The sequence below is a fragment of the Manis pentadactyla genome, chromosome 14 (genome assembly GCF_030020395.1).
Source record: "Manis pentadactyla isolate mManPen7 chromosome 14, mManPen7.hap1, whole genome shotgun sequence".
Classification (NCBI taxonomy): Eukaryota; Metazoa; Chordata; class Mammalia; order Pholidota; family Manidae; genus Manis; species Manis pentadactyla.
This window is the reverse complement of record NC_080032.1, coordinates 25,013,249-25,154,010: the sequence shown is the minus strand read 5'-3', so window position 1 is coordinate 25,154,010 and position 140,762 is coordinate 25,013,249. Positions and strand designations below refer to the sequence as shown.

General features: G+C 56.7%; 1 protein-coding gene and 1 long non-coding RNA gene across 11 annotated transcripts; one reads left to right on the top strand and one right to left on the bottom strand.

Moving 5' to 3' along the window:
- Positions 1–9,606: 9,606 nt before the first annotated feature.
- LOC118930500 (uncharacterized) lies at positions 9,607–11,827 on the bottom strand. The gene is made up of 3 exons (XR_008993629.1): positions 11,719–11,827; positions 11,309–11,436; positions 9,607–10,478 (listed from the first exon to the last, which is right to left on the bottom strand). It is a non-coding gene; the product is annotated as an uncharacterized LOC118930500 (long non-coding RNA).
- A 42,453-nt stretch (positions 11,828–54,280) lies between these two features.
- Positions 54,281–127,089, top strand: FBRSL1 (fibrosin like 1). Of its 10 annotated transcripts, none has more exons than XM_036921901.2 (20): positions 54,283–54,948; positions 70,771–70,989; positions 84,867–84,971; positions 86,626–86,661; positions 102,027–102,062; positions 114,690–114,735; positions 115,324–115,603; positions 115,676–115,887; positions 116,484–116,552; positions 116,723–116,937; positions 117,649–117,699; positions 117,840–117,935; positions 118,593–118,661; positions 118,780–118,809; positions 118,930–119,001; positions 120,325–120,454; positions 122,583–122,660; positions 122,872–122,955; positions 123,211–123,415; positions 124,946–127,089. In XM_036921901.2, the coding sequence occupies exons 1-20, from the start codon at positions 54,670–54,672 to the stop codon at positions 125,829–125,831; spliced, it is 3,198 nt and encodes a 1,065-aa protein (XP_036777796.2). In that variant the 5' UTR covers positions 54,283–54,669; the 3' UTR covers positions 125,832–127,089. The 10 variants fall into 10 exon arrangements, with proteins under 10 accessions (XP_036777803.2, XP_057348206.1, XP_057348204.1 ...); XM_057492220.1 differs by having other exon boundaries at positions 115,673–115,887; positions 118,593–118,610; XM_036921900.2 differs by having other exon boundaries at positions 115,673–115,887.
- The last annotated feature ends 13,673 nt before the right edge of the window (positions 127,090–140,762 follow it).

Below are 140,762 nucleotides of genomic sequence, written 5' to 3'. Positions count from 1 at the left end.
CCACATAGTAACAGAACCCAAAGGTCCGTGGCTGCCTCACAAAGACTACAGCCCAGCCTCCCACGCAGCAAGCTGTGGGCACTGGACATGTCCACGCCCATCAGCTGTGACAAGATTGGTGTCTGGATCTCCCAGGCAGATGTCCAGTGTCCTGGCCTCCCTTCCCAGGTGGGAGACCCTTATGGAGGAGACCCACCCTTAGAACATGGGTGGAGAAGGAAGAGACACACACGGTAAAGAACACTGGATGGTGCTGAAGTAGCGCAGGGACTTGGGACAAACATCATGATATTTCTGCCTATGATGAAAAATGCCAAGATATAAATGGTATAGTAAGAACAGGAGTGACTCCATCTGAAGGCTAAGATTCCATTTAAAAAACCAGGGAGTTCAGTAGATGAATGGATAAAGAAGATGTGGTGCATATACACAATGGAATATTATTCAGCCATAAGAAGAAAACAAATCCTACCATTTGCAACAACATGGATGGAGCTAGAGGGTATTATGCTCAGTGAAATAAGCCAGGTGGAGAAAGACAAGTGCCAAATGATTTCACTCATATGTGGAGTTTAAGAACAAAGAAAAACTGAAGGAACAAAACAGCAGCAGACTCACAGAACCCACGAATGGACTAACAGTTACCAAAGGGATAGGGACTGGGGAGGATGGGTGGGAAGGGAGGGATAAGGGTGGGGAAAAAGAAAGGGGGCATTACAATTAGCATGTATAATGTGGGGGGGTACAGGGAAGGGCTGTGCAACACAGAGAAGACGAGTAGTGATTCTATAGCATCTTACTACACTGATGGACAGTGACTGTGAAGGGGTATGTGGGGGGACTTGGTGAAGGGGGGAGCCTAGTAAACATAATGTTCTTCATGTAATTGTAGATTAATGATACCAAAATAATAAATAAACAAACAAATAAATAAATAAATAAATAGAAATCAGGGAGTTAGGAAATAAGAGTCCTAACATATTCTTTGGTAATCAGCCAACAAACCTATTTTAAGGCAGGGCAAACAGTCCTAAATGATATGTTCCCAGTGCTTGAGGGAAACCACTATCTTGGAGAAGAATAGGATCATTAAATTCTTTGTGTTAAGTTTATGTTACAGAATTATCTAGATGACTTACTGTGGGTGGTGACATAATGTATCTCACAGGAGAGAGACATCATGAGACCATAAGTCAAGCCTACACACACAAACACCAGCCACCCTTTACTCCATTCTTGAAAGCCTTAAAAGAGAGTCCTGAGACCTTAAATGCACCTCCTCTCTAAGGTTGCCCACATTCCCCTTTTTTCAAGTGTGTACTTTTTAAATAAAAGCTTCTCACTGCTCAACTTAATGCTTTTTGTCTCTGTGCTCTTCCAGTAGTGTCTGTCACTTTGCTATTTCATTCTATTTTCCAGACTCCATCACAAGTCTTCACTCTTCTCTGTTCTACTTCAGATAAATAGGGAGGGGCTACTGAAAACTCTGATTTGGGCTTACAAGTTCCCATCACCTGGGTGACCCAGACAGGATTGCAGCTGTACAATTTTGCTGTTTAGTAGCCTGCCCGAAAATCTCCTTTTTTTGCCTTGGGGAAGTTCTCAGAATGTAATCTCACTCCATCCAGTGCTCTGTGGTTCTCCCAAATCCTGAGGTGGTAGGGACTTAATTCCCATGCAGTACAGATTCAAGTAGACCCTGGACACCAGGTGACCCTGGCTTTAGGAGTTGGCAAGGGATCTGCCCCATGCCGAGCAGGAGTTCAATGAGCTTCCCTTTCCTCCTCCTGCTCTTCCTTGCCCTCTGCTGCCTGCAAGGCAGCTGCCATTCTCTGCTACTCTGGATTTAATGAATTCCTTCCTTACCTATATTCATCCAACCTGCTCAACAATTCCTTCTCATTCAGAGTCAAGAACCCCCGTCCAAGCTGAAGTTTCTCCTAGTGCTTCACCTAGTGTGCAGAGAGAACCTCCCCAGACACAGCTGCCCAGTAATAGTGCTGCTGGGACACCTGCCCAGATACCCGGGATGAGTCATGGTTGGCAGAGAGATGCCCACCTGGACACAGATAGGCTAGGGGACAGTCACCTGAGCATCGGTCTCCCCCTCAGGTCCAGACAGCATGCAGCTCAGGACCATCCTCTATCCACCTGAGCACCGTCTGTGCTGCCAGGATTGCTCTTCTCTGCAGAGCAATCCTGCTGTGCTGGGCTTCCTTCTCCAGCCCACTTCCCTGGGTCTATGTGAACCTGCCACATTTTGTCACCCTCCCCATAGAGACCTGCTTTGAAAGAAAGCCCAGGGGAGCTGTGGGCCATTGGATGCTCCAGGCAGGTGACCAGCCCAGGTGTGGCCTCTGGGCAAGGGGTCTTTCCAAGCCCACACCCCCTCCTCACCAGCAGAGCCACTCCAAGCAGGCAGTTTGTGGAGAACCATCTGTGCATGGTCGGGCAGCGGCTCAGACAGTCAGAATATCCCACCCAAGCAGCTTCACCTGCCTCACTGTCCTTGCGGGAACACTGGTCAGTGTGCTTGCTTCTGGCTCCATTGGGCCCAGGAGCACCACCGCCTCCAGAACAATGCTGAGGCTTCACCATTGCCTCCAAGAGCCAGGGTGGTCTGGCCCTGCACCTGCCGCCACCCTACTCTCTCCCATCCCTGAGCTCACCTGGATTTGCAGGTGCCACTGCCTCTGCCTCCTCCACCTGCCCCCCTACATTCTGAGCCTCCCTCCCTCCCAGAACCTCCTGCTTTTCCCTTCCATCCATCATAACACTCACCAGTTTATAGAAACACCATTTTGCGACTGTCTGATTAGTGTCTGTCTCTCCTGCTAGACCAGGAGGCCCCTGAAAACCAGAATGTGCATCCCCACCCAGTGTCACATCTCCAGAACGCAAACGTTTGCAAACGTAGGAAAGGACACAGCCCACACCAATGAGACCAAAGGCTGGCACTCTGCGGCTCCCTCCCAGGGACATCCCAAAGCAAGGAATTCTCACCCAAAGCAGAGAAATTCTTGGATTGGGCACAGCACCCTTCCTGAGAATTGTCTGTGGCCTTGATGCTGTGCTGGACATACAGTCATTTTTAATTCAACCCAAATTGCCTAGATGGAAGAGCCAGGAAGCTTGGCTTCAAGGAAGGCGTCATCAGACAAGACATCTGTTATGTCACCTAGGACAGAGCAGTTTCCATTATCCGAGCTTTTGTTACCCTGGCTATTGATCCCCTCTCAATGAAGCCCATAATTAAGCAACGAGGCAGCTCTGCTGCATCTTAGTGAATACATTCATGAAGGTATGGCTCAGCCAAGGATCCCTGGCAGCATGAACCCCTGTCTCCTTCTGCCCCTGGCCCCTTCTGCTGGCATGAAGGACAAAGGCGGAGGGAGCACCCAGAGGCTTCCCCAGGGATCCTGCCATCAGTGGTACAGGCCAACCCTGCAGACACACAGGAGGATCTGGCCTTGCCCCAACTGGGCCAAAGAAGCAGGAAGGAAAAGACGTTGGGCGTCTTCCCACCCTGGTGTCTGGTGAGTGGAGGCTGACTCTTGAGTTTCCAGAAATGATGGCCAGTGGCTGGCTGTCAGTTCAAGAGACAGAGGAAGCCCACACCTTCCCCTTGCCCCCAGCCAATCGTTCCATCGTGCACCTGACCTTACTGCTTGTGTGATGGACCCCTGCTCCTTCTGCCTCTCAGAACCCAGCGACCCTTCTGCTGGTGGTAACAGCCCAGCCTCCCTGGGGAGTCACTCCCAGCTCTCAGCCTCTGAGCTTTGTGTGAAGCTGACCTCCTAATTTTCTTCCAGAGTGGGGCCTGTGACCCGATCCTGGCCAATCAGCACATTCAGGAAAGGGTACGTGGCCCAGGCTGGCAAGGCCACACAGTCCGAGGGCCTTTGCTGCAGTATTGAGGCAGAGCCTCCCAGGGACCCCCCCGTCGGGGAGCCTGCCTGAGGAGCAGCCAACCAAAGATGGCGGAGCCTGGGCTGGACCCTGCGTGAACTGAGCCATCAGTTATACTTGGAATGTGACTCACTGGGGCCACAGTGAATCTGGTGCATCTCCCAAGGAATTTCCTGGTGCCTGAGACCACAGTAGATGCTGGGGTCAAGTCAAAGGAGCAAGCAGGCTGTTTCCAAACTCTGGGCAGGCAGAGATGGGTCTCAGTGGGACTGATACCTGCGCATGCTTCTCTTGTGCCACATGGGGCATGAGAGCTGTTGAGCGCTGGTCCTGTACAGCCCTGCAGACACCTGAGGCCTACTGGCCCAGATCCTTGGATGACTCTGACGATGGCCTTACTTGGGCTCCATATTGGGGCCCTTCATTTGGCCCCAAACCGTGGTGCCATGCAAGTTCGGAAGGAAGCTGAGGTGTTCCCATTCGGCCCCTGCCCCTGTCATCCAAGCATCTCCTACCCACACACTCCCACCTGAGTCCTCCAGGGGGCCTGACATCACTTACTCTGGGTGGCCTCAGTTAGCTGTTGTTGCATAACAAGCCACTTAATGGCTTAAAGCAACAACACTGATTTTGTTCACAGATCTGCACTGGGCATGGGTGGGTAGGGAGGGGTCATCTCTGCTCCAGGGCTGGTAGGTTGGTGCAGCTGTGGGCTGGGCTCACTCAGGGGCTGTTTGCTCCAACGTGACCAGGACCCAGGCCCTGATTCAATCTGACTGCCCTTCTAGGAAGAAGAGATCGCAACACAGACGTGCACAGAGGGCCGCCCATGTGAAGACAGGAGAGGCTCAGGAGGTCTAACCTGCCCACACCTGGATCTCAGGCTCCCAGGAGAACGACCATACATTTCTGCTGTTTAAGCTCCCCAGCCTGTGGTGCTGTGTGACTTGGCCACAAAAACTACTGCTAGGAGGTACTGTTGCAGCCGTCTTTGGCAAATACATGCTGCCACAAGACACCTGAGACCTTTATCTCCAAGAGGAAGAGGACAGAGGCGGGAGACACCAATACCCAAAAAAGCAGGCTCTGTCCTGAGAAGCCCCCCGGGATGTGTGTTCAGCAGTTTGCTTGTCGAGGTCTTTCCATGTCTGAGAAATGGGCTCAGGATGAGTGTCCTCCCAGAACGGCCCACTCCACCCACATACCCTCCATCTAGAGATCTGGGGCGCTGGCATCCAGAGCCACTTCCTCCCCACAAGGAGCTCTGAATGCACATGGCCTGAAGGTAACCCTGTCTCCCATCCCCAGGCCCTGGGAGCCAGGCCCTTATAGTCTCAACACCCAGAGGCTGCCTGGGCGGCCCATCCCTACACAGATGGTCTGCCCCAAGGTGACCTGACCCATCTACCTGCACCACTTAGAGCCAGAAGTTTCTCTCACTGCAAGTGGGACATTCTGCTCAGGTCGACATGCTGTCACACAGTGTGCAATGGGGGCAGCTCATGTTGACAGTGACTGGGAGAACAGGAGTTTCAGCCACATCACCTTGGGGACAGGTCTGGCAGGGCCACAAAGCCTAGATCTGGACCACCCAGGGGAAGGGTCCCAAGGGTGCATGCAGCCAAGCAGCTCGCTCCCCCCATCCTGCTGCAGCGCACATCTGTGCCCCGTGCACCATGCAGATTCCTCAGGCATCTAAGATGCTACTGCAAATGGCAAATCCATGATACCCTCCTCCAATCATGGGTAATTACATGGACTAAGTGCAATAATTGCAAAGTGCTATTGAGGCAACTGTCAGGTACGATGTTTACTCAGCAAACCCTGCCCTGCCTCCTGGAATGAATAGGCATGTTGGAGCAGCAGGAAAGAAGGATAAAATTGCATCTGAAATATTTCTGTTCCCGCCTCTGCAGGAGAGATAACAGACTGTGACATCTCCTCTCTATTCGGAAGGCCTGGCTGCTCTGCCTGACACCACACTGGCATGTGGGGGCGGGTTGCCATCACGCAGTATTGGGAGCTCACAGGACCATGCCAGGAGGGACGGCTTGGGGCCCAGGACTCCTCAAACAGTGCTGCTGGACCCACTCCTGCCTCGGGCATCCCCAGTGCTGCCTCGCCCCAGGGTACAATAACACAACCTCCCTCATGGGGCTTTATGGGGATTAAATAAACAGAGTGAGTCCCACGTGTGATACTGTAATGGTGGAGACATGGCACGATGGGACCTATTGTAAACTGTGTGCATTAATAATATGTCAATATCAGTCAGTGCCAAGGGGCCCCCCAACTCAGGCCTCCAACCAAGTATGAAGAAGGGCTGGTTTTCCCAGAAGCTGGGGGTACAGGGAGTGGTGTAGCCAGTCCTGAGGACAGCACGGGATAGGAGGGGGCTGTTCCTTCCAGCCTGACAGGGTGGCCTGCCCAGCCTGGGGTGGGTACAGCTGAGATGCCTGGCCACACCTCTGGGTCATCCAGGAAGGCATGGCCAAGCCGGGCAGTGGCCGAGTCCCAGGGCAGCACTGACGCTGGCACCGGGCACCACAGAGCGCATCCTGGTCTCAGTGTGGTGCTGAGATGCCAGCGTGGGCACCAAGGCTGTGAGGGTGAGCCAGCAGACAGGCAGCCGGACCCACTGCCTCTGAATTTGCTTAATGTAAATGAAAGGAACTTCTGCATTTTCTGTGAACATGTGTGCCTCAGCCTTCCCTGCTGCTCTGGAAGCCTAGCCATGTCACAGGCCTAGGCACAGCCTTCTTGCTTTCTTCCTCAGAGCCACTTGAGGGGGCCTTGACCTCAAGGCTTTGAGACCAGATCTACCGAGATGACTTCAAGAAAGCATGGCCAGCTTTGAACTCAGCTGGGTGGCTGCTGCAGGTACCAGCAGGGGTGGGGACGGGCCGTCCAGGCCAGCAACAGGGGCGGCACATGAACCCTTCTTTGCCACAACAGGACTTGCCTGTCCATGGCAGCAGCTCACAGCCCTAGGTAGTGCAGACATGGGTGGAAGCACCAGCCCCATGGGCCAGAAGGCCCGAGGCGAGGGCTCTGCCCCCAGTACCAGGTCAGCCCACCACCAGACCTGGGCACCAGCCTCTCTCCTCTGCAGCTCAGGTTTCAGAACCTGTTCAGTCACAGAAAATGAAAGCCACTCCTAAAAGTGGCTTGAATCAAAAAAGGGGATGCACTGGCACATGTGGCCAAAACGTGCAGAGATAGCAGGAGCTCCAGCTCACCTTGGTCCAGGGGTTCCACTGACATCACGGAGACCATGTCTCACTGGCACTAGCTCCACTTCCAGGCTGGTCTTCCCTCCTGATGACAGGATGCTACCATACTGTCCAAGCCCTGGGACAGAGGGAACCTCTTTCCCGTCACTGTGGGCACAGCTCAGGTGACCTGGTTGACTTGGCTTGGTCACATGGCCTTTCCCCACCTTCAGATGGACAGAAGTGGGTGACAGCATGCCCAGGCTGGTCACATGCTCACCTGAGGCTTCAAGGCCCCTCGACCTTGAACACCACCCAGGCAGCACCCCAGGGCATTAGGGGATGAATGGCTGCAGGGTGGGAAACTGGTCCAGGCAAACCCAAGCAGCCCCCTGCAGGCCACTGGTCTTGGACGCTCAGTCTCGAACACCTGCGCAGTGACTACAGTGGGGGAAGGGCAGGCCCTCAGGAGCTCTTGAAAGGTTGGCCCAAGGGCCACAAACCCGATGTGCCAGGCAGGTAAAGGAAGCCCTGGGGGGCAGGGGTCTTCACTCAGTGGCATTCACTAAGCTCTTGGAGCCATGTTGCATGACTGGGTACTCAGTAAATAGATGGGTGGGTGGGCAGGTGGGTGAGTGGGTAGAGAAATGGGGAGAAAGCCAACATAGATGTTATGAATATCAGCTGGTGCCCAGATGGGGCAGGCAAAGTATGGAGTGGTGGGGACTATGGCAAAGCGTGGGCCTGCCCCTGTTGAAGGGTGGTAGCTGCCACTTAGCTCTACCAGCTGGCACCACACAGGCCCAGTGCTGCCAGGACTCCTGGTTTTTGAAGAAAGCCAGAAACCCTGGTTTTCATGAAAAATGTCCTGATTTTTAAGTATTTACTACTAACACACTGCAGAGATAAGAAAATAAAACATGTCCTATGACCAAGATTTGACCTATAATAGCCATTCTGTAATCTCTGATGTGGTCCAAAATGTTTTCCAGGCAAATAAAATAAGGGCCAGCCCAGCCCCCTTGAAAGTCCCCCAAACCGGCTGGCTGGGCAGGGCCGGCCGTCATCTGGGGAAGAGGCCAGAGTGCTTCCAGCCCAAGCCTGCAATTCCATTCCCAGGAGCAGTTCTGACCAATGAAGGACTTTGTGCAAGTCTTGGACTCCAGGAAAGCATCGCATGCCTGAAACTGCCCCCCACACCCTCTTCCTCTGTGGGCAGCCAGAGCACTCAGCTTATGGGGCCCCTCCTGGGAGTGGAGGGGAACGGAGTTCCTATGAGTCCCTGCATGGAGAAGCAGACGAGGCAATACACCACCACACCACTTTTTACATAATAAGCCTTCACTCTGAATTGAGTGTAAAAATTGCACAGCTAATGGGTCTGTCCTGGACCCTCCTAAAGGCTAAAACAGACCCAAGTGAAGGCAGCCAAGACTTGAGGAGCTTGTTATCCAAGGAAGGTGAAAGCTGGCTGGGCAGGCCCATCTGCACCCAGCAAAGGTTTCTCCTTGGGCTGCAAGGCAGCCACCCAGTTCCCGGCAGCCCGTCTTCATGTGTCACCATCTAAAAGCTTCTGGAGCCAGCTCTTTCTCATGTCCCTGTAGGAGGACAGACACTTCCCGGCAGCTATGGCATCTCCCTAAGTCCCATCAGCATGGTGGCTGGCTGGTCCGGGGCTCCCCAGTCTCCAGCATGGCTGACTGAATTGCACTATCAGCTGCATCCAAGTGAGAATTCTCGGGGGTTGGGGGCACTGGCCCCCCGGTGCATTGCTGCCACCTGAAGCCTGAACAAAATCAGGGTTTGCTTAGCCAGGGAGAAGGTTGCCTGGTGTCAGCCACCTTTTCACCAACTGCCATCCGCTTGGCCAGACACCACCTCAAAGGTGCAAGGGCAGGAGGGGGCTGGCCAAACAAGGGCAGGCCCAGGGCAATGTGGTGTCCACATCAGGGGGCAGGGGGCTGCTCTGGAGGAAGCCTTCTTAGCACACTTTCTCTGTCCCAAAGAGCAGAACCTGCACACCCTCCCTGAGGAGGGTCCCTGGGAATGGCTTCTAGCCTCCCTGGACACCAGTACAGCAGGGTCCACCTTCTACAGCCAGAATGAGGCCAGGCCCAGGGACCCTTCCGAGCAGGGAGGGGTGGTATCCTGCTTGCTCACTCCAGTCTGCCCAGGGGTGGGTCAACATGGGACTTCTGCCCTCTAAATACCTGCTAGACAGGCATGCACACACACATGGGCACGTACACATATGTTGATGTACATGTACATGTGTGTACACAAACACATGTGTGCACACATGCACTTACACACACATACAGCACACTCATCACCCCACATTTAGATCCAGCCCCAGAAAAGAAGCTAATTTATGTTTCCAATTATAAATATAATTACATTTCTGAATACATCAGCCTGACTGTCCCACGGTTGCATGCCTTGCCATGTGGCAAACAGAGATGAGATTCACGATTGCAGACGAGCCAGTGCTGGGAATTTTAATTTTAATTTTACTTCAAATTCAGCACCAAATAATAACAGTACTGCTTGGATGGAGCACATTTCCACATTCAATTAAAAGAGAAGCAATCGTTCTTAGTGGAGCCCCAAGGCAGCAGCCCAAGGTGGCCTAGCCCAGTGGCTGTGAAGAAAGAGGCAGCCCCAGGTGCTCAGACCCAGTCCCCGGGCAGAGTCTTGGCACTTGGGAAGGGATGCCCTTCAGAACGGAGCGCAGATGTGGGGCCCGAGGGGTCCCAGCCCATGGCCAGGCCTATGTTGGGCAGCAGCCAGAGCATGTTTCTGGGCTTCGCTGTGTCCACCAGCGCCCACTGGAGGGGGGAAGGGTTGCCGGCTGGTAAAGCCGCAGCTCCTCACCGCCGCACTGGCCAGGGAAGCAGAGCTGGCTTTGGAGGCCCTCAGACACCCTGCCCCCAGCAGGAAGCCAAGACCGTATCCTGTGGTGGACAGAGTGTCACCCCCAGGGATTGTGATACCAGGAAGGGGGCCTGGCTTGTGAGCCTGCAACCTTCTCACCCCACTGCCCACCCAGAGGGCCTGCCCTCCCTCTACGTTGCCTGTTCCCATTCACTGGCCAAGCCATGTGGTGAAGGCTGGGGCAGGAAGGCAGAGCAAGTCTCACCCAGACCCTCCTGGTGCAACAGACAGGACCGTCTAGGGCGGTGGGATTTCAGCACCATCAACAAGAAGGCAGCAGCCAGTCCCACCCCAGGCACAAGGACACACCAGCCCACAGCAGCCACCAGGACATGCGGGAATTGCCTTCCTGCTCTCCTTGGGCTGGCGCCTCCCCTGGACCACGTCTCAGCAAACGTCAGAGTGAAGACAGGTTACATTTCCCTGTAAACCAAGGAGCTCATCTTTATTTCTAGGCAATTTATTTAAGAGCCTCCTGAAATCTACTAACTTCCAGGCTGAAGACCATTAAAAATAAAATGAGTTTTCATATCAATGAAACTTGAGATCACCCCCAACCTTGGAAAGACCAGAACCGGGTGGTAGTGTGAGCTCCCGCGGGTAGAGGGGCGAGGGAGGGGCCAGCAAGAAGCTAGAACTTGAACTTGTGCTTCTGAAGGAGAAACAGCCCTCCCAGTGGGCCTGGAGGGAGCTTCCAGATGCCTGCTGAGGAAGGCCTCCTGGAGACACCTGCGCCCAGTTACCTGAGTGCCCTCCTGGCGCCCGAGCACCTGAGGTCCTCCTGGCAGATCCTGGTATCTGTTGCTGGCTTGTCCCCATGCTTTCCTGGGCCTGCACAGCAGGGACCACATCCTCTGACTGAGCCCCAACTTGAGGCGGAGTTTTAGAGCTGCCTGCACAGTTCTAGATGCTTGGGCAAAGCAGAACTGACCACATCTGCAGCCCGACCCCTCGGTGCTTCCCGACCCTCTGGTGCCCACAGGCCAACGACATAGGCCTCCGCACTCCCTGCATTTCCTCACTAGCCTGGGGGCGGCAGGCTCTCATCCTGCAGCCAGGAGCGGGCATGTTCTCATGGTGACCGTGAGGAGGAGAGCACCTAGCCTCTGTGGGGACTCTGGCCCCCCCACAGAGCTCCTGCGCTCTGACAGCCTGACCACGTGGCTCCATGAGCTGACACGTGCTGGCCCCCGGCCTAGAGCCCCTCCCCTGCCTCCTCTCCAAGCTCACTAGACACTGAGGTCAGGCCTCACTGCCAAGGAGAACACCCCCCACTCAATCGGGCCCCCCCGCCAGGACCCCTCAGGGCTCCAAGGTTTTCCTCCCAACTGTCCGCATGGGTCAGAACACGGCTCCCTGGCATGCCCCTCAGCCAGCAGCCCTGCGAGGAGAAAGGCCACGTCAGCCGGGCTCTCAGCACATTCAGCCCCCGGCACTGGGTGTGCATGGAGCCGGGTCAATAAATCTTGGCTGGGTCAGAACAACCCATGGGATTTTTGTCCTGGTTGCCGTATTTGTTTAATCCTCAGGAAAGGAGTCTGATACGACCCTGCCCCTTCTTTCCTCCTCCTGGGGAAGGGGACAGTCCAGGGGACCAAAGCTCTGTTCTCCGGCCTCCCGCTGCCTGGCCTTCCCCAGCTGCCGTCTGACGGATTTGACTCACCTTGGTGTACGGCCTTGATCTTGCCCTCAGCCCCTCTCCCCAGCTGAGTGGTACGTTTGTGCAAAGCAGAGACAGGCCTCCTGTCCAGCCCAAGCAGCAGCTGGTTCTTGCAGACAGAACAGGAAGCTGAGTGATGCAAACAGATTACACGTGCTCAAAGAGACAAGCCAACGATGACTTCTCACTATAACAGTGCTGAGCAATGCCCTCCAAATTATAATTGTCATTTTGATACCAAATAAAATTATTTTAAAGAGAAAGACTGGTGGGTTAGCAAAATCCTGAGCATTCTCATAAACACAGGAGGAGCAAACACTGGAAATTCTTATATTTCTTCCTTCTTCAGGCTGAGGCCTAGGGAATGGCACCAAGGGCACCAGAGAGATAGAGGGTGTGACAAGAATGTGGAGGGGAAGGTCCACACGTGAGCAGGAGGCCACTGTCCAGGGAGAGGGGCAGCCCCACAGTCAAGTGACCGAAATCCTCAGGGGACATACCCTGTTACAGGAGACAGCAGACACCCAGAATACCAGTAGGAGCTGTGTTCAGCCATGAGCAGCTGAGAACCCATCAGAATGCTGGTCCCTCTGAGCATGGTCCCAGGCCAGCAGCACCGGCATCACCCATGAGATTGTCAGAACAGGCTCTCCTTGGACCTGCTACACCAGAATGTGCATTTCAACAAAATTCCCAGAAAGTCATACACACTCAGGAAGAAATCCAGAACTGGGCAGAGCTCGGCCTTGTTTCAGTGGCTTAAGAATGTCATAGCTGAGATGTCTGCAAGAGAATGTCCCTGATCTTCTCTTCCTGGTTACAAAATGCATGCTGCAGCCCCCACCATCAAACCACACTTCAGGAAGGAAGGAGGAAGACGGAGGGGCAGAGGGAGGGACAGTACCTGGAAAGAAAACTTCCCTTAAGTCCCCATACCCCAGAACCACATCACATGGTCATACCTAACTGCAGAAGAAGCTATGAATAACAAATTTTGCTCTTAACTGAGCACATTGCTGCCCTGAACAAAATCAAGGTTTTGTAAGAAATGAGGAAGAGGGGAATAGATATGTGGTAAGCAAGTAGCAGCATCTGCTACACCAGATATGCTATCAGAGTGCATGTCGTGCCCAAACACACCCCACCCCCACAAAAGGGCAAATCTCCAGACTGAAGCTGGAGAGGCAGGCAAATCTGCTTCAGTTACCAGGGATCACATCAGAGGACAGCAAGTGGCTGGAGACTTATGCCCGATATAGTAAGGTCAAGGTCACCCCAACACACTGCAGGAGGGGCAGAGAAACGTGCAAAAGAGGGCAGAGGAAGAAAAAGTCAGCACGATTCTAGGATTGAAGAAGGTTCCTTATAATTTTTTCTCAGTGAAACAATAGCAGTATGGATTCAACAGCAATGAGTGTGTAAGATGAGATAATAAAATAACAGAGTGATTTGAAAAGAGAGACTGCAGATCTCAGGAGACAGAACCACAGGACACAGAGGAGCTAGTAAGCAGCCCACAAGTAGCAGGAAACAGTAACACTACTCAAAGTGCATCTTTTTCTGCAGAATTTTGTATCTCACCTTTATTTGTAAAATAACCCTTTTATTATTACAGTAGTAGATACGCAATGTAGAATATCCTTTTCCTGTCACAACTGATTTTTCATGTTTTACAGCCCCATCTGAAATTAAGTCATTATTTCTGAGAGGTTAGGCAAAGCTTGTACTGTTCTTCTCAAACTTTTGAGAATTACATTTAGAGGAAAAGCCTTCCAGAAGTAGCAGCTGGCATAAATATTTATTTGCATCTCAAAACTCCTTTAGTTCCTTTTTTCTTAAATTCAGGTAAAGGAATTGAACAGTTTTACTGAAAATAAAATGTGAGCATCTGCAGTCTGCTCACATTTGTAGGAGGGCGCTTCTCTCTACCTGTGCCTCCAGGCCTTGCTTACCTGGAGTAATGGTGGCCCAGCATTAATGGCAGACTTCCCTTGGCAAGGTGCCTGCAGAGATTTTGCATTTCTATCGTACTTGTCTGCATTGATTAAATCCTTTGTAAAGAGCATGCTTTCTTTCCACAAAAACAACAGAGGACCTTTCTCTGAGGAAAAAATAGAGGACAAGAGACAGATATTGCAGGATTCTACCCCTTGTTAGTGCTGGATCATGACAATATAAATATTTTTGTACTTTTTTTTAATTAAAAAAAGGACGTAGAATGCATCCGCACCCTTCAGACTGTCACTTCCCTTTGTGTTCCCCATGTGGATGGATTTCACCCCAATCCAGGAGTCTGATGCAGCAATTCCGGAACCGCCCCTCTCCAGAGCTGGCTGCCCCCCCAGGTGCAGGCCAAGTGGTTTTTTGAGCTCCGTTGACCTCGCACCCCAGGGGCCATGGTGGAGTGAGGCCTTGGTGGGGGTTGGGATGCCCGGGAGAGGCCATGAGGCCATAGAGGGTGGGGATTCTGCATCACAGGTGTACCTGAGATCTCAACCACCCTGGCACAGGCCCAGCCCGGGGCAGAGAACATGAGGAGGGGTGGGATTCAGGAGGGCTGTGAGGGAAAGCACAGCTCCAGAACAGGCCTGGCGTCTCCCACTCAGGTGCAGAGCTGCACCTGCATGGATCAAGCCCTTCGTCCTGTGTCTCCCCCTGCCTCCCCCAGGAGGGAGGGTGGGCGAGCAGCGCAGACCAGACACCTCGCTAAAACCCTAAGGCTGAGGCGCTGCGTGGATTCCATGCAGGGCCTCTAAACGAAACTCCTGGAATCTATAGCAAGGCTGAAAGGCGCTCAAGCCCACAGCAACCTCGGGTGCTGGGCAGTTCTGCACCTATTCCCAGGGTGCAGCTCTGCTTCCCTCAGCTCCACGTGGGAACTGGGCCTATTGGTCCAAAATCCACCCGCCACCAAGTTAATTGCTTCATAATAAATGTGAGAGAACAATTGACAATTCAGGCAAGTGTTCTGTCCACAAGTTGAGATTTGATTACTTTTTTATCACTAAATTAAATTCCTTCTCTTGGTTGTCTCGTTACATTAAATCTCTTTAAATCTTAATAGACTGCAGCTTTTCCCCGAAGCTCAGGCTACTGATAACTGCGGGAGGGACTCATGGGGCCCTGGAGCCAGAAGCAGGGCAGGTGTCGGGGGCATGAGGAGGGAGAGATGCCAGGGGTGTGGGTCCAGGGGATGGGGGTGGGAGTGGGGTTCCTCAGACCCAGACCTTTCTTGCTTCTCAGAACAACTACAGACAGACAACTGCCAGACATCACACCAGCCGTGTGGGAGGGGACGACTGGGGCTACAGAGACAGGGAGGGCTCCTCCTGCCCCAGTCTTGTGGGCAGTTTCCCGACACCTGCCCTCCCCTTGCCCACTCAGGCCAGTTCACCTGGTAGAAACTGCCCCTCCATCCTCCGTGCACCCAGTGGACGTGGGGGCAATGGCTGCGTGGACGCTGAGGCATGTCCCCGTGCACAGCGGATGTGGGGGCGGTCTCTCACTCATGGGGAAGCCCATCTGGAGGTTGGAAGTGTTTGTGCTGACATGACCCTGGGGCTGTGATGAGAACCAGGCTCTCTCAGCGCTCCTCCACTAAGGCTTGAACTCCCACCCAGAGTCACCTAGCTCAGTGTGGGGAAGGGACCATGAGACCGTGTGCACCCAGCTGCAACTAGGGACCCACATCCCTGAGCCCCTGCTGACTTCTTCAAAGCTTGAGAGTTTCAGGAAGGGTCAGTCATGTGGCGGAGCTGCTCTGAGGTGCAGGAAGCCCCCAGTCACAGTTTCCTCTTGCTCCCGCTGCACATGTCCTGCAGCTGAGGCATAGACTTCACTTGGGGGTCCAGGGCTGTGGGGTAGCTTATGAAATGCTGCCAGCCGAGGGATGGAGGAAAGACACGCCAGCACTGGCATCAGCACCAGAAAAAACACCAGCCCAGAGGTGACCCAGATAGTCCATTCGCAACTCGTCGGCCAGCCTGGCCACACGGCCCACCCAGCCACAAGGTCCAGGAAGCTCAGAGAAGAGAGCCAGCGCCGGAGAAATGCCGGGAACCTTGGTGCAGAAATAGGGGGCATGCAAGGCCCGGAAGCAGTAAGAGCTGCCCATGCTCGTCAGCTGAGGGCACAGTGTGGTCTGCACCTTACAGTGCACATTATATGGACTGAACATTGTGTCCCCCTAATTCACATGGGGATTCCTAACCCTCAGGGTGAGGGTGGCAGGAGGGGGGCCTCTGGGAGGTGACCAGGTCAGGAGGGTGGAGACCCTGGGATGGATCAGTGCCTTAGAACAGAGACCAGATGCTCACTCACCCACCACCACATGAGGATGCAGCAAGAGACCCCATGATGTCGAACCAGTCACTGAATTTAGGCCCAAGCAGATAATCCAGGATGATCTCATCTTGAGATCCTCAACTTGATTTAATCTGCAAAGATCTTATCTCCAAACAAGGCCACACTCACAGGTACCTGGGGTTCAAGCTTAGACACATCTTTTTGGGGAACACAATTCAACCTGCTGCACTGACCCCCAGTTTGGCATGGTCTTTCTTAAACTATATCAAGGTCAGGGAACCCAGGAATATGCAGAGGGCAACGGGGCCACCTTCATGTTGGAGAAGAATGACCAGGCAGATACCTGCCCCTGACAGGACATGTCAGCCCAGACTTACATTGAGACCAAAGAGACTGACCAACTTCCCCGCCCACCCCATGCTACCAGGCCTTGGTCAGAGATGTCTGGGGGGTCCCCATCATGTACACAGGCACTCAGGTCTGTCCAGGATTGCTGTGTGGCTCAGATCCTCTGCATGCATCTTCTGGGGAAAGGAAAAGCTTGGTGACTGTCCCCCTCAACAGGACACTCATGGTCTTCTGGGCAGCACCACTGATCTCAGGCCTGCATTCTCGTGGCCTTGATGTCACCACCTGAAGCCATCATCAGGTTTAGGAGACAAGAATGCCATTTGCCTGGGAGGTTCCAAACCTCCAACAGCACAACCTCATCCAGCCTTGGTAGAGCCCTGGGACAGATGTGTCCACCACCATCAACAAGAAACCTGGACAAAATACATGAGACAACTGTCTTCAAACTGGAGCCACACCAAGCATGCTTTCTGGGGAGTTCACACAGCCCAGCTGCCTCTGGGAGTTGAGCACACAGAGATCAGAGATCAGGGAGGCAGAATTTGCAAGGTGAGTGTCAGAGAAAGGGAGCTATGTAGAGAAAGATCCAGAAACCTACACAGGGGCCCCCTTGAGTCTGGCTGAAAGTTAAGATGTAAGTGTGAGGGATACCCCCAGGGCCAGGCCAGGAACAGCTGCTGGGAGAGAGCAGCCAGGTTACTGTCGCTGACACATCGGCTACTTGACAGCAGAACACCACAATGTCCAGCATCTAATAGCAAATTAGTAGACATGAAAGAAGGGTATGGAGGAGCACATGCCCCATAACCTGGAGAAAAACCAGTGAATGGAAATGTGGCCCCAGGGCCTGGTGAGTCTGTCGGCCACAGTGCGCTCCAGAACACCCCCAGGAACACTGACACTGATGACGCCTGGAGATGGCACAAACGTCTCCAGTAATTGTAAGTTCCAGCACAGGGGGTCATTTTCCCAAAGCAGCATTGGCCTCAGGACCTCAATCACTGAAAATTCAGCTAAATTAATGGAAAACGACCAGCATGCCTGCCTATAAATACTGAGGCCAGCTCCTCTCTGAGCTCAGACTTCCGAGGCTTCATCTCCCCCAAGGGTCTCTCCGCCCCAGCAGTCAGGATTGTACGCTGTATGTCAGAACAGAGCCAACAGGCTGAACTTGGCACAGGAGTGGTGGGCTACAATTTGTTCTCTGGGGTGCCCTCTCTATGGGTGTGGGAAGGAAACAGTCCTGAGACAAAGACAACCCATAAGTTTCCTTGTTACTCAGAGTGGTACAGAGACCCCAGACCCCAGCCAAAGGGCTTGATTCAATAGACGTTCATATATCCCTCACGCAAAGCCCACATGGATGTTCCCAGTATGGGGCTGTATTTGTTTCCTGGGGCTACTGTCAAAAGTACCACAACCTGGGGGCCTAAAACCACAGGAACCTGTCCTCTTGCAGGCTGGTGCTGGAAGGCTGAGGTTAAGGTGTCTCAGGCCTATGTCATTCTAAGGGGGAACATGTTCCAGGACCCCTCTCACTCCCAGCGCAACCAGGCGTCCTGGACTCCTGTGGTAACACACTTCCCTCCTGTCTCTGCCTCTTATAAAACACCAGCCACTGGATTCAGGGCCCACCTAATCCCAGATGGCCTCATGTTCACTAATTACACCTGAAGACCCCATTCCCAGCTAAGGTCATATTCACAGAGGGCCAGGACTCGAAGGACTCAAACGTATATTTTTGGTGGATACAATGGTACCCGTTTGTCATGGACTGTATGTTTGTGTCCCCCCAAATTCTTATGTTGAAATCCCAGCCCCCAATGTGATGGTGTTAGGAGTTGGGGCCTCTGGGAGGTGATGAGGTCACGAGGGTGGAGCCCCTGGTGGCACTAGTGCCCTTGTAAAAGACCCCAGGGCCCCATGCCTTGTTGCAATATCAGGACATGAAGGGCAGGACGTCCACAAGCGAAGGAGGGTCTCACCATAGACAGAGGCGACCTGATCATGGACAACTAATGCTGCTGTCTAGGCCACCCGTCTGTGGTGTTTGGATGCAAGCACAGGGGCCTCGGGGATCCTGGGCGTGTCCAGCTTGTGACATGACCGTCACCTTTGTGCAGCCTCATGGCTGTGAGCCAGGACGCACTCAGCACCTCCATGGGAGAGCACAGAGCATCGGACTTCTCCATCCCGCCGTGCAGCCCCGAGTACCCCAGGCTCTGGCCCCAGAGGTGACAGGCAAAGATGAAAGCTGCCTTTGACAAAAACATTTTTTTTTTCTTTCCTTCTCCCTGGCGTTTTTACTCAGGGAGTATATTTTAGCTTCTTCTTTCAACAAAGTAGGTCAGGTAAAAAGCAACTCCGTTGTGAATGTAAATGACAGCTCTGGGGATGCAAGTCCTGAGGGGCACAGCCCTGTGTGCTGGGCAGGGCAGGCCCCGTGGCTCTCAGACCCCCAGCAAGTCACCTGCACTGCTCCTGTGGGGGGGATGGGAGGGCAGGGTGGAGCCGACCCCTTCAGAATGTGGGCTGAGAAGTGTCACCTCATGGGGACGCATGGGATGGCCACAACAGGAACACTGATGGAAGGAAAAAGGAAGGAAACAGAACCCTTGCAACAGAACCCCAGTTTTGTCCAGGACAGCAAGTGCCCAGTTCTGTGAAATAAACCCTGGTTTATTTAAGTGAATCATTAAAACAAGAATCCATTTCCCTTCAATGGACATACACTATTCAAATGTCTCTTGCAGCTGAGAGTTACCCATTATGTTCAACTGGACCTACAAAAAAGGCTGCTGGAGGGTTCTGGAAGAACATTTACCCTGACAAAGGAAACCTCCTTTCCCACTTGGCCCCCCTTCTCCTGCCTTTTTAAATATCATTGCATGAGACTGTGACCTTCAGGGCTGTGTCAGCCATTTATTGTTCATGAGACATGCACACTGAGAATGTAGAAATGAAAACAGACCTGGTAGCGTCATTGGGCTGCCTCAACCAGACTTAGAACTGCTTACCTTTAGGTGTTTGTGTGATAATATAAAGTCTTTACTCAGTGGTTTTTCAGGGGTGAGGTGGTAGGAGCAGCCTGCCCTGGGTGAAGGCAAAGAGGGGTGCACTTCCTGAAGGGAATGTATACCAATAATAAAACTAATTAAAAGTCAGTCTGCTCATTCTTATCATTACACAAATTCTATACACAACCTTCCAGGACAGGCCACTCCCAGCTTATCCCCTGGTACTCCACGAGTTTCATGGGGTGAGCCCCTCTTAGTTGGGTTGCTGTTTTGCACAGAGGGACCCATTCTCACTGATGCTTTTTCCATCTTCAGACTTTAATGTTTCCTGTAGAGTGGGAGGGTCACCTGCTGACGGTGAGCAGGGACAGAGAAGTACGTGCAGGTTCTCAGGACAGAGGGGATTTGACTTGTCCGCGTGAGCTAGACTGAGGAGGCTGGTCAGGGCCAGTGCTCCTTAGGTCAGCAGCCATGAGCGTGGGGCAGATCTGGCCTGTGCTCCCACACGGCCTTCCCCCTCCTGGGGTCCTGGTGCAGAGGTGATTATGGAAGTGCATGAGTCCTGACCATGAGGGTGCCCTTCCCAGACCCCCAGGGGCATCCTGTGCATCAAGGGCACAGGCGCAGCCTTACAGCAAAGAGGGAGACCATAGCCTGGAGATAATCAGGGGGCTGGAGGAGGACGTCTCACAAGGGGCAGCATGTGGGAGCTAGATGCAGCATGCACCCCACATGACACTGAGGCAGGTGCAGGGCCAGCCCTTTCGTGCAGCAGACCCCGTTTCAAGGTAACCCGTGGGCCTTCAGACCCAGGAACATCCTCCCATGAGCACAGTTAGCCTGCACACAAAACCAGGCCAATGGCAGAGCACTTTTCTCCGGAGACAGGCTGGATTTATCATGCGTGCAGTACTCATAATGAGAAATACTTCTTCCTCTTGTGGATTTGCTGGGGAATATAGGCTGAAGAATTCGTGATTTTATAAGACTTATTAAACACTTTCTTTTCCCTTTCATGACTCCCAGGCTTGGCTCGATTTAGAGTTTTTCAGGCTTTCTTTTCAGGAAAGCCAGTCCCTTTCCCAACCCCACCTGTCCCACATCCAGAACCTGTGGGCGCCCCTCCCCGGGCAGCACCATGCCACGGCAGGCTCGCACTCCCCCAGGTAACAGCGGGGCCAACCTGACCCAGCCTCCTCTGGCTGGAGAGGGTGAGTGCAGACGGAAGGCAGCCCAAGAAAGCCTCTTCCTCACCAGGTGAGGTGCCTGCATCTGCACCAGGAGGATGAATCTGCAGAGCAGCTACTTCCATAGGATGCCCGGCTACAAAGCTGGCAGCTGTACCCACATCCACCACCCAGCACAGCCCAGGGCTTCGGAGATGACAGACAGGGTCAAAGCCAGACTGGCTGCCGGCTCTGACCACCACCTTCTTCCCACTCAAACCACCCCTGACACATGCCACCTCCTCTGCCCACGGCCCCACCCGTGCTCATGAGTGAGGCGGGATCCTGGGGTCACCCTAGGAAACCAGTCTGGCTAGCTCCCATGGCATTCCCAGATGGAGTCAAACCTCTATCTCCAGGTGTCCCGAATGCATCTGTAATTATCGGAGGGGGTTCCACCGCCTCTCCGGGCTGCCATATCCATGCAGAACACTTTTCCTCCTGCACAGTTGAGTGGTCTCCAGGGACCTGCCCCCAGCATGCCCTCCAATCCCCAGGAGGCTATATTCAGCCTGATGGACACATTGGCCTCTGGGTGCCTCCCACCCACCCCCTGCGTGTCTAGCCACGCTGCCTGGCCTGTGTGGACGAAGCCACCAGAGGAGCTCAGGTTTATCCTTGCTCCCAGCTGTCTGTCACTTAGCCCAGGCTAGGACACAGCACTGCCCAAGTGAGGGCCCAGCAGTGTTTAATCTGCAGGCCCCCCAAGATGCTGGCCTGGGGACACTTCCCAGCAGTGTCTGGGGGCACAGCGCCAGCAGCACCCAGAGTGGTGCAAGTACAACCTGCTAACTACAAACGCTCCTAGGGCTTCCCGGCTGAATGTTCAACAGCACGACGGGCCCAGATCCATCTCTGTTCATGGTGTGAGCTTGGCCAAGAGCAGGTGGGGAAATGGGCACAGCAGGACCTTGGCTTCCTCAGACAGCCCGTGAGCGGGACTCCCAGCCCCCTGAGAGAGGTGGCACGCGGTGGCCCGTGCTGCCACTGCCCTGATGCCTAGTCAAGGCCCTCTTTGCCTATGGCCCCATCCCCCCTTTGGGCTCACTCCCCCATTCTTGGGCCACATAGTCCCAGCTCCACCCTCAGCCCCAGAGGTCGGTCACGTGGCCCAGCCTGGGCCTTGTGCGTCAGCTGGAGGTGGGAGACTGCAGCAGCTGCCCTTTGGGTGTGCCATCGCCGGGCTCACAGGCTTGCTGTGAAGCTGCTGAGGCTCTCTGTCCAAAGGAGGGGACCCGGGGTAGGCCCAAGAGCGGCTCAGCAGTCACCCTTTCCATCCTGAGGTGCCAGGCCCATGTCCCCCTGGCACTGGAGGCGTTGAGAAGGTGAAGGCTGTTGGCTTCTCTTTCTGGAGGAGCCCTTTGACCTAGTTGAGGTGAAAATACTTCAAAATAACAACAGATTGGAAGAAGGGAAGGTCGGGGTCTCCTGTTCAGCCTGCTCCTCCCTCCCCCAGACCCAGACTGACCATAAGTCTCCCTCTGCTCTGTCACAGCAGGAGCGCCAACACCAGCATCCCAGGGTGCAAATCCTCTGGGGACAAAGGTGGGTGTGGGGGAATACATGGCAAATCGCTTTCCTGAAAGCTTGTGTCTGAGGCCACACTAGAGCACAGCAGGGAGCATTGTCAGACGCAGGAGCACAGGGTTCTGCTCTTGAGAGAGTCTCCTTAACACTGGCTCAAAAAGCCAAGTCATTATTGTTTTACTTCCCGACTCCCTTGTGGTGTTTCAGAGTGAGATGTGTTATCCTGACACAACCCCTTTCAATGGAAGATAAGGAAGCAGCATCAATTTCAACATGAAGGATGTGAATTCAGGATGGAAACAAATGCCGGGTGCCCCAAAAGATGAGAATTCCAGCAAGCGCAAAGGACTGCGCCCATGTAGACTCTGCAAGTTAGTGCAGATTGTCAACCAGAGCCACCTGTCACCAGGGTGAGGACAATGGGAGATGAAACACCCCACATGCCGGGCAACTCACTCAGCACTCATGTGGGGTTTGGCTTCCACATTCATCCGCTCCTGGATTTACAGCAGGTGACAGAGGCCCCAGCTGACAACAACGCCCAGCAGAGCAGAGGTAGGGCCAGAAGAACTGTGTGGTGTCATTCCTAGAGCCACCCAGGGACCTAGGCTCCTTTGGTCCCCCCAAAGTGTAAGCTGTCTCCCCTCCAAGCCCAGCTAGACCCCAGCCAGTCCAGGACTGGACTCTGCCAGCCTTGATAGTCCTCAGATGCCTTCAGGGTGACAATCCTTTCAACACCCTTTCTCTTGTTGGGCCAGTAACTGAGGCAACCCACGAACCAAGGGAGTTATTACAGTGGAGTTAGCTAATTGCTATTCACCAAACAGAAAACTCAGTTTTGACCACAAAATGTTTCATGTGCTGCCCTTTGATGGAGCTCTAGTGTGGCAGTCTAGGCTCCCATATACCTGGACCTAAGCCAGGTGACCCCAGGTTACCTGTGCCTGGCTCAGCTGTCTCTGCACGCCCAGCATTCTCCTCCTGGCACCAGTTCTCTGGGTTCTAGGCCAGTCCTCTCCCAAGGCCCTGGGGTGGCCACCCCATCCAGGCCAGGTGAACCAGAATTGCAGTGTTGATTTGGGGATGGAATGGCCCATGATCTGGGGCCTTAGAGTCATCCTAGAATGCTGCTAAACCTATGGGATCAGAAATCCCTGTTGGCCTGGGCTGCAGCCAGGGACCTGGGGGGCCAACTGCACCTCCACTTCAAGGTTCACTGGAGAACAAAGCCCAGACACAGAAACAGCAGATCCTGACGTCATCTGAGTGCCTGGGACCTGCTGCGTGGGAGCCACTCACCTATGGACTTCATTTATGTAAATAAATTGACCTTTATTTCTTTCCTCTTAAACCACTGTGAGTTGTTTTTCCTCCCTTGTTAACTAAAAGATACCTGGTGGATTACAGAAGCTCTGTGGCTTTGGGAATGTACCACTGCATGACAAGAGAAATCCCCTGGTTTCTCAAGTGCAGGGCCAGCACCTCACAAACAACGCTTCAGCACCCAAACCATGGAGCCAGCCACAGGCATCCTGAGCGTGGGCCCTGACCAATTGCCCAGGTAGGAGCAGGGAGCCGCCACCTGCCAGGGAGTGTGAGCAGAGTCTCCAAGGGTGATCCCATTGTAAGGGGCTTGAAAGGGGGCTGGGGGTTCCATCTGGGTTCAGGTGGCACCAGAGGGATGGCCCTCACTGCCCATGGCAGGAAGCCTAGCCCAAGACCTCAAGGCGGTCTTGGCTGAGGCAGCCAAGGGGTCACAGGGGGTATGGATGCTGAGTGGACACAGGGCCTCAAATGCCTGCAGGCAGAACCTCCCTGACCTCTGTCCACACCCCTCTTGTGGCTCCAAAGGGACTCTCCTGTCCCACAGGCTGCAGTTACCCCAGATTCTCCCTCCAGGTTGGAACCCTGGGAGCAGGATTGCTGTACAGATTCTACCCCCTCCAGATCCAGTTCAAATTTTTCCTCTCCCTGGGCCCTGCCCGCCTGCACATACACCCACATATGTGCATGCATACACACACACACACACACATACATATACATTCATAACTACACACAGAGCACAGTAAGTCAGTGACTTTCCAGAACAAAGAAACTCGACTTTAAGATAACTTGCTGCCTATGCAAAGAGCCAGAAATTTTCAGCTGGCAGCTTCTTTTCATTAACAACAAAACTAAAGTGCTGCCTGAGGCCTTCTGCTCTGTGGGCCAGGATGTGGTGGCCCTGCCCTGCCCTGCCCTGCCCTGGAGCTGCAAACTGGCTTTGAGGGGAAGCTATGTAAGACGCTCTCAGCTCGGCTGGGAAGGCCACCTGCAGGAACTGGGCTTTGCTGCCGGCTTACTTGGCCTCCTGGGACTTTGGGCTGGGGGGCCTGGCAGTGTCAGGAGGGAGATCCGGGGGAACCAGCAATTGCTCATAGGCTTCCCAGTAGTGCTGCCTGGTGTGCGGCTTAGGGACAAATCATAGGCATACCAAAGACAAACTGGCATAGCAGCTGGGCCAGGAGCTGAGTGTTGGGACCCTGGCAAGTCTCAGGGGCAGGCTGTCAGAGGAACGAGGGCCCTCAGGCCCTAATGGAGGCAGACAAGGGCCGTAAGTCCTAACAGCCTGCGAGCAGCCGCAGGGCACGTCCAGGTGCATCCACAAAGCAGCTTGTGCACTCCTCCACAGCGGGACACCAGGGAACTGAGGACGGAGAGTCAGGTCATTGGCCCAGAAGTGGGGCCTGGGGCTTGGACCAAACTGTCCAGGATCAGGAAAAGGGGCTGGGACATGACGGAAGACAGAGACTGAGACAGAGGGAGGGAGAGACAGAGAAAGAGAGTTAGAGACAGAAAGACGGAGAGCATTCGCCTCATGGTGCCAAACCTGGAGCAGCACGTCTTCACAAGGAAGCCCTTGTGAGCGCCCAGCTGCATCCACGTTGGACGGCCCTTCCTGGCTGCCCAACCTGCGTGTCCTCCCAGGAGTGAAGCCAGCCACCCTGCCCCTGCCCACCCGCCTTCCCAAGGGTCTGGAGGTTGTCCAGGCGGCAGGGTGTCACTGCCATCTAGTGGGCATGTGCAGTCCTGCATGCCCGGAACGCGGCCCCTCCCAGCTTACCTGCGCACCTGGTGGGCAGACCACTCTTCCCCTCCCGTCCTGGGCCCAGCACCTGGCAGACTGCCTTGCCCATCCAGGTTGTCTTCATGTTGTCCTGACCTTGAGTTCTGAAGAATACTGGTCAGGTACCCCAGACTGTCCCTCGTTCTATTTGGGTGGTTGGATGCTGTCTTGTGTTCTCTGGGGTGTGGGCTTGGGGAAATGGCACAAAGGTGAAGTGCCCTCTTGTGACACATGGGGTACTCTGTCAGCATGCCTTGCTGCCGCCAACCTTGACCCATCTCCACCTCTGCCCTTCGGAAGCAGGTCACTCAGCCAGCCTATACTCAAGGGGAGGGGGCTGTACGTGTGACCCCAAGGCCTTCTCAGGGCCTGTCCCATTATTCCACTGGGCCTCAGAGGGGTTGGGCGACTCACCCAGGTCACAGAGCTGCGATGGCTCTCCACCCCAGCAGGTCTGTCACCTGGAGAAGGCACAGGGTGGACTCTGCCAAGTCCCTGGTGAGACCAGGTAGGAACAGGAAGAGCAGGTCATTGGTGCCAAGGGGGACCTGGGCAAGTGCAGGGCAGACCTCATCTGGGCTCAGGGGCTGGGAAAGACCGCTAGGAACCAGGGAGGAGGCTGTGCCTCCCAGCCTGGGGACCCCACCCCTGACACCCCTTCCCCACCTGCTCAGCCCACAGAAGCCCCCACCCCCAGCATGGGTGAGTGTTCCAACCCCATCCTCAGGCCAGGGCAGCACAAGCCTTGCTGAAGGGCGCAGCCAAGCCCCCCTGGTTCCGGGGCCAGGACTTGGTCTCCCAGCTGGCCAGGCCTCTGTGATACCTCCCAGGGGAGGGGTCCCAAGGCCTGTGGTTGTTGCCTTCTTTCACTTGCATCCCACCCTTCACGCCCCTCACCCGCAATGGACAGAAGGTTCTGTGAAAGGCACAGGCTGCTGGGGCCTGGTAAGGCTGAGGAAACCACCCAGGGTGAGGGTCCGCCCAGGCCGAGGGGTCCACCCGGGGTGAGAGTCCACCCGCAAGGAAAGGGTCTGCCTATTGTGAGGGTCTGCCCTGCTGTAGCCCTGAGTGCTTTGCGCCCTCTGTCCACCAGGGGTCGTGCTTGGCCACACTGTGAGCAGTCACCACCCACACAGGCCCTGTGGGTGGAGCCTGGGGGGGCCGGAAATCTGCTGGGGTTGTTGCTGGGGTCTGCAGCTGGAGTTGGTGCCCTGCTGTGTGGCACGCGCCCACACTGTCAGCAAGCTCTTCCCGCTTGGGCAGTCTGCTCATCACCAGCCCCTGGAGATGCGATGATTCATACTGGAGGCCTCGGGCCCCACCCGGCGTGGGCGAGGGTTCCCCACTCACCTCCAGGCTGGCCTGCACAGGCCTGGGACGCCGCTGGAGGCTGCGGTGGTCAGGGCTGCATTCCTCCCAGCTGACACTGTGCTGCTGGCCTAGGGTCACAGAAGTAGCCCCCAGCTGGGGTTTCCATTGTGGGTCTATTGTGTGGATGGTTGTGTCCTCTATGCAAAGCCTCCGTCCTGGTCCCAGCCCAGGTCTGTTGTCCTCGGGCCAAAGGCAGTGCCCTGAAGGAGGTCACTGACCTGCGAGGTATGGGGAGCCCCCAGTCCCGTGCTGACCAGGCATGAACACCAGCTGCTGCTCCCGGAAAAGAGGCTGTGACCCACCAGCCAGCTCAGCAGAGTCAGGATTCTCCCTGGTTGTGCTTTAATGTCATTTATCAAGTTGTATGCTCCTTCAACCTAGTGATGGGGTGGCCTCGGGCTTGAGAGGGGAGGAACCAGTGCTTGCTTTTAAAAAGAGTTGATTCAAAAGATGCACAGAAAAGTGGCCTATCACACAGCCGATAAGAGTCTTCCTCCAGGATGTGGTACCTTGCTTCCCTGTTCTCTTTTGAATACGTACGTCATGTTACTGAAAGTGTTCTTTGCTCCTTTTCATAAGCTAGTCCATTACTTAAAATAGAAATCCTAATCAACTGCAAATCTTTTCTCAATTTTAGAGACTGTAGGTTCAGAGCCTAGTATGATATTGTGTTTTGCAGTATAAATATATATTTGGTCTTCATCCCCATTCCTGGCTTAGAGCCCTGAAAACTGGAATTCCCTAAGGGAGGAGAGCAAATAAAGGTGTCTTTGGTTATGTTATTAAGGCGACTTTTGGAAAGCATCTAAGGATGGGGGCTGGTTGCCAAGGGAACTAACTGTATGATTAGAGGATTGGAACTTTCCGCCTCACCCCACCTCCAACCTCTGGGTCATCAATGGCCAATTCTAATCAATCATGCCTAGAAGCCTCCATGAAAACCCAAAAGGACAGGGTTCTAAGTTCTAAGAGCTCCCAGGTTCCATCACCATCTCCATCACCATCGCCATCCCCACCCGTTTCACTGCTGAAGAAGCCCAGCCACAGGGAGCTAAGTGATCACCATAAAATAAAGTGATTAAATTACTCCAAAGCTCACAAACCCCCTTTCCCCTTGGTTCTCCTGCAACAAGATGGGCCGCAGTGACCCTAAGCTGACCCAGCCTCATTTGGCTGGTGGAGGGGACGATGGGAGGGGCTCAAATAACATCCCCCCGGGCATAATCCTGTCCCTTTTCCTCTCCCTGCTCTCCTTTCCCCCTTCCTTCCTCTCTCTCTTCCCTTTGTCGCTCTCCCTCTGCCTGTTTGTCCAGAGTTGGCTTCATTCTCAGTGGAAACCTCCCCCAGGTGACCACTGGCAGCTCCCTCCCCTCCCCCTAGTCCCACCTGCTTGCTGCCCATCAACCTGACCTAGTCCCAGGACCAACTTGGATTGGTGCCTGGATCATGGCTCATCCTGCACCAATCATAGCTCCAGAAAGATGGGTGCTCCCATGCACAGCTAGCCCAGAATGGAGAGGCGGCTGTAAGTGAGGACACTGGGGCTTTTAGCAAAAGACAGATGGATGCAGTCAGACAGACACAATGGCTGTCCACTTGCAACCAGACAGCAGAGTGCCTTGCTCCCAGGACAGGGTGGGGGCTTTGACAAAGAGTAGCCCGGTCCTGCCATTCACCAGCTGTGTGACCCAGAATGTTACTCACAGGGTGTGCCAGTTTCCCATACGTAAAGTGGGGAACACTACACTACTTCTCAGAGCTGTAGGAGCATCAAATGATTAATGCTCAGATTATTATTACTGCTTCAGCAGAAACTTCATCTTGCCAAGGAGAAAAATCTACATGGAACTATCTGGGGCTACGGCACAGGCCTCAGTCACTCCTAACCTCCCAGAAAAGACACTGGAAAGGCCTCCTCCGTGGGCTCAGAGAACAAGGGACACTATTAGGGACAATCAGTGTATTATTATTAGAGAGATGACCATGGCCTTGGGCAGGCAGCAGCCCTTTGTGACTCCTTCACGCCTAATTCGGATTCGCTGTAAAGAGATAAAGGTTGTTACTGTGTATCAGCACTGGCATCTTTCTCTGCAGGATCGGGTTCCTGAAACCTGGAGACTGTTGAGGAGACAGAAGGAGGGACAGCAGCACCTATGCACTTTGGAATGAGACCCTGACAGCTCAAATTGATTCTGCAGCATTAGAAAATTGAGTGTGGAGGGAATTAGATTTACGCACAGTTAAATGTAACTGCCTCCTGGTACCTATGCCATGAGCTGTTAAAATGGTAATCTTTAGAGATGTATGCAAATCGAGTGTGAAGAGACCAGTGAGCCATGGGAGGCGGCTTTCCCCCGAGGGAGGCCCCTGACAGCATCCTTACTACTAATGACGTTACCACATGGTGCCCTGTGGACGAGAAGCCCGGCACCTGTGACTCGCCCACGTGTGTCGCTTGGACATGCTGGGGGCTCCTGAGAGGCCCTGCGCGGTCAGCCCCGGCCACAGGCAGACTATGGGACCTCACCTCCCCCAGCTTGGGATAGGGAGGGCAGGATTCGCCATGAACTGACCTTGAAAGGCTCAAATTTCATCAGCCAAAGCAGGTCACACAGCCAGACCCAACTTCAAGGGCGTGGGGACACATCACCTGGCCACATGTGTGGAAGAGGACCCCCCGGGGGATCTGTGAGCATCTCGGTTGCTTCCGTGGTCTGCCTGCCAGGCCCAATGACTCTCCTCACACTCCCTCTTATCTTTCCAAGCAAGACAACCCCAAATTCCAGCCATATAAAGCCAGGACCTATGACCATGCCCACCATGGGGTTCTTACCAGGTCCACATGGGGCGTCTCTTCATTTAAAGACCCATTAACTGAAAGGATACGCCACTTCCTCCCCAGGCTTGGTGTCCTCACAGCCCCCAGGACCTCAGCCCTATTTTCCCTGGGCCCACACCATCTCAGCTGACCGCTGGATGCCACGCACCCTCTCTGCCAATGGCCAAGTGAACTCCCATGCCACAGTTAGGTCTGCACTGAGATACCTCTAATCACATGGGGATTTTAACAACACCCTTCATCTGACACTTGTCAAATCTGTGCTTTGAGTTTAATTTGGGGTCTGAGGACCCATCGGCTTCTTTGTGATAGCATAGTATTTGGAGTCTAAAACTTTTTCACTTTTCACTTTTGTTCCTGCTTCAAGCTGGCCAATTCCTGCCTCATAATCTTGCTGAGCTCAGCCAGGTTCATGACCTGATTTCCAGGCCCTTCATCTGGTCCAGCCGAACACATCACAAAGAGGAGCTTTCTCTCGTCTTCCACTTCAGCTGATGTCACAGGGTCAGGGTGCTGGTTCCTTGTGAGAGCACCCCTTTCTGGATGTCCACGTCTGGGTCAGTCAGGGTGGGTCAGGTTTGGTGGCTGAACAAACTGTCCCAGGCCTCAGTCAAGCAGTGGGAGTCTGGGAGCCGCGGGGCTGGCAGCAGGCAGCCATGTGGGACAGGCGGCTACCGTGCTCTCCAACCAGGCCATCTCCTTCCTCCTGTTCCTCATCAGAGCATCGGCCAGAACAAACATCAGTATGTGGACCCTTGCCACCAGCCTATAGGACAGACTCCGCTCAATACACACCTCTTATCAGCTGAGCTGATTGCTCCCTTTATTTATCCATTCAACAAATATTTATCTAGGACCTGGTGTGCAGCAGACACTGACCCAGACCCCAGGGAGGCAGAGTGGAGAAAGAACAGGCACACACAGAGAAATCCCCATTCTCACAGACGTATACGCCACCGAAGAAGGGTCAGAAAGCAGAGAGCCAGGTGCACATGAGCCCTGTGGAGGCAAATGAGCAGGACAGTGGGTGGAGTCAGGCCAAGGTGACCTCAGGAAGGGAGGGGAGAGGCTGTTCACAGGTCTCAGGGAAAGGCATCCCAGGCAGAGGGAACAACTAGTGCAAAGGCCCTGAGGCAGAAGCAGCTTGGATCATCCAAGGGACCATAACGCTTGCCTGTGGTTGGAGAAGGGAGGCAAGAAGAGTCAGGGAGCTGAAAGCAAGGCCGTCAAGTGAGGCAGGCCCTGGGCTGCACAAAGGACTCTGGCCTCTGGTTGGTGTGTTGAAGGGAGCCCCCAGGGCCTTTGGAGAACAGCAGTGGTGAGCTATTGCTGCTGAACAAGTAGCCCCAACACTTTGCAGCTTTAACAGCTCTGGTGTGTGAATCTGCACAGCTGGGCTTCCGGCTCCTGATGTCTCCCGGCTGCCACTAGTGCCAGCCAGGGCTGATGTCTCATCTGAACTCCCCAGGGAGGGATGGCTTCCAGGATTCGGGTCTTTGAGGGTCTCAGCCAAGCCCGTCCTCTGTCTCTTGTCATGTAGGTCCTCCCACAGGACAGCTCTCAGCTGGCAGCTGTTGGCTTCATCAGACCAAGGAGCGGGGAGAGAGGCTGAGAGAGACAGCAGCCAGTCTCTATGACCTCATGGAGGTGACACCCAGTCACGTTTGCCATTTTCATTCCTTAGCAGTGAGTCACAGGCCCTGCCACACTCAGAATTCCATGGGGCCCGTGGAGGCTACCCCGACATAGGGTGGGATATGGCCAGGAGGCTGACAAGATAGCAGCCTGGAGCAGCGTGCTAGGAAGTGGCCAGATAAGATACTTTATGAAGGTGCTGAAAATAGGATCTTTGGGCCAAGACATCCAGAAAGGCACCTCGTTTTTCCACCCAAAGATGTGGTTGTCCTGGCGTTGCTGCCCACTGGACAGTGTTCCTCCCACAGCCTGGGATGCTCCTCCCAGCAGAAGCAGAGGGGAGGAGAGAGTATGGGAAACGCCCAGACCCAGAGCCCTCGGGAGCCCTCACCCACCCGTGCCCACCTGCATGCATGCTCTGCTTAAGCCGCCACACTTTCTGACACTGAATGAGTCATTGCTGCGTGAAGGAGGCTGCCTATCCCTAACCTGCTAACCCCCCCCCCACTTAATCCTCTTTAAGGCAGGAGGCAGCCCACTGGAGGGCCAGTAATCAGTTGCTACCTTACAGACAACATCCCTACTCTAGCGGTTGCCTGGGGCAACACAGCCAAGCGCCAGGCCTGAGATTGGATTACTTACCCTGTGGTTTCACCCACACCCGTTCACCCTGCTCCGCCTGAGGCTGGGAAGAGACTTGGAGCTGTGTAGTGAGCATGCAAAGAATCCATGGGGGGAAAATGCAGCCGGATAACAGGGATGAATCTGCCAGCTCTGGCCTCCTTGCATGCCTTCATGCAGAATGCTTCCTGAGCAGATGGTCTCTGACGATGACCAGCTGAAAGACAAGAGTCCAGGGATACTGGCCCCAGGCGTAGTCTCTGTTCTCCAGAAAGAAAGTCTAAGGCCAGAGAACTGGTCCGGAGGACCATCCCAGGGAACGACGGCCACCTCCTCCCCCAAACTACAGGCCTCTGTCCTTCCCCTGGGGACCTTCCTGCCTCCCCATCCACCTGCCCTCCCTCCTACAACTCAGAGACTTGCCACTTCCTGAAATTAACTTGTTAGGAATCTCCTTGGCCAGAGCCCACCTTCCTGCCCAGAACAGAAGTCTCAGAAGGCTGCTGGCCTTACATGTCCCCTTGTCCCTGTGCCTGAGGGAGGGAGGGAATGAGTGTCTGGGTGGATGGAGTCATGGCAGAAGGAGGCTGAGTGTAGCTGGGTGACTCTTGGCCTGGGTCTTCTCTCAGCTAGAACTGGGCACGGTCTCAGTGCTGCACCCAGCCATGGAACAGGGGCCTAGTGGGCTGGGCAGTGCCTTAGCAGGCCAGGAAACACATCCCAGACAAACGGTGCCAGGACCCCAGGTACACCAAGGCTTTTGCACCTGTTCACCGACATCAGCCCCGTCTCCCTCCCCCATCTGGGCTGCCAGCCCTGCTCTGCATTGCAGGCAAGCTGACCTGATGACCTGTGCTCCCTGGATGGAGGCTGGTCTAGCGCCCATCAGGGAGGGAACAGCTGCTTGGAGAGGCAGGGAACTGTCACTGCAGCCGTGGTGGCTTTGAGGAGGGAGCTGCAGGATGCCAGCTCCCCAGAGGCATCTTTGTAGCAATAAGACTTTGTTTTAGGCAGGTTCTGGACAACCGCAGCCCCTGTGTTCCAGGCTCCTGCCATGCTTTTGTCTCCAAATTCTTCCCAACAGGTCTTGGTAACAATACATGGCACAGGATGAAGCAGAAGGGGAGGTTGGCTGGATGAGGCATCTGGGCCTGGCCTGGGCCTCGTGAGACCCCTGGAAGCAGGGCCCAGGGCAGGACTGCTCCTAGGGAGGAGCCACAGGTATGTATGCTGGAGGCTCCTAGCTGTGCTCTGGCCCAGGTACTCGAAGCTTCCCTGTGCTCAGGGCAGTAACCACCAGGTGGCAGTGTGGGAACATCCCACCTGGGCCAGAACAGACGCTGGACCGGATGGCCAAGGATTGGGGAAGGCCACAGACCTCCCACCCTAGAGCCCAGGCAGCAGAAGTCTGGGGTAAAACATGCTGAAGTACCTGTATTCCTGGGCCTGGCACCCGGCACACCTGCACATCTGAGCACACCTGGGACAATGGCCAGGGTTTCTACTGGTTTTCTCTCACACATGAAACCAGCTGCCATGCTGTGAGGAAGCCCAGGCCACATGGAGACCTGGAGATCTGTAGCCAGCTGACCTACCAGACCTGGGAGATGACCTCAGCCCCCATATTCGAGCTGGCCCAGATGCTGCCGAGTGTCTCCAGAACACCCTGGCCCACTGCAGAGTCGTGATAAAAATAAACACTGCTGTGGCTGTATGACACCAAGCTGGGGGATTTGTTATGCAACAGCAGATAACCAAGAAGGAACTACTCACCGGGCCCTCTGCCCACATCCCATGTTTGTAATTGCAGGCACCGGGGTGCCATCGTGCAGGATTAAGTGCACATGTGTGTTTGCTGGGTTGGAGAGTGTCCCCTAAGCATGCACATTCCCCCAGAAGCTCAGAATGACATGATCTGGAAGCGGGGTTTTTGCAGATGTAATCAGTTAAGATGAGGTTTTCCTGGATTAGAGCAGCCTGAATCCAGTGGCTGGTATCCTGACAAGAAGAGGAGACAGACACAGAGAAGCTGCATGAAGATGGAGCAGAGTGGGGGATGCGTGGACACACGGGAACACCCAGGCAGCCACCCCACCAGAGCTATGAGGACAGGAAGGACCCTCTCCAGGCCTCCGCAGGGAGCACAGCTCAGCCAGTGCCTCAGTATTGGACTTCTGGCCTCGAGCACCATGTGAAATGGCATTCCTACTGTCCCATCACCCAGTTTGTGGTGACATGCTGTACACAGGCTAAGGGAGCGCTCACTGCCACTCACCCTGTGTCCACTCCAATTCCTGGCAGGATGACAATGTTAACCTTAAAGCAATAATAAAACAAAATCCCACTAGCTCCTGATAGGATAGCTGGGATGGAAAGCACGGTCCCTCTCCGTGGACGGACAGTAGGCGGGGTGGGCTTGCATAGAGCATGGGTGGACAGGGGCCAGCAGGGAGGGTGCTGAACCCCACAGCCCATGGTCACACAATGCTGCTGGCCAGTTTCCTCAGAGAGCCAGCACAGGGCCCATGTCCCCCACAAGGGAGCGGGTGGGTGCTGCCCCAGGCCTCTGCCTCCCGGGTTGCCTGGAAGGGCCTGGGAGGGCCTGGGTGTTGCAGCCCTTCAGCTGGCACCTGCTTGCCCAGAGCCAGCAGCTCAGAGGCCGCCCACTTGGCAGGGAGATGTCACCAAGTGGGGCCCAGCCCGGGGCTGGGCTGCAGCTGTCTGGGGGTTTTTCTTCAGGGCAAGGCCTCTGAGCCTTTGCTTCCTCCCTGCCAATGGGAGCTTTGCCAAAGGCATTTAACCATGGAGCCAGCCTCCCATCCCACTCCCACCCCTCCAGAACAGAGCAGAGTTGTTCAATCTGCATCCAGACAAAGGCCCCAAAGAACAAGGGGCCAGGCCCTTACGTGTGTGCAGTTCTGCTGCTCAGGCATGTCTCTGTGTACACAGGCATGCTACTGTCCACACATGTGGATTTGGCATGTGGGCCCATGTGAGCAGGTGTGTGAAAAGGGATGTGTGTTTGCACATGCACATGGGTGTACACATGTGTCTGTGGGCTCATATGTGTGTGCATCTGTTTATGGGTACACAGAGGCCTGTATGGCACATGCATTCACTCCTATTTGTGCATATGGGGCTGGAGTCAAGCATGTAAGTCTGAATGTGAATCTGGGCACCCACGTGTTTATGCAGGTCTGGAAATATGTTTGTGCATCTGTGTTTGTGAACAAGTGTCTCAGTCTGGAGCTGTGCCTGGGCAGGCATGAGTGTGTGTGCTGGTGGGTAGGCGTGTGTATACATGGGGGTGAAGGGGTTGCATGTGTGTGCATGCACACCTGTGTGTGTTGTGCATGTGTGAGTGTGTTAATGCCTCCTTGGCAGTGTTTCTACATTTGATGTACATTGTGGGTCTGTATGTGTCCATGCTCACCATATGCACATGTGTATGCATGTGACATGTGCAGGAAGAGGAAGCATTACCTGATCTAGAAGAGGAGGTGCCTGCCTGATGGGTCCCCCAAGGCTAGTGGCCGTTCCATGTTGTCGTTGGAAGCAAGTGCTGGCATCTGCATGTGGCCGGGCATAGCCTCTCCTCTCCTGCTCACCCAGGGTGAATGTTTCTCCAGTGGGTGTGCAGACTGGGGTAGGGGTGGCCCCAACTTGTGCCACATACCCCAGAGCCTGCTAAGAACCCATGGTCCCCCTGCAGAGGTCTCCCTGACTCCCAGGCATCTGTCTCTCACCAAACCTAGTCTGGAGGAGCAAAGTAAAGAAAGTAGAGGGAATAGCAGACAGCCCCCCATGCATAAGGGAAAAAACAGCATGTGCATGTGAACACGTGTGAAATGTGTGGTTTTGTGGTGTGTGCATGTGAGCATATGTGGATTGTGGTGTGTGCATCTGAGCATGTGTGGATGTGTGGTGTGTGCATCTGAGCATGTGTGGATGTGTGGTATGCAGTGTGCATGTGAACACGACCTCCATGGGGCTCCCCTGTCCTGCCTGCAGCCCCAAACCCCTGCTGGCAGGGCCTGCCTGCTCCAGAGTCCTGTGTCCTGGCCCAGCCACAGGACAAGCTGGCAGCAGCCCTCTCACCCCTTAACACTCTCCATTGTGAGCTGCTTTTGAGGAACTGGGGTCATAATGCTGTCACCTCAAGCATGGGTTGGTCATTATCAATAGCTGATTTGCCACATTTTGGTGTAACGCTGCTGAGCTGTAGTGGGCGCTGGCGGAGAGCCGGTGGCAAACAGTGCCCCATTAGGCCTGGCAGGCTGAGTCGGAGAGACTCTGTCAATGCAAAACAAAGCATGAGCTTGTCCCCAGCACAGTGGCCATGAGACCCAGGCCTGGGGTGGACTTCCCAAGGCCTGGGTGAGGGGATGTGCCCAGCTCTAGATTAGGAGGGCATTGGGTAAAGGATTCGGAAGCTGGATTTGAGATTGTGGGAACCCCTCTATCTGCTGTCTTTGCAAGTATCAACCCCAAGCCCCTAGGGCAGATGGGAACCCAATTCCATGGTTGGAGTTTAAGATCACTTTCTGAGGACACTGACCCCACATTTATTCCCAGTTTTTCCCACTAGCTGGGCTCGGTGGGGATGCTGGGATGGGTCCTCCTGGAATGGGCATGTGGTGGTCAGCCTAGCACCCCGTACCCAATCCATTCTCCATCTTCAGCACCTTGCTGCTCAGGAAAACACCTTTTGGGCTGCATGTCCCAAGACTGCTATCTGCTGGCTTCTGTGCTGGCCTGCACAGCAGGAGTTCCCCGGGGTCCCAGGCCACCCCGGATGCTCATAGAGCACTCACCAGCCTCGTACTCAGACACAAGGCTTCCTGCTCTCACCAGGCTCCAGGTACCCCGGCTTCCATTCCCCTTGCCCACATGCACATCTGTAGACAGCTGTTTATAAGGTTTCTTTGTTTGAATTGTTTCCTGCTGGTAGCCTGAATTACCCAGCAGGAACCCAGTGGGCAGAACTGCTGCCTCTAAAGACACTGGGAGCCTACCCGCCCTAGCCAGAGAGGAGAGGGTGCCGGGCGAGCCCCTCTGAACACCAAGCAGACACCACCCACCAAGCCCACACCCAGAATGCATCAATACCACTTTTGGCCAGGGCCAAAGCCAGGGCATCTTCAGCAACCAGTATGTGCTCAGCACCAGTCTGGGGGAGGACAGGCAAGGAGCCCCTCAGGTAGCTGATATTCTGTGGACTGTGAGCGGGTACAAGCAATCCACGTTCAGACACACAGTGTTTGTGGGCAGGCTACTGGGCCAGCATAGGGCCCCTCATCCAAAACACAGGGAGAGGGTGTCATCTTAGGCATCTTTCTCCCAAAGTCTCTTTCTCTCTCTCTTCCTCTACAAACCGTGTTTTCCACATGCTATTTAATGTCATTCTAACTAAATAAAAATTAGAATTATTGCATGAATTTCTGCTGTGTGTGTTGCATGAATTTCTGTTGTGTGTGATGCAGTTCTAAATGCACATGGCAGAGCATGTGGTTCATGCATGGTGTGAACCGCCCTGGGGGGCCTCCACCTGGCCAGAACCTCCTCACCAAAGGACCCATTCTGGACTTTTCTTCAAAACCAAGATTCTCCCCTTTACAGATAAAACCCCAGAATGTGGGTGGACACACGTGTTCGCAAGGAAATAGCTACAATTATTTCCTGAAGATAATTTCTAAGAGAAACCCCGGGCCAGCAGGTCTGATTCCTTTTGCCTTAGCTACTATGTTGAGCCCATCAAACATTAGGGGCCCAGGTGACACCCACCAAGGAGCACCATTTCTGTTCATGGAGCTCCTCTCATTCTCTCCCTGGAGGTGCTGTTTCCTACTTAACCTATTTATGTGTATGCTTACCAGCCCTCTGGGTGCTCCAGGGCAGGATCCTGCCTGTCTTTTTGGCAGGGTATGGGCTCCTGAGCCTATTAGGACCCCATCATCGGATTCAGGGCCCACTCAACCCCATGGCACCTCACCCTTACCAAGCACATACCCAGACCCCATTTCCACACAAGGCGTATTCCAAGCTCCCGGTGCACATGAACCTGGGGATGCATTCCCCCAGAATGAAAACCACAGTCCCTGGGCCCCCCCCCAGAATGAAAACCACAGTCCCTGGGCCCTCACCCACCCTTCTCAGGCCTTTTCCCTGGCCCTTCCCTCTGCACCCAGCCCCCTGCCCTCCATGTCTTCATATCACCCTCCCCAGAAGACCTTCCCTGGTCACTGGTGGTTCCTCAGGCCCAGTGTCACACAGAGTGGCTTCATGAGGCCAGCCCTCTCTTACTGTTGAGCCTCTCTTACTCTGCCCTCTGGCTGGAGTGTGCCCCTGAGGATAGGGTATTGTCTCTTGCTCCTATGGGGGCCCCAGAGCAGGCTCCTGATGAGCTGGCATGGCATGCTCCTGTAGCATACAGACAGCTGATTTAATTGAATTCCAGAATCCCTGCGATAAGCCAGGAATTTTATTCCTACAGTGTGCCAGGCTGAGTGGGGCAGGCAGAACTGGGCCCTGCTGCTCACCAGAAGGAGGGTTTACTGGAGTGGGAGACCTCAGGGGGTGCAGGCTTGGCTTTGCTCATCTGTCGACACTACTCAGGCTGGCTGCGGGCTCAGGGGTGCTCCGCTCAGCCCTGCCCTGACCTGATCTGCCAGCAGCAGGACCAGCACCACCAGTCTCACCATTACCTTGGGTCTCTGCCCTGGGCCTGCATGGGAAGAGGTTAAGGAAACACCGGACCCACTGATCAATCATTCCAAATCCACCTAAGGGGCAAGTGGGGATGCACTTGCCGGATGGCCAGGCAGAGCAGAACAGGGCTCAGCCTGCAACTGGCTAGGAGAGCCAGCTGGGCATGTAGGAGCCCATGTGGGGCCCAAGCAGCTGAGGTTGCTTCTCCTCAGGAAGGTCCCTCTAGGCTCCTGGCCAGAGGACCAGATACTCAGCCATCAGTGCAGGGGAAGAGAGCTTGACAGGGAGCAGCCAGCACAAAGGCCTGAGGGCTTCAGCTTTAATCTGGGAGAGGGTGTGGGGGTGAATGGGGGGTCCAGAGCTGCCTAATTTTGACCCCCAACTGCCAGGCCCACATACTCTCAAGGACACTCAAATCTCGGCTTTCCTGCCCATTTCCCAGGGAGCCCCTCAGGGAGTTTCCAACCTCAGTGGGTGACTATGAGGGGCCTGAAGCAGAGCAGACCCCCATCCTTGCAGGGACAGTGGGGAAAGGCCTGCAACCCAGAGCTCCTCCCCCAAATGTGGACATCCCTGCAGCCCAGGAAGAGCACACATAAACGTGTGTGTGTGTGTGTGTGTGTGAGCATGTGTGTGAGTGTTTGTGCACACAGATGCACACCGGCTGGCCTGGGGTGAGCTGACAGCATGCGACAAGCCCTTCCATAAGTTCCCAGAGGAAGCACAAGCCAAGCCCTGTAGGGTATTAGCGGGTGACCCAGGGACATAAGGATAATTATGCCACTGCCTCACACCCCGAAATGTGACTGCTGTCTTCCCAACAAGGGGATCCATGTCCCCCACCCAAACTGTCTGGCCTTGACCATTGGGAGCAATCCCAGGAAGACATGAGGCTAGCAGGCTGCAGAACAAGAGACCAGGTGAGTGGGGTCCCCCACCAGCCGTGCCAGCTGCAGACTGTTAGCAGGCATGGCATTCAGGTTCACAGCCAATGTGGTGGGGTGTTTTCCTTCCCAGCACAGCTGAAGCCCGGTCCCAGCAGAGATGGTTTGCTGAGGCTGGGCTGAGGCAGTTCTGAGGGAGTCTGGCTGCAGGCTTCCCGCCTGGGCTGCAGCATGACCAGTGGCCAACCTAGCACTGAGCTCAAGCAGTGTCAGACACTCATCTAAGGACTTGTTAGGGTTGAGTTGCCCCAAAACAATGTGCCCAAGCCCGAACCTCCAGCACCGTGGGTGTGACCTTATTTGGAAATAGTCTTTGCTGATATCATCAAATTAAAATAAGGTCTCACTGCCACACTAATCCCCAGAACCTATGAATATATTAGGTTACATGGCAAGGGGATTAAGGCTGCAGATGGAATTAAAGTTGCTAATCATCTGACCTTAACATAAGATTATCCTGGATTATCCGGGGGGCCCAGCATCATCACAAGTGTCTTTAAACGGGAAAAGAGGCAGGGGAGTTCAGAAGGACAGAGCATGAGAAACAAGTCACCCTGCCCCAGGATGACAATCAGAAATGTCTCCGGACACTGTCAGATGTCCACTGGGGTGCAACACCATCCCCAGTGAGACCCCTGCCCTGGTCTGATGTGTTGGCCTGGGTCTCCCATACCGTCCACATGCCCAGCAGCACCAGGGGCTCAGCTGTGAGAGGTGGAGGCCAGGAACACACTCCTACCCTGCTCCCTGTTCACCCCCTGGGTCTGGGGCTGACAGGAGCTCCCCCAGAGGGCCTGAAGGGGCCAGGGGAGAGCAGGCTATCTCAGAAGCCATGAAGCAGCCAAGATGCTCTCAGGAAAAGCAAAGGATGAAGGCAACAGGAAAGGGACATAATGCTTTCCTGTTTTTAGAGCAAAATGCAGGCTCCGCTGTGTGGATGGCACCTTGGCATGCCTTCCAGAAGCAAGGGTTCCAGAACCCCCGGGACCCTGGTTGCAGGCAGGGGCTTGCTCTGGCCTCGGAGAGTTCTTAGCTTCATGAGTGTTACTGGCCAAAATGTATTCCCTGTACCCACTAACCACGCTGCTCACATAACCTGCAATATTTTCAAACACATGTAACCCCGTAAACTATAACAGACCTGACCAAGTACGCTTCATATGCGTAACCCCCAAACCAACACCCGTCTCTGTGAGGTGCCCCACCTTGGTTGCTCTATACTCTCCTGCAGACAGTGGGCCATCTCAGCGGGAGGAACCTGGCAGGCCTAGGCTGCATTCCCAGTGGCCCATTTCCTCGTGCCCCTCCTGGCTCCCGCGCTGTTAGATTTGTGAGCTTTAGAATGGTAAGGACAGTATTATCCTGATAACAAGAACAGCTAACATTTATTGGGTACCAACTGTGTGCTTATACTGAGATGAGCGCTCTGTGTGATTGGCAGTTTGCTGACACAACTTGACAAATCACCCCAAAGCTCAGTGGCTTCAACCAACCACACTCATGACTTTTGCTTAAGATTCTGCTCAACACTGCTCCACCCGAACCACCGGGGCCACAGTCACCTGGGGACCCGTTCCCACGATGGCAGGCTCACATGGCTGGTGAGTGGGGCAGGAGCTGAGGGCCTTGGCTCCTCCCGGTGTGGCTTCTCCCCATGTGAGCTGTTGGGGCTTCCTCCCTGCATGGTGGCTGGTCCCCAGTGCAAACATCCCAAGAGGAGGCTTCGTGGCCAGTATCATACAGCATGTCCATGGCACACTCGCCCTGCGCTGTGCTGGCCACAGCAATCAGAGAGGCCCACTGGGTTCCAGGGAGGGACAGACCTTCCAGAATGAGGAAAGCCCATCTGCAGACACACACTGCCTCGCAAGGATCATCTTGCTGTAATCCACCCCCTCTGAGGCCAGCATGTGTTCCTGGTGAGGAAATGGGGACACAGAGTGGCAGTAGCTTGTCCCAGGCCACACATGGTGATGGCAGGGCCAGGGTTCAAACCCAGGGGTCAGGATGTGACCACTGATGACAGTGTCCCTGCATCTGTCTCTGGTGACCTTCATCCTGGGACAGATGTCCCTTGCTACAGATGTTTGGAACCCTGTGAACAGTCTTCTCTCCAGCAGGGTCATGGCCACTAGGTTGCTGAGTGTCCCCTGGAGAGCTTCATGCCTCTTCATGGTCAGCAAAGGGGCAGGCCCAGGTCAGCACTCACGGGAACCGTCCATCAATAGGCCATGTCCCATGACCCAGCTGTCACCCCACTGGTCTCACATGGGTGAGGTGGGCAGAATAATGCTCCCAAAGATAATAGGTCCAAATCCTGGGACCTGTGAATGTCACCTTCTAAGGGAAAAGGGATTTTGAATATATTAAGTTTCTCAAGTGGGGAGACCATCCTGGATGACCTGGGTGGACCCAGCGCCCTGCTGAGGGTCCTTGTCAGTGGAAGGACATGGGCCAGTCAGAGGAGACTCAAGGACAGAAGCAGACGTGGGAGGGATGAGCTTTGCAGGGGGAGGGCAGGCTGGGAGCCACGGATGAGGCAGCTTTTAGAAACTGGAAAAGGCAACGAGTGGGTCCTTCCCAGAACCTCCAGGAGCCAGCCCCACCGGCACCTTGACCTCAAACAGCTGACCCCAGCCCTGGGAGAGAAGGGTGCTGCTTCACGCCATAGGCTTGTGGTGAATGTCGCCCAGCAAGGGACCCTACCCACATGCCCACTTCCCTTTTCCATAGCCAGGGACCACCCACCTTGGGTCTGCCCAAGGCCCCATCCTGCACATCCTCTCTGTTCCTTTGTACTTGAGTCACTTTGTTTTCCACTGGGCCCCCAGCCTTGTGCCCTGACTGTGAGAGACTCTGGGTTGTGGGGCAGGAGGTGCAGTAGACTCTCTGCCTCCCTGAGGGACTACAGCTTCCAGGTGTCAGTTGGGCATTTGCTCAGAGGGGTGGGCAGCCAGTCTGCATTTTCTGGTGTGACAGTAAAGTGGCTGGGTGAGTGGGAAGGATTCGGGGAGGCAAAGGCAGAGAGCTAACCCTCATTCACTCCCTTTCCCTGGCCAGAGCAAGCCCCTGGGACCTCAGGAAAGAACTTCATGGTGCCCAGGACACTGGGATCGGCATTTCTCTTCCCCCAGCCCCTGCCTTCAGCCCCCCAGGGCAGCTGCCTCTTGCACCTACGGACCAGCCACCTGGCATCCACCCATCTGGGACTGGCCTTCAGGGACACAGAGGGACTGGTGTCTACACCTTTCTCTCCCATTTGTAGGTCACACATGGAATTTAAATTTTAATCTGCATGTAATTACCATTGTTATCAAAGTATAAGTGCACAGATATGAAGTCTAAGCAGAATAGGAACAAGATGAATACCAGGGCCACCCCCACGTCCCAGTCTCCCATCCTCCCCGCCACAAGAGCTCCCAGCAGACCCATCTCTGGATCTGCAGTGACAATGCGTCCAGCTGATGCTCACCACACATGTGCACCACCCAGCTCCTCTGTGTTAGCGATCCATCTATCCTGGGTCAAAAGGCTCCTCTCCTCCTAAACCCCATCCTCTTGCTCTCTGGTGGTCCTCAAAAGATGTGACCTTATTGATGTAACTATGTTATCATCCTGGACTACAGTGGCCCTCACTGCAGTGACAAATAACCTTATGAGACAAGACAGGAGAGACACAGGTGCAATGATGGGACCACAGATGCAGAGGGGAGCCATGCAGCCACAAGCCTGGGATGCCCAGGACACTGCAGCCCCCAGAGTAGGAGCCAGAGCCTCTGGGGAGGCAGCCCCCAAACCTGTGTGTGGACTTGGACCTCCAGAGCCAGAAGGCAACTCCTGCTGTTCTCAGCCCTGTTTGTGGGGGTTTGATTTCATCACTGACCAAGCTGGTAAAACTGGGTTGAGGGACGAGGAAAGCACAGCAAACCAGAGGTGGTCTGGGGGCAGGACATAGATCCACACTTGAGCATTCTTTCTCCGAGGTTTGGAAAGGCCTCATAATGAAATGCCCAAGGAGGGGCCAGGGGTGTGTGCACTTTCCACCCACAACTCCATCTGCTTCTCCTGCTTCCAGACTCCAGGATGTTGAGGCTCCTGGGGTGCCCACACCCCTGCCCTGCCTAACCCCCAGGATGTCATCCACAGAGGCTTGGAGAGTCCCTGTCCTCAAGAGGCCTTATTCCCTTCCAGTGTGTGGCAGAACATTCTTAGAGGACAGGTGGCCAGACCACCTTCTCCCCAGCAGCTGCCACTCTGAAAACCTCCACTGACCAGGCAGTCACCCTGTCCAGGGGTCCTGTGCTCCTGTGACCTGCACAGCCATTTGGGTGAGCCCCTCTCTTGGGCAGAATAGATATAACTCACCTCTTTTCATGTCACTGCTGGCGCTATTTGAGCAGAGTGAGCATGGCCACCAGCTGGAGGCTGTCCTCCTGCCACCATCCTGCGAGCTGATGGCCTCTGCCCAGCACTGGTCCAGCCTCTGTTCCCTCTCCTGTCAGCACAGCCTTTGCTTGAATCTCAGTGCCACACCTTCCAGCTCTGGCCCTTCATTTGACCCAACGATGAGTATGAAGTGCCTGGGGCTGCACTCGCTATTCCAAGGACCACCTAGTGTTAGACATTCCTGCTGGAACAGAGTGTGCGCAGGAGTGAAAGGGGCCCAGGATCTTCTGCTCAAAGATGCAGGCCACACCCACACAGACAGATCTGGCAGGATACTTAGTTGGGTGGAGGGTGGGCAGGGGAGGAAGCCTACCTGTGTACAAGTCAGAGAGCCATTCCCGTGGCTTATGAGTTACTGCAGCTCCAGGAAATGAGTACACCCCAAACCTACCCCCAAGTGCCTCCCCCACTTGAGAAATTACAACTCCATCAGGTTGCTTAAGCCAATGGGGGAAACCTCAGTACCCTGCCCATATTCACTCTGTCCCTTCATCCATAGCCAGTCCATTGGTGAAGGCTGGCACTCCACCCAAACATGGGTGCCATGTGCATGGCAAGTCAAGGAGGGGGTCTCTGCGTGAGTGCATCTGACACAAGAAGACTCCGATCCAGGACACGCCCATCCCAGCCCAGTCATCTCCTGCCTGGGTCTGCACTGGCTTCCCAACGGGCCTCCAGCTTTTGTACATAAATATATTGATTGCAGGAATTGACTCACGCAATCACAGAGGTTGAGAGAAGTCTCGCACTCTGCTGTCTGCAAGCTGAAGGCCCAGGAGAGCCACAGCAGTTCAGTCTGTGGGCAGGAGAGCCAGGGAAGCAGACGGTGTGACTCCCGCCCAGTCAGGGAGGCAGGAGAAAAGGGAGAAGTCTCCTTTCTTGCCTTTCCTTCTATTCAGGCCCCAGCGATGAGGGGGCCCATCCATCTTGGGAAGTCCCACCCCCCAAGTGCTAATCTCACCCAGAAACCCCCCAGTGGTGTTGGCGTGGGTGCCAGCAGCCTGTCAGGTTGGCTCCCACAGGCTGTGTCCCTGCCTGTCGGCATTCTGGAAAGCCCTCAAAGCTTCCCACACGCCATGCCACCTCCTGGTGCCCATTTGGCATGGAGGAGGTGTCATGGCAGGATGGGGTGTGTGTGCCCCCTGCCCACTGAAGAAGCCAGGTCCCTCCCTCCTCTGCAGCCCCCAGCCCTCTTCCTCAGCCATTCCCCTCCCTCTACATGCCCCTCACTCCCTACCTCACCCCACCGTACTTCTCTCCTCCGCCCCTGACATGATACATGCAGGCTAGCTGCGGGAAGCTGCGTCCAGAACCCAGAACCCAGGCACACAGTAGGTGTTCAAGCCGTGCCTGTTGAATGAGCCCAGCACTTGGGCATCTAGAAAGCCCCATCGTGTGCACCCCAGCCCCGCAGCCCAGGACCCAGATGGCGACCGTTGGCAGCTGCAAGGGTCCACCTTGTGGAAGGGTCTACTTTGTGGAAGGGTGCTCTGGGCAGAGTGCTGTCTGGCTGGGGCCACAGTGGGTGTTAGTCAGTTCCAGCCTCAGACCAGGAGAGACAAGGAAGGCCAGCCAGCTGTGCCACAGGTATGGTAAAGAGCTAACCTCGCCCAAAGTGAGGGCTGGCCTTTGGCTGGCTGCCAGGAGGGGACCTTCCACCTTGGGCATCCTGTCCCAGAGTCAGAGTTTACAGCGTGGTTTCTGGTGGGGCTGTGAACAGCGCAGCATCCTCTCTGCCTCCAGAGGGGCTGGACACCGGGGTCAGCCGCGTGGGACCATGGCAGGGCCCTGGCTGGCAGCACCTGCAGTTATGTAGCTCCGCCCACGGCCCCATGGTGGAGCACTGCCGCTCACAGCTGCGGACTGCCTAGGCCTGCCCTGTGTCCCTCCCTCCCTGGCTGATGTTAATCTGTGTCCTTTCCCTTCAGTAACCGTGACCATGAGAACAGCTGCTCTTGGGAGACCCAGGAGTCCTCCTTAGGGTAGCCAGCCTGAGAGGGAGTCTCCAGGGCCCCAGGCTTGCAGTTGGTGTCAGAAGTGGAGGTCTTATGTGCTCTGGGCTCCCCCTAACTCCCCGGCTGGTTAACTCTCAGACCCCAACACCACCACCGCTGCCAAACTCATTCTTGGGGCGCCTTCTCTGCTAGACAGGCATCTCAGTAGCAAAATGGTGAGAGGCATAAGGCAGGCCCTTCATTCATACCGCTTGGAATAGAGAGTGTCTGTGTCTCTGAGGACCTGGGGATCCCCCCAGGTGCGGATCTGACCTCGACCCAGGCCACAGATACCCTGCAAAGGAGGAAGACAGAGGAGGGCCTCTTGTCCTCCAACCCCCGCCCCACCCCTGCCCTCACTCCCCACCCCTCACTCTGCCCTTCACACCACGCCCCTCACTCTGTCCCCACACCTCTAGTTCTCCTGACCCCTGGCCCCCCGTCAACCAGGAGACAGAGGGAACAAGGATGACCTTCTGCTGGCCACCCCGCAGGGCCCCTCCTGCCTCTTAGCAGTGGGGACAGGACGCTAGTCTGTAGGGCAGGATGCACTCCCAAGCCCGGCACCCTCCCCATCGGGATGCAGGACTGGGCTGCCCTCCTCTGAGAGTCTGAGAAGTGACCGCCCAGCCGGCAGCTGGCCCAGCCACAGCCATGGACAAGCTGGAGGCAGGGCTGCTGGCAGCCTGACCACCAGCTCCTGAGACCCAGGCCTGGCTGCTTGCCCAGGCGGGCACACATGCATGGGGGGAATGCCCTCTGGGGCCCTTGCTGGCAAGGGCAGGCAGTGCAGGCCTGCACCTGTCCATGCAGGAGCCCCTCTGTGAGGACAGGGGCTCTTTCTGCCAGCCGCTTCACCTCGCTTCTGCTAACAGCACCTCAGCCTGCTCTGAGGAGCACCATCCCGGGAAGCACAGTCCTGGGGCCCCACACTCACCCCAGCCAAACCCAGGCCTAACCAGTCAGCAAGTGCCAGTCCCTTGCCCTGCCATGACATAGGTGGGCCCAGGTAGGGCAGATAACCCAGTCAAGCCAGTGCTGCACCAGGTCTGTGCAAGCGCTCAGGAAATGCGGACAACTGAGCAGAGCCGGGGTGATTCGGCATGTGGGCCTGGGCTGGCCTTTGGGTGGAGCATGCCTGGCAGTAGCCTGTAGCCTGCCTGGCAACTCCAATGGCACAAGCTAACACAGTTCCTGATTGGGTTGGGTATTTGTCACTTTTGGTGGCCACTAATGCATTTTGGCTCCTAAATAGATCCCTTCAGTGGGGCTGTGTCCTGGCTCCAACTGACACACACTGTATGGCTTGGAACCAACCGCCCCGGGGGGCTGTGGGGACTGATGCCCACAGTGGCCCCTCACCCTGAGCACCCTGCACTTCTGTGCCATCAGGATCCCAAAAGACTTCCCCTGTTGTGACACCAGCCTTTCCCATCTTCAGAAAGATGTCAGGACACAGGAAACCAAGAACAGCTGAGCACTTCTCTCTCATGAAGGTTTAAGCCTCCTGCCTTGCTGGGGCAAGAAAGGTCTTGTCTGTGTGCCTAAACCACCAGGAAATTCTTTCTCTGTCCATCCTGGGTCCATTTGATCCAGCTGTTCACCCTGGGACTCATTCCCTGCTTGGTCCTGACCCTGGGTTCAGCTGGCAGGAGCTCGGGTGGGAGACTGTGTGTCCATCCCCCTGGATAGGGACCCTCCCACACCTCAGCCCTTCCTATAAGGTACTGGTGTGGTGTCTGAAGTGGGGCTCAATTGGTAAGGGGTCACCTCACATCCAATTTGGCCTTGTTGGAGGAAAAGTCTATAACTTAGCCTCAATGCCTTATACAAGCCAAGTTACCATGTCCCCCATCACAGTGCATCTGAGAAAAATGATGGCGGAGAGAAGATAAGCCTGAGCCAATACATCGATGTTTCAGCAGAAGCTTGTCGTCCTGGTTCTGAGGTCTCCAACATGCTTCCTAACTCTCCCCATGAGGGAGGGCACTCTTGCCTGACATCTGGGCTGCAGACCCCTGTGGCCAGATAAATTATTCCCCACACCCTCACCACTACCACCACCTCCATCATCACTTTCAGTCTTAGGATATTGGTGATGGTGGTGGTGATAAATGAGGGTGATGGTGGTGATGTGGAAACCATAACACCTGGGTTCAAATTCTGATTCATGACTAAAAGCTGTGTGACTTTCATCACATTATGCAACCTCTGTATACTTGTTTCCTCATTTATAAAACAAGAACAAAAAGGATTGACCTGATTGGGTTGTTATGACAACTAAATGTCTACATAGAAAGACAGTACTTCTGCAGTTAGTAGCACTGATAACTCCTGTTCCTGTCATTGTCCTCATCCGCATGGCCATAATGCTTAAGGATGGGCAAGAAGCCCAAGTCAGCCCAATCAGAGGGAACCCTGGGATTTTGCTAGAACTGTCTCATGGGAGTCACTTCCCTGTGGAGTGAACCTGGAGCTTCAGTCAGGGCCACTTTGCTGCCCAAGGAGTGAGTCTGGCCAAGAACAGAGCCAACACAAGAGGCAGCAGAGCTGACGGGGGACACAGGGTCCTGGTGACATTATCTGAAACCCTAAATCAAGCTGAGTCTGCCCTTTCCAGCTGCATGAATAAATTAAGTCCTCTCCTTTTACCTAAGCCAGTTGAGTTGGGTTTAGGTCCTTCTATTAGAAAGGGCCTGAAACCTTTACCATGGGTCTCTAGAACCCCGAGGGCAGGTGTAAGTGGAGGATGAGCTGCGAGAGGTCTGGACAGTCAGGGAAGGCGGGAGTGGGGGAACTGGTGGCTTGAGCCTCCTCAGAGCTTGGAGGCTCGGTCCCAGAGCTGGCCCGCCTCTTGTGCCCCCCCAGAGCAGGGTTGCCACGTGTACCCGTACAGGTCATACACTGCCCAGCTCTGGGAGTGTAGGGCACTAAGGCTATCCAGCCTGTATTCGGAGTGACAATTATCAGCCTGAATCTCTAAAGGTCAGCTCAGGTTAGGCTGAGTTATCACTTGTGGAATTCCCTGGAAATACCTGAAACAAGCCTTAAAGAGTAACCTGAACAGGCAGATGAGGAAATCCAGGGACCACAAACCCCTGTGGAGACAGGCAGGAAACATGAGTGTAGAGGAATAGGGAGCAACAGGGAGTGGTGGAGATTGTAGCAGAGGAGAGAGGACAATATCTGCCTAAAGGTATTCAAGTACGTTGACTTAGGGCCTTCTGCCTGCCAAACGAGTGAGCCCACAGCAGAGGCCGCAGCAGAATGCAGGTCAAGTTTGAGATCTTTGAAATAGAGACTCCGTGCCTCAAGCCGGGATGGTGTCTCTGTCCCTCATAGAGAGCCTGGCACAGAGTGCTGGGTAATAACACCGGCCTGAGTTAACCTGAGGCTTGAGACCTCATGTGATCTCTGAGGACTAGGAAACAAAGTTGTAAGAATAACAGTGACTGGTTCTGAGTCCTGTCTACACACCAGGACTCTCATACATGGTTGGCAGAATATCTACTGCTTACAAACACCTGTATGCCCCCTAATTTCCCAGCACCCCCCCTTATACTTGAGGAGCCACACAGCTACTCTGCCACATGTCCTTTCAGGGCTGGGGCATTGCAAGGTGAGGCACTCCCACCTGGCTCCCTTTTACACTGCTGGGGCAACCCTGTTCTCCAAATGGCCCGAATCTCTGAATGACAGGGGGAGCAAAGTCCCCCACCACCCCCGGCCAAGCAGCACAGGCAAGGAATACAGTTGTCGTGGTAAGCACTGCTCTCAGAGCTGCAGTTACAGTGTAAGGAACCTATCGTGTCTCAGTGTGCATGTTTTCACAGGAACATGAAGTAGAGGAAACCCACCCAAGGAGCACTGGCCCCTGGCGCATGGAGTGTGTGTGAGCCAGTTCCAGCGCCTCCAGAGGCTCCCACGCCTGCCCTCCAGGAGTTCTTCATGCACACTTCCTTCAGTTGGCAAAAGCTCCTGGATCCTTCCAGTACACTGCCTTCTGCCCAAGTCAGTTCAGGCTGGGTGTCTGCTGTTTGCAACAACAGCAGGAAAGAAAAGCTGACGGATACAAATGTCCTGCTTGTCTCTGGTCCTCCATAGCCTTAGATAACTTCTGAGGTTCGGAGCTCAGGAAATGAGTGCTGCATAAACAAAGAGATGAAAGATGGCATGGTGCCTGACAGTGGGGGTGGGCAAAGGCTCAGGACACCCAGGCAGCCCGGAGTAGGCCTGGGCTCAGAAACCGACTACAGAGCAGGTTCTAAGGAGCAGGGGTGAGGGGAAGGGGACCGCTTGGGATGGATGTGCCCTAAATTTCCATCTCTTGGATGCTCTGCTCAGAACATATTCTAATTCCAGGAACAGATCATTGGATTGACACAGCATGGGCCACCTGCTGTGACAAATGGGAATACAGCCTCTGTATCTTTACTTCCCTTTTTTGGCAGGACCATGCACCAACTCCTGCCATGTGACTCTGCAGTGTGGGCCTCCCCACCCCCCAGGAGCAGGAGGCATCAACTTCCTGCCCCATGGACCATGGCCTTGGCCACATGACATGCTTTGGATGGGATGTGGGCAGACCCCACACAGGCTTGGAGCATAGGCCCTCAATGTCCTGTGTGGTTTGGCATGGCACCATGAGTTCTGCAAAGAGAAAGCCCCAGATCACTCATCTGTTGCAGCCTGGGTCCCAGAGAGATACCCTTGGAACTGACCTGCAGCCTGAAGCAGAGCCCTTCTAGTCAACCTGCCACCTGTGAGCAAGAAAAATATTTGGTGCTGTGAGTCACAGATTCTGGGGGCTATTTGTTATGCAGCATTATCACAGTGGGAGCTAATATACCTGTCCATTCCTTGGCTAGGGGAGGGAGGGGTATCTCAACGAGCTGTCCCCCCACCCAGACTGAATCTGTGGAAGTAGGCTAATTACCCAAAATACACTGAGGTGTTATTACCAGAAGGAGGGGGGATAGATACCAAGAAGGTTGAAACCAAAAATATCTTTCGCTGTGGTGGAGCAAACAGCCCGCTAGCCAGCACTTATTTTCTGGCTGCCACCCTACAAACAAAAAGTATGTTTGAACCCCTAAGGAGCAGCTGGCTCTGCTGATTTATAGGGCCTGAATAGGATCTGTGAGAACAAATTTAATTTTGAATACAATTTCATGTCAATTAACTTTGCTCAGAACCTCACAGAAGAGCAGTGACTCTAAAATAAAGCCAAATGGCGAAGATTGATGGGGCTAACAGGCATCCTGGAAGCAACTAATTGCTGACAATGCTTCTCAGGGCTCTGCTGGGGAGGGCACTCTGCTGTGTATAGTGACCAGGTAAAAGCCCGGCTCTGTGGGTTGTGACCAGGTTAGGGCTTGGCTCTGGGGGGTGGGACCATGTGAAGGCTGGGCCTTGGCCCACAGTGATGCACCAGCACTTCCCGGGCAGGCCTGGGCTGGGGAGAGACTTTTCTGGCAGTGTCAGTGGGGAGGGACCCCCTTCTCCCCTTGTTGGACTGGGAAGGACAAGGCAGCAGGAGAATCAGGACTGGCAGCAGGCCCAGAGAGCTGAGCCCAGGGGCCTGGGAGGGAGCTAGTTAGAGGTGCCCAGAACTGAAGACAGAGGGAGGACATCAAGGTCATTAGGAGCCGGGCCCAAGAGTGAGGATGGCATGGCAGGGGGCAGGGGCAATGGTGCGAGAGCCTGGTCTCAAGAACGTTGGTGGCTGCACTTGAACATGAGCTGGCAATCATCTCCTAGCCCTTCTGCGTGCTGAGCACTGCTGGGGCATGTTAGAGCCTTGCGTGGCCAGCAGCCACAGGACTGGGCAGTACAGACCCAGAGTGTTCCCCTCACCACTGTTGGTCTGGAGGCTGCTACTTGGCCACTGCTGACATCCATGCTCCAAAGCCCCCCATACCCCTCCATGAGGAAGGGACAAATGTGTGTGCAAGCAAAGCAATCAGAATGGGAACAGCCTGCTGCCCACGGGACAACGGTGTCAGCTCCGCAGGCTCTCGCAAACCTTGAGAGTGAGTCCAGAGCCCTGGTGGGGGGATTCAGCCTTTTTTTTTACGATGTCTGTAGTGAAGAAAAAATGACCATGACCCAGAGCAGGCAGGCAGGCTGCTCTCCCCAACCACCCTACCCAGGTTCTCTGAAGAGAGGAGGTTTGCTGAGCCCAGAATCCTGACGATATGGCAACTAGCCCCCAAGGCACTGGCCAGATCACCTGGCAATGAATCAAAGGAGAGAAAACACATGGGGACCATCCCCAAGGAGAAATAAGGAAATTCGAAAAGAACCCAGGGAGGAGGGTATGCTTCACTCAGAATGCACATCCTGGAGTCTTCCAGACGAGGTGAACAAAGACTCAGTCGTTTCTACATCTAAAAACTTTTAACACCAGAACTCGGACCCTCCAAAGCATGGCTCTAGGAGGGTGGGAAAGGGCGACTAGCGGGCCTGGGTGAGCAGGTCGCCGGGGGCAGAGGTGGGTCACGGTGTGGGGGTGTCTCCATGGCCTCCAGAGCAGGGGAACCTGGAGGCTGCTCTGGGAAGGGGCTCATGAGCCCCCAGGGTTGTATCCAAATGAAATCCTGAAATGTTATCCTGGGACCAACCCCCAACCCCCAGATTTTTCTGGCCTCTGTCTTCAGAGGGTAATTAGGGCGTCAGGGATACAGAAATCCTTTTCTGTGTTCCTAATAAGGCTCTTAAAAATCAAAAGGGATGATGCTGAAGGAGTCAGAGTTTTCATAGTAAAACCTGGAATGGGAAGAGGGAGTGATGCTGCCTCCACCCTGGGGAGGCTTGGAGAGAGTTGGAGAAGGGCCGTGTGGCCTGGAGGTGGGCAGCTCTAAGGGCCTGAGCATCCCACCTTGTATCCAGAAGTTTGTGGAGCTTCTTTCCCAATTGCCAAGCTCCTGTGACACCCAGACCACCCTTATCCCTACCCTGCACACATGGGTGGGGGGTGGGGTGTCCTGGGCCCTCCAAGGGGCAGGATGATGGAATATGAACTGAAAGCCCCAGTCCCTAATGGGGGTGGGCAGTGGGGTGAGTTTAGCGTTGCCTCACAAGGAGGCACTTCGCTGACCTTACCTACTGCACTCTGGCCACAATTCAGCCCTCCAGCAAGTCCTCCTCTGCCCCAGGGCTTTTGCAGGATCTGCTCTCTGCAGGAAACATGTTCTCCTCTTCCCTGCCTGAATGGCCAGCTCCTCATCTCATGTGTCTCAGTTCAAATTGTCACTCTTCAGAGAAGCATCTGGGACCACCCAATGCCCATTTTATATGCCACCTCCCCATTCAGCTTTCTGTGTGCTGTCACTTGACATTGATGTCGTCTGGTCTGTGTTCATGATCTCGCCCACTGACCCATCGATGGCTGCATCAGCGCCCAGATGTAGGGCACATTTGGTGAGTGTGTGTTGAATGGATCAATGGCCTCAGGATTGAGGAAGACAGAGTCCCTTCCCCACCCGGAGTATCTCATTAACTCAGGCAGTTTCCCACTGGTAAAACAGGACGTCCACCTTATGTCTAGCTTCCAACTCTCCAGCTACACCTTCTCCAGGTGCCTGCCCCACTGCAGTCCAAAGTACTGTTTCAATGCAAACCAGGCAGCCCCACGGCCTTGGTCCCCACAGGGTGAACTCTGGGTCCCGGCTCTGGTCTGGGGAGAGCTGCCTTACTGGGGAGCCGCACAAAGAGCAGGAAAGGGAAAGGGGGACACACTGCGTATGTAATGTCCCCCGCCCCCAGACGACTTGAGGTACAGGAACTGCCTAAGCAGGGGGCAGCAGAGAGCACAGGGTCCAACCTGTGAGGACAGGGGCAGCGGCACATGGAGACAGACGGGAGTGAGGTGCAGGGGGAAGGCCTTTACGAGTCCCTTTCTGGGAGAGGGTCAGCCCCCCTCCCACACACACGCGCGGGCAGGACTTCCCCAGGCTGAGAAAACAGGCCAAGTATGACTCCACCCTCCACCCGGGTATCAGTAGTGGGAGGAGGACTTCCCACCTTCACACCCGCCCCCACCCGCGGTGTGTGTGTCCCCTACGCCCACGTGTCTGGCATGGCTGGGGAGGCCCCCACTTTTCTGTTCACGTGCTCCAGTTCAGAGATTCTTCCGGAATGAGGCCGCGGTTGGGGAGGTGCAGAGACATACCCCACCCCCAGTTCGCGCGCCAGAGAGAAGGCGACACTCCCGCCCCCACGCCTCCCGCAACTAGGGGCGCGGGACTGCGTGCGGCTTCCCCGGAGTGGAGGAGGGGACGGGAAGGGGGCGGGGCCTCGAGGGCCGGAGGCCGGGAGGGGAAAGGGGACACTGGTGGGGAAGAAAGAGTGCGGCCGGGGCGGGGCCTGGGGGGGCGGGTTCTTTGAGGGCGGAGCCCGGAGGGCAGGTTGTTGGGCGGGGCGGGGCTCGCGCCGGGCTCCGCTGAAGCGTCCACTTCCTCTGGAGCTGGCGGCCGGGAGGAAGTACGTCAGTTGTTATCCGCTTGGGGTGCTGCCGCCGCCGCCGCCGCCGCCTCACGAGCCCCAGCCCCTCAGCCGCGGACTCGCCCCGCCCGCCGCCTGCCGCTCGCAGCGCATGGGGCGCGCCCCCGGAGCCGCGGCCGGGGGCCGCTGAGCGCCGGCCGCCCTGCCGATGCACGCTGCCGCCCGCGCCGGGGCGCCCAGGCCGCTCGGGGCCCGGGGCTGAGGCCCCCCGCGCGGCATGCCTGGCCCGGACCGCCGCCCGCCGCCGCTCAGGGCCCGAGCCCGCGCGGCCCGCACCGAGCCCGGCGGCGCCGCGTAGCGCGCGGCAGCGGCAGGGGAAGCGGTAGCCGACGGCGCGGCCGCAAGGTCACCCGGCCATGGAGGCCAAGGTCCGCCAGAGCCGGCGCTCTCGCGCGCAGCGGGACCGCGGCCGGCGCCGGGAGGCGGCCCGTGACGCCCGCGACCAGAGCGCTTCTTCGGGCGATGAGCCCGAGCCCGGTCCCGGCAAGGAGAACGCCTGCCTGCCCCGCCCGCCCCCGTCCCGCGCCGCCGCCGCGCGCCCCCCGCGCCGCCGCCGCCGCGAGTCCAGCTCGCAGGAGGAGGAAGTCATCGATGGCTTCGCCATCGCCAGTTTCAGCACGCTGGAGGCCCTGGAGGTAGGCGGGCAGCGTGCGGGGGCTCTCGAACTGCTGGGGAGAAATTTGTTACCCTGTCCGACCCGGCTGGCACGCTGGACAATCGGTCTTTTTTCAGTTGTGTTTTTGTTGCCAGTATATCACTTCATTGGCCTTGGGTTGTGCTAGGGAGGTGAGCACTGCCGGACTCGGTGGAGAGGATGATAAAACGGATACTTTGGGGTTCTTCCTGTTCCTCCCCTCCCGCCTGAGGTTTCTGTTTGGATGGGGAGAGGGAACCTCCTGTCTTAAGACCCCTCTAGGGACCGTTGCTTTCTGTGTGGTTAATAGGAGGGCAAAAAATGCTGTTCACGTTATCAGGGGCAATATTTGCTGAGCAAATACTGCCCTCCTTGCCTGAACCCAGGTGAGTGGAGAAGGAAATGAATAGTGTCGGAGTTGGCGTGGTTGCCACTGTCTCCTAAGGCCTGGGTAGAATTGCTGGCCAGGCCCCAAAGTTCTGCAAGCCTCAGCGGCTCCTCCACTCTCCAGGGACCCCATGCAGCATTTATTTTGGGGACCTGGCATCTGTTGGGTTTGGGGTCCCAAGGATCGCTCAGTTAATAGTACGCCATCCTTTTCTTGGGGCTTGGGGACTAGTGGCCCAATATTGCCCAGTCTCAGAAGTTGACCTATGGGAAGAGAAAGTGCCATCCCTGCAGGCCCCTGCAGTGAGTCCTCTCCCTGGGGTCCACTGGGTCTATGGAGAGCCTCAGGGTCAGTGCTGGTGGCCCAGGGACAGGTGAATGCACATAGGTGGGGCACCTGCATCAGAACTTGTGCTAACCACTTAGCCCTGGGGTCCTCTGTCATGCACACCTGGGAGACCTGAAATGGCTCTTGGGCTGAGGGGTCCTTAACTAAGACATTTTTGGGGAGGGAGGGTGGCACATGCCATGGTCTGTCCTAGGGAAGTGCAGCCCCAGGACCAAGTTTTCTGCCTTCATACAGCTATGTCCTGCCTTGTAGTTTCTGAGGGTGGTTACACCACCCACTTCCAGATGTATAACCGCCCTGCGAGGGCGGGGGAAGCAGAACCCTGACTTCTCCAAGAGCCTCTGTCAGGTTCCCTGTCAATTGACCTCTCCCACCTAACATCCTCACACCAGCATTCAGCCCCTTTGGGTTCTGCTGCCTCAGGACCTCCATACTTGCTCTGGGTTGTTGTTTGGCACCTTCATCTCAACACCATTTGAAGAGCCGTCCCTTCTTCCCCGCAGCTGGCCATCTCCCAGTATTATTTCACATACATTGCTTCCTGTCAGTTACTGCTCTCTTTCTGAAGCTGTCTTGTGATTTACTCCATCTCTGCCTTGGCATTCTCCCCTTCAAAACATGAGCTGGAAGAGATCCCACATCTGTCTTGTGTGGGGTCTGCAGGGTCCCAGTGCCTCAAACCCATTCATGGACAGAACCAGTGAGCAGAGAAACCACGGTTTGGGAATGCTGTGCCAGAGTGAAGTGGTCTACCGCCACCCTGACTACCTCTCCTGCATCAGGGGCACTAAAGCACAGCCTTGGGTTTGGGGGACTTATGCAGCCTCAGACCAGCCCCAGCCGGGTCATAGGGAGAATGAGCCTGCTTTCTGTGTAGCATTCACACAGCCACATCACCCCAGGGCCACTCCATGCATTTATCTGCCTTTCTGAGCCAGGGAAGGGTCTGTCTGCCTTGGAAAGTATGGGGCTTCTGGACAAGTCATAACTTCTGGATCGGCCCTCTTAGCCTCATTCTTACTGAAGTGTAGTGGTTTTCCCCCCAGAGTTCAGGTAATTGATAATCACATTGATAGCAACAGCTGTTGTGTATTGAACGTGTAGTTTCCCAAGCACTGTTCTGAGCCTGCTTGTCCCTATTGCACAGTTAGGGACACTGAGGCCCAGTGCCATGAGTGTCAAGGCCATACCCCTCCCAGTCTCAGAGCTCTGCTACACCCTTAGGAGTCCATCTTGGCCTCCATGTCAGACATGAGCTGCCACCCCTGGAACTTAAATAACTAAACATCAGGTTTAAACCAGCTCAAGAGGTGGGACCTTCGCAGAGAGCAGTGCTAGTGTCCTGAGAGTCCTCCTTACCTTTGTGCTGAGGATGTAGCCTCCCTCCCAACCTCCCTGCATCCCAGGCAGGCCCCCTACTCTTCTGTGTCCTGGGCAGACCCTCCCCACCACATGCCCTGTGTCTTCCCCCAAAGGACACCCAGTCCCTGCCTCCTGGGTGGCTTCAAAAAGGTCATAGGCCACTTCTCTTAAGTGTGGTGGACACAGTAGGTGCTCTGTAATGTGTCTGCGGTGGTGTTGGCTGATGAGGCACTCATGTCTGGCCTAGCTCAGGGTGTGTCTTCCGCCCTGGGGATGGAGGTGTGTCCATCTGAGTCCTGGGTTGAATAACCAGAGCCTGGTGTCTGAACTGAGGCTGTGCAGAGGCCACGGGATCAGCAAGGGTCACACATGGGAGTCCTGGTACCCCATCAGATTTCTGATTCTCCATTTAACAGGTTGGGGCAGCGACCAAGTGGCTGTGGGACAGTTGTCTTGTGGTTCAGGAGTGACACTGGTTGCCTTTCCTCTGTTCTCACTGACTGGGAACATTTGGGTTAGACAGCCATCATTTGCTGTCCCTCTAGTTCCTGTGCCATCTCTGCCCCTTGGTGTGTTGACCAGAGGTTGAGGGGAAGCCCTTGGGGGCAGGGCTGGGGCAGTGCCACAGCTCTCTGTCCCAGATACTCCTGACCCCTCCTCCCTGTGGCAGAGGCTATCCTAGGGCTGAAGGCACGTGGTCCGGCCCCTTGGTCTCCTAGGAGATCCACCTTGCAGGCAGAGCCAGAGCGGAGCCCAGCAGACCCACTGTGTGCCTCCTAGTGCTTTCTATCAGGGTACCCATGCCCCTGTGCACTGGCCCTTCTCTCCTCCATGCTCTGTGCAGTGCCCGACTCAAAGGACAGCCTCTATGCTGCTAGCTCCAGTGAGAGCCATCCTTCTGGTTTGGTGTCCCTGTGATTCTTTGTTAACTCGCTTTCAAACAGCAGAACACTTCCAGCTGGAGTGTTGATTCAGAAATCAAGCTTTAAGAAAGGTATATCCTGAAAAAAGTTTCAGCTCCAACTACAGCCTTCTCCAGTGACTACTCTGGCCAACTCCTGGCCTCTCCAGGGCACCTTATACAAATATAACCACATGGATGTGCAGTCTCGTGTCTTTCCTTTCTTGCTAGAAGGAAGGCCTTATTCCCCACATCTATATGCAATCTGGAAGGTGTGTGCCTGGAAAAAAGGATGGAAAGGGAACACCCAGAATTCTAGCTGTGACATATGACAGGTGACTTCCTTTCTCCAGTTCTCCTGTTATCTACACTGATTAGAACATGTTACTTTGATAATCCACAAAAGGTATGCCTAAAACCAAAACCACACATGACCTCTGTGCAGTCAGGCTTGAGAAACCATGCTCCGGCCTCCTGCAGGCACTCTAGCAGGTGAGTGCCTGTGGGCAGCCCAGCTCCCAGCCTTTGGTTCTGTCCAGGGGTGCTGTGAATGTCTGCCGAAAAGACCTGAGCTCTTCCCAGCCACAGATGGGCTCTGGCCAGGGACATGAGTCTTGGCAAGTAGTGGAGGCAGCCTGACTCCTGACAGGCAGGGGCACCTGTTGCAGGTCTGGACATGGCCTGTGAGGTGGGGTTGTCTGTGTGGGGCTGTGTGGGAGGCAGTGGTGGTGGTCTCTCTGTGTGTGAGCCAGGTTCGCCATCCCCCAGGGGTGAGGGGCACACGACTTGTGCTGGCTGTGGGAGCTCAGGTCCAGGAGTATGGGGAGCAGGGATGTGGCCCCACCAGTACTTGTGCAGAAGCCCATGCTGTCAGTGCTGCCTGTGAGGGTGTGGTCTGGCCCATCCCTCCGACAAGGGGGCAGTCTGAGCACACAGACAACTGGGCTCAGTGAGGAGAGCTGGTGGCAGGAGAAGGTTTTAACTTGGAGAGTGTCTGAGCCCCCCTGTCAGAACACCTCGTCCAGGCTTCCTCCCTCCCTTCAGTTGGGGAAACTGAGGGAGAGAGGGGGAAGGCTTTCCTGCAGTCACAGGAGGGGTGTACAACAGTAGGTCTGGGACCTAGGATGGCATCAACTTGCTTCTGCTTCCCCCAGGGGGCCCACTGTTGGGAGCTGCTCCAAGAGTGGCCAGAGGGCAAAGTGTGTATGTGCATGCGTGCGCGCGCCACCAGCCCACATGGGTGTCTACTGCCCCAGGGCAGCAGCACACAGGCTGGGAGAGGTCTGCTGCATCACCCGCTGTCTCTGTACATGCCTTGTGCGCTGTGGGGATGCAGGGCAAGGGCTCACACAGGGCAGCACAGAGAGGTCGAGGCAGCCATGGTTTTGATGGATGGTGACTCCGAATCTACTGGCTGGCTCATTGTTCCTGCCTGCCCCAGGCACTCGTGAAGGTCTCAAGCCCCACGCAGGTGGGCAGGGGCTGTCTCTTGGCTCCCATCACCTAAGCCCACTCCCCTGCTCTCTATGGCTGGGGGTTATTTGCACACTACTTTTGGCCTCTAGACCTCAGTTTCTCTGTCTATCCACCCACACTGTGCCCCAGCATCTGCAAGGCCACGTGGGGCTGCTGACTTCTGCTCCCCTGCTGAGCATCTGAAGGGCACACTGGCCCAGGGAGCGTTCCAGGGGAGCAGAGCAGCATGCCCTGCAGCAGTCATGCCTCACATTCCTGTGAGTTGGGTTTGCCCAGGAGGTGTGGCACAGGCCACAGGGGGCGTTCCCCATGGCAGGCCATATCCCATCTTCCATCTACCTCTTCTCTGAGTTTCTGGACAGTTTTGGGTCCACAGTGTGTGCATGTACTTGCTGTGTGTGGTGGTGGGTCCATGTCCCAGGTACATGTAAGCTTGTGTGTGTGTGCATGTGTATGTGGTGGAGCCCTGCCTGGTACGTGTGTAAACCCCCTGCATGTCTGTGTGCTACAGGCCTGAGGGGGTCTCAGTCCCCCTCCTCTGTTTCTGTCAGCTGCTGTGTCTCCTGCTTGCACACTTAGCCCTGATCTGTCCAGCCTGCCCAGACCCCATCTGTGGCAGCAACTCTTTGGACCTCTCCTTGGCTGGTGTCCGAGGCTTGGACAGGAAAGAGGGCAGGCCTGCACCTGGTCCCTTGGCCACATGTAGTGAAGCCCCGCCTGGAGCTCCCGGAAGGGCCTCACTTCCTCCATCCGCTGTGTTAGGCCTGCTGCAGCAGGACAGTCACCACCACCCTCCCACCCCAGCGGGCAGGCAGCACACACTCATGAGCTCACTGAGCTGGCCCATGTCCCCACCCTCCAGCCACTTCTCTGCTCTGAGCTTCCAATTCAGTAACCCCGCCTTTACTGTGGTTCTCCATGCCCCACCCCTGCCTTCACTGCTGCAGCTTCAGCCACACCTGCCCTCTCCGACCCTGGGACACACAGGGGGACTTTCCAGTCCTTGCCATCTGCTCTGCCTCCCACCTGGAAGGTTCTTTCCCCAGGTGTCAGTGACTTACTCTCTCATCTCCCACAGACTGGGGTCAGACATGACCCTCTGTGGCCCCACTGAGTCTGTGACCATGGGAGACCCCCATGTAAGGCCACCACTGGCCCCTCCTGGCTTGTTTTCCCAGCCCTCTTTTCGCAGCAGGTCGTACCTTCTGTCTGTTGTCTTCCCCCATGAGGACTTGATGGTGTCAGCTTGATCTCTCCCAACCCAGAACCTCCTTGTAGCATGTACATGTTCCCAGAGGGGACATCGTAGACCTGGTGCTGGCTTCTGTGTGGCCGGGAGCTTCCTACATGTGCTGTCTGTCGAGGGGTTGGTAAGCATGAAGGCTGTTCCTGCTGAGGGTCTCTGCATTTCGTGAACTTGTCCCGCCTTCCTTCCACCTTGGTCGCTCTGTTTTCTGACCGGCTGTTGCTGTGTGTATAAGAAAGCCATGTTCCACCTCTCGTTTGCCCCTGGGCAGTTTGCGGAATTCTCTTATCGGCTCTGTTTCCTGCTGGCCACCATGGCATCTGCTGGGAACCCCAGTGTTGTAGCTGCCCTGTCTTGAGATGTCTTATCAGCACTTCCAAGCACCGTGGGGCACCCTTTTCCCTCTGGGAGGTCTCTTCTTTCCCTCGACTCAGCCTGGCTGCATGCATCTTCCACATGGAGACTATGTCCTGCCCATGCAGTGTCTGGGCCAGCATCCGAAGGGTAGTGATCCTTAAACCCCATGTGATGAAGATTGTTTCCTTCCTCTGGACCCGGTGATGTCTGGCTGTCGCTAAATTCTGGAACCAGCCCTGCCAGTCATGCTGGTGGAGTCTCATGTCAGGTTGCTCTGCTGATTCTTTGGTTGGGACTTTTGGCACTAAATTCCTAAGTAAGATTAGTCTACTTGCTCGTTCTGCTGCATTTTTTCCTGTGCTCTGGAACAGTGACTGGAATTGTCAGCTCCTCCCCATGCTTGGAAAGAACCCTTGGAGTCCTGTTATTCCAGCCCAGTTTGTTAGTGGCCAGTTGGAGACCTGAGTCAGCTATGGTGGGGGTGGGGTGCAGGTAATGAGGGGACCAGCTGGAAGCAGGGTCAGCAGGGCAGACACCATACAGGCCAACTTGAGATGGAGCTGATGAGAAGGCTGCCTGTGGGCTGGCAGGGGGAGAGGCTTTGGGCCCTGCTCTGATCTGTTTGGGTGCCTTTTGGAGGAGGAAGATGGGGTCTGGAAGCCTTCCATGCCATGGTGCAGGCATCATCATGGTCAGGGGCAGCAAGGACCTGCTGGGGGCTACCACCATCCTGGCCTTGACTTGTGTGGTTTACCTGCTCCAAGGAGCTCCATGAGGCGGAGCCATGGTCAGCCCTGTGGGAATGGGGAAACTGAGGCACTGGGACTCTGCTGCTCTCCTGGTGGAAGGACAGCTGGTCAGGGACAGGATGGAGGTGCCTTGTCATGGTCACACCACCCACACTCTGCTGAGAGGCCCTTGCAGCCAACCTGAGGGCACAGCCTCTAGGGGCCTCCCTCATTTGGCCCTTGGCTGCCCCTCCTGCAGCACTGCTCAGGGCGGTGTCTCTTCCCTCTCCTTGCTGGGGTCAGACCGTGGTGGTGCTGGAGCAGGCCAGGCCAGGCTCGTGTGGGGCTGTGGGCCCCTGGAAGTGACTGTTGGCCAGCAGGGAGTGCTCCAATCCATTCTGCTTTCTCCGACTCACTGAGCATTTACTGAGTGCCTCTGTATGCGAGGCCCTGTGCTCTAGGCGGAGGAGACAAATGGGTAATGAGACCAGAGATTGCCTGGGAGGACCTGGCTGGGCATCCAGGTGGGTTCTGCGGAGGCGCCTGGCAGTGACCAGCCAGAGAGGCAGTGCTTTGCTTTCGGGTTGGGATGCTGGGCCACTGGCAGAGGGTGGCTGGGCACGGCGGTGGGTGGTCACACTGAGGGCTCCCAAAGTGCTCTCAGAACCTGGAATCTGAAGCCCACATCACATGGACTCATGTGCTTAGGGGACTTGGGGCCAGCGTGATAGTTGGTTCCAGTTCCTTATGGGGATTGTCCCGCTGTGCACCGGTGTACCCAAGTAGCTGGAGAAAAAAAACTTGCCAGTGAGTTCCCAGTTTTGTCCATTTCCTAGGGCACTGTGCTTACCCAGCTTCTGTTGGAAGCTGCATGTGAGGAGAGCTGATCCTGACCCTGACCCTGGTGCCCAGCCCCAGGCAGTGTAGACCACCCTGCCCCCCACTTCCCAGTCACAGTGTATGTGTGCACGCTTGTGGGGTGTGTGTGTATACATGTATGTACATGGGGAGGGACCCCAGCAGAACATCCGAGGCTGGCCTGGCCTGGTGAGACACGTCTGTGCCCCTGTGGCCACCCAGCTCAGACTCAACTAGGCCCCCTAGGAGCCACTGTTTGGGGGGTACTGCCCTATGGATCCCACACAGGTGGTGGGTACCTGTGGGCCCCAGAGGGAGGTTCTCGTGAGAGCTTGGTGTCAGCTCGTTGTGGGGAGCAGAGCAGCCTTTTTGAAGGTGCTCATCCCCCATGCTGGGTGGAGTAGGAGGCCAGAGCTGGTCTGATCTATGGTGATGCCAGAAGTCATGGGAAGAGGAGCAACACTGGCCAGGGGCAGGGGCAGGGGCAGGGCAGACACGCGATGTCTCCACACCAGGCAAGCCCCTGAGGCAGGTGCTGTTCCCACTGTGTAGACAAGAAAACTGAGGTCCAGGGGTTCAGTCCTTCTCGAATCTATGTGGTTGGCAGTGGCAGAGCAGGACTGGGACCAGGCATGTGCACCTCAGGTGGCTTGCGTTGATGACTGTGGTGCCCAGAGAGTGGCAGGGCTCTCTACTGTGACCTGAGCTTCACCTCAGGCCTCGAGTCTGGCCACCCTGCCTTTCCTGTCTTTAGAAGTGACCTCACAGATTCACACTGAGTGGAAAGTTGGCCTCATGGGCTCTGATACTCAGTGGGCTGGTGGGTCTCTGGTGGGGTGTCCAGAACAGCTTCCATGAGAGCCCCTGCCCTGCATGGCCATCAGCTGCATCCTGACTCCTCTCCCCAACCCCTGCTGCTGGTCACCTTGCATCTGACATGTCTCATCACCTCAGACACTAAAGGGGTGCTGTTCATGCTCATATGGCCCCTCCTTGAGAGCCAGGGTCCCCCAGGGACCTTCAGCATCTGCCATGAGCCCATCACCTCTTGGCCTTCACCTACCAAAGCTGTCCTCTGATCCCCGACCCCAGTGCCCCATGCTGGTCCAGACCCTGCAGGCCTCTGGCTGACCATCGGCCAGTGCTTTTTCCACATCCTGCATGGCTTGTCCTCAGCACTTAGCTCCACCCACAGCCCCACAGGGCTTTGTCAGATTGGAGTGCATGTAGCCTGGCTCCAGGATAAGGTCCCTGAGATCACATCTCTGCCTGGCCCAGGTCCTCAGGGGCCCTGCCCATCACCCATGGAATGAACCTACATTTTCCTGAGGCCTGGCCCTGTCCAGTGCTCTGCCCATCTCCTAGGAGCAAGTTCAGGGCATGTCTTGTACAGTGCTCCTAGCCAGATGCCTGGTTCAGACCCATTTCCCTCTTCCTCAGCGTGGCCTCAGAAGCCCTGGGCTCAGACAGCCCTGAGCCTTGCTCTCCTCATCCAGGGATGAGGGTGATGAGTGAAAGTGCCTGCCCCCCATCCCACCTCCTCTTGGAAGCTCCTCTCTGAGCTGACTGGTGGCTTCCTTCTCTTTGTGCCCCACTCAGGACAGGAGGGCAGGGGACTTTGGCCACAGCCACCCCCGCTCCCGGCCTCCCTGGGCAGTCTCCTGGCAGATTGGGCAGGCCGGTTGACCCCAGTAGCTCCCACTGCCTGTGACAGCTGAGCGGCAGCTGTGCAGATCCCTAGGGGAGGTGGGGGGTGCTCCCAGGCTGGCGATCCTGAGAGCAGATCTGCAGCGGGGGCAGCCATAGGGTTGCTGCTCTGATGCCTTGCCTGGTGTCCTAGGCCAAGAGGCAGGGAAGGGCCTGGGCAGAGATTGATCACAAAACCTAGTTGTCAGGGCAGCTGCTTTGGACACTACACACCAGTCCAGTGTGGGTCAGGGAGCACAGGGTCAGTGTGGGACCACCTCCCTGCCTTGTCCTCTTCCACCTTCATGCCTCCTCTCCCACCAGGTGCCTCTGCTTTTTCCAGAGCACTTGTCACTATCATCAAATCACATTTCACTTGTCCCCAGCCATGGGGTGGGTCTGTCTGTCCACTTCTCCACCCTACAGCACCCGGCTCCTGGCATACAGCAGGGACTTCACAGACACATGAAGAACTGAGTGCACAGGACCCAGAGAGGCTTCCCACTTGGCGTGCCGTGAATGCTGGGGGCACCCTGCCTGTGGAGTCACTCTGCGGCTCCCAGCCTGCTTCCTAGACTCGCGTCATTGACCACTTGCCCCCTCCAGCTGTGCTGCCTCATCTGCAGTCAGGCGCTCCAGGGTGCCCAGAGCACACTGTGGGTGGGTACTTGGGGGCAGAGGAGGAAGGCAGTGAGGCAGATGGAGATGGACCCAGAGGGGCCAGGGTGCTGCAAGGCAGGTTCCAGAAGTTTCCAGAGCAGCTCATACATCAGTGGGCCTTCTTGGGACGGTCCTCAAAGACAGTAGGCCACCCAGTAGTCACGGCAGCAGCAGGCTGTACCAAATTGGGGGCCTGTAAGTGGAGCACCTTACATAGAGGGGTGGCAGGTAGGCCACGGGAGGGGGAAGGCAACATCAGGGCCGTGTGGGGTGGGTGTGAGCTGAGGAGGGGGCAGTCAGAGAGAAGGGTCCTGGTCTCTTTCTGTGGCTGGAGGGGTGATTGGACATGGTCCTCTCCCCAGGGCAGAGGCAGCTGGGTGGTGGGAACATCCCAGACCAGGTCCAATTCAGCCTTTGACCTGGACAGAGGTCAGCGGTAGGTGTCAGAGATGCCCCAGGCCTTCCTGTACCTGGTTTCAAGAGCTCTGGACAGGAAGTTGGGCCAGGAAGAGGGCCCTCACATCCTGGTTTCCAGCCAACTCTGGTTGTCTGTAAACAAGGAAGGGTGCTGTGGTGGTTCAGAGGGACTCTCCAGTTTCTCTGGGACTTCTCCAGTTGTCACACTAATCCCACATCTGGAAAACCCTTTCCATCCCAAGCAAATGAACAATTGGTCACTCAGTTGAGGGGGAAGCACCATTTACTCCCTCGACCACATGGAAGGAACACTGGCATGTGTGGTGTTTGCCTCAGGAGCAAGCCGCAGCCAAATGGAGAGCTGGGCAGGTGTGAGGGCTGTAATTTTACTTAGGATGGGTGGAAAGCTTGAGTCAAACTTGTAGAGGAGGGAGTGTAAGCTACATGGATGCCAGGGTGGAGGGAATAGCTGTGCCAAGGCCCTGGGGCAGATCGCTGGGGACCTCCAGGTGGGATGGTAGCCTGCCCAGTGAGTGGTGGTGGGATTTGGCCAGAGTTCCTGGACCAACAGACCCATGAGCTGACAAGGCTGCTGAGGAATGGCGGTCCAGGAGCTGCCGGGACAGGCTGTCTCAGCCACCCACAGCCCCTGCGGGGCCCTGATGGGGAGAGGCTCCAGGCCTGGGCCTGCCCAGGGGTGACCTGGCCTTTCTGCATGGGTTTCCTCCTATGCAGGGTAGGAAGTAGAGGGAGGGGGCTCTCATGTGGGTTGTCTGCTGGGACAGGCCTTCCCACCTGCCAGGGGGGCCATCCAGTGTGCCCTTGCTTGGCACTGGAGAGAGGCTCCGTGTGGCCCTGAGGCCTGGGTGCTGGGGGAGGGACTTGGTGCAGTTCCAGGATCAGAGGGGGCACCCAACTTTTCCTACAGGGCCTGGGGACCTGGGAGGGCCTGACTCAGGGGCAAGCAGCCTTGGCCCCCTCTGAGCGGGGGGGATGGGGTCTGTTTGCTGGTTGAGTACTTTGAGTCTCCATGTTGGCTGGCATTCTGCAGTTAGGGTCCTACAGGTGCTGCACAGTGGTAGCTTAAGGGGAGCACATGGTCCCATAATGTTGCTACAGGGAAACCCAGCTAGTGACTTCATGGCAGGGTGTACCCCACCCAGTGGTCCAGGAGGGCCTGGGGGCCTGGCCATGGCTAGGAGTACTGGGGACTTCATGCAGGGTTATTGCTCCAGGTCCTTACCCCTGTGCCTGTGCCACCCACTGTGGAGGGCCCCTCTGTGTGGGCGTGGGTTCTGGGGGCGGGGCTCTGTGTGTGCTCACAGGTATGTACAGGCCTTTCTCAGGGTGGGCAGAGGCCGGAGTGGGAGCAGCACTGCTGGACCTGATGCTGCCTCAAGAGAAGAGGGCCTTTGGTCTCACTGTCTCCTCTACCTTCACAGGGTCTCACCTGCTATGCACTGGTTCACTCGCAGAAGGGTAGGGACAGGCAGCTTCCCTATTCCCCTGACCCCTTCCAGATGCCTGAGCTCCTGCCCTGGAGCTCACTGGCCACCAAGGCAGGAGTGTGCTCCATGACAGGCCAGAGTTGGACCAAGTCCAGGCCAGGGAAGAGGCTCAGGCCCTGATGTTTCAAGAGTTCTAACTATCTGTTTCCTGATTTTTGTGTGTTTTTTTAAACAAAGAAATGCCAAAACAAGTTTGTAGAACGTGATGAATTTGAACAATTTGTGATTGACAAATGTGTCCTTTCCACCACATGAACAATGCAGTGCCTGGGTGTGTGTCTGGAGAGGTGGCCTGGGATCCCCAGAACCTTCAGAGGGGCCAGAGCAAACCTGCAGGCAGGGGCTGTGTGCATGCCCACCAGCCAGGCCTGCAGCTGGGGTTGCAGAGTGCTTGCTGCCCTCCCATCCATCTGCCCATTTTGTGTATTTTGTTCACAAGTGCTCTTGGGTAAGATGGATCCCAGCCCAGCTGGGTTTCCCTGGGAGCAGGCTGTTCCTGTGGGGTTCACAACTGTAGTGAGATGCTAGCTTGTTCTTCTGATCGTACACACGTGGACAGAGCTCAGATGGGAAAGTTCAGAGGTCATCCCATCTCCCAATTAGAAACAATGGTTCCTGTAATTTTACTCATTTGGGTCAGAAGTGGTCCTAGACAGCCCTAGAAGTGGCTCCTGCTCCTGCTTGGAACAAGGCCCACAGAAACTCAGGGAGTGCCCATCCTAGGGTTGGGTCACACGGTGGCAGGGCACTCACCCATCCTGGAGGAGGTGGCCTACAGGGAGCTGGGGAGAGGTAATTCGACACTTTAGTGGCAGCAGGAAGGTCTGGGTAGCCAGAGATGGGTGCACACGTGTGTGGCATGGGAGGCTAGGGCATGCACAATGGAAGAGAGATACTTGTCCTGCTCAGGACTTCCCATGGCCCACTGCCCAAACTGTGGGGACCACATGTGCGTGTGTGTGTATGAGTGAGGATGTGCTGTGGACATGTGGACACATGCAAGAGTGCTTGTGTGAGCATGTGCACATGTGTGAGTGCCTGCGGGCACAGATATGAGCAAGCTTTGGGAGTGTGTGCAGGGCAGGGTGCCCCACCTGTGTGCGTGATGTTTCAGGTGCATCTGCACCTGCCAGCATGGGACTGATGCACACACCTAGGCTGAGTGGTGGGGCCCAGGCACCTGGTCAACATGGTTCTGGCCATGTGCTGGGCATCCTGGACAGGTGGCATGTGAATCTGGACAAAGTAAAGCTAGTGGTCCTCACGAGCAGTAAAGGCCTGGATGGAACAAAGGCAGAGCCCCTCCAGCCTGAGGGGCCCACATTCCACTGCCACAGGCTTATCTGCAGCAGACCTGGCATGTCTCAGCCTCCATAACCATCTATGCATCCTACGGTTCATTCTCTTGAGGGTGCTGACCCCTCACAGCCTGTTGCCTGAGGTCTTAGCACCAGCTCTGTGGGACTCTTGACTGCTAGATCCACCCTCTGCATCATGATGAGGGTGGGCATTGAGGTCCTGAGGTGACAGGTGCTCAAGTAGGGGCTCTGGCACCACCCTGGTAGCAGGCAGGCTGCCCAGGGCAGGAGGCCTGAGGCAGCATCTAGCCCATGGGGACGGCATTCACATTTTGGGGGGGTTTCTAGGTGTCACGTGGGGATCGAGCCACCATCTTCACAAAGATGATCTCGTCACTGGAGGGACAGCCTTGGCTTCCTTCCCCAGGGAAGCCTGTGGCTGCTTGTGGAGGCAGGTGCTGCCCAATGGAGCCTCCCTTCTGACTGGCACTGCTCCCCAGTGGGAGGATCCCCAAGCCCTGCCCAAGGGTCTATCCCAAGCAGCTCTGAAGTGGCCCTTCCCTTGGGCTTCCCTGCCTGTTACCCTCCTATCTGTGGGTATCAGGACAACTCACCTGATGGGCTGGCTCCCTCGTGAGCCAACCACCACCTGTGCTTGGAGCCGAGCAAGCATACAGTCAGTGCTCACTGCCACTTCAGTGTATACAGAGGTTGGGGGAGACACAAGGCCTGGAATCAGCCTGTTGGGCAGGGGCTGGGGAGTCCTGGGGTCAGTGGGGCTCCCTTGTGAGGGCACATAGGGGATTTGCCCTGTGGCTGAGATGAGCTGGGCTCTGAGGGGTTCACAATGGGCTGAGAGTTCTGACCAAGGTTCCAGGAGAGGCTGCAGAAATGCAGGTGACCTGAGGGTGTCCCAGGGTCACATAGTCCAGCAGGTGAGCATGAGGAAAGGTCCGTGCCATGTCCAAGAAGTGAGGGGTCTACCTGCTGTGCAGCCAGAAGCCTGTGGAGTTTTGGGCAGAGCCACATGGCATGGGCTGAGCTGTTCATCAGTTGGGACCTGAATTCCAGGCTGCGGGGATGTAAGCTGGGAGGACATCAATTTGTGGGAGGCACGTCAGCTGGGGAACAGCTTTGGCTCAGGAGTGTTTCTAACTGTAGATGACCCAGGATAAGTGCCCCACCTGCACCCTCATGGCCTGCTGCCCTTTCTCTTCCCACTGCCTTTAGTGGGCACTGGAGAGAAGGCACAGATGCAGGACATGCCTCCCTCCTCCTGCTGGAGAGTGCACATGCCAGCCCTTGGTGTGGTGTCAGAGTTCAAGGGGTGCTCCAAGCCCCTTTGTGAGTGTTGGGAGCAGCTATCCTCCCCGAATCTTGCTGTGAGCCCCAGAGCAGTGTGACCATGGGTGTGGGCCCCTCCAACTTTGGAAGTGTTCCACCTTTGGAAGGGAGGAGAACTGCTGCTCTGTGTGCAGCTGCAGAATGAGGCAGACAGTCAGCCCAGGCTGAGGGTCCATGTGGCAGGCAGTCATGGGGGCTTCTGTGCCTGGAAAGACCACTGGCCTGGCAGCCTTGTCAGTGCCTCTCACTAATGGAGATTGTGGACCCCTTGCACCAGGCAGGAAGAAGGATGTGGGCAACATCTTGAGGAGGATGTTGGCCCTAAGCTGGATAACCTCACATGGCCAGCAATGCATCCATATTTCCACTGCCAGGCCAGGGGACCACGGCAGCCTGGGACATTGGCCCTTCCTACCCACCCCCAGGGGGGCTGAGACCTCTGAGGCTCCAGCCAGGCACTGGCCTGGGCACAAGAGACCATGCTGCCCCTGTTGACATCTGTGCAACATGCACTGTAAACACTCACTGCATGCCAGGCTCTGCTCCCAATACCAGGTGCAGCTGAGAACAAGTGGACACAGGGCTCTGTTCCAGGCAAGAGGTCTGGGGTCCCTGAAGGTCTGCACATCTGGCTGAGATAGACCTGCTTTCCCAAGGTGGGTTTCCACAGCTCCAGGTTGCTAGGCTTCATGGAATCAGGTGGATAAACCACAGGCAGCTCAGGGGACAGAAGCAGCTGGAGCTGGACCATCCCTACCCATGATCAGCTGCTGTGGTGAGGGCCTTCACCAGGCCTTCATCCAGGGATCCATGGGGCACTCTGGGAGGGGCATGCCTCACAGAGGCCAGCACAGCTGGTGCCTGCTTCTGCTAACTGAGTTTGAGTGAGGCTCCACGCCAGGCCCAGGATCAGAGCTCCCATTGCCACCTGGGCTCTTGGGAAACTCGCTCATCCCCAACCAACTTTGTTCCAACATCTTCCTTTCTGACACCCCCATATGACAGGCCCAGCTGTCATACACGTCCCTTCATCCTCTCAGAGGTGGCTTCCCAGAGTGGAGGCTCCTTCCCAAGGTGAGTCTTGGCCTGACGGTCTGCTCGGGCTCAGCACCTCTAGGTAGGCGCTGTCTCATGCCCAGGGCCTTACCAAGAGCATGGAGTGGTCTCATGTGGTGTCACTCGTGGGATAGCACCCAGAATTGTGCATCACTGCTAGGTAACCAGCTTTGTCCTTCCTCACCCACAGAAGGACATGGCCCTGAAGCCACATGAGCGGAAGCAGAAATGGGAACGTCGCCTTGTCAAGAAACCTCGGGAGTCAGAGACCTGCCCAGCTGCAGAGCCGAGTGAGAATGGGCGACCTGAAACGGGAGGACAGCCCCTGGAGGCGGGTGGCCCTGAGCAGGACCCGCAGCCTGCCTATGACCAGGGGGCAAGGAAGGCCCCACTGCAGCCCACCAAGCAGGTGAGTGCTGGGCCCCGCCCCTTCAGCACCCAGGCTCTGTGCCCTCCCCCTGGGCCACACCAACACCTGGATACCACCTGGGCCTGCCTGGCAACACGCTCCATCATTGTTGGGCATGGGGCACATGTGGACTAGGGCTTGAGCCCTGAGCAGAGGCAGATGGCTGGGGGCACAGCCAGAGAGGCCAAGCCAGGAGCCCAGGAATTGTCAGGGGGAGTGTGTGCTTGGCTCAGGTGGATAGGAGGGTGCACCCGCTGCTAGGTTGGCCCCGTCTCCCCACTGCGTCTGTCAGGCTCCGCCGACCACAGGGTGTCCAGTGGGTCTGTAAGTGTGGGGACCAGGCGCACTGCTGGGTGCTCTCCATCTGCTAAACTTCTGCGCAATGCAGTGTCTGCGAGATGTGGGGAGGGGTCCCGTGACTTGCTGATGGTCCAAGTGTGAGGAGCTGCCCCACCAGGCCTTTGCAGCTGTAGGAGTGGGCCCCTGGTGGGAGGGGCCACGCTTGCTGTGACCCAGAGCCCAGCAGGATGGAGCAGGAGACAGGGTGGGGTCTTTCTCCCAGAGCAGTCTTCTGTCCTAGGTGTCGGCTCAGCACTGCAGCTTCCTTTTCTGGGACTCACTGGTTTGCGCCTTCTTCTCAGAGAGGGGTTCTTTGGTGTTTCACACTCTACTTTCAACTCCCTTGGGATTGGGCTGCTGGTGAGGGGGCAGCATGTCTCAGGGGCCCGGGCTGGATGGGGGGTCTGCAGGCACACTTGCCCAGGTGGACACATGCTCTTTCTTCCATGCAGGTGTGCTCCCCAGAAGGGGGGCCGCTCCCAGCCAACCACTGGGACCAGAGCGGCCCGGCCCAGCGCCAGCAGCAGCTCCAGCCCGGCCAGCCCCAGGGGTCACTCCCAGCCCCGTGTCAGCGCTGCCAGCCCCGTCGGGCTCTCCCGGACCCTGGGCAGCCCTGCCAGCCCCAGCAGCCACTCCCGGGTCAGCGCAGCTGGCCACAGCGGTCACATCTGGGCCCGAGACAGCCCTGCCGGCCCCGGCGGTCGCTTCTGGGCCCAGGTCAGCCCTGCCGGCCCCAGCGGCTGCTTCCAGCCCCAGGTCAGCCCTGCCGGCCGCAGCAGTCACTCCTGGCTCAGCCTTGCCGGCCGCGGTGGGCACTTCTAGGCCCCAGGCAGCGCTACCGGCCCCTGCGGTCCCTCCTGGCCCCGTGGCACCGCTGTCGGCCCCTGTGGTCCATCCTGGCCCTGTGCCACCGCTGCCGGCCCCTGTGGTCCCTCCTGGCCCCATGGCACCGGTGCCGGTCCCTGCGGTCACGGGTAGCCCCAGGTCTCCACAGCCAGCCCAGTAGGGCATCCTCAGGACAGCGGTGCCGGCCTCTGCGGTCACTACTAGCCCAGTGCCAGCGGTGCCAGCCCCCACAGTCACTGCTCATGCTGCATCCATGTCACCGGCCCACCAGCTCACTCTCAGGCCAGTGCTGCTGCCCCCGGCGGGCACTCCTAGCCCCGTGCCAGCCCCGAAGGTCTCTCCTGGGCCAGCCCAGCCGCCCCCAGCGGACACTGCTGGGTCTTAGTCAGCCACAGCAGTTAGTTGAAGCCCCAGAGCAGCCTGGCCCCCCCAAACCCTCACTGTTGGGCCCCGGACAGCCGTGCCAACGAAAACGGCCCCTCATGGGCCTAGAGCAGCCGTGCCAGCCTCTGCAGTCCCTGCTGGGCCCTAGCCAGCCCTGCAAACCCCAGCCATTACTCCCCATACCCAAGCGCCCATCACTCCTGGGACACCCAGCCCCACCCCGCCGGCCTCTCCTGGGGCCCCTGAGCCAGCCTCGGCGGTCCCTGTTGGACCTGGTTCGGGTCCATCAGCCTCAGCTCTCATTCCTGGCTCTGGGCCATCCCTGCAGGCCCCTGAGGTCACGACGGACTCGATACTCCACCCCTGCAGTGGCCCGCCAGGCCCCATCTGTGAGCCCTGGAGCCTGATCCCCATTTTCCAGGCCACCCCAGGGGTGGCTGCACTGGGCAGAGCCAGGGCCAAGGCCACCTCACCTGCAGCTGAGATGTATTGCCAGACTGGCTGGAGGCCCTCTCCAGACAGGCCGGGCTGTTTGCAGTTGGAAACGGGTTCAGCAGAGGCGGGAGCCCCCCCGCAGGGCCGCTACCAGGCTGAGGCCCACCCACAACAGGAAGAGGAAAGGACCCCGGCGGCCTTCTGCCACCCCGCCACACCTGCCCCACTGCCTGCTTCTCTGTGATGTGTACATCCCTGGGAGAGGGACACAGCCAGCCAAGGGCTTGGCTTGTGGGGCTTCCCCATTGTCTCTTGTGCCTCTAGAGTACCCACATGTCCTTGTATGTCCAAATCTCCATGCACGCCTGCTCCAGGGAGTGTGTGTGCACGTGCACGTGGTATGTTTGTGTGGTCTGTGGGTGTGTGGTTGGGGTGTGCCAGCTGCAGGTCCTGACCTCTTTGGCCCCATCCCATGTGGCCAGTGTACATTTCCACCTCTAGGCAGAACATGGGCACAGCTGGAGCCAGCCTTAGGCAAAGGGTGAGCCTGTCCACCTCCAGGGTCCTGTGACTGCAGGAGGGGATGCAAGGGGCTGCCCGTGGTCCAAGAGGAGCTGCTGGTGACTGGGTCCCCCAGGACTGCCTCTACCCCAGCAGCTGACCACTAAGTGGGGGCTGTCTCCACCCCCTACATCTGGACCATTCTTGGAATGCCCCCTCCCCATCTCCCTTTCAGCCCTTGCAGCTTCCTGACTTGCGGCACCCCCAGGATGTTCTCTGTCAGGGCAGACCTCACACTACAGGGCTGTCTCAGACCCCTGGCTCTGGGCAGCCCCACACTGGTGCCCCGGAGTCCTGGACACAAGGGGGAGTTCAGCTCTGACTCTCAGCCTTCAGGGGTCCCTGGGGAGGGGGCTGTAGCCCTTTCTGGAGAGCAGCATTGGCCTCTTGGGGTGGGTCCCCGACAGGTATGCCTAGTTCACCCAGCTGTGACAGTCACTCCAGTGCTAACTGCCTTCACGGAGGCCATAGAGGTGCCCTGGGCTCCAGGCCCAGGCTCTAGCTTGCTCACAAGGACCCTGCCCCCAGGGTCCTGACCTGCCAGGTGTGTGTGGGGTCCACCCAGCAACCCAACTCCCAGAGCAGGTTCCACAGGCATCTGGCCCTCACCCAGGTTCTTCCTCTCAGAAACATGGGACTTTATTTTTCTGATTAAAGAAAATAAAAAGTGCCGTGCCATTGTTTTTACAACATCAGCGTTTGTGATTGGACAAGCGTGTGTCACACGCAGAGTGATTCATTCTGACCAGCAGTTTTCTGCACATCTGCATTTGCTTCTCATTCGTTTTGTTCCGACTGAGCAGTGGGCTTGGGGAGGGGGCTGCATGGCCTGGACATAGCTCACCGTGCCATGTGGCATGGGCTCGGGGGTCTGCAGCTCACCATAATTCCCCTCTAAGCTGCCCTGGCGGCCTCCTCATGGGACCAGCTCCCCCTGTGCTGTCCTGCCCCTTGGAGCCCCTGCCCTCGAAGGGGTCCCTGTAGATGTTGCAAGGCCTTTCTGAGATCTTGTCATTGACCCCTTGTGTTCCACCGTCCCCTGCTCATGTTGCAGGTAGCAGGGGTTGAAGCCTTCCTTCCAGGTGGCAGTGTGAACATCTCTGCCTGCACCCTTGGTCTCCTGCTGGCCAGTGTCTGGATGTGTCCTGCAAATGGGCCAGTGTGGGTGTGCAGGTGCAGCGCTGCCTTGCTGGGCCTTTCTGCCCTGGGAGCATTTGCCCCAGACTTGGATGCTACTTGGCAACAAGACAGCTGACAGGGCACTGGCTGGCAGGGGGACAGAGGCCACCGCCCCATGGTAAGCCTGGGGGGTGAGGCCTGGCCCCAGCTGCTTCCTGCATGATCACTGGCTGAGGAAGGGGCTCGAGTTCCATCTGAACCCAGAGGGCCCTAAAAAATCCTACATGACCCACCCATGGCTACAACTGGCCTCAGGTTTGAAGTGCTGGGCCCTGTGGGGAGTGCATTTTGGGAGGTATCGACTTGCAGTGGGGGGGCCAGACTACACATGCCATGTTATGGGGGGTGCATATTGTGCCCACGTTGCTGTGCATCGAGATACAGTTTCTGCATGGCTAGATTTTTTACTTCTGAGGGCAGCTGGAAACCTGGATTTTTCTGTGTATTCAGCAATTTTGAAACATCAGTGACTAATTCTAGTTTTATGAGCCACCTTCCTGGCCAAAGGACATAACTGTGATCCTGCATGGCCTGATGGCAAAAGTTTGGGCCCTGGCAGCTGATCTGGATGTAAGGCCATGGGTATGGGGTATAGCCTGCCCCATTGTGGAATGATTAGGGCAGCCCTGTGTAAATAGTGGGGGCAGAGTGAGTGTGAGTCTGGGGTGTCGAGCATGAGAGAGGCCCCATGCTTCCCCTTGGATGGATATGGAGCCTGGGTGCAGTACTCTGCTGGGCCCTTCCCTCCTCTGAGCCCAGTAGTCTGCCCTGCCCACTCAGGGAGGGCCAGAGCCCATAGGCTAAGCCCCAGACAAAGGGGGTGGCAGTGGTGGTTGTGGTGTGCTGCCAGGGTGTCCAGGTTGATACCTGGAAAGTGGCCCTGAGGTGAGTCACCCAAGCAGTGCTCACTGAGGAGAACCCCCCTGGTCTACCTCATCTGGGGAGGAGTGGCCCTGAGGGGTGGGGCATGAGCTGTGTGACCCCTGAAGGCCAACGGGTCCCTGTCCTTGAAAGGGGTCTGTGCACCAAATCCAGTGTCTGCCTGGAACATGCAGACCAGCTGGCAGAATTCCCAGGAGGAGCTTGTCTGCCTTGGGCACACATCTGCTGTGCATGTGTGCCTCTCTGGGTGGGCTCCGACTTCAGGTGAACACCCGTCACTCCAGCAAGCCCTGCCCCTTGATGCTGGAAACCCTCCAGGGAGGATGAGCCCCTGGGCCACCCTAGCATGGCTCCACATGGATGGCCTGTGTGGGTGCTGAGGGCGTGTCCTGACCAGAGCACTGCCCACCCCTACCTTGCCCCATGGGGCACCTGTCCTGCAGATGCAGCACATGACCCAGTTGCTCAGTGTCAGAGGTGGGTGCACTGGCTGCACTGACATCAGGCTGGACAGAGAAGCCGGCTGGCCTTCCTCCCCTGGTCAGGGGCTGCAACAACCAAGGGACATCCCCAGCAGCTCACCAAAGCCAGGGCAGTTCCAAAGGAAACAGTGTCCTCAGCCAGCTGCCTGCCTTGCCAGGTGGACTTGGCTGGCCTGGGGGGCTGGACTGAGGAACACTGCCCAGACCTTGGAAGGGGTCCTGGGGTCTCGTTAAATGTCTGTTCTGACCCTGCAGGTGAGGCTTGGAGCTGTGCTGCTTGGTGGGCTGTGAGGGGCACACGCAGGTTTGGGGGTGTTCGGGAAGCCACATCAGAAATTGACAAGATGGAATTGACCATAATGATGTATTTTAACTTCTTATATTCAAAATAGCATCGTGTCAACATGCAATGAGTATAAAAGCTATCAATGAGAAATCTTATCTTTTTGTACTGGGTCCTGGGAAGGCAACATGTGCCCTCCACATACAGTGCTCTCAGTTCAAACTGGCTGCACTTCACATGCTCCAAAACCCATGGCTCAGGGCAGGAGGGGTGTGGAGGGCCCTGGCCTGAGGAGATGCTAGTGCTTCTCTCATGCTGGGCCAGCCCTGTGGTTTGAGTCCCCACCATTGAGCCTGGAGCCAACAGGTCAGCCAGCATCTCCCATGGGTTGCAGGCCTGGCTGCCAGGGCCAGAGTGTCACTGCTGAATGCACAGCCCCTCCCAAGCACGTGTCCAAATGCCCCCTCATCGTGGCATAAGCCTCACATCTGCCCAGCGACTGGGCCAGCAGTAGAGCCACGCTTTCCTGCTCATGCCCTCACCACCCAGCCCTTGACCTGCACCTTATCAATGTCCCTGTGAATGAGGTTTCATCAGAAAATAATCCAAAGCAGGTGAAAGTAACATCCTTAGAATGTGGGGGGGATGCAGCTAAAGCAGTGCAGAGTGAGGCCTGTCCAGACACCTATTAGGAAAGAAGGTGGCCTTGGGAAACCAGGACGAGAAGAGGGGGAACCTGGAGAAGGCAGGAGACAGTGCAGATGAGAGCAGAACCAATGAGGTAGGAGGCGGGCAGAGACAAGAGACCCTGAACTGGGCCAGCCCACCACCACACTTGGCCACCACCGACCTCACCCCACCATGAGGCAGCAAATTGTTACTCCTCTTGTTTTTCAGATGAGGATATGTAGCAGCTAAGTAACCAGAGACCAATGGTACATGGCTGAGCCAAGGTTCAAACCCTGGCAGCTTGGTCCTGAATCTGCCCTTTGCCCTTCCCTCGAAGACATCCTCAGTGGCAGCTGCTGGCCTCCTGAGCACCCGTCTCCCTGCCTTTCTGCAGGATGGGCCCATTTAAGGATGCGCTGCCCTGCTGAAAGCCTTCTGGAAGGTTCCCTCCATCCTCAGGGTAAAGTCCTCTCTCCTGGACATGCCCCATGAGGCTATTTGTGCCTGATCTGTCCCTCTTGCTGCCCCCTTCCCTGGCCTGCCTGCCTTCTGGCTAAGTAATCCTGGGGTTCACTCCTATCCAATCTACCCCTTCAGAGAACCCTCTCCTGTGCCTGTGCCCCTCATCTAGCACACCCTTCACCCCTCCTATGCACCCCTCAGGCCTTATAGCTCCAAGCCTGGCCTTGTAAATGCTGAGGGAGAGAGACAGGGAGGAAGGGAGGGGTTAGCAGGAAAGTGCTGGGTAGCTCTGTGTGCCAGTGTGGTCCTCACCACCAGGCCTTCTGCCATGTTAATATCATTTGCAACCTTGGGGGTTTTCTAATAACTCATGGGATGGGGGCCAGATGGGCTGGGTAGTGTCCTAGAATTGTTACATGTGGCCTCTGGCGGATGATTCCTGGGGAACTATCAGTGTGTCTTGGACAGATGCCTCCACCCTCAGTGCTGGCCTCTCATCTGAACAATGCGGAAGTGACATGTCCCTCGGGGCTGGTGCATTCTTGAGCCAATCTGAGTGAGGGCCCAAGGCTGAGCTGGTCCTGGCTGGCACAAGAGCATCCCGCTGCCACTAGCCGGCGCTATAGCATGAGGCAGGCGTGTGTTCCCAGCAGGGGCTGTGCTCTTCGAGGCACAGGCCTGTCAGGAGGGTGGGCAGTGGCCTTCTCAAACCCCAGCCCACTGGCCTCAGGCAAGTGACCTCACCCTTCTGGGCCTTGGTTCCCCATCTGTAAAACAGGGTGTCAATAATACCAGATCATGTCCTTGGTTGTCAAGATGGAAAGCTGAGCTAATAGCAGGCATGTGCCATGTGTGTGCTGCTCCAGTGATCATGTTCACTGCTTTATCTCCATTCCTCATGGAATGGCTTCTGCTGGGCCCACCGAGTCCCCTCACCAGCGGTGTCTGGGCTGGGGGCCACAGAGAGCAGCATGCTGGTCCTGGGGTGCTGGAGTGAGGCCCTCAAACCCTGAGCCCCCATCTCAGATGGGGCCTATGTGACCTGGGGAGCTTGCAAGGGGTGCCTTTGGGAGGGAGATCTGGGAGAAATGGTGGCGGAGTGGCAGGCCCCCATTAGCCCACCCACCACAGCCCTCCATGGGAGAGGCCTTGACTTTCGACATTCAGCATCCACTTCTTGGAGCTTTTTCTTCAGTCCCTGCTGTGCCCGGGATGCAGCAGCACATGAGGTAGATGACAGTCCCTGGCTTCATGAAGTTTAAATTCCAGGTGGAAAAACAGACAGGAGTTGAGTGGGAGGGTCTGAGGGGACAGCAGTCCCAGCTGGGTGGGAGGGGCTCCTTTTTTAAGACAGGGGACCATGAGGCCTCTCCCAGGAGGCAACCCTGGGGTTGAGGCCTAAGAGACAAGGGCCTCCCCTCACACCCCCGGGAAAGGGCATGTGCCTGGCATTGCGGGAGGGTGTAGGGGGGTGTGGACCCCTCTCCCGTGGGGCACCACGGGGTAGGGGGAGGTTCAGCTGTGCAGTGGTATGAAAGGACATGTTTTGAAGAACTCGTGCTGGGCGGCTGTGGGAGTGACTGGAGGCTTTGCAGCTGGAGGGAAGCACTGGTGGCTTAAATCAGGTCATCAGTCTTTTGGACAGGGGACAGTGACAAAACAGACTTGAGAGTTCAGCCAGAGTGGCCCAAGGGATAGGAGGAGAGCCCGGAGGACCTTGCTCAGCCCACACTGATAGAGTTCTGTGGACAGGCCATGGCTGCCAGCCACATCCCCCTAGGAGACCCCACTTGGGCACAGGCAGGGTTCACACACAGCTTGTTTCTCCCAGAGCCTCATGTGTTCTAGGGCAGTAGCAATGCCACTGCCACCAGCAGCCCTTGTGGAACCTGCAAGCATCTCTGCTCTCACCAACCCACTGCCTGGGCTACAGTGCAAGACTGTGGAGCAGCAGGAGGGCGTGGCTGGCCCAGAGGGCCTGACGCTGTAGGAACACTGTGTCACTCAGCCCTGCTGCCCTGTGCCTGGCCATCAGGTCAGGTGACAGTCTCGCCTACTGAGCACTCATGGTCTAGTGCAGGGAAACACAAGCCTGCTGGGGGCCCCACTCCCCTGAGAGCCCCAGGAGGTCCTCCCCAGCCTTGTTGACAAAAGTGCAGAGGGTTATCCCAAGCTTGTAACCCCAGCAGGGGTCAGCCAACCAGAAGAGAGGGACACCAGAGGCTGGTGACAGCTGGGTCCCTCGTTCTGGAGCCTTGAGCTCACACCCGCATGTCACCTACCAGGCACTGTGGCCATACTTCACCAGTAGGTGATGTGTCCTGAAAATGCCTTCTCAGTACTGGCCATTCCGAGAGGGGCTGCATGCAGAGCCTGGAGCTGAGAGACAGCCCAGCAGGTGGGGGGACTTCCTCTTGCACTCCTGCAGGTGCTGCCCACCAGCCCATCCTGGTATATGGACCTGCCTGAGTTGTGGGTCAGTTCCTGCCAGGCTCACCATGGAGCTGACAGAGGGCACAAACCTGGGCATAGCTTTGACACTTAACCGGGTGTGGAGGTGGTACACTACAGCACATTGAATCAAACAAGTGCTGTGTGAGGGGTTCCTGCTGCCCCGTGCTGCAGTCAGGAGGCCCCTGAGCCCTAGGGACCTGGGTGCCAGTTGCAGCTGGAAAGAGCAAATAGTCAGTGTTTCAGGGGGACAGCCAGGCCTGGGAACACCTGAGGGGGCTTCCTGGCAGCAGTGTGGGCTTACAGCCATGGGGTGATGAGTCCAGGGAGTGAGGGGAGGGCCCGAGAAAGTGGGGTCAGTGGAAATAGGGTTGCAGACGCATGCTGGTCATCTGGGAGGGAAATCTAGGGATTTCCCTAGTCATCTAGGGAAAGTCTGAGACCCAGACCCATGATGTTCTTAAGTTCCTGGGGGAATGGTTTGCAAAGGGGCAGGGGCCTCCCTGAGAGGAAACTGGGGTGCTATCAGGAGCAGGGAGTGAAGGTTGGAGCTACTTTATTGGCCTGTGGCCTTGGAACAGGGAGGTTGGGTGTGCACACCATGTGCACACAGGATGGGGCAGCTTTCTGCAGGGGCGTCGTGGATTTGGCTGTGGGGCACTGGACCCAATAACCCTCCCACCAGGACAGTGGCACTTGAGGTGCAGCCCAGCCTTGAGGTCTGAGAGCACCTCAGTCTAGGCCAGGCACTGGGGGAACCCAGAGCTCCCTGGGGTATATGCGTGTGCACCTGCACATGTGTGTCCCTGTCTGAGCTCTCTTGCACTCCCAAGAGCTCGTGGGATGGCACTCATCAGGGTGAAACTGTCCAATGGCACGTGAGCATGTGACTCCCCAGCTGCCATGTACAACTGTTCAGGTCGTGCATTGCACAGCCCCAGGGCACCATAGGTGGCATGTGCATTTGCCAAGTTTGTAGGCGCCCAGCAGTTGAGGCTGCTGAGGGAAGGTGTCTCTGCTCTGTCTGCACAGAAGGTGGAGCCTCAGCAGGTTGGCATGCATGCAGCACCTTAGGGCAGGTGTCAGTAGTGGATGGGCATTGGTCATCTGGATGTGGGCAGAGGAGGTCTGCTGCAGAGTGCATGTGGGGCCCTTGGGCAGAGGGGGTGGTCCAGGGCCTCCGTATACCTTCCTGCCTGTGTGTGCTGGTGAGTGCTAGTCTATGGCAGTCTTGGTGTGAGTCTGGAGTCCCAGGGGACTTGCTTGCTGCTGGGAGTGAGGGGTGCCCAGGGCTCCTTGGTCGTCCCAGGCATGGGTGGATTCCTGTCCCCCACAGGGGGCAGGTTCCTGGGGGCACCTCTGGGTTCTACCTTTTGGTCCCCTTTTCAGCAGCATCTCCTGGACTGGCCATGCACTGCCCCATCCTAGGAGTGGTGGCCAAGTGGAACCACATGTTGCCTGTCTGCAGCTGAATGCGCTTGGCAGCTGGCCCAGAAGGCAGATGCTTCCTCCAGAGAAGGGTTGGTGGGCCCTGTGGGGGAACAGTCTTGGAGAGGGGCATCTTGTGGAGGGGTCAGGGGAGGATGTTTTCCATGGGCAAGCTGCCATGGCCTCTCTCTTACTGCCAGAAATCAAGGCCCCAGGTCCTCCTGGGATGCCCAGTCTCAGGGCCATGCCCAAACGTGCTAGTCTAAGGGAAGTGTCCTTTCCCACCTTCTGAGGGCCATGATCTCACCCTGCCAGACTGAGGGCAGTGCCTTTTTTCCACACTTCTGCCAGTCTGGAGGTGGAGTCCTGGCCTGCCAGTTCAAGGGCACATCCTGGTGGTGTGCCACCTTGCAAGAGCTGATTGTTGCATGTTCAGGAATTTTGCAAGCTGGTTGTTAAACTATTGGTAGCTGAAAGCAGCCATGGTGTGAAACCGCAGGTGCCTGTTGGGCCTTCCCTCCTCCAGGGAGTACCTGCAGTACTATCCCTTGCTCTTTCCAATAGTTGAGACATGCCTCCCGCCTTTCAGAAGTGCCATCTTCTCCATGAGACCCTCTTTTCTGCTATTGTCCCTCCTAAGCACCTGTCACCATCTGCCAACCATATGCCAGCCTCCTCTTTGTAGGCCTCAGGAGGGCAAGGATTTGGGTCTTTTGTGTTCACTGCCCAGAACAGGGCTAGTTCACAGGCATTCAGTAAGCATTGGTGGGTGGGTGGATGGGTGGGTGGGCTGGCTGATGAATGGGTGGGTAGATAGATGGATGGGTTGAGTGGGTGGTGGGTGAGTGGGTGGTTGGATGGATGAATGAGTGGGTGGATAGATGGTGGATAGATGGCCCACAAGGCCCAGTGGTGGGCACTGGCACAGGGGATCCCCCTGCCCTCCCAGGGCAATCACATCATCCTCTGGCTTTGAATATGGACTTGAAGGCCCAGGTACTCTGGTCTTCTTTCCAGCTCTAGCTGAAAATGGAGACATGGTATCCCTGGTCCCAGGTGTAGCTGGCCACTGAGCAGCTAGGAAGCCCAGGCAGGCCACATTATGGTCAGACCCCAGCTTGATCTATTTGGAGTCTTGACCTGGGAGTAAAAGGAGGTGACCAGCCATCCCAGTGTCTCGAGGATTGGGGTGGTCTCCAGGACACAGGTCTCAGTTTATAGGATTTTCCAGGAATTTGAGCTTTCAGACCTAAAACCAGAGTAAGCTCCAGCCTGCCCCTCCTGAAGGGCACCACCAAAGAGTCAGGATAAGGTGTCCCATCTGGGGCCCAGCTCAGAGGATATAGCTTGTATGAGTGTGTGAAGTGGAAGGTAGTGTCCTCTCTCCACATTTCATCTGTGTGAGTTGTAGTTCAGCCCCTGCTTCCCTTAACTCCTTACTGGGGGTCTTTGCACAGTGAACAACCTGCACAACTACACATGGCAGCCCTGCCTGCACTGGGCCTTTCCGGTCCTGGCAGTGTCTCTGGGTCCAGTCTTCCTCTCCTCAGGCAGGGAATCTGACCTGAGCTACTATACCTGAGCAGTGAGTGTGGGGCTCATGGGGATAGATAATTAGTAATAATCAGTGTCATGGGTTTCAACTGGAGCCACACCAGAGCCCCCAGAGAGCCTGAAGGCATATGGTTCAAATCGCAAATTGAGCAAGACTGGGATGAGGGGAGTGGTGAAATGTGCACTTGCCTTCTTAACAAGCTTCTGCCTGGTACTGCTGATGCTAACCCAGGGACCCCATTTTGAGAGCCACTGAACTGGGGCTCCCTCCAGCAAGGCAGCAAGGCCTCAGGCTCCAATATATTCTCCACATTTGGAGAGACCTGTCTTGGGGCCCTGAGGTGGAAAGGCCTGTCTCCACAGGGCAGGTAGAGCCCAGCTGGTGACACCTTGTGGCTTCTCATTGCCAGCCCTGTGCTCAGCAGACAGAATCTTCATCTTATCCCATTGGCATGTGAGGGGGTGCTTAGCCAGCATCCCCATTTCACAGGTGAGGAAACTGAGGCTTGGGGCCAGTCAGAAGAGGCAGCACTGGCCCAGAGTCTGTGCATTTACCACTCACTCTGCTGAGCAGGATGGCATGGGTGGTGGGAGCCTCCTGCTGGGTGGACCAGGCTGTCCTGGGCCTGCTGTAGACAGGAAAGGTATGCTGAAGCCTGGGCTTCCCCGGGCCTCACCTGGGCCCCAGGCTGTGGAGTGACACTGCTTGTCATGTCATATACACTCTGCTGCCTACACAACCTGTGGCTTTAGGAGCTACACTCCCATCTCAGGTCCTGGGGTAGACTTGGGGAGCAGAGGCTTGGATGCGCTGCCTCAAGAGGGGCTACTGAGCCTGCCATGAGGGAGTGCCCCAGAGGCCTGGGAATATTCTGGAGCACAGCCAGTGCATCTTGCTGACCTCTCCTAACCTTTGGTCCCAGGCAGGGTCTCTAGGCTATGCTATCAGCAAAACAGCTAGGTGTGGGGGACTGAGGCACATTCTGAGCACAATGCCAGGCCACAAGGCCATGTAGAGCAGAGGCTGGCAGTGTCCCCCCATTGTCCCACAGGGGCATTAACAGTGTCTGGGGCAAAGGTCACCAGGGACTGGGCAGTGGGCTGGCCCTCAGTATGCTCTCAGTATGCTCTGAGCAGACAAACAGATAAAGCTGCCAGAATGTTCCAGAGCAGGGAGTCTGGAGAGACGGAAGTGGTGGAACAGCGGGCCCCAGTGATCCTGAGAGGGAGGCCAGGAGGTGACTGGAAGCCGGTGGGACCTGGAATCGAGGATGGGTGGTTCAGGGTGGGGGACTCCCTGGGTGTAGATGGACGGGTCAGTGTCTGGGGCTGGGACATCGTCTTTTCCCTGTATTTTGTAAGGTTTGATGTTATTTCCAAGTAAAATACAGGAGCAGGATTCTGGGCTGCAACTGCATTGCCACTTAACTGCATCTGGGCAGTGTCTAATCAGGGCAGCCAAGCCTTTGGTGCCAACGGCAACATGCAGGCAGCAGTGCTGGTTCTGCACACAGAGCTGAGGCCCAGAGAGGCTCAGCATGTCCCCTGTCACCCAGTGGAAAGTGGCCTGGCCTGGCCTGACTGCCTGCCGTGGGGCATGATATGCATTTAGGGGCTGGGCCGCCATCCTCTCTGGTGTCCTGGACTAGAACCGGCAGCCACAGGCCTGCTTTCCACGTGAGTGTCCACCCTCTGCCAGGTCAGGAGGCAGGCAGAGCTAAGGGCAGCTTCATGACACTATGTGTGGTCCATGCTACTCTGGGTTTTGAGTGGTCAGCTCTGCAAAGCCCTGCCCCTTCCCAGGCTTCAGCACCCCAGCCCAGGGCTCAGGCTGGGTGAGGAACCTGACCCCAATGTGGCCCCTCAGGCAGGGCAGCAAAGCAAGGTCAGGTCTCTGCTGATCCATCTCTCCCTGTCCTCAGATGAAGGTTGCAGTGTCCAGAGGGGGCGCCCACAACAGTGATGAGGACAGCTGCCCCGAAGCCACCAGCTCACGCAGGAGCAGTTCTCGGGACCAGCTCAGTGATGTGAGTACCCAGCCTGGCCGAGTACTCGGGGTGTCCTGCTCCTTGAGCTGCCAGCTGGGCCAACCCCAGCCTTCAACAGACACTGCCCTATTGGCTTAGGACCCATGAGTCTCCCAAGGGCTTTATTTGCAATTAGCATTTTGCCTTCATTGAAACATGCTTTTTTGTGAATTGGGACTTCCCCATTAGGAGGGACTTCAGGGCAGTGTCAGGAGGCCGAGCTGGGGTGCAGACCCTCTGTCCAGCTGGGGCAGGGGCAGGGGCAGGAGCAGGCAGGACGGTGTGGGAAAGTCAGCAGGAAGTATTCTGGGGGCAGGCAGGGCTGGGATGGCAGGTAACCCCTGCCCCCAGGTGGCTTGTGGGCTCAGGCAGACTGTGGGTATTGGGTGTCTGGATGCCCCATGGACATGAGAGTGCCCTTCTGAAGCACACACTGGCTTGAGTGGGCACTCTCTCAGGTGCCTGAGCTCAGTTTCTGGGGATAGGAGGGCCTCTGGCCCAGTGTGGGGACAACCCTGGAGACATGCAGGTCTCCACCTTGGGATCTGGGCACAATGGGTGAGTTGGGTGGCCCCCAGGGCTCCTGAGTGTCTCCTACCACCGGGGGTTTCAGGGCCCAGAACTAGGAGGAGGGTATGAGTTGGGTGCTTCAAGGGCTAGGATTGGGGGCAGGAAGACACCAGGGGAAGGGGTCAAAGGAGGGCCCCAGGAGGAAGGCAGGGCCAGGGGTGGGGCTGGGGAGGTGCTCCCAGGGGAAGGGGTGACTGGGAGAGGCCTTTGTCTTCCGACCCCATCTGCGTGGCAGTATAGCAGGGATGGGTTTTCTGCGAGACTCCATTGAATGAGTTGTCTCTTTATCATTTAAATAGGGGCCTGGGGGAGCGGCCAGTGGGTGGGGAGTCTGGGAGTTGGGCCTAATTGCTCGGCTCCGATCTTGTTGCCACAAGATGGGAAAATAGGCTGGTAATTGTCTGGGGCCGCGGGGGCTGCCCTGGCTGGAACTCTAATTGCCAGCGGGATGAATGAAGACAGATTCTGAACACAGCATGGGCGGCCTTGAGGGCCCATGCTTGAGGACAGCTATGGCACCCCACCCCTATCAGCGTGCCTGGGGGCTCACCAGGGTGGGCTCTGCCTGGCAGTGACCCCAGATGCTGGCCTGGGCCTGGCAGGCCCCAGCCGCGGCTGTGCAGGGGTGCTGTGTGCAGAGCGGGATCCAGTGGGCAGGCCCCCACTCACTCTGCAGTCACCCTCCCTCGCAGAAGAGTTTCCCTCTGAACCTTTGCTCTCACAGGCTTGCCATGACCCCCCACCCCAACTGCACCCTGCCCCAGCTCACACATCTGACATCTGAGGCCCAGAGGCGACAAACCAGCTCCTCTAGGAAGCCTTCCTGAGGTCCCCTGTGGACCCTGTGACCCTGGGAGGGCACCATGCAGGCCAGCCTCCCCTCTCCCTGCAACCCCCAAGTAGCTCAGCAAAGGCTGGGAATCGTCTGACAGGCCTATCATGGGGTCACAGCATCTGCCCCAGGAACTGGTGCTCTGCCTGCACCGGTCCGGGGCTGAGCTGAGGAGTCGTCATCTGGGGGGAGATGGTAGCCTCTGGACTGGGCCGTCACTAACTATCCTTCCCTCCCACCCCCACCCCGCAGAGCTCAACGCAGGCGGTTTCGGGCAGAGGATACTCCGTAAGTCCCCCGCGTGCCCATTCCTCTGGAACCCCACCTGTCCTGAACCTCAAGGTGGTCCTGGCCTCACAGCAGTGGGTTTTGGGGGTTGTACCGGGCTGGGGGTAGGGTCCAAGGGGGCTGAGACTCAGAGGGAAAACGTCACACCCAGGGTCCTGCCCTCAGGGGCAGGCTACTCTGCTGCCCTGGCCCCCCCTCAACACCCTGCTGCGTCCAGCCAGAGAGGCCTGTTGTTCAGGCATGAGGCCCCTGGCTCCTAGCACCTGCAAGGCAGCCTGACACTGCCACTGTGCAGAGCCCCTCCCTGTCCCCCAGTCCCAGGGGAGCAGCCCTGCCCCCTCCTCACAACTTTATTTCATTTCCCCTTAAGTATCAGGAGGAACATTAATGACACTGTAAAACCCAGAGCTCTATAAAAGCCATTTCTGCAGATTTACAGCCTTTTCGGCTCATTGGAGGGCGGGGGCCTGGGCTCCGCCTGCCTCATCCCTGGAGCCCCTGATTTACTGCAGTTCCAAGTTCCAGGGTCTGACGGCTGGTTCTCTAAATCACAGAGCTTTTTATAGGGTGTGTAATTAACCCATTAATTCCCCAGTGGCGGTGGCAGGGACAGCCCTGACTGGATCCCTGGCCCACCCCCGACTCCCAGCTGCCCTGACACCTCGGGTGCCCAGCCCAGGGAGCTCAGTATTCAAGCCATTGACCTCAGGGCTGTACACTTATGAGGAGTCTTCCCTGGTGACCTCTGCACTTCTCGGGTAGCTTTGGTGTTCTCATCCGTGGGCCTGGGCGGTCCCACCACACCAACCGTGTCAACTGGCATTGACTGTGTTGACCCCTGGCAGTGCTATAACCAGCTTCAGCTAGAACAGATCCAGCAAGCCTGCAGCTCAGGAGGGCCAAGATGGTGATGGAAGGGGCCCAGAACACCCACATGTGGGTGGGGCAAGGGGCTCTGCCAGCCCAGGGATGCCCCACTTGGAGCTTCCTGCCTCTGAGACTTCAAGGCAGCTGGGTACTCCCCACCCCAAGCCTCCTCGCCAGAGCCACTGGGCAGCCCTTGTACTCTCAAATTGCTGTGCATCACCCATGGGCTTCTCCCCAAAACTCTGCTTTGAATGTTTCCTGGAAAAGAACCCGTAATTACTGTGCTAGCTGCTTGCAGCTTAACTCCTCATGGCCTTTGCTCAGAGGGTGGCAGATGGCAGCAGGGAAGGCTCCCAGCCTGCTGTCTGGGCCGTGGGGGCTCAGGAACAAAAGACATCTGCAGAGAGCCCTGTGTGTGTCCTGGCCCCTGTCAGTTGGCATGGGGGTGCATGTGGAAGCCTGGCCTGCAGAAGCAAAGCCAGGTAGAGGTGCCTGGTGACCCCTGCCCAGCAGGAGGAGGGGTGGGCTGGTCCTGGGGACAGGCAGGTGGCTGCAGGCCTGGAGAAAGCTGTGGCTCAGCACCCACCTCTGCATCACCAGCCTGGGGCTGCCCTGCTGTCAGCACTGGGATCCCACTGTAGACCAGGAGCCCAGACACCAGCGCACACACTTAGGCTGGGGCCAAGGGTGTATGTGTTCTGTGTTTGCATGTGTGCATGTCCTAGAGGGTGGGTCTGTGTGGCTCCTGCACGCAAGTGCCCATGTGCAGCTGTATGTGGCTCTATAAGAGGTGAACATGTTGTGTGTACTCATGTGTTGGCTAAGATGTCTGTAATAAGTGTGTGCCTGTGAGGCCGTGTCTCCACATGGTTGTGGTGGGGCTCTGCACCCTGCACCTGCAAGTGTCATGTGTTTCTGGGCCCCCATGTGAATCCACCTTCAGATGCCTGTGTGTGTGTCTCTAGCAAATGTACATGCACGCGTAGGTGCATGCCATGCTTGTATCTGCATGTGAGCATCTAGAAGCCTGTCTGGACATGGCACAGGTGTCTGTGTGTGTGCCTCTGCATGTGCGACTTGTGGCTGCCTGCATGTCTGCAGTCGGGATGTCGGGCTGCCTCCCCTTCCCCAACAATGTATGGAGCCGGTGCTCAGGCACTTGTCATCTGACCTGGTTTGTAGGCCGTACCTAAGGGGCTTTAATTTGCTGAGATTTATCCCCAACATATCTCTAATTAGCTCCTCCTCAACAGCTTCTGTCCTGAAAGCTCAATGTGGCTACCCTGTCGCACTATAAAATTAGTTAGAAAGTAATTTTCGTAATTTGGCTATTTGCAACCAAGGACAGGATGATCCGTCTCCCGCTGAAGCAGAGGCTTGGGAGCTTGGGGGCTTCCTCTCTTAAAGAGAAATGAGGATCTGGAAACCCCAGACCAGCCCTGCCCTCCCCACCCCTGCACAGAATGTCCAAAGGATGCCGAGGTGGGGGTCAGAGAACCCACTTGTGAGCACCTGCCATGGGCAGCAGGCTACCTAACTCAATACACATGGCATCCCCACAGCCCCCTCCCATCCCAGGGCCATCCTTCTTGGCCCCTTGTCTGACATCTTCCCTCCACCACACCCCAAGGAAAGGTGACCCCCCTCAGCAGATATTCGTGAGAATCTGCTCCCTACTAGCCCCTGCCTACAGGGCTCAGTCCCACAGAGAAGAGGGTGGATACAGAAAATGAGGAGAGTCTAGTCAGAGGTAATGTGTACAAGGGAGAGAAGGCAGGCGGGACAGGTGCCAAGGCCCTGCGGTGGGTGGGGTCAGCATGTAGGAGGAACAGCAGGGGACCCCTGGGAGGTGAGGGCTGGGAAGGGGCAGGGTGCGGGGCTCCAGCAGCACTGGGCAGCCTGGGGTGTCTGGGAGTCAGGCATGGATCCCCAAGCATCATTAGCTAATTGGTCTGATTTCAAGAAGTTGATTTAAGTTGGTGGGGCTGCAGACAGCTGATTTCCCAGGGAGCCTGCTGACTCCCCAGAACCTCCCCACTGGCCCTGGTCTTAGGGACCTCCACACCATAGGCTCCTGGCTCAGGGCCATGGAGGGCAGCTACTCTGGCCTGTCATGTGCCACCAGTTGTTCCCTATACCTCAGAGCCTGGGTCACAGGGCAAGTTAAAACTGACACCTGGCCTGGCCCAGATAGAGTGGAAACGAGGCAGTGGCTGGTGCTGTGGAAGTCTGGGGGACAGGCAGAGCACTGGGGTGACTCCAAGGCCAGGGCTGGGGTTGTAGAAGGCTCCAAGCTCCTGGCTGGGGCCCTGGCACCCTGACGTGGGCCTCTCTGTATGGTCCCTGTGTGGGCGGGTGGTGGGAGCCCCACAGCATGGTAGGTTCAAAGGTCCCAGGGCAAGAGCCAGGAGGACACTGTAGTGTGGCGTGGCCAAGTCCTGGCATGGCTTCTCTGACCTCTGCTGCCACAGCCCAGCCTGGGTTTCAGGGGACGGGCCAAGGACCCCGCTCTCTGGAGAGGGCCATCAGCACTTGGTGAGCCAGATACAGGCAGCCAGTGTGACAGCCTTGGCACATGTGCCTCCACATAGAGCCCATTCAAGCCTCCTTTAGACTCAGGAGGCACAGCACACTTGTCTGGTGAAGACAGGCGTGCACACATATGTAACAGCCAGCATCATTCAGCAGACATTGTGGAGCACCTGCTATGCACAGTCGAGAACAAGGACAAGCCAAGTTCCACCCAAAACAGCAGCAGCTGCAGCTGCTGGGGCCTGTCCCAGTGACCTGGTGCGCATGATTCAGCACACATGCATGGTCCTTCTTGGCATCCATGAGGCCCATGTGTGCTTATATTGGCACCTGCGTGTACACCCAGGCAGCCCTGTGGCCTCAGGCCATCCCTCGCCCCTGGAAATGGTTGTGTGGTCCTGGCTCAGCACTTGGTTTTTCTGCCCTCAGTCATCCATTCTTGACAGGAGGGGCATGACCCTGCCTTCTGGGGACCCTAGGTCTGGGGCATACAGGGCTGCATCCAGGTAGGCCTGGTGCTCGGGAGGGCAGAGCTCAAGAGTACCTGGATGGTTGCATACAGTCCACTTGCCAGCTTTGCCCCTGCAGCCAGAAATACCCATGGGTTAAAAGTGAGGTGTAGCATGTGGGGGTGGATTTGGCCCTTAATGAAATGGCAGGTGGTAGGGGGGTGGGTAGACATGTGCCATGGAGCCCTGGCTGGCTGCACTGTTCAGCAGACCTGGTAGGGAGGTGCCCACAGTGCCCCTAAGCTGTTGTGAGACCTACCGTCCCCCCACATCCACCCCCAAGAGCAGCCTAGCACTCATGGCCCCCAGCAGCCCCTGAACGGTAGAGCACCTGCTCAGCACTGGCAGCCCACAGCGCAGGCTCTGTTTTTATGAGGCAGGTTTATGACATCCGTTACCATGTTCCTTGGGCCACTTTCCAGCAGCCATGCTTTGTACAAAAGCAGTAAAACCCTGTCCACCTCTCCAGGGAGTTGGGTTGATGCACTGTCCTCCCCGCCTCAGAGCATGGACAGTCCTGAGGCTGGCTGCTGGGGAGCAGCCCTGCAGAGGGATAACAGCACAGGGCAGCGCCACTACCTGAGGGCAGCCTGCCTCCTTCCAGAGGGCTTATGATCCACCCTCTGTCTACCTATCCGCTCCTCCTCCCTCCATCCCTCTGCCCCTCACAGGGCACAGGTGCTCCCGCGTTTGTCCAGTGGGTGTGAGTCCAGTGGTTGGTGCAGCCTTCTCAGGCTGGGTGCACTATTCCGAACATAGTCCTTGTCCATGCCAAGCTTATGTCCTCAGGGAAGTTTTTGGGGGCCCGCCTTGGGGTCCATGCTTGTGGGCAGAGGAGCAGGGGGTAGGCTGCAGTGCTTGGGACATCTAGACCAGCCTTCACTGCTGTCCCAGGTCAGCAGATGCGGCACTAACAGGGATGTGGCCTTGGGGGCTTTCTGAGCTACCCGGGGGACTGTGGGTAGCACTCTCAGCAGCTGGTCAGCAGGTTCCTCCTGAATAGGGTCTGAGTGGTCAATTGCTGTATATCCCCAGATAGAGCAGGGACAGAGCAGACGATAAATGACAAACATGTGACCTTTACGGTGCCATCTGGTGGCAGGTGCTGAGGAGAAAGGGAAACCAGACAGGTAGGTGTGGGGAGGGGGTGCTGGTGTAAAGTGGGGAAGGGGTGCCTGTGTGGAGGGGGAGGGGTGCCTGGATTTGAGGGGGATGGTGGTCAAAGTAGGGCTTACCCCCAGCATGAGTGGGTCAGCACACAGCATGTCTGACAGGTCCCCCCTGCCCTGGCAGTTACGTGGGCACACTTGGCCTGGTCGATCTCTGGCCGTCCTCTGTAGGAACATTGCCTCTCCCTCTCAAGGCCTGAGTGGAAGTCAGCCTCACCAGGGCACATTGTGCACCAGGCATGCCAGGCCCTCGCACTTTGAGCCCCCTGGTCTCTGGGACAAGGGTGGGCACCTAAGGGTCCTGGGATCCACCCTCCCAGCCTCCCACTTTGTCCTGTGGGAAGCTGGGGGCAGGGACACCAGGGCAGGGAAGGAGGCCCACCCAGTGGCTCAGCATTATACTCTCATTGCTCTCTCACTCCCCATGTCTGTTCCAAGCATGTTCAGGGTGGGCAGGCTGCCCAGAGCCCCCAGGTCACAGGACAGCACAGACCTGGACAGTCACTTGCCCCTCTGCATGGGCGCACAAGCCCTGAAACAGCTGGGCTGGGGGCAGTGAAGGGATAGTGCCTGGCCCCACAAGACGGCTTGGCCACCTAGGTTAGTAAACATTCTGGCTCCCAGCTCTGCTGCTGTCAGGAACATGTGCCAGGGCCCCTCCAAGGGTCATGTGTGGCTTCTAGGCACCAGGCAGTGGGGCAGGGATGGCAGAATCCCTAGCTCTGTGGAACCCTGCCTGGGGCAAGGGGCCAGCTGGCAGGGCCAGGAGGAATGTGAGGCTGCCACTGGCCTGTCCTCTCATCTGTGAGATGGCCAGAGCTGTGACACCCACTGTGCAGGGCCGTAGGGAAAGTGTATGAGCGGGCAGGGCATTTGCTGTCACTGTGCCAACCTGAGTCACCACTGCCCTATAGGGCATGTGCTGCAGGGTCTGTGCCGATGGCCTTCCTAGGGGCTGCGTCAGGAGACCCGCTCAGCTGGGCCCCTGCTCTGTCCCAACTCACCTGTGACCCATCCGCAGCAGGTGCTTCCAGAGGGCACTGCAGACCACCTCAGGGAGCCAGGGTCCACTGTGCCTGTGGTCAGGGGTTGCGTCCCGGGAGAAGCCAGCAGGGAAAGGCAGGCCAAGGGCAAATGCGAGGTAGGGTGTTGGTGCATCAGGAAACAGAGAAGCAAGGAAGGGGCCATGGGGAAGGTGAGGGGCCTGGCTATTCCCAAGGCTGAGGTGGGGTGGGCCTCAGGCAAGGCTTGCCCCAGAAGCCCAAACAGATATGGCCACTGGTGCTCCTCTGGGCAGGTCACCCCCCAGGACCTTGGGAGTGGTGTTTGCAAGGGGGGCTGCATTCTGGAAGGCACCTGTGCGTTGGGGTACTCTGCTCTACCCAGGGGCCTAGAGCCCCCAGACCACGGTTATCCAGACCTCAGTGTGAGGTTGGTGTATTGCCCAAAAAAACTGTGCCTTTCTGGTGCTGCCCACTGAGCAGGGTTTCTCAAAGGCAGGAGAGCCTTTGTTAGTGAGAAAACACTGACTTAGCATTTTCCAACATCTTTAACTGCCCTCACTATTTTATTTCAAACTGGCAACAGGCCCATGGGTGAGGTGTCAGCCGTTGCTAACCTGGGAGCTGAGGTACACAGCCCTTCCAGTGTACAGAGCGGCAGCACCGCCTGACACGTGGCCAGGCTGTGGATCCACCCACCCTGGCACTTTGCAGGGACTGCAGGAGAAGCCACCCAGGACACTCTTCCCTCCACCTCCATCAGGTACTGAGCCCTGGCCTCCATCCAGAGGCCTCCCTCACCTGGGCCCACATGTTCAGGAGCTGCTGTCCTGAAGGGCCTGTGTGCTCTAGTGATGACATGGATTCCACTCCAGGGCATTCCGCCCACCGCCAGGATCACTTGATGGCATACAGCTGGGCTGCAGGCTACAGGCAGCCTTGCTCACACACCTGGCTCCTGGGCGGGGACAGCCAGACCCTCAGAGGCACATGCCAGGTTCTACTGGTCAAAGCAGCCTCAAGCCAGTCCAGGGCCAAGGGGAGGAGATGGGCCCAGCCTTCAGCAGGAGGGAAGGTACCGTGCTGTGGTGGTCCACCATGCTGCTCCTATGTTAGTCAACTATTGCTGTAGCACCACCTGGACAGTTGGAGGACAGGAGCTCAGGGTGCCTGATGGGGACAGAAGCCCCTTCTCTCCTGTGGCCCTCTCTAGACAGAGGCCTGCAAGGGAGTGTGAGACCTAGCCTTGGATAGCATGGTCCATCTGCAGCATGGCTGTTCTGGGCCCCCACATGGTGAGGACTCTGGGGATGGTGTGGGGGCCGCAGGTTTTCCCCTGAGCCGCAGGTTTCACCGTGCTCCTTGGCCCTGCCCCTCCCATGGGGAGGCCACTGCGGGGTGACAAGCATAATCCCCTCGTGTCTACACTGGCCCCAGGCCTCCTGGCCTCTTGCATCACCTGAGCAGCCAGTGCCTTGTGCCCGGTCACTGGCTGAGGCCCTCATGTGGATCTCCTTCCCGCCCAGACCCTGACCAGGAGTCACTCATCTCCTCCAGCCAGCCCAGGGCAAGTCAGGCTTCTGCAGAGACCTGGGCCCCCGTGCACCTCCAGGCAACGTGATCCAGAGAACTCCTGTCTAGCCAGGTGACTAGGCTGCCGAACTGTCCCCAGATGCTCTTGACAGGCCCCCAAGGACCCTCAAGGCAGCAGCCACTCGTGCCAGGAGCCACAGCTGGAGGAAGAGGCAGGCCGAGGGGCATGGGCAGGCACCACTGGGAGCAGAGTCCAGAGCCCCTAGGGCCCATTGGAGCAGAAATTCAATTACATGTAGCAGGTGGGGTGCTGAGACGCACCAGGTTAGGAATTAATGTTAACACTGCTCTGGTTAAGGCTTTTGTGTTGATAAATAATTCATAAGGCAGTTAGCGCTTTGAGTCTGACAACACGAGAATATATTAACACAGTCAACTCTGTGAAAGGTCAGCCTCTTACAGCGAGCGGGAGGCCATCTTTTATTCATTCCCCAACATGGGCTTATTAATTATTCTGGGCCAGCAAAGGCCGTGCCAGGAGAGCCACTAATGAGAAAAAGGGAGAGTGGTCTGGCGTCTGACTCACCACCCGCGGGTGTGAAGGGAGACATGCACTGAGGCCAGGTAAGGCCCTGAGGCTGGGTCAGAGGGCATGAGGTCACCAGAGGGTTCCCCCTCCTGAATGGGCATGGGAGGGGCTGGGACAGGTTGGAAGAGGCGAGCGGGGGACCCCCAGCATGTGGTCCCAAACTGGCGACTGAGCATCCCCAGGTCTTTGTTGAGTACTCAGTGTAGCCAGGTGCTGCCACAGGCCCATGGTTAGAGGATTGAAGAGAACCCAGAAATCCCCATGTCTGTGTGTGTGTATAACAACAAGGGTGCATGCAGGTGTGTGCTGTGTATGGCAGTATATGTGTGTGTGTGTGTATAACAAAGGTGAGTGTGCATGCAGGGGTGTGCTGTATATGGCGGTATGTGCATGTCTGTGCATGTATATGATAACATGTGCAGGTGTGTGCTGTATATGGTAATGTGCCATGTGTATGTGTGCATGTAATGAGGGTGCATGTAATTAGGTATGTGCTGTGTATGGCAGTGTGCACACGCATGTCTGTATGTGCATATGTAGCAATGTGAGTGTGTATGCATGCAGGTATAAGCTGTGTGTTGCGGTGTGTGTGTGCTTGTCTGTGATAACAGATGTGTGCATACAGGTGCATGCTGTATGTGGCAGCATGTATGTTCATGTCTTCATGTATATGATAACAGGTGTGTGCATGCATGTGTGCTGTGTATGGCAGTGTGTGTGGGTGTGTAATGGATACATGTAGGTGTGTGCTATGTATTAGAGCTGTGCATGCAGGTGCATACTGTGTGGCAGTGCATGTCTGTGTGTGCATGCAAGGGTGCACTGTGTATGGCAGTATGTGCATGTGTGTGCAGATATAACAATGCAACTACATGTATATGCAGGTGTGTGCTATGTATGGTGTGCATGTGTATAACAGCACTAGTGCATGTGCCTGAGGATCTGTGCTGTATGTTGATGGCAATGTGTGTGTGTGCATGTCTCTATGTAACAACGTGAGTGCATGTGCTTGTGTGTATGCGTGCAATTGTAATCACTGTACAGCCTGCAGGCAGAGGCAGCAAGGTCAGTTGAGGCCTCCCAAGGGAGATGTGGAGATACAGGCTAGCCCCAGGAATTAGACCGCCTGCTGCCCTATCTCCAGGAGCTGCTTTTGGGAATGGGGGTACACAGGGCAATGGGGGCACTGGCAGGTGTGGCCCATCTGGGGCAGTGGGCTTGCTTATGGCTGCACAGAGTTCAGGGAGGGGTCCCTGGAAGGATGGGCTGTACTAGCTGAAGTGGAAGATGGCGCCAAGGGCAGGCAGAAACCATGGTGACAGGTGGGACTCTCACAAGATTTTGCAACATTATTCACTGTGGGGGACCACATGGCCATGACAGAAATGAAGAGCAGAGAGTGCAGCCCCTTCTATGACCCTGGAGGGGACAGTTGTTCTGGGAAGGTGACTCACATTGAGAACATGCATGTCAGGCCACTCCACCAGAAGACAGGTGAGTCCCAGTACATCCCAGGTGAGGCCAAGAGCATGCAGGGAGCCCTCACCGCTGACAGGAGAGCTCAGAAAAGTTACCACCAAGATCGCTATTTCGCTGTCATCTGGTAACTGCAGACCGAGAAAATCATAAGCGTTTGTGTTTATCAGAGAGCATTAGGTCCAAGGCTCTGTGAACTTAATCTGGCAGAACATTCCAGACTGCATGAAGCTCTGTGGCTCTGTGACACATAGAGCACCCGGGAGGGGCTGCCATGCCTAGGGACCCTCGTTGGGACCAGGTGGCAGGGCAGTCAGGTGTAAGTGGTCAGAGCCCACGTCATCCACTGCCTGGGCCCACACCGCCCAGAGCTGTGTGCCCCGCTGGGGTATCTCTGTTCTCGGGGAACTTGGGTTTCCATGGGACAAGCCTGACAGCAAAGAAATTAGAGTGAGTGAGGATGGGCTCAGGCAGTCAGGGCTCTGAATGGGGGTGAGGAGGGCCACACCAGCAGGGGCTCATGCTGAGAGCCAGCAGGGGCGGGGGGAAGGCTCAGAATTCTGTTTGGGTTCTCTGGAGGTTTGGGGGTCAGAAGGCTGGCTTTTTCTGTGCTGAAGTCAGCAGGGCTTCCTGTACACTGCTCTCAGCCAACTCTGAAAGTGCAGGAGGCAGGACACCAGCTCCCTGTCTCTGCAGGCCCCTGACCTCCACCCCACTGCCCACAAGGAGGTCACTAGAGAGAGGCCACCCCAAGCTCCCCACAGGACCCGAGGCACAGGCACATGAGGCAGCAATAGGCTTTGGGGTTCCCACACCTCCTGGCCTGTGGACTTTAGGCCAGTGCACGATTGGTGCAGCCCCTCTTGGCTCCTCTGGGGAAACACCCATCTGTCCTTGCCGCCCTGTCCCATGAGGTAATGCAGCCACTCCTTGCTGTCTGCAAAGTGCCCCTAAGCAAATCTGCCAGCTCGTGGCGGCATCCACGTTGGCTCATGGGCAGCAGGAACTTAATTGCTCTTTAATTGGGTAGTTAGTGCTTTGCTGTGCTTTAAAGCCTAAACACTCATAAAAAGTGAATTACCTGAGTAAACAAGAATAGGATTCTCAGGACTCCTATCCCTCTGTCAAACATAACTAAGGAGGTTCCACTGTGACTTCCTTGCCCAGGTGGCCAGGGACCCTTTGATACTGGGGCTTCAGTCCAGTTTCAGCCCCCATGAGGGAGTCACTGGCCTGGGGCCCTGCTGGTTAAGACCAAAGCCTCCAGAGCCCGCTCACCAACCTCCAGATAGGCCCTGCCTCAGTTTCCCCACCCACAAGCAGGGGGCTTTGGTAGGGGCTAAGTGAAGTTGATGCCCCACCACACAGCTCCCACATCTGCCAACCCTACAGCCCCACAGCAGCTACCCAGCAGGGCCCAGACCCCTGGCCCCAGGGCTCACCTGCAGTCAGGGCCGGGGTGGTGGCATTGGGCCCTTCAGGACCTGGCCTGCTTACTGGCCATGGGACTGTAGCAGCTGGAGCCCTTTTGGCCTCAGTCCTCAATTTCTCATCTGTGAAATGAGCTGATCCACGACAACCACTGGTGGCTACAGTTCCACTCTGAGCAGTGTGGCTGCCCTAGAGGGGAGTGCGGTGCCAGTCCTCTTAGACGGCACAGGACTGACTTGGACAGCCATTGCTAGTGGTAACCAAAACCACCCAGCTCCTCCCAGTGAGAGGAGACGGCTGAGGCCCTGGTGCTGCCCTTCATGTCCAGAGAGGAGGCATGGAGCACCCAGGTGTACCCTCAGGAGCAGGGGATCTGGCCAAAGCCCTCGCTACTGCTCCCTCACTCAGGACTGAGGCCAGCACAGAGGGAAAGTTAGAGCGGCCTTTCCAACACTACTACAGATGGCACATGGCCCTGCCTCCTCCGGGCTGTTCCTGGCCCCTGAGCCTCTCCTGGGCTTGCTTGGGCTCCATTCTAGTAAATCCCCTAATGGGCATGTTCTTCTTCCCCTGGAGCATGTTGGCAGCAGAAAGGAAGGTGGGCTGCTCATGCCCTGGTCTACGAAGATGGATTCCCACATAGGCAGGGGGGCAGATGCTCCCCCTTCCTTCCAAGGTGGATCCAACAAGCAAAAGGTTGGATGAGCCAGAACCTGTGTGCTGAGACCCACTGGGGTACAGAGGTTGGGCACCCTGAGACAGACACGTGCTCTCAGCATGCCACCGTTCCCGGGTCACACACATAGGGACATGAGCCCTGTGGCAGGTCACCTGAGTGCACATATACTTGCAGTCAGACACCTTGGGGTAAAGCAAGATGCCCAGGTGCTCCTGTGAGAGCCCCAGAGCACACCCTGATGCTCCCTGGCACTTGCATGCACATGGCAGGTCAGCTGGGCCACACATGCGGGAGCCATGGTGACACTCCCACACCAAGGACCTGTGCCGCCTGGAATTCCCCATGTCCCAGATGCAGGCAGGGCACTTGCTCCTCAGCCACGTGGGTGCCCAGCAGCTCAGGCCTCCTTGCCCCATGCTCAGGTGGGCCCAGTGGAAGGCTCTTGCTTCTGCTCACCACAGGCCATGGATCCTGTGGGATTTTCAGCTCACAGCTGGTCAGGCCTTTGCAGGTGACTGTGCTGTTGGGAGCAAGTCCCCATGGAGAGAGACCAGGCCCTCCTTGATCCTGCCCCAGCTCTGTGAGCAGGGCCTCCAGAGGGCAGTTTCACAGCTTGCGCACTGCAGCTGGGGCAGAAACCCAGGCCTCACACCATCCTCAGCCCACTCTGACCCCTGGATCAGGCCGGGTCAGCTGTGTGGGAAGCTGGGGGAGACAGAGGCACAGCTGGGGTGGTTTCCAGAGCATTCCTCCAGGGCAGGGCCTGGACTCTCCCCCAGGACAGCCTCTTGGCCCTGTCACTGTTGCACAACTGAGGCCTGGAGGTGAGTGGCAGTCACCCTCCCTGTCCCCTCCTACCCCACTCCCCACAGGCATCTCTGGGCCAGCTCGTATACAGGGACATCTGACAGGAGCAGCGGGCTTAGTGGCAAGGTCTCCTTCGCCATGAATTTTTCATGCCTTTGTTGAGAAATGGGAGACAGGTGGCCTTCCCTGAGCACCGCTGTGAAGCCATAATTAAAGCTCACACTGAGAGAAGGAGAGGATGTGTTTCTGCAGCTGCTGAATGGCCGTGTTGGCTTGTGTCTCCCGGTTGTGGAGGGTGAAAGGCAGCTCCCACCCAAGCAAGCAACTGCCCAGGTTTCTGGGGGAAGCCTGGTGATGGAGGCTGAGCTTCCAGATGTCCTGTGCAGGTGCTCCTGGGAAGCAGGGCACTGTTGGGAAAGGTGTCTGTGCCCAGACCCTGTGGGGGATCAGGTGATTTGAGGGAAGGAGCTGTGACAGATGCTGGTGATGATGAAGGTGACAGTAGTGATGGTGATGATGATGGGGTGGTGGTGGTGATGGAGGTGGTTGGTGGTGATGAGGATCACACTGTGTATCATACTGAGTACGTACCCAACACTGTCCTAGTGCTTTCCTTGTGTTCACTCATTTAAACCACACAACAACCCTGTGGTGGGCTGTTGTCTGTGTTTTACAGAAGCATAAACTGAAGCCCAGAGAGGTCAAGGGTCTTGCCCATGGCTGCACAGTGTAGGTGGCAACACAGCATCCCAGAGCCTGTGTCTTGGTCTCTGTACCATACCCAGCACATCCCCTTGGGGCTTGGGGGCTGTCCTCTGCTCCATGGATTCCCCATCTGGACCCACACCCACACCAGGTGACACTCCCCCCAGCTGCCCACTCTGCCCAACTCCATGAAGGTCGCCTTGCTCAGGCAGCTCCCGCAAGACAGATGGGCTTTTTCCCTCCTTGCCCTGATTAATTGCCTCATTCAGTTCCGAGTCTATTGCAGTTAAACATTAATTCAGTAGGTCTTAATAATGTGAATTCATTTACTAGACGGCCTGTGCTGGCTGACAACGGTGTGCTGTTTGGTTAATTACAGAGTCTGCGCACTCACTGGAAGGTACCCTCACCCCTCCTTGACTGTTGGATCATTAAGCTCTCACTGGTGGCACCGTCCGAAAGCTGTGGGGGGAGAGGTGGAGCTGGGCTGGGGGTGGGTCTGGGAGCCCCAAGTGACTGGCATGTGCACACGAGGCCTGTCCCGCATGTTTGATGGGATTTCATTTTCCACCTCAAGGGCTTGGTGCCACTGATTAAACAGGAAGAGGCCCAACTGGGGGTCTTTGGCAGCTCCACAGTGGCTCAGTTATTTCTAGTGCCACTGAGCACTGGAGGGGTTCCTGACCCCACACAGGCCTCCTCCCCCAGGTCCCCTAGGCCATGTTCCCCCACCCCTTCTGAAGGGCATGTCATGCCCAAGTACCCTCATCCAGCAAGCCGTGGCTTCACATGCTCCAGCCCGCTGCCCTCCTCTTCCTGCTCTGCCTCCTGGTTTTAGCCACCCCATGCTCTCCCACCCACTGGAGCTGGCCGTGAGGGGCTGACCTGGCCTCTTGTCACAGTTGTGCAACTAGGACACTGGGCCACAGGTCCCTTCTGCCCTTTGTGACAGGACACCCACCCCAGAGCTCAAGGTCCAGGCCCAGTGGGGTGCAGTGCAAGCTTGGGCAGCACAGGCCCCAAGAAGTTCCCTACACATGCACATCCCACTGCTGGGGTCCCCATGGTCCCTGCTGTCCCACAGGGTTGCTTTCCAGCTGCACTGAGCAGCTCGTGTGACCTCATCACTGGACGCACCTCAGCCCTAACCCTGGGCATAGAGGGGAGCATGTGGGTGCCTGAGTCCGTCAAGTGCAGGGCACCCGCCACAACAGCATGTGTCTGCCTGGGGCCTCTCACTCACATGCTCCAGGACAGATTTCTTTTCAGCAATATAATTCATTTGACAGATACATCATAATTGCAGTTGCTGGGAACTTTATATTTTAGGGGGAAAATCACAGTGGTTTCTTGAGCACTCTTTCTTTTTGAAGCTCTGCTTACTGAAAATGGAAAAAACAAGGATTCACTTGTGTGATTATCACAGTCTTTCCTACCTAGCTGAGCTAACCCCATGGCTCTGGGCAGCCCTCCCTGCAGGCATCTCCTCTGGCCACAGGCCTGTCCTAACCTGCTTCGTCTACCCCACATGACCAGCCACACTGCCCCGTACCCTCTCCGCGCCCCAGCTCCACCCTGACCCCATCACCACCCTTCTCTGGTCTGTTTTTTTGGCCTCGTAAAGCATGTGGGGTGCGCCATGTGTCCCCCGCCCAGGAGCGCAGGCCCCTCACCTGTCACTGCTGTCCTCCCACCTGGAGAACTCAGCATGAGAGAGTCATGGGGTCATGGGGGACAATGGGTCTGTCTCGGGAAGGGGCCCCCAGCTGGCTCGCTCTGAGCCCCTAAGTCTGCTCAGGAGGGGCCTCTACCTGGTCCTGTGCTCCTTTGAGTCACCCTGCCTTCCACCCCAGGTACTTCTGCCAGCCTTGTACTCTGACCAGGCCTACAGATCCCTCCCCACTCTCTGAGGCTGGGATCCCTAGTCCTACCAGCTAAGGATACCCCCACCCCAGGCCTGGGCCCTAGTTAGGGCCAGGGGCCCACCAAAGTTCCCTCTCACACTCCTGGCCTGAGGCCTGCCAGGTACTAGGGCACTGACTCACCCCACTCTCTCTCCCCCCACAGTGCGACCAGGACAGTGACAGTGACTGTGATGACAAGGTAAGTCCCACCTCACCACGGCCTCGAGTTGGCCAGGCAAACAGGTCTCAGTTATCCTGCAGGGACATGGACAATGTGGCCTCCCCAGGTGTGGGGGCCTGGCATCACCTGGCTGAGAACCAGGTTTAAGACCCGGGGCAGACCCCAGGATGGGGCCCCAAGAGGGTGGCCGTGGGGACTGGGTGCCAGCTCCTGGCCCCATCTGCAGCCCCCTGTGTCCCGGACTCCGTAGGATGGGGGCATGTGAGCAGAACGGGAGTGCTGGGCCACATGCAATCCCCAGCGTTTCCAGGCCAGAGGAAACAACACCAGAGAGCAGACTTCTGCTAACAGCAACAGCACATTAGCACCTTGTAACTGCCCTCCTTCTGCAGTTGACACCCCACTGGGATGCAGTGGAGTGTTAAGCGCAGGAGTTGCTGTGGAGCCCCAGAACCCCAAAGCAGTGGGCCTTTGAAGCCTGGGGGTTCTTGATCCTGGTTGCCTCCTGGGCCATGTGTTCTGTGAGGGGCAGAGAGCCCGCCAGGGTGCTCAGCTCAGCCGCTATTGTGCAACACTGCCCTGCTCAGAGCTCTGGGGCACAGGCAGGTGGCTGGACTGGCCCTTAGGAGCTGGTGATCACAGGGTGTGGCAGCACTCAGAGGGCTGACAGGCGCCTGGCCTCACTGTCTGCTCCTCCCAAAGCTCCGGGGGAACAGGGACAGCCATTGCCAGGTAGCCTTGGAGACAGAAAGGGTGAGGAGCCTGCCTGAGGCCACACAGGTGAGAGTGGCAGGCTGGGTCATGTTCTTGCTGTAGGCCCTGTGGGGGCCAGCGCTAAACACTAAGAGGGACAACTGTCCAGGCTGTGGGACCCTGCGCACGTGGGCACTCTGTGGTGGGCGGACAGAAGGGCCAGCTGAACACTGGACAGGTTTTAGGCAAGTTCTGTAAAATGGAGTGAAGCTGCACCCAGAGGGCTGTGGTGTGTGGTGCTCACTTACTTGGCGTGTCCTGACCTGCATTGGGCGGGAGCTGTCTGAGCTGCAGACAGATGGACAGCCAGCCTCTCTGGCACACTTCGTGTTTGAGGGTGGCTAGGTGGACATGAAGTGAGCTGGAGTGGCCACCTGGCAGGGGAGCGGCATCAGGACAGGCCTGTGGAGAATGGCTGGGGGTCCAGGTACCAGCTGCTCAGGGGGCACCAGCCTGAGCCCGCTGAGCAGTCAGGAGCAAGCTTTCATGCCACGGCCTAGGAGAGGCATATGGGACTGACCACCACAGGCCCGGGAACTGGGGTGTTTGCAGGGGGCGGGCCTTGATCTCTAACAAATAGATCACAGATCACAGTCCCTGGGAGAGTGCTGAGCTGGCACATGGCCTTCAGCGCCTCCTTTGTGTAAAACCAGTTTACAGGAAAGTGAGGAGGGGGTGGGGGAGGGGTTTCTGAGGCCCCAGGCTGCCAGCTGCTCGCCTGACTACTGAGGAGGATACAAAGCTGCTGCCACCGGCATCAAAGAAGTTCCAGCAGCCTGAGTGGTGGCCAGGCCCCCTGGCCCGCCAGGTCCTGGCCTTTTTGTTTCTCCACCCTGTGTCCACCCTTTCTGTAGGAGTGAGGACCCCTGGAGATGGAGGCACGGTGGGCGTGGGGGTGGGGGTGAGGGTGGAATCAGGATGGGGCACAGCCGCCTCGGCCCAGCCCCATGTAGCAGCTCTGACCATGCGCATGAGCATGAGAGGTCACCAGGCAGCCTCCTCCGCACTCACACCCACCTGCAGCCTGCAAACCGGTCCCAAGCAGTACCCGAGGGCCTGCCCAGCCCAGCCTGCCTGAAGATTGAGGGGAGAGCAGGGTGGGAGAGGACAGGGCTTCTCCTCAGTATTTCTAAGGCAGCAAAACTTCCTGACTCAGAGATAGCAAGGACTCAGCACAGGGCCGGTCTCAGCAGCAGCCATGCCTCATCTGGAGCCTGGCTGGCAAGGCTTTTGGAACAGATATCCACAGGGGGGCCTTCCAGGCTCCCCTGGCCCTTGGGAGCTCATGCTCCACACACAGTTGGAGCAAGCCTGACTTGTCACATTCCTTGGCACACAGCAGATCAGAGACAGCCAATCAGAAGACCCTGGGCTGCCCCAGGACAGGTCCAGTGAGGAGAGGCAGCCAAACAGGAGTTTGGGTGGAAAGGTGAGGTGCCCAGGGGAGCATGGCAGCTGGGCCCTACCCTGGGGCTCCCATGGTCCTGGCAAGTTTGCTCCTCCCAAACCTGCTGGGGTTGGAGGTCAGACACCTGCACCTCTGGTGGGTGCTGCCCCTTCCTGCTCCCCTGGGCTCCTGCCAGTCCACCAACCTGGGCTGTGCTACTGGCTCCAGGTGCACACTTGTGACATTCCATCCCCAAGGCACAGACAGACAGATGGACCCAGCAACACCTCTCTCCAGCCAGCAGCCCCAGAGGCTGGTGTGCAGACAGGAAAACCTTTCTGCTGTCCTTCCTGCAAATGCCCACCCATACCTCTCCTGATAGACCAGAGACCCCTCCCCAGTGAAGTGCTCCCTGCCTACCCAGCCGCTGCCATGTCTCGCCCCAGCCCTCCCCCTGCTCTGGGCGCTCAGCTGCTGGTGGGGAGGGAGCCAGAATGCTCTGGAGCTAGGTGGCCAGATGGCCCTCCTGAAGGCTGTGGTTGGTGTGTAACTGCTTTTTTATTGGAAAAATATGGGTTGAAAAATTGTGTGGGGCTCATTAAGCAGCCTGCTGGGCCTGGACTGGCTGCCATCTGCCCTAGTGGCCTGGCCAGGTGGCTGCTTATGGCTGCAGCCTCCTCAAGGGATGTCTGTCTGTCTGGCCAGGGCCTCCTTGGGTTGTGCTCCCAGCCTGGCCTCAGCCAGGGGCTGCGGAATGGGGATGGGGCAGACAGGCAGCCCCTGTGGGAGGGCAGAACCCTGGCCTGAGGGGAATCCATGGGGGCTGGGGGAAGGGGATCCTCTGTGGGCTAGATTCCTGAAGCCAGCCCCCCACCCTTTGTTTCCTCCTTGCTAATTGGGGGTCATGAGGCACCTGTGGCCACTGGTGGAGGCAAGGATTCCAATGAACATGAACATGTGCTCATGTGTGCATGAGCGTACATGCATTGCATGTGTGCACGCATATGCCATGTATGAGAGTGCACTCTCAGACACATGTGCAGAGCACGCTCACACACCCTTTCTGACACAAGCTGCCCTGCACCCAGCCCTGCCCTCAGAAGGCCCCTTGGAGCCCTTACGGCTTCTGCTTTGGATCCCGGCTGAGGACATGTTCCACCCATGATCCAGTTAATGGCCACCTCGTGCCCCAGTGCACTCAAGTGCCGCACACCAGCCACTGAAACTTGGGAATTTATGCTCTTAAGGTTCAAGAGGCTCCTTCTGGCCTCTTCCAGCCTCTGGTGACCCCTGGCATCCTTGGCTGTGGCCATGTCACTCGTCTGTGTCTCCTTTACCACGTGGCTCCTGCCATGTCTGTGTCCTCTCCTTAGAGGACACAACCATTGGATTTGGTGCCACCCTAATCCTGGATGATCTCATCTCGAGATTCTTATCTTAATCTCACCTGCAAAGACCTTAATTCCTAATACATCACATGCCAAAGTCCTAGGTACGTTCCTTTTGAGGCCACCATTCAGCCCCTACAGCAGACTGCCCCAACCCCCTGCTCATGTCCACCTTGTGGGCAGCACATGCCCGAGGGCTGTATGGCCAGCACTGAGGACAGCAGGTGGCCCAGAGTGTCCTGTGCGGGGGCGGGGAGGGCTGCGGCCTGGAAGCCCCTCAGCTCCACTCTGTCCTTGAGACTGTTCTTTTGCCTTCAGAGCCTGCCTCCCACCCCACCCCCCAAAGATTCCTGAAAGGTTTCTTCAGTTCCATGAAGTACCCCATCTCTGGCAACTGGCACTTCTGAACCCCCCACCTCCCCACCCCCCATCCCCACCGCTTTGCCGCAATTTGCATTCCCTGACTGATGGAGCAGGGTCTGATTTCATCCACAGTCAGCCAGTTCTTGAGCTTTTGTAGGTTTTTATGGCTTTTGCTTTTCTCCCAACACTGTGGACACCCACGATGGACACACTTGGTCAGTGAGGACCCTCCCTGGACTCCACCACTGCTCCAATGCCCTCACCTCAGCTAAGCCTGCCAGCCTGGCTGAGAGGGTCCAGGCTCCAGTCTGTGCCCTTCTATGCAGTCTGGGGTCCTTCTGTGTGAGGCCACACGCCCAGGTGGCCAGGGCTGAGACTGGGAGCCTATGCTGGGTGGTGGGAGTGGGGCCCAGAACCTAGCAAGCCTGTCCCCCATCCCCTTCCCTGTGCCCCCAGCCACACTGGCTCCTCCCATAGGCCTGTCCCTGGCCACACAGCTGGCATACCTTCACCTGCAACCCCTGCATTCACTTGCCTCCCAGGGAGGAGCCCTGAGGGAGCCAGCAGCCAGGTGCCCAGTGACTGTGGAGGCGGGGTGGGCACTCCCTCCAAGGACCCATGGCCTCCCCTCCCCTGGCTCCACATAAGGATGACAGGTGCAGTGACCATATTGGTTGTTGAACCATAAGCTCTGGGTGCTTGTGCCCTGACCATACTGTGCAGGCCCTAAGTGAATCAGGCTGTTGGATGGAAGGTTGACATTATTTCTCTTGATAATCTGTTCCTGCTCCATTTCTTTCTAGACTCCTAACCTTTTTAAATCTTCCACATCACAGTGACTTCTCTTCCTAAACAAAGTCAAGGAAACCTGCCTGGGTTCTGAAAGTTTAACTTTGCTTCCAAACCAGGGGGCAGGGCTCAGAGGTGCTATCCCAAGGAGGGCAGCTTCTTGGAGGCCTGTCTGGGGCAAGGTGGCTCTGAAATGATGTCTGCAGTGAGGACCGGCTTGTCCCATAGTCGGTCTGCATGGAAGCGGCCCAACAGAGGAGCAGGGCACCTTGGGGCCTCTACTGGCCTGCCAGCACCAGGACTTGTCCCAGACTGGCCCACTGGGACTGCTCCGCCTTAGACAGAGTGTCTCTCAGGTGCTCCCACCAGATGCCAGGGCTTATCCCACATAGCCACTCAGTTCCTGCCTGCTCTCCCCACCCCCACTGGCCTGGACTCCATACCACAGGGGTAGGCTTCCAGCCCACAGGAGAGTGGTACAGCCTGGCCACTGGTCTTGCCTCTCCTCAGTAGGTGGCATGGCAGTGTAGCATCCCTCAGGGGCCCTCAGGGTTCAGCAGCTCTATTCGGGACTCGATATGACACCCCTAAGTGGGTGGGGCCTGCCAGGGACACACTGGACAGCAGGGCAGGGATGACTGCTCAGCCTGGATCCTCTGTCCTCCCCTCCCCCCCATTCCAGAGGCCCCTCTAGGACAGGGGTGACTGCACACAGGCCCCCTGTCCTCACAGTTCCCAGCTGACCTACTCCAGTCACTACCCGCAGAGCTCCACCTGTCCTATCTCAGGAGAGGCCCACCGCCTGATCCCTCGCATTCCCATATCACAGCTCCCAACTGGGCTCCCTGCTTCCCCAGCTCTAAGGCCAATCCTACAGAGAGGTCTTAAGGATCCCATCTTTCTCCTGCTTAAACCCAGAACACCAATGCCCGTGCTCCGCATGGCCGGCAAGGCTCCCACTTGGCCCATCTTGCTCCTGCCTCAGGGCCTTTGCACGGGCTGCTAGACCTCCCAGAAGGCTCTTCTCCAGAGCTCCCTCAGCGTGGTCTCAGCTCAGATGCCCCTCTTCGGGAAGACTTCCCAAACCACCATTCAGGGTCATGCTTGCTGCTGCCACCACTGCTCACACTACTTACTATGCCTGTTCCCCCCCACCCATCTACACTTGCCCTGCTTCCCTGGTTTACTGCTGCTCCCAGGAGGCTGTGAGCAGAACTCAAGCCTGTGGACAGGCACTGGATGCGCCGTGCCCCAGGGCTGGTCCTTTTGCAACCTGATCCCTCTTCAGGGTCCTGGATGTGATGTATGCATTTCCTGGGGCTGCTGTGACAAATTACCAAAAATTGATGGCTGAAAACAACACACTTTGGTCACCTTACAGTTCTGGAACCCAGGAGTTAAGCACGGTCTCACTGGGCTAGGTTGAGATGCAGGCTGAGCAGGTTCCTCTGGGGACCCAGGGGAAAGCCTTTTCTGGGTTCTGGAGGGTCGCATCCCTAAGCTCCATCTTCACAGCCAAAGGGCAGCTTCTTTCCATCTCCCTCCTCCTTGTCCGGACCCTGGGATCGTACTGCACCCACTTGGGTCATCTTCACATGTCCAGGTCAGCTGATTTGCAACCTTAATCACTGCCATGTAAAATATTCAGAGATTCTTCCATGATGCTTTTGCTTCTGAACAGAGAGGCAGATTGGGACACCCCAGTGTATGGACATCCTTCCTCTTTGCTGCCAGAGGCTTTGCAGCCAAAGGCCATGTGCAGGAGCCCATGACCCTGCTGGGGCACCACATGTTGGGTGAGGGGTGTTCAGGCCTGCAGACACCCACCCATGAGGCAAAGTGGCCCCCACAAGAATCCCGAGTCCCAAATCCCTCCTCAGTTGCCCTCCCAGAGGCCAAGAATGTCTTCGCTAAGCCTGTGGACACTACAGTCAGACTTACGGTTGCCAGCTGCATACCTCCAGTCAGTCACCTTGCTCCTCTGCTTCCTCATCAGTGAAATGGGCATGCTAGTAGTGTGTCCTCAAAGCATGGGCGTGATAACCCAATGACTTCATAGTTATGGGGCATTTAGTGTGGTGCTTGACATGGCATGTGCTGTGTTTGCTATTTTTATGGCAGGAACAGCAGGACTTTGGAGAATGAGGTTAATTATTATTATTTTTTTTTTGGCAGAGTTAGGTAAAGGGAATACATGTGTTTGGTAAATAATTCAAACAGACCAAAAGGGCTAGAGGCTGGCAGGCCATTTCTCCTGTACCCTTGGAGATTTCTGTGGGCTAGAGATATGTGTATATTCGTGTATATTTAGCCACTCTTTGAAAAGGAAAGGTCTGGTCCAGCCCATAAGGTTCTGGAGTTGGTTCCCCCAGTCTGGTTGAGTGGCTGCCAATGAATGATTTACCCCACCTGAAGCAGGGCTGCATAGGACCTGAACCTGGGCTCTAAGCAGCTAGTCCCTGGGTACCCACCAGAGCTGACCTCTGTACCACAGCCCCATGGGGGCTCTCCAGCTCCCCGTGTCCTGCGTGGGCTTCTTTATAGCACGTTTCAAGATGGGGAGTGCTGCTGGCGTCCTGGTGTTCCATCTGTGCAGATATCTGGAATATAAGGTGCCCTCCCCATAACTCTGGGTGGGCGCCCGGCACACACTTGGCCTCGCGTGGGGCCGTGGTCCCACCTGGATCCAAATTTGCCCTCCTCGCACGGAGTAGCAGCACAGCAGTTGTTTGGGCCCATTCTCCTGCCTTGCATCCCCGTTTCACAGCTGGACAAACCGAGACCCAGACCCAGGAAGACGGAGCTGACATCTGACATATGTGGGGGCTCTGTGAGGCCCAGCTCCTCCGTGACTCGGTTTCCCTCTGTAAACTGGGCATAGGAGCGCCCGTAACTTGTTGGTGTGAATCAGAGCAGGCGGCCCTTAGGGCTCTGGGCGTAGCCGGCATTACGCGCCGCGACCTGGGGCGGAGGCAGGGACTGGACGGCGACCACTGGGACCCGCGGAGATCCACGCCTCGGGGCTGGATTAGTTGGGCCTTCCCGCGCCCCGCCCCCGCCCGTCGCCTCCGCCTCCGCCTCCGCCGCCCGTTCTCTCCTGCCACCGCTGCGCGCCCGCCAGCAGCGCGCCCGCCGCCGTCGCCTCCGGCCCGCGCCGCGCTCGACGGCGCGGAGGGCACCCGCGCGCCCGGAGAGCCGCCTAGCGCGCGAGCTGGAACGCGGGCATGCGCGCCCCCGGCCCGGGCTCGGGCTAAACAGGGTGCGCCAAGAGAGAGACCACTCGACGGGCCGAGGCCGGGGGGGCCAGCGCTCCGCCGCCCGCGCCCATGCCGCCCGGCTCCAGTTCCGGCACCCGCCCGGGGACTAGCGGTGATCACCGGCAGAGCCCGCCGAACCCGGGGCTCCCGCGCGGTGAGTGCGCGCTGGTGGCTCCGGGGAGGGACTCAGGACTTTGGGTCCGAGGTCTAGAGAGCACCCGCCTCCTCCTGAGGAACGGGGCGTAGGAGAGGGCCCCGACGCTCTGCCTACTCCTTCTCCCCTGGGAGCAGGGCGCGCGACACCCCGAGACGCCGGCTGCGCACCGGGGTGCATGTGGCGGCAGGAGGACGGTGTGGAGTCCTGCAGAGTGTCCCCAGCCTCGGCCGGAGCTCTGGGGGGCCTACGATGGGGGGGACGCGCGCTTTTGTCTGCGCCTCATCAAGGATTGGCGTCCGGGGTTTCGGGCGCCCGCTGTGCTCACCTGCCCGGAGTGGAGTTCTTTGTCTGGGGCGGGGCGCGGCCGGCGGAGTCTGTGCTGCTGTTCTGGGCCGAGGCTGCCCGCGAGTCGGGTCCTCGCAGACAAAGCGGCGCTGTGACCTCCACCGGCGGCCGGGTCTACGCACCTAAGGGAGTTAGTGCTGGCCTTCTCTCCCCGCCCCCATCTCCGCCTCCAGCGGGACCCCGAACCTGCACTGCAGCCCGGGGATCTCCCACCGATACTTTGGGTCCGGAGTGACCCCTTCCTTACATCCTGCACCAGCTTGTTACTGGGATTGGAGGATGTGACCGCCCCAGCACACATGGGTCACATCCCAGTATGTAATTCTCTGAAAGTTTTATTATCAGCACAGGCCTGGCAGCTGCCCCGGGTACCCACCCCCACTGGCTTAGCTGGTTAGCTCCAGACCCCTTCTCCTGGAAGGGAAGGAACCGAGAGACAGAGTGCCCCAGCAAGTTTCAGCAGGGGCACCTCTGCCTGTACTGGAACCCCGGCCACGGCCCCCCCCCCCCCGAGGTCTCCGGAGCTGAGGGTGCAGTTGGGTTTCTGCTCAGAGCCTCCCTGGGTGGGCATGGCTGCACCGGCTTCATCCACTCTGGTCTTGCTGTGTGATGAAAGCATGTTGGACCCCTGTGGGGACTTGGATCCCTCAACTTCACGGAGCAAACTTTAACTTGCACCCCCTCTGGCACTGGAGGGGCGTGGGTACAGGATGGGCCTAGGTGAGTGGCCTAACCTGCTGCCTTTGCCAGGCTGGAGGCCCAGGGTGGGGTGGGGTGGGGAAGATGCTCCCCATCATCTGCGGCTCACCCCTCCTCTGCTCCCTGACTTTCCCAGTGTCTGGGGTGCCACCTCCTGGCCCTGAAATTCCCTGCTGTGGCCCCGGTCCTGGAACTGAACCAGAGCTGAAGGCAGTGCCTCCAGGGCCAGGCACGTGGCCTCCCCCCAGGCAGGGACCAAAGGATACCCCACAGGAGCACACGAGTTTGTTTCTGTGACTCACTGCAGGGTTTCCTTCTGATACCCGCCTTGTTCAGGTGGGGATGCCCATGTCAGAAGGGGGGCAGGATGCCCGAGTCTCACACCAGCTCCCTCTCCCCCACCCACCCTTGAGGACACCTGGACCTTGCTTATGGCAGGTGGGCACAGGCCTCATGCATGCCCTCAGGAAGGCAGTGCCGCCTTTAATGCCAGTGCAGGGAAGGAGCCACTGTCAGTGCCACTGAGCAGAGGACCCTTGCCAGCAAGCAGCCCATAGCACGTCCCTTTGGCCCAGAGGGGGTGTCAGTGTTGGTGAATAATGAAGACCCTAAGGGAGTAGCCTCAGTGGGGAGCAGCCGCATGCTGACTCCTCTCAAATTTGAGGGCACCTATGCTGCCCAGCATACTGTGCCCGCCTCGTGTGGGTCCAGGGCAGCTGAGAGGTAGCCCAGCAGGCAGATAGGATTTAAGCCAGTGCCAAGGAAGGGGCACCCTCAGGCTGGGGTCCCAGGAGGGCCCTGGGGGGACACAGCTGAAGCCTGAAAGGCATGGAGTGGGACTGGGGATTAGAGTGTTGGTCCCAGGTGAGGTTGGAGGCCCAGACAGGCCTCTCAGGGTCTGCAGGCCAGGTGCAGATTATAGTCTGAGTCAGTGGTGACACGCTGGCATGTTCTCATCCCCAGGGTGGCTTGTTCTGATTTGGTTTTAAAAGACTCCTGGTTGCCATATGGAGAGTTAGGGAGAATAGTAATGAGACCAGGTAAAAACTATAAAAACAGTTGTTACCCAGGCACTACGTTATAACCTCATATGGGGTGACCACAGGACCCACTTCTGAGTCTTTGAGTGGGCACTTGTCCTGAAGAAACATCACTTCTTTGCAGACGGACAAACCTTTTTCCCTTGGGGGACAGGCAGGCAGCTGTCTGACACCCCTCCACATCCTGCCTCTGTAGATCCCCAGCTCTGGTGGACCCCTCGGCCCCATGAGGACTCTCAGGGGCAAGGCAAATCCAGGGACTGTAACTGTTGCTGCTCATCATGTAAAAGTGCCAGAAAAACCAAAGCAGCAAGGAGAGCTCGCAGTGTGGCACCCTGCATGGGAGCATGGTGTTCCACGTCCTGGCCCTGGCTGGCACATGAGGAGGTTACATGCAGCCCCTGGGGTCTGGCAGGCTGGGCGGGAAGGACCCATCTGTGTGCTGCTGCCCACACTCACACCCAGGGTGAGTGGAGCCTGTACACCTTCCCCACCGTGGATCATGGCCACCTGGGCCGTGTCATGTCTGCCAGACACCCTCTGCCTGCCTGGTCAGAGCTCTCTGGGATTGAGTGGGCTGTGGCAGCCTCTCTCCTGACTCTGAGCCACACAGGGCCATTTGGGGACTGTATTTGCTGTCCTCTTTTCTTCCTGGGCTGGGTTTTTGGAACAGTAGTAGGAAGACTGGACCCATTCCAGCACGATTGTGGAGTGCCGCACCAAGGTGTTTCATGGTGCATTCGTGGTCTTGCTTTTCACATTTACATCCATGGTTGGTCTGGAATTATTCTGATGGACTCAGCTTTCCCTTTTCAAGAAGCTCCTGTCACACCATGTCCATCAGAATGACCCACCCTTTCCGCTCAGGCCTGAGAGTGCAGCCTACACAGGCTCACGGTGCTGGGTCTGTTTGAATTTCTGTTTTCTCTGACCTCATCTGTTCCTTTGTCAGTCCTGCATCTTGTAATTGGCTTTGCTCCACCTGGGTTTGTATGGGGGGAAAGCTCCCTATCTTAAGTGTGCAGTTTGATGCATTTTGACGAACACATGACTGCCAGCCCACCACGATGGTCAGACAGCATCACTGCTCAGAAAACTCCATCCTGCTGGTGTATTTATTTATTTATTTATTTATTTTTAATTTTTACTTATTGTGGAAAGATACACGTAAGAGTTGCCATCTAGCCACTTGAAGTGCACATCGCTAGGGCATTAGAGCATTCATGTGTGATGCAGCTTCCCCACCTCTGACTCCAGGACTTTCTCTTTTTCCCAAAATGAACTCTGTCCCCATGAAACACTAACCCCTCCTCCTCCCCCAGACTCTGGCCCCCACTGTCCTGCTCTCTGTCTATGAGTTTGACGACCTAGGGACCTCATGTACATAGTTATACAGGGTTTGTCCTTTGGGACTGGCTTATTTTACTGAGCCCCATGCCTTCACAGTCCACCTATGTAGCAGGTGTTGGGATTTCCTCCTTTTACAGCCAAATAAAGTTCCACCAAGTGGATGGACACGTTTGTTTATCCACTCAGGGGTCAGTGGACTCTTGGGTGGCTCCCACCTCATGGCTGTTGTGAATCCTGCTGCTGAGAACATGAGTGTGCAAAAATCTCAAGTCCCTGCTTTCAGTTATTTTGGGTGTAGACCCAGGAGGGGCATTGCTGGACCATATGGGGATGTCTCGTTTAGTTTTTTGAGGAGCCATCACACTGGTCTCTGCAGCAGCTGCACCATTTTACATTCCCACCAGCCATGGACAAGGGTCCAGTTTCCCATGTCCTCACCAGCACTTGCTGTTCTCTGCTCTTCAACAGTAGCTGTCCTAATGGGTGAGGTCCCCCCACCAGCAGCAGCCACCGGCTGCTTTCTCCACCTGAGTGTCCAGAGCAGGGGCCTCTGTGGACACCAGAGCGGTCGGTGTACAGGGCTGGGATGCAAGGCTGGGGAATAGCTGACAACCTCGAGGTTTCTGGGGTGATGAAGATGGTCTAGACCAGGTGACGGCTGCTTGTAGCTGTGTATGCACTAAAAACCCTTAAACTGTATGCCTTCATTGGGTAAATTATATCTCAATAGAACTATTTAAAAAAAACAGGAAGAAAAGGTCTTTGTGGGGCAATGTGCTCTATCCCAGACATTCAATGCCTCATCCCAGCCGCAGGCAGTGGGGCAGCCCCTAGCTGGGGGAGGGCAGCATGGTGGACTCTGCTCTCTTCCCTCGTGCTGGCACTGCCAAGAGTGGTCTAGGTTCCTGAGTCCCTGCCCACAGGCCAAGTGACAGCTTGCAGCCAGGTTGGGCACCATTGCCTCCCATGTGAGGCTGTGGATGCAGAATGACACGTTCCACCAGGCCAACCAGGTGGCCCATGTGCACCAAAAACCTGCCCAGAACTGCTTCCGAGAGGCCAGGGTGAGGGCCAGGCTCACCTGGCTTCCCACCACTGACCCCCATCTCTCTTGCAGGCATCTGTAGGCTCAGAGAAGCTCTTTACCCCTGGAGCCAATAAAGGTAAGTGTGTCCCTTGGCCTGGGCTCCAGGCCACCAGGAAGGCACAGGCACACTCCTGAAGTCAGTGTGGGAGGGGCCAGATTGGGCCCAGGTTAGGCCTGTCTCCGGTCAGGTTCTAGGTGCAGATCCTCAGGTAGGAGTTAGGTGCAGTGATTTACTGAGGGGCACCCACCCACCCCCTGCCCAGGAAAACCATGAGGAAGCAGGGGCAGGGCTAAGCCTGGGCTAGGCAGGACAGCTCTGAAGCAATGGTTCCTGCAGACTTGTCCACTGGTCCTGCCCACAAGGCCTCCCAGGGCACCCGTCTATAGAATGGGGTCCTAGTGCCCCCACGCTGGGACTACAGTGGGCAGAACACTCCCTGGCCCAAGGGGGGGCCCTCCCTGGGTGGGGGACCAAGGCCATGGAGCTGCCCTGTGGTAGCCCCTCCCCCAGCCCCTGGGGAGTGAGTGCAGGGCTCAGCCCTGCTGGGACCTCCCTCAGGTACATGACCCCCTGCCTTATCCCCATCAGAAATGGGGGCCACTGCAGGACCTCTCACAGGTTGCAGATGGCATTAAACCTAGAGCCAGGATCCTCTCTCCGCAGGCCCCACGCTGGGTGAGCCGCCCGAGGCCAAGGCCGAGACGGGAACCAAGGTCTCAGGCCTGGAGCGCAGCCGCGAGCTGAGCACTGAGCCTCCCTTCCTGCCCCCTACTGGCCCCACGCCTGGCGCCCCAGCCAGCCCACCGGTCAAGAAGGAGGCCCCAACCCCAACCCGCCTGCCCCGGCAGCTGCCGCCCGCACCCCCCCGGGCCCCGCTCCCAGCGCACGTGCCTGTCCCCCGGGGCCAGGGCCCTGCCGCGCACAACGGCCTGCACGGCCTCAGGTGGGCGCCGGGGAGGGGTGAGGGGGGGGCCCCGGGGGCGGTCGCGCACTGAGCCCCCCATCCCCGCAGCAGGAGCAGCAGTGCCAGCAGCGCCGGCCTTGGGCTCTCCCAGCACGCACCCCTGCCGCCGCCCGGGCCGGGCCCCCTCCTCTCTACCTCACACTTGGCGCTCCGCTCGCAGGCCCAGCACCAGCATCGCGCGGCCATGTTCGCTGCGCCCCCAACACTGCCCCCGCCCCCGGCGCTGCCGGCCAACAGCCTGGTCATCCCAGGACACCCCGCCGGTAGGTCCTGGCGCTGCTCGTCAGCCAGGGTCGTGTCCCCTCCACCCTGCTGTCCTCTCCCTGGTGGTTGGGGGGGGCGGCCCCAGGGAGGGTGCCAGCCTCGGGCACAGCCACAGCCTCCCTCCCTGCTCCTCTCCCAGAGTCCCAGACAACCACGACCGTGGCTCCCACCACCATTCTCGGGTCCCACCACTCTATGCAGAGAAAGCTTCCTGCCCGGGCCTGGGCCATGCACATGGATGCAGACATGACACACACATGCCCACTGTGTTCTGAGCTCGGCCAGGCCTGGCCAGGCAACCTGGGGGTGTTGAGGGATCTTGGGGCCACCGTGTCTGCCCACCCCTCGTGCCTTGGTGGAGCGGAGGGTTTCGTGACAAACAGCGGCCAGCCCTTCCTGCCTCCCTGGCGTGGTTCTGACAGAGCCCCCTTGAGGCTGAGTCTTAGGTCGTTAAGGATTTCTCTGGGGGGGTCTCATCCCAAATTCTTTCTATAATGTGAGTCAGCCCGGCCGAGTCGGGGGCACTGCAGTGCTGGGATGATCCTGGGCCTGCCTGGGGCGGCCTGCGGCTCACGCTGTTCTCTCTTGCCTTCAGATGCCAGCCTGTTGATCTCGTTCAGCCAGCCAATCATGTATTGCCAGCCTCATGCGAGGATTCTGATTGGTACTTGGTCACAGGCACCTCTGTTACCTCCACCCTGGGGCCCGCACGTGGCGGGCGGCCACCACGGCTTGGCCTGCCGAAACCGGGAGTGCCAGGTGACTATCCGCCTCGCCCCGCCGGGAGCCCGCGGCCAACGTGCCTCTCTGTCTCTCTCTCTTTTTCTCTTGTAGATCACGAGCTGCTCAGGCAAGAGCTGAACGCGCGTTTTCTGGTGCAGAGCGCCGAGCGGCCCGGCGCCACCCTGGGCCCAGGGGCGCTGCAGCGGGCAGAGTTCCACCAGCACCAACACACACACCAGCACACACACCAGCACCAACACACATTCGGCCCCCTCCCCATGGGGCTGCCCCCAGCGCCTCTCCTGCCGCCCGCCGCACCCCTGCCGGTGCGTAGGCCCTGGGCAGCGGCGGGCGGGCAGTCGGGCGGAGGACATGCAGCAGGCACACACAGACGCTTTCCGCACGCACGCAGGCTGACGCCACCTCTGTGCCCCTGGGTCATTCTGAGGCCCCCTCCCCAGTCGTTCTCCTAGGCTTAGGCGAGTGTCCATGTCCACACACATGTGACATGGCCTTGGGCCCAGCTGCACCACACGGGGTCCTGGGCCTCACAGTCCTCTCTGGTCCTGCCACAGGTCTGGAGACCCAGACTGGATGGAGAGTCCATGTGGACCAGGACCCCTCCCATGCTCTCTGGGCCCCGAGGCTGCATCTCCTGAGCCAGCTGCTATGCGGGCAGAGTCCCCTCTGCTCTCTCCAGGCTCTGGGTCAGCCAGCTAGCCGCAGCCGATGTCCTGCAGCTGACCGCCAGCCCTGGGCTCCATGCCCCCCCACCCAGGCTGCAGCTGCCTCACTGGCTGCCCAAATGGACGAGTTTGTGCCTTTGTGGGTGGATTTTTAGAACAGGGAGGGGCCGCACCCAGTCTGAGGATCTGGGCCCTGTGAGGCCAGCTCAGGGCCGAGGTGCCTGCACCCTTGGGGAGCAGGAGGCTGCAGGACAGCCATCCTGGCCATGCCTGGCTGGGTGGGTGGGTGGTGCTGGGCTCTGTAGAAGGCATCAGCATGCAGGGACCTCACTCCACTGCCTTGCCTTCCAGTTTGACAAGTACGCGTGTAAGTTGGACAGCCCCTACTTCCGACATTCCAACGTGAGTGTCCAGTGGGCACCGGGGCTGGCCAGGCCAGTGGGGTGGAGGGCAGGGCTGCACCTGCACCAAGGCCTTTTGGGGGTCCAGAGACTTCTCAGGACCTGCCTGCCCTGGAATGTTCTTTTCTCTTCCTCCTGCAGTTTTTCCCGCCCTTCCCCTCTGCCATCCCTGGACTGCCAACCCTGCTCCCACACCCAGGACCTTTTGGGTCCCTGCAGGGTGCTTTTCAGCCCAAGGTACCAGCTACTCCCATGGCAGGGGGAGTTGGGGCATCCAGAAGTGAGAAAGGGGATGTCCACGGTGATCGGGTGCTGGTGTGAGCTGCCCATGCTGTGTGGGACATGTCTGCTGTGTGGCCCCATGGTGGGAAGGGGCTTGGGTCTCTGTGGTGGAGGAATCGCTGGGGCAGGTGGCAGCATACAGAGGGGACACTGGACATATGTACCCCAAAGGGCCTTGGTCTCAACACAGAACCCCCCTGACCCTCTGGGCCACCAGTCTATAGACATTAGCCTGGCGGTGCCCTCTTGGCACCTGGGACTGCCATAGCTGAGCTTCCTACATTCCTAGCCACTCAGCTGGGAACCCTTAAGGTGGGGTGGGCAGGAGAGGAGCCCAGTGGTGAGTCTGGGCGGGGCAAGCTTAGGGCTGTGCATATGCAGGAGGGAGGCTGGGCTTGTACTGTTGCCTTCCCTGGAGGTGCTTCCTCAGCCCCCACCACCTTCCCCACCCAGGCAGTCAGCATCCAGAGGCCGTCCTGTCTCAAAAAGCCCTGCTCTGGGGACGGTCGGAGGCCAGGCAGCCCCTAGGTGGCAGCGTTCAGGGCCATATGGTAGGGTCTCTGGGCTGGGAGGGCTCCAAAGCTGGCTGATGCCTGCTTTTTTTCCCCTCAGACTTCAAGCCCCATCGAGGTAACTGGCCGGGCCAGTGCTGTTCACCCCCTCTTCCAGAAAGCCCCTGGGGTAGGTGGCTGCGGTGGGGGCCCACGTAGGCTGGTGGCAGCAACAGGGCTTGTCCCTACCCTCCTGGGGCCTAGCTGCCACAGAACCTGGACCTAATGCTCCCCTCTGTCGGTGACAGGTGTCCGACCCATACCGGACAGTGGTCAGGGTGAGTGTGTGGGGCCCGTGGGAGGAGGGGGTCTGGAGAGTCTGTGGCTGGGGAGGACTCTGGGTACCTCCTGATGGCCCTGGGGGAGCCCATGACAACTGGAGTGGCATGGTGTCGCAGAAACCCGGGAAGTGGTGTGCTGTGCACGTGCAGATTGCCTGGGAGATCTACCACCACCAGCAGAAGGTGAAGGTGAGCAAGCTGTTGCCTGCGGGCCAACAGGCGGGCCTCTCCGACACACCCATTTAGGACCATGTCCTCCTGGTGTCCACATATGAATGCATGTGTCCAAGACTCAGACGTTAGCTGCACGGTTTCCCTGGATGCTGGGCCTGGCTGTGAGGAGTCAGAGCCAGGGAGGTGTAACTGTGTGCGGGGGGCCAAAACTCGGTGGGTGGGGGCCACTAAGCTGCTCACGGTGACCCAGGCGGGACTTGGGGAGGAGCAGCCATCAGTGGGGAGGTCTCCACCTCAGTGAGCCCTGGCTCCCTGTGGGTGTTGGCCTGCCCCTAGCCCTTCTCTCGGGCATTTATGGCATGCCAGCAGTGTGTCTGGATTTCATGGAGCTAATGTGCTTCCTGGGAGGGACTCAGATGCAATGGGATGGTGCCAGGCAGGCCCCTGGTATGGTGGGGCTCCAGGCAGGTACTAGAATGATGCCAGGAAGAGACAGCATGGGAGGTGGGTCCCTAGTGCTGCAGAAGGGCTGGGTGGGGTGTGCCCCCATCACAGAAGGGTCCTGATGCTCTTTACTGCCATCGCACGGTACTTCCATGCACAGCTTTTATTAAAGGTCACATCACATTAAAGAGAAAACAACAGAAAAGGGTTTATAACAAAATACTTTGTGTTTTGATCAAGAAATGCTCAGGCAGGACCCTACAAGGCATGGTGAAGGGTTCAGGGGCATCCCTCACAAGGAGCAGCGTCGTAGGGGCACCTTTAAGTAGGGCCTGAGCACCCCTCTGTCACAGCCACCAATGAAAGCACTTCTGCTGGCAGAGCACACTGCAGGGCTGGAGGGCAGGCAGGCTGCGTGGGGGCTGCAGCCAGGCTGGGTGGACCCAGGAAGGGCCCTCACAGTGAGGAGCCAGGCCCTTCGGTTTCCTTAATTTTAATTCTGATGCTAAATCCAGTAATTGGAATGCCTGTAAGCATATTTGGAGCCACTCAAGTATGTGGGTGTGCTCTTACAACTCGATGTTACAAAACCTAAACACAGGTGTAAGTATTTCCAGTGTAGTCCTGGCGTCCAAGTGGAAACGCATGGCCCTCAGACGATCAGTGAGGCACCCTGAGTGATCTGATCATCAGGGTGTGGGGACAACATCCCCTCCTCCTGCATCCAATAAAACATTCAGATGGATCCCCATTTTTCTCCGCCTTCCTGCCTGCAGTCTTGGGGGCAGGTGGGACACTGCCTGGCTACCCGCTGGTGGTCTAGAGTCTTCCCCAGCTGCAGGCTTGGGTGCCTCACAGGATGGCATCCCCTGGACTCGCTCTGTCCCCTACCAGATGCAGCTGGACCCCCACAAGCTGGAAGTGGGCACCAAGCTGGACCTGTTCGGCAGGTCCCCTGCCCCAAGCATGCTCGCCGGATTTCACTACCCGCAGGACCTGGCCCGGCCCCTCTTCTCTAGCTCGGGTAGGGCTACGGGGGGCAGGGAGGGGTGTCCTGTGGGCTGGTCGGCTCCGGGTGCTCAGGCAGAATTTCTGTACACATGGCAGTATAGTCCCTCTCATTGGTTCTGCCCTCCCCCCGAAACTCTTCCAGGGCTTATGGCTCAGTGCTGCATATGGCACCCCCTCCTCTCTGGGGTCCCATTTCTGATGCCTGCAGGCTGCCTCCCCTCCCGCCCGGCTTTTCTTTTGGATTTGGCTTTTCCCAGATTGGCTGGAACCTTACCCCAGAACCCCCGAGTTCACCAACCCTAGCAGCCACGCCACAATCCTGCTGTGTTGGGGTCCCCAGGACTACCCCCAGGTCCCAGGATTCATTAGGACCACTCCCTAGGCAAAGGGTCTCAGCCTAAGTCAGCTCCACAGCGAAGCTGGGTCGGAGGAAAAAGGTGTGTGGGCAGGGTGGGCAGGACGCCATTCCCACATGACCAGAGGATGGCTTCTCTCACACAGTAAGAAGCCGCAGCAACAGGGACCCAGCACGCAGGGTTTTGTTGGGGGCCAGTCACTAGGCACCTCTGCCTGCACACAGCAAAACCACAGACTTGCAGCAGGAGAGCAGGTGCTCAGCATAAACCACATCTGCACAAGTACCTTAGGTTGATGAGGCCTACCTATCAGGCATGGAGCCTCCTGCAACCCGAGTGCCCAGCCTTGTGCTGGCCTTTCCAAGGTCACTGTGTCCTCTGCACAGCCCAGATCTGTGCCCACCTCCAGGCCCCGGCAGGATGTCCCCTCAGAGCACCCTCCCTGCCCTCTGTCCTCGAATGCTCACCCTCCCCTTTCACAGGGACTTCTGACCTGTGAGGGTGGGACGCTGTCAGCAGGCTAGGGTGGTGGGCATAGACAGGGTCACCCAGGCCAGCTTCACAAGCATGGTGGCTCTTCCCAGTCCCCTGCTCCAACATCCTGGTGTTCTCCAGACCCCAGCCTGGGCAGAGAGGTCTCCCACGTGTCTAGGCCCCCCATAAACAGCAATCCTCCCACCAGGGCCTCAATCCCTGGCAGGCAACAACCTGCTCAGGCTGGAGCCTGCAGGACATGTGCTCAGTGTGGGCCCAGGCTGTGGCCTCTAGCCCACTCTGTAGAGCTGAGCATCCCACACAGACCAGCCTGTGAAACCCTGGCCTGCAGCTGTGCCCCTCCTCCTTCCCAGCCTGTGCCTTTACTCCTGCTCCGTCTGTCTGATGCCCCTTCCTAACTCCCTGAGCCGGCAGGCTGGGCCTTTTCTCATGGCGCTTGCTTCCCAGGTGCCACATTTTCCTAGCCACACTCCGTGCACCCAGATGCTCCACCCTTGTTAGCACCTGGGTAAGATATTTCCTCACTTCTGGTTTGATTTGACTTATGAATCATTTAGAAGTGAGGTTAGCTGTCCAGTCAGAGCTCTTTGGGTTTGGAAACTGCATGTCCCCAAGGGAGGTGCTCACCTGGGGCAGCCCATTAGCAGGAAGACATGAATGCCCCACTGTGAGGGTCTCCAAGGCAGAGGGAGCTGGAGGGACATGGGCACCCAGCAGTCTTCACCAGAAATCCACTCTAGTGTGAAGGGGGCATGCCCCCCAAACAGCAGGACCAGCCCCTCAGCCCAGCAGCCCCTTGTCAGGGCCCATGCCCCACTCAGTTGCTCTCGGTTCAGTTTTGGGGCCCATTGAGGAAGCCAGGGCTGGGCCTCAGATGGGGTGACAGGCTAATGCCACAGTGATGCTTGTGGGCACACCACAGGAGCTGCCATCCTCAGTAGCTGTGACTCTGTCCATGAGGACCAAGCCCCACACACTTTTAAGGGCCATTTCTCAGCTCCCAGCTGCAGACTCCAGGGCCACTGGCTCAGGAGCGGCCCCCAAAGGCTCAGTCTTGGACTCTCTCTCTGACCGCTTTCCTCTGGGAGTCCATTGCCTGCAGCATCTCCATCCTCCTCCCCCTTGGAGCTCTCCAGATCCTGGGGAGAGAAAAAAGGCCACCTCCCACCTGGTCACATGCTTTGAGTGGGAGTTAGAGGTCCCCAGAGGAAGCCGGGATGCCCCCCTCCACCAGGAACAGGCCATAGTAAGCCCATGTGCACTCAGGGCTCCACTAACCTGCCCTGCTAGGTGCGGCCCATCCCCTCACCAACCCATTCGGACCTTCGACGCATCCTGGCAGCTTCCTATCCACGGGTCACCTGACAGGTAGGTGTCTCCTGAGGTCTATGCTGGCTGGCTGGCTGCCTCTACAGACCTCAAGGCTGGGGCAACAGGTGGGTGGGGAGGTGACCCCAAGAACCCTGAGTTTGTATAGGTGGGCCCTGCCAGGTTCTCGGGGAGCACCCAGTGAACAGGTGGAGTCAGGTGGGAGCCCCGCACCAGCCACACAGATGCCTGAGCCCAAGTTGCCCCACAGACCCTTTCAGCAGATCAAGCACCTTTGGGGGCCTTGGGAGCCTGGGCAGCAATGCCTTCGGAGGCCTGGGCGGCCACGTGCTGAGTAAGTAACCCATCATGCACCTGCCTCCCCACACATGCATTTGGGTCTGGGCTGTGTACCTCCTGGTCCCCTCCCTGGGGTACACTGGTCCATCTGGGTCTGGGCTGTGTATCCTCCGGTCCCCTCCCTGGGGTACACTCCTTGCAGTGTGGGCATGGGGTACAGGAATGTGTGCTCCCCCACAGCAGCCCTGTGGTTCCACAGCATGGGAATATGGGGGTTCAATGGCCTGGCCTTACATGCCCACGCCCCCAGCTCCAGGGGGCAGCATCTTTGCCCCCAAGGAGGGCTCCACACTGCACGGCCTTCCCAGCCCCCACGAGCCCTGGAACCGTCTGCAACGGGCACCAGCCTCCTTCCCCACACCGCCCCCATGGCCCAAGCCCACCGACACGGAGCGGGTCTCAGCCCTGACCAACCACGACCGGGAGCCAGACAAGGGCAGGGAGGAGCACGAGCGGTGAGTTGGGCCCCCTGCCTTTCCTCACCCCACCCCTCAGTCCCCTCCCCACCTTCCCTGCCAGGACCCTCCTAACACTTCAGCCTCCCACCTGCTCTCTGCCAGCTCTGCCCTTGAGATCTAGGATGGGTTGGAGGCTGCATTGTCAGGGAAAGGTCAAGGGAGAGAGAAGCCCCACACTCTGCCCCAGGGAAGGCCCCGTGCTGGAGCAGGATCTAGGCAGGAGCCGTTCGGGGCACCGGCCCACCCCAGCAGAGGCAGTGGAAGGACAGTGGGTGTGTGGGCCACAGTGGTCCCTCACCCCTGTGGGGAGCTCAGGTGACGAGGGGAGTAGTCCGACTCACCCAGCTGGGAGTGGGCAGAGAATGCTGCTGGCGCGGGGCAGGAGGCTGCTTCCCGGGGTAGGGGCTTCTGAGCCACTTGAGGGGCCAAGTCTACCCCCTGGCCTGAAGGATGGAGGTTGGCTCCCTAAAGACGATAGGTCTAGGCAGGGGTTGGGGAGATGGTTCCCACCTTCTGGGATCAGCAGCAGAGTCTGGGTCCTGAGGGTCCTGAGGAGGCAGAAGCAGGGGACAGTTTCTGACCCAGCTCCTCCGCCAGGTCCTTTGTCCCGACTTTCCCCCCGAATCCCGAGTTTGGGCATTTCATGAGAGGACTCCACTATGTGCCAGGCAATGCTGGGGGCTCACAGTGGAGATGGAGGGGGGAGCAAGGCAAGGTTAAGAGTGCCCTTGAGTCAGTGCATCAGATGATGGAGACACAGGTGGCAGGACCCGGGCAGGACACCAGGGGGCAGCCAGGGCCTGTCCGCAGCCTGTAGAGCTGGCACGATCGCTGCAGACAGCCACCTGCTGGGGCCCGGGCACTGCAGCCCCATGAGCCCTCAGACAGGGTTCCGTGGGGCGGTGGTCGTGTGGTGCTGAGAGTCCAGTTGGTAAGGAGGGTGGAATAGGGGCATCTGGGGGTGCTGAAGGGGAAGGAGCCAGTCCTCAAGGGTTGGACCCACACCAGCCCTGGGGGCTATGCCCTCCCTGCCCCCAGGCTCAGGGGCAGAGGGCCAGCAGCCCAGGAAGTGGTGCCTAGTGGTTTAGAGTTTACCCCATCCGTGGCCTGTGACAGGACAGTGGGCCCACGGCCAGGTTGTGCACACTCTGACAGACCCCAGGGCCCTGTTCAAGTGGACTGGGAACCTGAGTTTCTCACTGGCGGTTGGCCCTGACCCAGGCTGAGCGGCTCGGGCCTGCGTGGAGTGCTCCGGGACCCTGCGGCAAAGTCTGTTTCCTAGTTTAGCGACTGGAGCGGGGGTGGAGTGAGGGCTTCCCGTCACGATGTTGGCAGGATGCCCCCAGCAGTTCCACAGGAGCTCAGGGTGCTGAAGGGACCCCCCGCTTTCCAAGGATCTTGAGGTCACAGCAGAGGTCAATGGCCACGCACGCTGAGGTGGGAGCTTAACAACAAACGGCTTGCTGGGGCCTCCCGGTCCTGCCCCTGGGCTGAGCCCGGTTGTCTGGTCTGTCTTGTGGCCCCCAGGGACCTCCTGGAGAAGACGCGCCTGCGGAGCCGGGCTTCGCCTGCAGTCCCCGTGGGCCTCCCGGCCAGCAGCCTCCTGCTCCGGGGCCAGGGCGAGCTGGGCCGGCCCGGGGTCCCTGCGGAGCGGGAGGCCGAGCCGCGCATCAAGGAGAGCCGCTCCCCTGCTAAGGAGGACGGCCCCAAGCTGGCGGCGCGCCCGCCGTCGCCCTTCAGCAAGGCGGCCCTGGGCGACAGCCTGCGCCTGGCCGGCCTCCTGGGCCGGGAGCCGGGGAAGCCGCCTGGGGCGCCGGCCGAGCGGCCCCAGGGCGATGTGAAGGTCAAGGAGGAGCGCAGGGAGGACAGCGACGCGCCCCTGCGCCCGCAGCGCGCAGCCCCCGCGCCCCCTCCGTTTGGACCGGGCCCCGCGGCCCGCGAGCGCCTGGGCTGTTCTTGGGAGCCGCTGCGCGACCCCTACCGTGGCCTGGAGCTGCCCCGGCGCGCCCTGCCCGCCGGCGCCGGCCCCGCCGCCCTCCTGGAGCCCCCGGAGTGCCCCTACCGCGACCGCGAGCCCCACGACTACAGCCCCGAGCGCCTGCGGGCGGCGCGCCGCGAAGAGCTGGAGTGCGCGCGGGCCGCGCCCCTGGACGGCGCCGCGCCTCTGCCCGCCCTGGGCCCCCTGCACTACCCGCGCCTCGGGCCTGCCGCCGCCGCGCTGCACAACGGGCTTCTGGCGCGGCCCCCGCCCGCCGCCGCGCTAGGCGCGCCGCCCCCCCTAGTGGCCGCGGGTGGGTCCCCTGCACCTCCCGGGCCGCCGCGCAACAGGACTACGTCTCTCGGGGGGCACCCGTCGGGCGAGGCGCACGACTACTCCCCGTCCCGCAAGGCCCCCGAGGTGGAGGCGCGGTAGAGGACGGGGCGGGAGCCGCGCTTCCCACAAGCGCCGGTCCGGAGGCCCTGCACCCGTCGCACCTGCGGAGTCGGGGCTTTAAAATCCAGCTTCTCGGGGTGGTCTTCTGTTGTCTGAGCTTGAGATTAGGCCTGGATAAAAATCCAATTTGTACATTTTTTCCCACAGGCGAGAAGCGTTTTTAATAGATTTGTATTTTTTTCAATTTTGTGCTCTTTAGACATTTTAAAAGAACAAAAAAGTAACTTGCTTTTTTATTTTTCTTTCGAATTTGCAACTTAATGGCCTCCGATCCCTCTCCAGAGCCCCAGGGTTTTTTGTCTTATTTATGGAGAAAACGCGGCCCTTTTGTCCAGCGCACTGTGAGGCCCCCACTCAGGCTGGGCCCTGGCCCTTCTCGGTACTCAGAACCGAAGCTACAGATGTATATTAAAATAATACTAATGTACAAAACTACTTTTGCCTTATGCAGAAGTGTAAGAGGTTTTCTTTTTTGGTTTGTTTTTTTAAAAAAGCAAATGAAACAAGTGTAAATAGTCTGTTAATATAATTATATGACATTATTAAATTCTTAACCTAGGTAGACTTTGTACAGTTTCTAGAAACCCCTCTGGTTATCCATTCAACACGGTCACAGAAACCCATTCGCTGTCAGTTGGAGATGCTCCGTTTAACTGCAGCAAGGACCCTTCAACTATGCAAGCGCCCCGAGGCGGACACGTGGGCTGTCTAGGGAAGAAGGTTCCCCCAGCCAGCAACAAGTGGCCTCCAGCCCTGGGGGCACCACCCTCGGGCTGCAGGCTCAGGACCAGCCAGCTCTGGCCACAAGGACGCTGACCCTCGCGCTGATTGTGTGGTGGTCTCAGAATCTGTGCCAGTTTAGAGGTGAAGAGTCTAATGGTTGATCACAAAAAAAAAATCCCACTTCTGCCCATTAACCCTTCTGAAGGTCATCAGCAGATATCTGGCATGTCCCAGCGTCACGCCTCTACCAGTGAAGGCCATGGCTTGGGTTCCTTCTGGTTCTAGTATTGCTTCCATAAACACGTGGATGTCACTGTCCTGTCAACGCCCCTCTTGTTCCCTGGCATCCACACCTGTGTCCGTGGGCTTCCACCTTTCTGGTCCAGCCATCAGCACCCATTTGCTTCATTTGATTCTGTATTTTCAATCCACGTTTGTGGACCTTGGTTATTTTAAACACTATGTTCTCACGTAAATCAGTGAAGATAAATACAGCCTTGATTTGGGATGAAAAGGTGGTCGAGTGTTTTGTGTGGCACTGTGGCTGGTGGGGGTCGTGCACCCACCCCAGCTCGTGTCCCTCTCTTGTGTTGGCGAGCACCCAGCAGGACCTGGTGTGCTGCTGGAAGTGCCTCACTTCCCTCTCACTGGGTAGCCTCCTGCCTTGTCTGGGTCCTGCATGTGCCCTCAGCAGTGCTCTCACCCACCGTCTGCCACATCTCACTGTGTGGAACTTGTACTCTGGGTCTGCCAAACCTGCTCAGTCCAGTCTGTGTGCACCCTGTGCGGGCTCCATGGGGGCGCACATCCTGTGGAAGGCTGGCCCTGCCCCCGCTGCTCTAGCACCGTGTGGAGCCAGGTGACCCTCTTTGGGAGAATTGAGAGCTCGAGGGAAGGGTGGGCAGAGCTGGCCACCCCAACAGCTGGAGGAGAAGGGCAGGGGGCACTGCCCATGCATGAGGGCTGCAGCTGCCTGAGTTAGCAATGGGCTCTCACCCAGCCTTGTCCTTGTTTCAGAAATGCAGGCCCTGACATTGACCCCTGATTGGATTTGCCTTGTTAGGTGAGCAGCCAGACCCAGAACTGCCCCAGCCTGAGAAGGCCTGTGAACCCACATCTGTGGACACTTATGGCAGACAGCCACTGAGTCTGCTGGAGAGTTGGGGTGCTCCTGCCCACACTGAGGGGAAGGTCCTAGGGTTTTCCTTCTCTCTGTCTCCAGTTCTGTGAGCCCCTCTCCCTGCCCATCAGGGGTCAAGGAGCTTGCCCAGTTCTCACCATTTACCTTCATCTGCAAAAGAAAACCTTTCTAGCAGTAAGGGGCTTGCGGTCCTTCCCACGTTATCCAGAGGCCCATTCTGGTAGCCCAGGGCCTTTCCAGGCAAAGGGTTGGAAGGCCCAATTTGGATCCTGCCAACCGGGAGGCTGTGCTGAGTCTGTGGCCTTCTGTCCTACTTGCCAGCTCTTGTCTTTTCCAGCATGCCCAGAGCACTCACATCCTTGCCCACTGCAATTGCAGCCATAGAGAACCAACCCGGGTGTGACCATTGAGCTGGTGGTACCTCTGGGGTCAACCATGCTGAGAAACATCTCAGTCTGCAATGAAAAGCTAACAGTGAACTGACATCTACTACTTCTTAACTAGTTTTGGGGGTAATGTGGAACAATTTCCTCCGGTAACCCCACTAGTGTCTCTGGCCCTACCAACCCCACCTCTTGTCCCGAGCTCAGAGAAGGGGACCTCATGCTGTGGGAGACACCAGGCCTGAGGGTGGGGGGCCCAGAACCCTCAGGGTACCCTCTTGCCTGACAAGCTTCGATCTGGGCCTCACATCTGAAAAATTTTTGTTTCATGATCCACCAGGCTTAAGCTGAGCTCTTTTGCACAGAAAAATAATGCACTATGAAGCAACCTCTGCTGAGATCATACGGGGCCAAGTGGGGTAGGGCAAGTTTCCTTTCACACACACACATACATGCCTCCTGCTTGTTACTGAAACAGGATCCAGCTTCTAAGAGGCACAGGAGAGGGCCACAGGCAGTACGGGACTTACAGGCCTTGGCCTCTCTTAACCCACTGATGCATTTGCTTTTTAAATGTGACTAGGAGAAAATTTCAAGTGAACAGAGCCCGTTTAAATGTCAGGAGTCTGATGAGGATGGAGTTTAGTTTGGGAAGATGAAAAAGCGCTGGAGATGGAGGTGGGACTGCAGCGTGAATGTGCTAATGCCCCGATCTGAACACTTAGTGACTAAGATAGTAACTTCTATGTTGTGCCTATTTTATCACAATCTTTTAAAATCACTTGCTATGACTACAGAATAAAATACAGTTTAAGGAAAAAACCACTTTCCCCCAAAAGGCATACAGGTACCTACAGCACTTTACATGTGATCCAAGCACCCAGGCTGAGGGGTGGGGACACCTCTGTAAGCATCTGTGGAATGGCATCCATGCGACTTATTCTCCACAGGACTCAGGGTGCTCCCTAGAGGTAGTCCCCTCCTCCCACACATTAGGGATGTCCTCGAGAATTGCTTTGAACAAAGAAACATGGGCACAATCGACCTGAGGCTATTCCAAGCAGAAGTGTCAAAGACCAGCGTTGGTCAGCCTTCTTCATGTGGCAATGTGCCCAAAGGAAGCACCCGCCAGCCAGGCCCCAGGACCATAATGGGGAGCAGAGCTGTAGCCAGCCCTGCGGAAAGCTGGGGCTCTCGGGTCACGGCTTATCCCACGCTGACTGCAAGACGTCCTGCAGCCACACCAGCCCCTTCCCTGCAGAGCACATGTCATCACACTCCAGTACAGCCCTGCCCCCCCACCGCCAGGCCAGCAGAGACCAGGTTGGTCTTGGGAGCCCTGTTCTGAGCAGCTCTCAGCCTGTGCCCAATTCAGGCAACCTGGGGTAATGAAGGAGCCAAGGCAGGGAATGGGAACTGGGGACTAGAGTGCTTGCAGCTGAGCCTTCAAGGGGGCAGATGAGAGCCACAGGCCAGGGGGTCCTCCATGTCAGCACTCACTTCCCCAAGGACCTGGGACTGATGGCTCTTCATGCCCATATCAGGTGTTTCTAGAACAATCTGAAGGTGCTATGGGCTGAACTGTCCCCTAAATCCACATGTTGGGGTCCTAACCCCTTCAGGATGTGACTGTGTGTGGAGACAGCTTTTAAGAAGATGACTGCAGTAATGAGCCCATATGGGTGGCCCTAGTCCCACAGGTCTGGCATCCTCATAAGAGGAGATGAGAACACAGACATGCACCAAGGGACAGCTGTGCGAGGACACCGGGAAAGGGTGTCTGCACGCCAGGTGGTACCAGGAGGACCTGCCCCATCCCGGCCTGCAAGGACACAGGAGCCAGCATGCTCTCTGCCTCTGTGTCTGCTCTCTGTCTGTGGTGTTTGTTCCATGGCCGAGGGGACTGACATGGGTACAGGCCCATCTGCCCTGTCATCCTCACTCAGCTCAGGGGTCCGAGGGCAGGGAGGAGGGACAGAGACCACCCCACTCCGGGCCTGCCCACTGCCTCCCTCCTGTGCCAGTGGGTGAGGACCCTGGAGAGGATCCTCCCCAGGGCCTCAAGTCAGAATCACCTTGTGGATCCTTTAAAAACACCCCTTCCTGGACCCACCCCAAAGACACGGCAGCATGGGCACAGGGAGGGGTTCAGGCGCTGGCATTTCCAGCAGCTCCTTGATTGACCTAAGTGCATGGCCAGCAGAGAACCATGGCTCAGAGCTGCCAGTCCTGCAGGTGAAACAGTGACAGGTCAGCCAGTGCACCTGAGGAACCCAGGTCTTCATCTCACCCCTAATTCCCTCATATTTAAATTTAATTTCATAATTACAATCATGTTTGGAACAACCTGGGAGTCTTTAAGGGGTATGTTTATGAAATCTAAGTAGAGATCAAATCTTTCTGATGAAAATGAAGCATCTGACCTGAGAGGTTCTGTAAGTGAAATACACACCAGATCTCACAGACTTGTTACAAAGAAGGAATGTAAAATATATCAATTTTCTTTCTTTTTTTTTTTCTTTTTTTTTTTTATTGAAGGGTAGTTGACACACAGTATTACATTACATTAGTTTCAGGTGTACAACACAGTGATTCAACATTTATATACATGATAATTCTAGGTACCAGCTATCACCATACCAAGTTGTTACAATATCTTGACTATATTCCTTATGCTATACATTACATCCCGGTTACTTATTTATTTTACAATTGGAAGTGTGTACTTTTTTGTTGTTGTTGTTGTTGTGAGGGCATCTCTCATATTTATTGATCAAATGGTTGTTAACAACAATAAAATTCTGTATAGGGGAGTCAATGCTCAATGCACAATCATTATTCCACCCCAAGCCTAATTTTCGTCAGTCTCCAATCTTCTGAAGCATAACAAACAAGTTCTTACATGGAGAACAAATTCTTACATAGTGAATAAGTTCTTACATGGTGAACAGTACAAGGGCAGCCATCACAGAAACCTTCGGTTTTGTTCATGCATTGTGAACTATACACAGTTCAAATATGAATACTCATTTGGTTTTTAAACTTGATTTATAAGTGGATACCACATTTCTCTATTATTTCAATTTTCTTATATTGACTCCATGCTGAAATATTATTTTGGATATATTGAGTTAAATAAAATATGCTGCCTAAGTGAAATTCACCTGTTTCTATTTTTTAAATGTGACTAGTAGAAAAATTTACATGGCCCAGCAATGTCACTCCTGGGTGTGTACCTGAGAGAAGTGAAAACATACGTCCACACAAAAACATGCCCGTGAATGTTCATAACAACTTTATTCGCCATGATTGAAAGGTGGGTGGGAACATCCCGTGTCTGTCCATCGGCCAACCGGCAAGCCAGGTATGGGCCTTCTGTGACAGAGCTCTACTCGTCGCTGCAGGGACAATGAACTGACACACTCCACGACACAGAGGAGACATGAGACATTGATCAGTTACCAAAGCCAGGCACGAAGACCACGTGTTTGGCTCCCCATGTTCTGGGCACAGCCCCTAGCCCGGATCTCCCATCCTAGCCCTGCTCACTGTGAAGGCTCACCAGCAGGTGAGAAGCCACAGGGACCCGAGGGGAGGCTGGGCTCCCGGGCTCCTGGAAGAATAGGCTCACCTGGAAAAGTGCCTCCCCTTCTCTGCAGCCTGAGGTGCTTGGTTAGAAAGCAGACTCTGCGCTGCCCTTGGGCCACCTTGAAGGCCCCACTGTGCAGTTTGGGGCTGTCTGTCCTGCAGCTACTGCAACCCAGACACACACCCCGAGGGCGCAACCCAAGGCCTTGGGAGCTGTGTGGAGGTAGCAGAGTGCTCCTGTCCTGGTCACCTCCCACACAGCGTGGGCTAAGAAGCTGGAGGCAGACCAGCCCCCTGCCCTCAAAGGGACTCAGGCCTTCCTGGGGACAGACGTGGCTCCAGAGGAAGAGGAACTGGGGTCTGACTTCACTCTCCAACCCCATACAGCTGTTTGGGGTTTCCTGTGGGAATAGCCCCAGGACAAGGCTGCATTTGGGAACATCTCCTAGGGGTTCTGTGTCTAAGGGGTGGCATGCCTGAGGACAAGGATGACCCGTGTGTCAGAAATCGGACTGTAGTTCTGAAGTGACGTGCGTCCCCAGAAGTTCCTCGGTGCATGCGCTCAGTCCTGGTCTATCACGCACTGGGCCAGTAGCCAGAGAACAGAGTACCGGTTTCCTGCCGAAAAGGGGACGTTGCAGGGTCGTGGAGTTGGCCCCTGCTGGTTGGTCCCCATTCCATCAGAGCACCCGAGGCTCCCTGGGGCCGCAGTGACTCGCTGCGGCCCGCATCGCCACCTGGCGGCCACCTGGGGTAGCTCTGAGCCCAGCCGTGTCCGGGTCCTTTCCCGCGGGAGAGCCTGCCATGCTGTCGCTGGGCCGCTTCTCTGCGAGGACAGGTGCGCTGAAACAAGCAAATCGCACGGCATTTCAGAAGCAAGCCTTCTCGGAGGTCCGGCCCACCGGGCGACAAGCCGCTGCGAGTCCTGCAGAAACTGGCCTGCTCGTGGCAGCAGTAAGGCGCCCAGCTTCCTCATGGCCCTCCCCGGCCCACACCACACCAAACGCGCCTTTCCCAAGGTGGACCAGGCTTGGTTCACGTCAATCTCGCGAGTTACAGTAAAATGGACAGGTTTCCCAGAACAGGTCAGCCGGAAGGAGAGCCCCACCACAACCAGGGTACCTGACCGCTTCAGGCCCCACGCTGCTGTGGCTGTGCCCCAACCCCCACCCCTCACCCAGGCCACTGGGCTCATGTCGTCATCAGCGGCCAGGTTCCAATACTTGCGTGCACTGCTCAGTTCCCTGGTAAGTGGGAGTGGGACTCTGGGCTTCTTCAGTAAGCATGTTTTGCTTGCCGCAGTAAGCATGCGCATGGGAAGCCGCTGGCTGGCTCCAGGGCTGCTGCTGGGCCAGCCCCTCCGCGTCTGGCCCTCCGCAGCCATCCGTGCTGCCCCGGCTGTGGTCAGGGAGTTGACTTGTTTCTGCTGACGTCCCCGCTGAGTCGTTTGCGTGTCCCTCGTGGCTAATGAGGGTAAGAACACTGTGGTGCACAATCTGTATATCACCTTTACTGAAATGTCTGTTCAAGTCTTTTGTCTACTTTTTAATTGGGCTGTTTTCTAAGTTTTGAGAGTTTTGTTTATGTATTCTGGACACAAGTCCTCTGTCAGATCTGTGATTTGCAAATGTTCCCTCCAGTCTTTTCATTCTCTTAACGGGGACTATTACAAAGCAAAAGGTTTGACTTTAATGAACTCCAGTTTGTCTAATTTTTCTTTTATGGGTGGCATATGGTCATGTCTAAGAACACTTCATCTAATCCAAGGTCATGAAAATATTCTACTTTTCTTCTAAATGCTTTGTAGTTTTATGTTTTACTGTGTGCTTTGTGCTTCCCTGCCCTTTTCTCATCATCATCATGGGACCAATGGCTCCCGTAACCTCTGCAAGGATGGTCTTGGGCAAAGGAGGAGGTGGAGGAGGGAGGGTGCCTGGACAGGGAGTGGAGGAGTCATCTTAACAGGGAACCTTTTAACAGAAGCCTGGTGCCAGCAGGCCTAAGTAATGGAAGCAGCAGACAGTTCAGCAGATGCTTGGCAGAATCCCTGGTGCTCTGGGAGCACTAACAGCTGGCTGTGACATTTTCCCCAAGAAGCCACTGATGGGATAGTTTCTAAACAAGCTAGAGCACCTGCTCTGGGGGAGCCCGCACAGATGGGGGGGCCAAGGCAGGGAAGCAGAGCCTTTAAGGATGCTTCGGCTCTGACGCCTGACTCTGGGCCTTATGCTGCCCGTGCTGACAGCAACATCTCAGGCACCTTTCCAGTTTGGAACAACTGACTGGTTATTTGCACTTGCAGTGACAAAATGCACCTGAGCACCTTCATTATGGAAATGGTGCAGGGGCTCTGGCACCTGCCCTTTCTTTCCCAGGTAAAACTGGACCTTTGGCTAAACACAGGCAGGCAGTATTATACTGAGCCTGGGCAGACTCCACCCCTGCCCACGCAGTTGGGACACACCTTGAGCCAGGACATGCAGTGCAGGAAGACGGTCTGGGGAGAGCAGAACTTCTGTGGGTTCAGGCTGTTGGTGGCACAGCAGTGGCTCTGGCACTGCTCGTGCTGTGTGCAGGCCTCTCCGATCCCCTGCAAAGTCAGGGCTCTGCTTACCTGCCCCCAGTGAGTCAACCAACCAGGTGCAGACCCAGCTTCTAGAAAACACTTTCAATTTAGGGACTCCAGACCCCTTCTCTCTCCCCACCACCCCTCAGACAGCTCACTTGACAAGTGTCGAATATTTACAGACTGTGGTGGGTCCGGAAGTCTGGGGGGCCAGTGACAATGGAGGGAAAGGGAGCCAAGAGGTGCCTGTGTCTGTCGTGAGCCATGTGGACAGAAGGGCGATATGAGGCAGCAGGGAGGGGCCGAGTGGCAGGGCAGGACGGATAGGGCCACCATCAGGGTGGTCAGCATTTCACAGGGGGAGACTGGCTAAGCGAGCGTCAGTGCCCTGCCCAGCCTCCCAGAGCCACCTGGGAGCCGAGGTCCACGCCCGGGCACGCTCACAGAGGCTGCTGTGGTCAGCACGGCCTTGGATGCAGTTTCTCAAACCTTTGGTCAAACCTCCTTTACAAACTCAAGAAGTTAGTGGAGGCCCCGAAGGGCTGTTGTGGGTGTGGGCATATCTAACCCCTTATGCTAATGATGAAGAAGCTCTAAATATTTATGTATAAATATATTTTAAAATAATAAACCAATTCTATGGCAATATAAGTCAGAACTTTTTACGAAAAACAAGCCTATTTTCCAAAACAAAACAAAGTGGCTGAGCGGAGTGGCGCGGCTCTGCACCTGGTTCCTAACTGGCAGCGGCTTCCAGCGTCGGGAAAACTGGGGAGAATGGGCGTGATATTCCCATCTTAGACTCCATGGACTTAACAGCCACGGAGAAAGGAGAAAGCCGTGCAGCAGGGTGAGGTGGTGCGGCAGAACGCGCGGACTGGGGACAGGCAGGGACGGGGAACAGGAGGAGGCTGTCATGCCATCGCTGCCACAGCGGGAGCCGCCGCTCCCCACCTCTCCCTGCCGCCCGGCGGGGCCTGATTCCCGCCACACCCCCGCCCGCGGAGACCCCGGCTCCCCGCGCCGCCCCGCCCTGCCGCGGTCCTGAGAGCCGCTCCTGCCCAGGCGCACGGCCCCCGGACCCCACCGTGCGGCCTGGAGCTCGTGCTGCGGACGCGTCAGCACTCCGGGACCCGGCGCCTCGGAAGGGGGGTGTGCTCTGGTCACCTTCCTTTTCCGGGAGCCCAGAGGAGAGCACGAGATCGCGCCGCAGGAAGAGGGCCTGTGGCGGTCGCACCCTTACCTTGTGGGACAGGCACGCGCTGTTCCCGGAGGCCCAGCACAGGGAGAGCTGCAACAGAGGTCCGGCACCTTCCATCGCTCGCACACCTGTTGGTGCCCAGGGGCCGTGGGGTGCCCGCCCGGGGGCTGCTTCCCTCTCCCCTCCCCAGACTTTCTCTAGCAAGACGGAATTGATACTTTGTTTTCCAGAGTGGTTTCAGGTTTACAGAAAAATTGTGCAGAAAGCAAGTTCCAGGACATCCCCTCTCCCCTGCCTCAGTTTCCACTATCATTAATATCTCACTTGGTGTGGCATGTTGGTTACGGCTGATTGGTCAGCTGATACTGATTGATACACTGTTATGAGCCTAGTCCACCGTTACTTGGGGGCGTTCTGGGGGTGTGCATTCTACAGGTTTGGACATATGTCTGAGGACATGTGGCTGCCACCACGGCACCACACCGAGGTCTCCCTGTCCTGGAAGCCCCGTGCCCACCCGCCCACCCCAGCCCTGGCATCTGTTCCTGTCTGCAGCCTGCCTCTTCCATGTCCTGAGCTGGAGTCGCAGACAAAGCCCTCACCTATGGCTTCTCTCACTACTGTGCATGCAGGCTTCTCCCTGTCTCTTCATGAATTGATAGCAAATTTCTTTTTATTGCTGAGTGGAAAATGCATTTTCAACAGCCCTTTATTAGTTTAAATGAGCATCTCAGCCATGAGAGAGTGCCGGCGAGTCAGCGCAGCCTGCTGCTCCCATGTCCCTGGGGCCCCTCTGCACACAAGCTGCCTCTCCACCACGGAGCAGGTGCAGTAGGTGCCCCACCCTGTCCAGGAGTGGGGCTGGTGTGAGGCAGGTGTGGGGCAGGTGTTGGGTGGGAGTGGAGGGGAGTGTGGTGGGCGTGGGGTGGGTGTGGGGCAGGAGTGGCGTGGGTGTGGGGCAGGTGTGGGGCAGGAGTGGGGAGCTAAAGAACCAAGGGCAGTATTTCTCCAGAGCACTTAACGGTATTTGCCAGTGTAGATTTCATTTGGCCCCAACACAAAAATCCAGAAATTATCCACTGCCAACATGAAATGCCTACAAAATACAGAATTCAGCAACACAAAACATCTCAGGCTTTTTGAAATTCTAAACTACCATGTAGCCTCTATGGCATCCAATGGGCACTCTTGACTGCTAAGAACTTGTTTTCACACGACAACAGGATCATTGCCCTGAACCAGGCAGCATTTCCTTTTTCAAGGCAACTGTTTAGAATCCTGAAAGCAGATTTTACTTTCCCAGCTCTGATGGACCCAGAAGATATGAAAGACCAATTTTTGAATGAGATCCAAGAAGTCTTAAAGCTTAGGTCATGAGCAATGCATACTGAAATAGGTCAGCTTAGAAGTAAAGAAAAAGTGGCACACATCTACTGATTTGGAGTCTCCGTCCCACAATCACCTTTGGATTTTTAGTGAATTTTAGTGTTTAAATTCCTAGTAGATCAGAACTAGAAATAACTCCAGATATGTGCAGAGGCTAAGTGGAGGAATTTCAGACCCACACCCAGCACAAAGGAAAACTGCGTTCGCAACCCAATTTTATAGAATGAAACAGTGAGCAGAGGAGACGGAGGTATTTGGGAGCAATGACCATGAGAGTGAATTTTATAGAATCCCAAATTTATATCACCCAAATTTTATAGAATGAAACAGTGAGCAGGGAAGATAGAGGTATTTGGGAACAATGACCATGAGAGTGACAAGCAAACAAGAACAAAACGCCCAGTGAAACCACAGACATCCTCAAACAAACCCCCTTAATCTACCTGTGGAAATAAGGGAAGACGGGCAGTGGTCTGCAAGCTGAGTGGGACTCACTTCTCAATAAAGCGGAGGATGCTTCCTTTACCAGCCACAAGCTTGAGATTTCAAATTCTCCAGAATGAGGAGGTTTCTAAGGGTGTTGTCACAATACAGTCTATGTCAATGCCAGCTATTTGTCCTACATCTAAACATTTTTCTACCTCTAAGTTATGGCATTTCAAAACACACTGTTCTTAATGTTAAAATATACATTCAGAATAATGTTCCTGTAAACATTTTCTGATTTTTCTCCAAGTGTCCTAATCACCCAGATACATGCTAGAAGTAAGACAGTAATATGTCAAATAAAGTAGCAACTTCAGTTTGAAATATTTAAAGTTTATTTGTATTCTTTTTGGGAACATCAATAAAAGACCTCAAATGTATCTATAGCTATAAATATATAAGAAGCATAAAAAATTATTCATAGAACAAAAATAAATTTTCTTCAGAACGAACCCGGGTAATGAAATGCAGATACAGATCTCACGTATGGAACAATCTAAGTGCTACTAGTGCAAAAATATGGCTTTGAAAATAAAATAAAATCTTTGGTTTTGTTTTTCTAAACAAAAATTAAAAACTCAGAAAGGCAAAAAGAGTTTAGCATCATCTGTAGTTTTAACAAAAATAGCAAATCAGGGGATATGTAGCCTTTCCAAGTTTTGGGTTTCCTGTAATTTTAGATTAAAATTTATTTACAATAAATTGTAGCTCATAATCAATGAAGCACTGCTAGAGTATTTCACTTAAAGTTTTGCTTACTGGGTCAAAAGAGACACAATAGCATGAACTCAGAGCCCTATTTGATCTGCAGTCACCAAAAAATGGTAAAAACATGAAGGAAAGCTACTAGACTTGGCAAAAACAATGTCACTCTTCTTTTAAATTTTACTTCCAGAAAAGCACTTCTAAGTCTGTGGCAATGTATGCATGATAACAGTGTTTTTAAATATTTCCCCTTAAAAAAGCACCTTGCAGGGTTAGGATACAACTTTGTGTGTGTCTTGCGTGCCAGTGACATCCAATGTGATTTGTGGGTTTGAGGACTGGTGAGAGTGAGCAGGGCCTTTAGAGCAGCCCAGTCCTGGTTTGGGAAAGAGCCTGCAGTGCTGTTCTGGAGGCCTTGTTCTGGGTGCCCACCTGGCAGCCCTGTGCCCATGCTTCCCAGCCTCCAAGGCCTGTGGTCAGGCTCCTGTCCATGCCACTCAGAAACAGCTCTTATGAGGCAGCCACATATCTCCAAGGTGGAACCCAAGACACACCGTTTGGTCCTGGGACTGAATGTACAGACAACAGCCAGCCTGCCTATAAAGGCAAAACTCTGATCTACAGCCTGCACAACTGGCCAGGAAGCCAGCTGCAACCTCTGTCTCTGATGGCCCCAGATGGCCAGCACTGGGTCACTGACCTCAGCTCCCCTGGTTTTTGCCCCACTTTCATCTCACAACAGGCCTGAGAAGGTAAATATGCCCCCTGACCAGTGACATGGGACGCCTGCATCAGTCTGCAAGGGCTGCGGACCAAATACTGCAGATGGCACACAGCACACTGGCTCCTGCATCCTGCCTCCTCCTGGCCTCCTGGGTCCCCCCGGTGTGCAGACGCCCTCTCTGTGTCCTCACACAGCCGTTCCTCTGCGTGTGTCTGTGTCCTCATCTCCTCTTCAGAGGACGCCAGTCCTCTGGCATCAGGAACATCAGTATGGCTTCATCACCTCAGTCACCTCCTTAAAGGCCCCATCTCCACACACATTCACATCCTAAAGGGGATCTCACATGTGGATTTGGCACAGTGCAGCCTGCCATAGACCCCATATCTGGCCGGTCGCCCTGCCTTCCCCACACCTGCTCCTGGATCTGAGCACAGTGATGAGCCCCCGACAAGCCCGTGGAAAGCTCTGGATAAGTCGCCCTGCTCCACCCCTCTGTGCTGGCATCCTTTCCCCACTGCCCACCGCCTGGATCACTACAGGCCAAGATCTCAGGTGCCCTGATCACATGATTCTAGAGAAATGATGCCTGCTGGCTGAGCCGTCTGAACAGTGTCCAGGATTAATGGGCAAACCCACAGCCATCGTGTGAACTTTGTAAGCCCCATTTTCCATGTCACGTCACACCTACCAAATGTAATTGTTATAACTGCATAAAAGCGAATTTGAATCACAATTTCAACATTTTGAAATTTCTAAACTTTCAGTGTTCTTTTTGTACTTTAAGCCAGGAAAAAGCATTTCTGACCTCAAACGTTTCCATAGGCCCTTGAAAAGCATGCAGGCCTAGTTTACAGACTCGGGCATGACACGCCTGACCAGCCTGCACAGCAGAGGGGGGACACGCTGGCCGTAGCGGAATCCCAGTGCACAGACGGCCATGGCCCCACCGTTCACAGCAGTGTCACTCCCAACAGCCAAGGGGCATCCCAGGATGAATGGAGAACCAAAATTTCATTGCTACAGTGAAATGTTATTCACCTTAAGAAGGAAGCACATTCCACAAAGTGAAATCAGCCATCACAGACAGACAGATCCTGTGTGGTCCTGCTCACAGGAGGCCCTGGAGGGGTCCCACCCACAGAGACAGGAGATGGTGGGGCCAGCCAGGGGGCAGGAAGGGCACAACATCAGTTTGGGGACATGAGCATGTTCTGGAGGTGGAGGTGGGGATGGTTGCACAACACGGTGGTCATGCTTCCCGCCACTGTGCTGTGCTCCTGGAAACACGGTGAAGACGGTAAATGTCATGTTGTGTGCATTTGCCACAGTAAGTAAGTCCCCAGGCACTGCTCAGAGGACAGCTCATTCACAGCCCTAGACATTTTGAAATATTCTTCAATGTACGGGGTCTCCTTTCTCAGATATTTGTTTATAAATCTCCTAGATCAGACCACTTCCCCCAGTTTCTACTTCCAAACACCAACGTCAGGTATGGTTCCACAGTGTCTCTTCTTGGCATCCAGATAAAAGCTTGATGCCAAATCCTGCCAAAGGCTGTACAAATCTAACAAAGGGTTCCCTAAACTACGGCTGCCAAGGTCTGAGCATATCCCTCTACCTCTTGGTGGCACCAGTGCCAAAAGGCCGCTCAGCCTCCAGTGCCCAGGACAGGAGGGGAGGACGCCACTCAAAGGTGTAGCTCTGTCCTGGCTCTGCCCTTGTGGCAGCCTCTGCCACTCTCACATAAGCACACATGCAGAGATGGGATGATCTTGCAGAAAACTGCCCCTGCACTCAGTCCTATCTTGTTATTTGGGGTTCGACCGGCTCTTCTGCAGAAGTGAGACAGCCAGGTGTGCCACCAGAGACTCGGCCCTTAAGCTGAGACTCCAGGGTCACTGGCTTCTCTCCTAGCCCTCTGTGCTCCCTCCCTGGGTCCGCCTTCACCCCTGGGAAGATCTGCATCCTGCAGGGACCAGCCTCAGGGTAGGCAGTGGCTAGCCACCC

Bases quoted from the DNA above. Each gene is read 5' to 3' on its own strand.
- FBRSL1 (XM_036921900.2), top strand. From the start codon at position 54,670: ATGGAGGCCAAGGTCCGCCAGAGCCGGCGCTCTCGCGCGCAGCGGGAC. The intron at 86,662-102,026 runs GTAAGTCCCCCG...CTCCCCCCACAG, and splicing joins TTTCGGGCAGAGGATACTCC to TGCGACCAGGACAGTGACAG. The intron at 120,455-122,582 runs GTAGGGCTACGG...CTGCCCTGCTAG, and splicing joins GCCCCTCTTCTCTAGCTCGG to GTGCGGCCCATCCCCTCACC.